Here is a 142,226-nt window from a genome sequence, read left to right on the forward strand (position 1 = left end):
GTCTGAACACTTACTACCTCGTGCCTTGTATTAGAGCTATTTACCAACTCCACAAAAGCTGAGGACCAGTTACTTTGTCTTGGGCACAGGTTCTCCAAAACAGGGAATGAATTGTTAGGCAAGTAGATGCCAAGTGTTGAAACCAGATAGATTACTCTCCCTCCTTCAATCTTAGTTATATATTAATTTAATTAGTAATTTTTCCTAGAGGAAAGAAATTTAGTCAATTTCTCATATCTTGATTATTTAAAAAACTGAATTGGTAGCATTTGAAGTAATGTTACTGTACTTTCCATGTCTTGTGATCGATTCCAGTTTGAGTTATCTTCAAAACAAGTATAAATTTTTGAACACTTTTGCATGACCGATACTATGCTAAGTACTTTATACTTTATGTATCCTCTCATTTAGTCTTCATAGCCGCTGTGTGAAATAGGTGCTCTTCATATTTTAGAGATAGGAGAAACTTCTCATATTTTATAGATAGGAAATGAGGTCATGGTTACATATCTAGGAAGTAAGATCTTCGTAAACTTGATTTTTTTTCTTTTTCAAAGTATGGTGCAGTCTTTAAAACCTTTGGTTTCACATGACTAAAAAGTAGTTCCATTTCTACTTAGTCTTAGGATAAGATATCGATGTGTTTTCATCTTTAGAGAAGTCCCCACACTGAAAAACTGAAACCAGTTGCATGTAGGTACACGTGTTTCTCAGTGTGTCAATGTGTGAACTAGACCATCTGCATAATATTCTTGCTTGTAGTCTTATGAATGGAAGTCTCTTTTAGTTAGTAATGTGTCACCTTGAGTGTCTTCTAGTATTTTCAAAAATTGCTGGGGTTTGGAATAGACTCATACTGAATTCTGTGCTATCATGGAGTCCATGGTGGTCTGAACATGTTGGCTAGAGTTTTTCAGATGATAAGAAATAGGAAATGAGCCAGACTTGTGTCTAGTTTTATATTCTCTTGAAACTTCATAATGCTTCATTTAATTGGACTTTTTTTTTTTTTTTACTTCTTGAAATGTTGAGTGTTGAAAATGTTTTTATAAGTCCATCGAAATTTTTTTGTCATTTTCTTGATAGGGTGAACTCTTGCATGATTTTTATCTTCTAGGAAAAAGTTCAAGCTTGAATAATATTGGTTGGAAAGTAAATAAGAGTAATATATTTCATTATACAGAGAATGATTGCCAAGTTGATTTTTATGACTTTTCCCCCAGTTTTGAAAGCAATATAATTAACACTTATTGTAGCTGTAGTTATGTTATTACTTTTAAAATATGTTGGTGTAGTACACCTGTAGTATGAGCTACTATAGATGGTGGGAGGCTGAGGCAGGAAGATCTTTTGAGCTTGGAGAGGTCAAGGCTGCACATGAGCTGTGATTGCACCATTATATTCCACCCTGGGTGAGAGAGCGAGACACCCTGTCTCTTAAACAAAAAACAAAAAAGGGGGAGTGGGGGGTGGGAGTCATATTAGAAATCTATATATAGGACAATTGTGGAAAAATACCGATTTTTTAGTGATTTAACTTTTCATAGTTCCGTCCATGGCAAGTTGTTCTCCTTGAACCACTTGACTAATAATACAAGTTTAGGAAAGCATATTAAACTTCTTTTGAATTCTTGAGAAAATTATATATACATGTGACTGTTTTCCTTTAGAATGACTGCAAACTCTGAACCCCCTTATTAGATTAGACTTAGGCTATTATGATCTCTTTTGGACATTCATTCTAAAGGAGCTGGAAGCTATAGTGACCTCTATTTTTCCTGAGGATATAGAGCAGCTTCAGATATTCTCTTTCTTGAACTTACCGTAGGTGCTCTATTTTAGCTTTCAGATTGGTTCATTTTTGAGTTAGTTGAAAAAAAAATTATCTTTTTGTTTGAACTGTTTTTTGTTTTGTGATTCTTAGAGTTGACCCTGATAGTCCTTTGCACAGTGATCTTCAGATCTTAAAAGAAAAAGAAGACATGGAGATATTTTGCTTAACTTATCTTTTAAGGTAAGAAAATTGTTACAGGACTCTCTGTTTTTGTAATGGGGGTGTATATTTGTACAAGTGTTTTGGAAAACAATTTGATAAAGTGAAAGATACTCATACACTATGGTTCAGGAATCTTGTGGATATATACTCCACAAGAAATGAGTACATAGGCACCAGGATACCGGAATGTTCAGAGCAGCATCGTTTATCATAGCCCCAAACAGAAAATAACCGAAGTGTTCATTCCAAGAAAATGAAGAATTGTGGTATTCATAAAATGGCTTACAGCTATGTGGGAAAGACGGGCGAACCTTGAACACTGTGTTAAGCAAAAGAGACCAGACCCCCAAAACCTATTTTGTACAATTTTCTCTATATAGAGTTCAGCAACAGGGAAAACTAATGTTGGTTAGGGCATACATTCTTAGTGGAGGCAATATCGCCTGCAGTGGAGTGAAAATTGGTCCTTAGAGTGAAAGAAAATCTTACCTATTATAATGGTCTGCTGCCCTCCAAAGGGCCATATAACATAAACCGACATAAAATATATCTGTGGTATTAAAATTCCATGGGGCATGGGGGTAGAATTAGGAATAAAATTTCTAAAAAGGCTTCTTAGGGGGACAAAAATGAAAAGAAAACGGAGAAACACTTATTTCTGGATTCATACTTGGGCAGTAAAACTATTAAGAACAAAGAGGTGATCACATAGAGGTTAGGGTAAGGAGTCCATCCAGGTGGGAGGTAGGGATGTGTGACCTGAAAGGGACATCTGTGGGGCTTCTTGGATACTGGCTGGAATATATTTCAGGAACAGGTTGGTGGTTACATGGGCAAATAATTTACAATAACTTGTTAAGGTATACCTTAAGGTATATTTTATGTAACTTTCTGAATGTATGTGTTATATTTAATAAAGTATTTTTAAGATACTAACAATAAAGGTTACAAAAGAATAACGATGGAATCTAGAAGAAATGTTAATGATCTAGAAGAAATGTTAACGGAATCTAGATAAGATGTAATGGTTTAAAATCTATGGCTATATGCGGTATTTTGATGAAAAAAACAGACATAAAAGAATACTTTCTTGTGCTTACTCTAAGGATGGTAGTAGTTTTCTAAAAGCTTCATACTTAGCTTTTTGTGTGTATGTTTTTGCTTGTGGATATATCTTATGATTGAACTTTCTTGATATGACCTGAATGTCAGTATTTTCTCTCACTTTTGTTATCATAGAAACTGTTGTGGTTGTAAACTGGGTTGTCTTCCTGAAGTATGAATCTGGTATGTATTGCCTGAATTTGCTAATGGCTACTTCTTTATGGATTCATATGGGTTAACGAATAAAGCACGCAGGCCTAAAACAAAAAAAACACAAAAAAACTAGGAAGGTATCTTTCTTTTTTAAAACATTAAATCATACATCCATATGCCCCACACCAAACTTAAGAAATAGAACCTTTGGCTGGGTGTGGTGGCTCACGCCTGTAATCCCAGAACTTTGGGAGGCCAAGGCAGGCAGATCACCTGAGGTCAGGAGCTTGAGAGCAGCCTGGCCAACATGGTGAAACCCCGTCTCTACTAAAAATACAAAAATATTAGCCGGGCATGGTGGCAGGCGCCTGTAATGTAACCCCCGCTTCATGGGAGGCTGAGGTGGGAGAATCACTTGAACCCAGGAGGCAGGGGTTGCGGTGGGCCGAGATTGTGCCATTGCACTCCAGCCTTGGTGACGAGAGAAACTCCGTCTCAAAAAATATATATACATAAAAGAAATAAAACCTTATCAGTACCTGTAGCACCCTGTGTGCCCCTCCCTTGTCACATCCTCTTTGAGAGGTATCTTGAAGGGAATATGAAATCTTGGCCAGGCAACTGGAGGATTCGTGACTGCAGGTAGTGTTTTCATGATTTTTTCCTGCTTTAGCTAGAACGTTAGGGAAGGGACGATGTGGGAGGTAAATGGCTGAAGTTCTGTCGGATTTGTGTTTGTGGCCCACGGCTCCTGATACCAGAAAGAAGGGCCTTTTTCTGGGGTTGGAGTATTTCTTAAGAGTCCTGAGAAAAATGTGATTGCCTTGAGCTAACTGACCTTCTGAAGAGGACCTTAAACTGAATTTGCAAGTTATTAATATTGGGATTCACAGACTTTGGAGAATAGCAGGTATGACTTGGAAAGATGTACAGGAAGGAGCCGGAACAATATATATTTATAGGCTCTGATGTCCACAGTGACAACTTGAGCACCATGAATACTAAGCAAAATGGAACTGGAGATAAAGTATAACACAAAGATGGGATTGAGGGCAGGAGGGAATGCGACCTGGTCAGCAACTTGGGAAATCCAACTTGCTATGCTTTTAAGGAAGTTGTTTTCTGATGTTACAGGCAACATCGGAATTACTGAATTGAATTCTGAGGTAGTACTTTAAGGAAATGCGTTCTTCTGCCCCTATTCTTTGGAATACTTACTAAGTATACTTACTATTCCTATTCTTTGGAATACTTGGCTAAGTTCTTAGTTTTGGATATCATAAAAATTCAAAGTATTCTGTTCTAAGAGCCATTTCAAACAATTGACTAGAATTTCAGAGGAATTACATGAGAGTAATACCAATAGAGTTTTTAAGTTACACATAGTCCTATATCCCTAAAAAGTGTGTTCATGCTTGCACTTGCATGTTCTCTTCTCATGTTTACTGTGTGCTTACTTTCTTAGTAATGGCATGTAGAAATTGTTTAAGCAGGAATAATTCTCAAGATAATTTTGTGTGTTTCCTTTTTTCTTTAAGGTATGTATTGGGTGGAGGAGCATTATGTATTGAACTTCTGATAAAACAGGTGATTATTTTCTTATAATACTCAATTTTCACCTTCAATAGAGTGTTTTGATTACGTAAGTTAGGTTGTAAGTAGAAGGTTCTCTTAAAGAAATTGTAGTATTTTTTTTTCATAGCTCCTACTTTCAAGAATGAAAAAGGTAAACCAGTAAAATGAGATTGTACTTGGTGCTGAATCTATGTTAGAATAGGCATTAAGAGTGACCTTTATTTAAGGTTCTAATTTGCTCATGTAGGCCACTTGGAACATCAGTTTGTTGTTTTTGGTGAGATTCTGAAAATTGTCCAATTTTACTTTTTCCCCTTGACTCCAGACTTTTTAACACTGATGTGCTGCTGTTGAGGCATATGCCATTTTGTTAGGCCTTCCCAAGTGGGAATCAGGAATGCTGCTGTTTTCTAGAGATGTTTTCTTCTTTCTGTAGGGCTGAAGCAGTGCCTACTCGACAGAACCAGTCATCGTACAAAGAAATGCCACCTGACTCAAAGGCAAAGCCAGAGTGCAGCTTGGAGCAAAGAAGGTATTTTATTAAGAATTTTACATAAACCATAAGATATATTTTATATTACTTTGTGAGCCTTCTGCCTGTCTTGACTTAATTCTTTTTGAGAGAATTTGTTTCATTTTCCTTTGGTTTGTTTTCTTCTTGTTATACAGATGATCTATAGAAAATATAGAAGTATCATTTCTTTATTATTGCTTTTTTCTCCCCTCTGTGCCTATGCTTACGAAGTCTTTTTATTTTTTGCTTTTTATTAACTCTTTCAATCCTCTTAATAACTTAAAAAGAGGGTATTACTAATATCTGCATCTTGTGGATGAGGTAACTGAAGGTAGGTAACTTGTCCAGGGTCACAGGTGGCAGAGCAAGGATTAAAACCAGACCGTCTGGCTGCCCAAGGCCTGACCAAGAGGAGCTGAGAGCCAGCCATGGGGGAGAAGGATGTTGGTCGGGCTGGTTTCCTGTTCAGTTACCATGAAACGCAGGCTTAACCTTAATTCTAGGACATTACCAAGAAAGCCTTCCAAAGCCGTAGGTTTTTTACCATGACCGTGACTTTTAGCAAGAATTTGTGGTTTAAAGGCAACATGGTGCTCTAAGAAGCTTCCGTTCACTCTTACGGAGGGACTGGTAGTTGAGCTAAATAGTGAAATCCTGGAGCACACAGCCTTTAGGGCAGCTTCTGACCTATTTCTATGGTCAGGAAAGACACCTGTCTTTCCCTGCTGCCTACAGCCTCCAGTTATTCACCTTCAGAATTCCCTAGTCTGTGATCACATTCAGATGAGAGATCTGTTTTGTTTTTTCCAGGGTAGGAGGAAGTGAGTCACCACCTATACTAAGCAGTCTAGTCTTGTGTGTATAAATGAGCAAGGTTGAGGAGCCAAATTTGAGAACCTTGTGTAATCCTGACATTCTCCAAGAGAATCCAAGAGAATGTCAGGATTACGTACGGTGGTAAAGTGGCCTCATGTTAGTTGTCTCCACAGCTCTCATCAGAAGCAGACACAGTTACTTTTTGCAGGAAAGCATCTCTAACTTAAGCCTGTAGGATTCCCAAAGACTAAAGGCAGGCAACTATGAATTCAGTGAAATCATAGCATTCAAGTATCAGAAACAATGAATAATATGTTTCCCAAAGACTGTAGGTTTTGGAATTATCAGATACAGAATACAGACTTCAAATATTAGAATTGTGAAAAAATAGTTACATGTGAAATAAATCTATTATATAAAAAAAGATGGACTCATAAAATTGAGCGAGCAGTAAGACCACCAGGAATGATGAGGAAGACCTGAAAGGAAAATGGATGAAATAGAACTTACAGAAATAAAATATATAGCTGGGTATGGTGGCTCACACCTGTAATCCCAGCACTTTTTGCAAGGCTGAGGCGGGAGGATGGCATGAGCCCAAGAGTAGCAGACAAGCCTGGGCAGCATGGTGAGAACTCATTTCTCCAAAAAATACCCCACCACCACCAAAACAAAAATAAATAAATAAAAAGAAAAAAGTTAGCTGTGTGTGGGGCACCTACCTGCCTATAGTCCCAGCTACTCAGGAGGCTGAGGTGGGAGGATCACTTGAGCCCAGGAGGCCAAGGCTGCAGGTGCGTGCCACTGCAGTCCAGCCTGGGTGACAGAGTGAGACTCTGTCTCAGAATAAAATGGAATAAGGAAATATACAATGGAATTGTTGAAATAAGAAACTGACTGGGTGGATTAGACACCAGAAGAAAGGATTAATTGGTTAGACCATTATCTCCAAAAAGTAAGTCCGTATGTTACACAGACAGACATGAGGATAAATGATAGGGCAGAAGTTGGTGGGGTTGGTGGGGAGAGGGAGATCAGAATGAGGTCTAAAATATGTCTTAGTGGAATCCCGGGAGGAGATATTGGAAAGTGAGAGAAATGGAAGTTCTAAAGGTGACAGAAGGAAGTCCACATTAATCAGTCACAACAAATGTAAATGGACTAATGTTACCAGTTAGACAGATGGAACTAATAAAACAATATCCAGCTGTTTTAATCCATCTTATTGAAAATATGAGGATGTGAAAAGATTGAAAGTTTGTATAAAGGAGAGAGAGTGATAAAGATATGCCAGTATACATTAACCAAAAACAAGTGATGGAGCTTCAGTTTCAAACAAGATAGGATTTTGGAACACAAAGCGTTAGTAACAACTTGATGCTAAATGACTGTTAATTAGGATGTAGCAATTTTCATATTTTATTTACCTATCAAAATAGACTCAAAATACGGAGGAAAAACTGATATAACCACAGGGAGAAACTGACAGGTCTGCCATTTTATTTGGAGATTTCAACATACCCTGCTTACCATAAGTAAGTTACACAGAATGCCCATATATAGATTTGAATAACCCCTGAATGGACGTGATATAATGGACAAATATAGACCTCTGTACCCAATAATCAGATATTCTATATTCTTCTCAAGCATATGTGGACTGTGGGAGAAACATTAATTATATATTAATCCATTAAGCAAGTCAGAAGATTGAAAAATAATTCATACCATCCACACCATAAAACTTATAATTTAAATATGAAGCAATTAAGGTTAGAAGTTAATAATGAAGAGATTAACCAAAAGCTACATGAATTTGGAAGTTAAACACCCTTGTAATTCCTAGTTTAAAAAATCCAATGAAATTGTAGAATGCTTAGAATTGAACCATAGTTAAAATAGGAAACTTCTATCTACCCCTCTCTCGCCCTCTCCCTCCCTCCAAGGCCCAATTCTTATATTTCTGCTTGTTAATTTGCTATAGTTAATTCGGATATATACAAAGACTAAGAACAATTCCTTGAATATGGTGACAACCTGTACCTGGAATAGTCCAAATCCTAATTACCCTGATTCCTCCACCAACAGTTCCCAAACTGGTGTACTAGAAAGTCTTCCGAATGGTCTTTGGAAAAAAAAACAAAAAACATCGTGGCCATATAAATTCATTGTTCTGAGAGGTCCCGTTGAATTTACCAAGCATTTCCCAAATTGATTTATTCATCAATAACCCCAAGATGCTGGGATTACAGGTGTGAGCCACCATGCCCGGCCTTCCATAAGGCATGTAAAGGCACTTCCAAAGGTAGAATCAACAGACTTTCCAAAAGTCAGTGGCAAGATCTCTAGACTCAGACGTGCCTTCAAGTTCCAACCCCCAGCAACCCAAAGCCAATGAATTGTCCTCCCAGAATAGCATCAGATAGCAATTAGAACGTGGTTCTCGAATTCTCCAGATCAGCTCCAAAAACATATATACTATTAACGGGGAAATATTGTGAACTGAAGTCTTTAACAACATTAATCAAAAACTTTTCTATGGGTAAACGATTATATATAAAATAGGTTTCTCACCAACAAAAGCCTCTATAAATTTCAGGCTGATGACAATTTAACTTATGTTTTAAATGCATAATTATGTCAAATAAATGCATCATCTACAAAGGCCTGAATACAATCTCTGAGTCTAAGGTGCCCCCATCTTCTCAATTTCACATTTGATTATATGTGTGTTTGAGAGAACATCACTCATTATTTGTTTTGGGAGTATTGTCAAATATTATCCAGTATTTCGGATATTATTGAAACTAGTTGATTGGAAGTCAATGGCACTGTTTCTACTAAAAGTAGGATCCTAATCAGTAGACAGAGACGTATAAGAATCGTCATTCTACATCGACAAAGTGTCAGTATCAGGCAGTGGCTTCAAAGCCAAAGTGGTGGTTGGATGTAAAGTGGAATTTTAATTGGTGAAGGAGGCAGATAGTGAGACATGCTGATTCAATAATAACGTGAAGTCCAGGAAAGCCTGTGGCTGTAAAGAATGTTGAGCCATAGAGTCCATGGGAGATAGGAAAGGGGGTCTCGAAATATTCAGGCTTGTAGAAGGGTAGAGTAAATATCTAAGGCAATTGTGATGGATACTGCTTGAAGTATTTGCTTTCGACTACCTTCTATCAGGCTGTCTACAAACTTGGAAGTTTCTTGAGGGAAAGAATGAAGTCTTTTACAGCTTCTGGCATGCCTCTGTGTACCCAACGCATCCTCAATAAATAATTGGTTACCCTACTTTGTCATACAATATAGGACATACTTAGCTGGACAGCACTATGTGATTTGATCGCACCTAACCTGTGAGTGGAGAATCACAGCGTTGAATCTGTTTAAAAACAACACTCCCTATTCCCTTTCACCTGCATAATATATTCGATTTGGTTTCTAGTAATGTTGGTTCTACCCATATGTTTTTAGGTAATAGTACCATCTGTGATGTGCCTAAGTAAAATTATACCAAGAATTCTATGGCGGCAAAGCTAATGCACTGCTCTTTGTTTTGATTAAGATTTTGGACGTTTGAAAATATAAATTCAGATATTGGACTGTGAGGGTTTTATTTTGGAGGTTGGAGGAGATTGAAATGTTGGGGCAAAACGGCTAGGCTCCTTTGGGACTTGTCTGTCGGGGTGGGGAGAATATACAAGTTAACCAAATCTTGTAAATTCTCACAGTGCTTAGCTTTGTGACTGTACAAAAACTGGCATTGTTTTTCATAGGTCTCATTGGAGAAATGTAAGCTGTGAGTTTAACATCCTGTTTACTGTGTTTTGGCCAGGATTTTGCAAGCTTTTGTGGAGAAAATTATATTGCTTTTTTTATCCTCTTTGTAACATATATGTATATCAGTATGTTTCCTTGTGTTTTACTACGGTAAAATTGTATCTTGCATATAGAGAAATAAGTCTATTAGGGTGAATTTAAAAAAATCTTTACTCTGAGGTGGCAGCCTTGTATAATGAACCATATGTTTAAGCCTTATAAATACATCACGCTAGAGCCCAGCATGGTGGCATGTGCCTGTAGTCTCAGCCACTTGGGAGGCTGAGACAGGAGGATCGCTTGAATCTAGGAGTTTTAGACCAGCCTGGGCTACATAATGAGATCCCATCTCAGTCAGTCAACCAATCAATCAGTTACACAAAAAAGATCAAGATCTTTCTTGCTCTTTTAGAATGTCTTTCCCAAACATTCTAACAAATGTCTCGGTGTCTAAAACAATGAAAAGGGTTCATGACAGAGTTACAGCAGTCATCAGAGAAAAATCCTGGGCAGATTGCAAATGTATACCAGTTGTGAATTTCTATGACTGCAATTGAAATCCAACATTATTTTTGTACGGTCTTCTTGGGTGTATCTGTGTTTAATAACTTGTTTTCAAATTTAGAGGACTGTAGCTATGGCTTCTTCTTAGAGACCTCGACCTTGAGGGGCTCACAGTTTAATGCAAGAGAGAACTGGAAACCAAGAATTAAATGCGGAGAGTGAGGTTCTGCAGTACAGGGTGTATACAGGGTGCAGAGAAGCACTGTGGCACCATGTTCTGGCCTCATCTTCTACTGCTCTAGACTTCCTGAAATGCCATTTCCTGACCCTACCTGGACCTCCCTCTGTAGGTGCCGTTCTATCTCCTTGTAAACCTTTTCTACACCTTAAGTGCCTGCGGAAGTTCTGTTTCTTCAGAAGCTTCTTGAAGCCTGCCTCTAGCTCATCCAAATAATTGTTTTGTCTACATCTCTGTTATTTCTTTATAAATAATTACAGCCAATTCTTATTATTTGCAGTAGTAATATTCTATAAAGTTGCCTGGAACACTGAGTTAACCAAATAGCAAACCCTCGTTTCCAGGGTAAATATGTACATAAATACATATGTCATGTAGGTTATCATCTTAATTCCTAAAAACAACTCATACTGGTAGATTGAATTTTCTTTATTTCTAAAAGAATAAAGGAAGTACAGAATTGCAAGCGATTTGTATGAGGCTGCTCCACTAACAGGTGCCAGTGTTATGATTCAGACCCCGTCCAACTGGCCCCAGAGCCACAGCTTCTTGCACTATCCTGCAGTGTCCTCTACTGTCGCTGTGCTCAGGTCATCTTTGTATGAGAGTTGAAACAAGCAGACCAAGGTCACTTTATTTGACCTTAGCTTGGGACATGTGCAAAGAGTGACAGAGTTTTCACTACTGTGTGTCTATCCAGGAGCCACCTTGAAAGTGCCACAAGTATTAATTTGGGGAGTACAAAGACATTTTAGCAAGTAAGCTAATTTGCAAATATGGGATACACAAATAATGAGGGTCAACTGTATTTGTAAGTGACTGCTAGGGTCTGTTTCATGATAATCCCTTCCCCCAAGAGTGTGGAATGTTTCTTTAGCTTCTTTGATCATTTACTTATTCATTCATGTATTTATTAAGTACTTACTATAAGCGAGACTCTGCTTTAATCTGTGTGAACAAGCTAGAGATTAAGGTCCTGCCCTGTGGATTTTATATTAGAGTAAGAAAGACAGATAGCTAAGTCTGGAGCTCAGGGGGCGAGGCCTAGGTTGGAATTATAGATTCACTTGGCCAGGGTGAAACCTGGTGTGCCCCCTCCTGCTTCACATGCACAGATATACTTCCAGAATATTTCTGTTCTATTCTTGTGTATAAAATCCTCCTTTTGAGCCTCTCTCCACTGATGCATGTCCACCTTTACTTTTGTTGATTTTGAGGCCACTTGCCCATGTAGCTGGCAGGATATTGAAGAAGAATCATACTGACCTGGCTCTGCTACCTACCAGCTGAGTTACTTTGGTCAAGCTCTTGGACTTCTGAGCCTGTTTCCTAATTTCAAAAGTGGTGATATGATGTGTTAGGCACTGGTGGGTTGCAAGGAAGAGGCACACATGTATTCCCTTTGTGATGAGGGCCGAATGTTAACTTGGATGGAAAGTCATCCAAGCAGCCATATTGTCTCTGGCCCTAGTACTTTCAAAACCTCACAGAACATTAATTTCACAGTATTTAGCATAGGACTTGAGCTCTGAAGACCTATAGTGTGGTTATTTGTTCATATGGCTGTTTTCCATACTAGACCATGAGCTCCATAAGGGCAGGATCTACGGTTTCATCTTTCTATCCTAGGCACTCAGTTGACTGCCTGATACATAGTAATAGAGGCATAAATGTTTCAAAAGTTGAGGAATTTTCAACACTTCCTGAAAGAATAGGAAAATATAAAGGCTTCTCAGAGAAGGTATTATTTAAGCTTTTATTTTTGAGATGATGTCTCAGTCTGTCACACAAGATGGAGTGCAATGGCACGATCTCAGCTCACTGCAACCTCTGCCTCCCAGGTTCAAGCAATTATCCTACCTCAGCCTCCCGAGTAGCTGAGATGACAGGCCTCTGCCACCATGCCCAGCTATTTTTTGTATTTTTAGTAGAGACGGGGTTTCACCATGTTGAGCAGGCTAGTCTTGGAACTACTGACCTCAGGTGATCTGCCCACTTTCACCTCCCAAAGTGCTGGGATTATAGGCATGAGCCACCATGCCCAGCCTATTTATGCTGATTCTTTAAGGGTGAGTAGAAATTTTTTCCAAGTGACTAAAACCTTGAGACACTATTCCAAGCAGAGACCAGCAGGGTCAAAGACACAGGGATATAGAGATGTTGAAGTTTATCAAACACTGCTAGCTTTAAAAAACAGAAAAGAAATGATCAAAATCAAAAATTAAAATTAAAAATCACCTAAAAAAAATCTATTAATGGGTTTGGCCAAAGGTGACGTCACAATCAAGTTAACTATGACCATAGACACACAGTAATGGATGGAAGTTTTGGGGAAGAAACATAACATTCTCAGGTTGTTGGCAGAGTATCTGGAACAATTTAGAAATACAGACATTGAATTCTGGGAATAATTACGCTGTAGTGAAATCATTTCCTTCTCTGCATATGAAGCATGTATGTGTCGCACACTGTTCAAGGTGCTGAAAATCAGACTCTTCTCAAGGAGCCCATGAGCAATCAAGGGAGATGGATGGGTGAGCCACTGATTATCATGTGACAAGTGGGGTAATAGAGATATGACTAAAATGCTATCCAAACAAGAAGAAAGGAATTATTCATAACATATGGAGTGCTGGGGAAAGAGTTCTAAAATGAAGCTGGCCGGGTGTGATGGCTCACACTTCTACTGCCTGACCTCAGGTGATCCACCCACCTCGGGCTCCCAAAGTGCTGGGATTACAGGTGTGAGTCACCGCACCCAGCCCAAAAGCTTTGTGTTTTTACAGATATTAACCATCTTTCCTGTTTTAAAAAAAAAAGCTTAATAATAATGTAGGAGAATAAGAGAAACATTTTTCCAAAAAAGGAATCATTTTGATTATTTTATCTTATTGGAATGTTGGATAATATAGTCTGCTTCATTAATCATCAAGCATGCTATGGATTTCCCACTTTTGTAGGATCTGTATCTCAGTTCAGGTAATACTGGTAATTTTTGTACAGTATTTGAAGATGAAAGGTATAGGCCAAAATCATAGACCTTGCATAGAAGCTGGTTGATGAAGACAGCTCTGGAGGAACACATAGATACACACAGAGAGACACACACATATATATAAAGTGTACACACATATGTTTTTTAAAGTCTTAAAGGTTTTAAAGCAAAAGCCAGGCCCTCCCCTCTCTCAGAGTGGGTGGGGACAGTGGTTGCATGGGCAGCTTTCCTAATGAGCCACAGGTCCCTCTGGACACACTGCTGCCTGGCCACGCCCCCTTTCCACTTCGTCTTTCTCATTGACCAATGGGCTTGGAGCATTAAGGCCACACCCCTATTCCGCATTCTACTGTGGCCCTGGTTACGCCTCCTCTGGCTCAGTTACGCAGCTGCCTGCTAGGTGACTGGAGGTGTTGATCGGTGCTCGCTGGGATTTCGCTGACGTGGCCCCAACCCCGCCTCCCTCCCCACCCCACAATGGCAGAAGAAACTCGACAGAGCAAATTAGCTGCAGCCAAGAAAAAGGTAAAGACGTACCAGGTCATGACTCCCCAACTCAGCCACAGATCCCCTCTGACGACAAGACCGCTGCCAGAGTCCATACTACTCCTGAGGCACACTGGACTTTGCCCCCCAACCCCAGCCCTTCTGGGCTCCCCTACAAAAGTCTTGTCAGTCAGCCCTGCCCCTTCAGCAAACAGCTCAGTCCCTGCCCTCGCCAATCACCCCAGGTTGACTTTGGACGGGTGACTCCTGGGGCTCCCCACTCCATTACTGGGCCCTCACCTCTTGCCACCCCAAGTTGGACCTCCCTGGGCTCTTTGGGCTCACGTCTCCAAGGACCTGGGCCCCCCAGGCCCCGCCCTCACCGCTTGTCCCTGGGTGACTTTGGGCTGGTGACTCCTGGGGCTCCCTGCTGCAGACTCTGCCCTCCCCTCCTGCTGCCTCAAGGTCGACCTCCCTGGGCTCTTTGTGCTGGCATCTCCAAGGACCTGGGTCACAACCCTGTGTTTCCCTCCCGCATCGTGGAGCGGCGACTCAGACATCGCGCTGATGTGGTCCCTCCCCCGCACTAGGAGGAGTGGAATGTAGTGATGTCACAGTCTGCCTACTAACTGTCATTACTGCAAGACTGGCCTTGGTCTTATGACCCAGTCCCCTAAACGTTGTCACACCATTTCTGGTTCTTCTGGTCACAGCAGAAATTTCCAGCTGGAAGGGGAATGGAGACTATGGGACCCAGGAGCAAGAGGTTTCAGGCTGCCTGACTCCCTTAAAAGACATTGACAGTGGGAAAAGCCTACCTTCCCCCGTGAGCTCAAAACGTTGACAGTATCTCTGGGTGGCGATGGGAGAATGGCTTTGGTTTGGTTTTCTCCCAGGCTTCTACTTTCCAGAGAGATTTTAACATTTTTTTCTGAGTTCTCCACCTCATATTCTAATTCTCCATGGTTCTGGGACAAGACTGCCCTTCAGTCAGTGGTCTCTGAAGTGAGATTTGCTCATCTTCTGTGGAATAGATCTTGGGAAACTGAACTTGACAGCTTGAATCTTCCTCATATTATCTCAACCTTGGGTACTTTGAGTACCACAGGATAAATGTGGGACACCTTTCTGAAGCATCAGTTTCCTCTGATTCTCTTGAGATCAAGAGAAAAAACATGAATGTACTTAGGGATGGCAGTCCCATAGGTTTCTAAGAGTATACCAGACCTCTCTCTGAAATGAGGCTTGGTTTGTCCTCTTTCTGATAAATTCCCAGATTTCACTAAAAGGCTGCCTTCTGCCATGAGGACACATTGATATAAAAGTTTGGGAGGTACTGGGGCACTTCTTCCCACTAACAGACGTGTGAGGATGTACAACTCTAAACCACATGACATACAGCTCCTGCCTACTTAATGTATACTTTTCTACCTCTGCCTCTGGGTTTAGTCCCTGGCAGCTGCTGATTCTTGGCAAAACCCCAGAGCTTAGAGTCAGAAGACTGAGCTTCCAAGTTCCAGTATCACCTTTTTCTTTTTCTTTTTTCTTTTTTCTAGCCATGATATCAATCCCTCTCAGTCCCTAAATGATTGTGACACCTTATAGAGTTGTTGGTGTCATTAAATCAGATGGTATATAAGAGTCTTTTATAAAAACTATAAAGGAGGATGTGGCTGTAGGGGCTGATGTTTCTCATGAGTATTACTGCTCTTCTTTCCCACAGTTAAAAGAATATTGGCAGAGAAACAGCCCTGGTGTTCCAGCAGCAGCGAAGAGGAACAGGAAAGCAAATGGCAGTAGCCCTGAGACAGCCACTTCTGGTGGTTGCCACTCATCTGAGGCTGTGAGTCTCGCCTGGACAGGCTCCTGGGGACAGGGGGCCCAAGGGGCAGTAGAGGGCAGTTGTTAAGACTGTGGATGGACTGTTGGTTAGTGCTTAAGGATTCTGGATTTGGCCGGGCACGGTGGCTCACGCCTGTAATCCCAACACTTTGGGAGACCAAGGCAGGTGGATCCCAAGGTCAGGAGATCGAGACCATCCAGACTAACACGGTGAAAGCCCGTCTCTACTAAAAAATACCAAAAAATAAGCCGGGCGTGGTGGCGGGCGCCTGTAGTCCCAGCTTCTGCGGAGTCTGAGGGAGGAGAATGGCGTGAACCTAGGAGGCAGAGCTTGCAGTGAGCCGAGATCACGCCACTGCACTCCAGCCTGGAAGACAGAGACTCCGTTTCAAAAAAGAAAAGAATTCTGGGTTTGAATCCTGCCTCTCCGTCTGCTAGGGATATGATTTATGGCAAGTTGCTTGAGCTCTTTGGGCCTCTCTTTTCACATCTGTATAATAGAGGTGGTATTGTTGGACTTGTATTTGTGCAGTTTAAATGAGATTTATAATTGTTGATTTTATGTTAATCCCTAGTACATGGCCTGCTGTCAACACCCAGGACACCCAGGATATGGTCTTTGCTGTTTGAGTTTCCTCATCCCCAGTCTCAAGGGGAAGCCAGGACAATGAGAACAGTCACTTGCCATCAGGAGTCACTGAAAGGGCCCCAGGATGGGATGGTGGGGAGATAAGAACCATGAGAGAAGTTAGCATAAAGGAGTTATGGGACAAAGGGTCCAAGACAGGCAGAAAAGAAAATGTTGCCAGTTGATGGGGAAGAAAGAAAGTCGGAGGGCTCAGACAATGATTGGGACAGAACATCTCCGTGTGCACTCTCATGTCTTGTAGTCAGCAACAGGTATCCACGGGGAGGGCCCTACATCATCTGCTACCCTGAAGGATCTGGAGGTAGGAGGCTCTGGGTGGAGGTGCAGTGACCCCGCAGGCCAGCCCTCCAACCTCCTCCCACCGCGGGGACTGGGTGCCCCTCTGCCAGCTGAGACAGCGCACACACACCCCAGCCCTAATGATTGTTCTCTCTACCTCTCCCCCAACTCCTCCTCCACCTCCTCCTCTCTGCATGCGCCTCAGAGCCCACGCCAAGAACAAGCAGCAGTCCTGGACTCGAGGTCCGTAAAAATCAGTCGACTGAATAACACCATCAAATCTTTGGTAAGAGTCCAGTGGGGTCCCCTGTTTCCACGCTGCCAATCCTAGGCTCCAGTTTCCCCTTGGGGCCCTGAAGAAGGGGGCTGGGGGCCCCTGGCACCAAGGGCAGATAGGGAGCTGGGGCACCCAGGACTCACCTGGAGGGACCCCAGGGCATGCAGCATGGCTCTTCTTTTGCTGCCCTCTTTGCCGACTCTCTCCTCTCCAGACGTCCCTACTCGAGTCCTTACTATACATGCCCTGGCATTGTTGCCTCTTGGGGAAGTGCTGGCCTGACTGGTTGTCAGGGGCCCTGTATTTCTGCCATGACTCAGTCCCTAATTTGATCTTTGATTCTGGACAAGCCACCTCTCCTTTTTGGGCTCATGTTTCCAGAGGAGGTAGTGAGTATCAAAGGTCTCTGTTAGCTCTGAGAGTCTGAGATTTAAAGGCCCCCTAGAATGGAAACCTCAGGGCCAAGGGCTCCTGTCTGTCCTTTTCATCCTATATCTGCTGTGAAGAACCGTACCTGGCCCGTATGTGCTCAGTAAATGTTTACTGAATGAACGCACTTTTCTAAATCACAAGCTGGCAGCAGGGGGAGCTTTTCTCAAACTCCATCTCTAGAGGTTTATGTTACTGTCTTCTCTAGAGATTCCTGATTCATACTTTGAGTTCTGTGGCTGTGGCTGAAAACCAACAAAGACCCAAATCCTCTGTCCTTGGGAGCTTAGGAACAGTTCCTGTTCCCATTGGGTCTGAGAACTTTGCCTTTATAATCCATTCCTGGCCCCTGCCTACCGCTTCCTGTCTGGGGAATAGAGTTGAGGGGGCCACCCTCCATCACCTTAATTTGACTCTCCCCACAGAAACAACAGAAGAAACAAGTGGAACATCAGCTGGAAGAAGTAACGTGATTTCTTTGTGTGCTCATGACGTGACTGCTGGGTTTGGGGGACACTCAGATGTAGAGGCCCCAGTCTCGTCTCGCCTACTCCCAGCCTGGGGAAGAAGGCTCACTCCTCAGATTCCACCCCATCCCCACAGGGCCCCTGATAACCTGGTCCCATGGGTGGGTCTGTCCTGGGGCATTGGTGGCATTCTGGGGGCATGTCTCTTGCTGTGCCATCTCTGCCTCTCTCTGGTAAGAGCTCTGTCTTCCTCGTCTTATAGGAAAAGGAAGCAAACAGTGAGAAACAGAAAGCCCAAAGGGAGCTAGAGGTGAGTGGAGGGTGTGAAGTTTCCTCCTGTCCTCCGGAGAGTGTTTCTTTCCATTTCAGCACTTGCTTGGCTTTTCTCCCAAAGGTTCAAATCCAGAGATTGAACATAGAGAACAAGAAACTAAATACGGACCTGTATCGCACGAAACGTTCTCTCAGATACTTTGAAGGTGAGAATCTGGGCACCCTGTCATCCTTCAACCTGGCACTTTGACAGGTCTGTAGGGGGAGTCCTTTGAGCACCATCTCAACTCTGTCATTACAGAAGAGTCCAGGGATCTGGCCGGCCGCCTGCAACGTTCATCACAGCGTACAGGAGAGTTAGAGCGGGCTCTCTGTGCTGTCGTCGCCACGCAGAAGAAGCCAGATGGGGTGAGTCCAACCACCTGCGCTGTCCCCTGGGAGCCCGGCTTCGCAGATGGAGGAGTGAGCCTAAAGGTCCCTTCTGCAGGATGGAGTGTCCTGCCCAGAAGGCAGCATGGCCATTTCTCACTGCTTTTGTGCATGGTTGTTAGAGGCAGCCTGAGGCTGAGTCAGCTGCTGTGGGTGAGTTGGGGGGCACGGTGGGGAGCGAGCACTGGATGCAGAGCTTGGAGGCCAAGTGGCTGTCCTGCCCTTACCTGGCCGTGGTCTTGGCCAAGTCCTAGGTGGGGTGTGGGGTATTGGGTACTTATACTGTGAAGGTACAGAAGGGTACCCTTAGTATGTTACCTTTTCTGTAGAGAGAGGAAACGTGTGTGTGTGTGTGTGTGTGTGTGTACACACTATGATAATATACATAAAACATGTCTGCAAGTGTCCATAAACAACTCAGAAGAGAGCAACGGGGTGGCTAGGAGATACTTCCCTTTTATACCTTCTGAGTTTTGGACTATGTGAATGTATCATCCTTTCAAAAAGTGAATAAAAGATTAATTTTTCCCTTCCTGACTCTGCCCCCACCCCAAGCAAGAAAAATGGGCTTAGAGAATCTGATAGACCTGGGTGTTCAAATCCTAGCTCTGCCTAAGTGATCTTAGGCAAGCACTTAACCTCAAATACTCCATGTTTTTTCATCTACCCAAGAGAGGTAATCATAGTAACTGTCTCCCATGGTGGTTGCGAGGATTCAATGGGATTGCTAGCGAGGTACCTGCTGAAGCTCTCCATAAAGGTTCCAACAGTGATAGTCATAACAATAGCAATATTATCTGACCTCTCTCCTCGTCCCTTCCAACTTCACTGAGTTTTTTTCAAAACCAGACCACGGGCTTGGAAATGCCTTGGTCTTTACTGGCCAAGCTGTATATTGGGTTTAGCCCTAGCCCTTTTAAGGGGCACTGTGTGGAATGGCCCAGGCTCCCCAGATCGAAACTTCTCACTCTTCACCATCCAGTTCTCGAGCCGCAGTAAAGCACTTATGAAGATGCAGTTAGAGCAGTCCATAAGGGAGCAGATACTGCTGAAACGACACGTGACACAGGTGAGGTTTTGCAGAGGGAGGGATGTGGAAGGAAGATGACCCCAAGTGGCCAGGAGCAGGTGAGGACCAGTGACAGCCTTTCCTAACTTCTGTGCCCATTCTTGCAGTTGAAGGAGTCACTTAAAGAAGTCCAGCTGGAGAGAGATCAATATGCACTACAAATAAAAGGAGAGAGGGCCCAGTGGCAGCAGAGGATGAGGAAAATGTCGCAGGAGGTGAGATCTGACCCTTCAGCCTCCCGCCCCCCCAACAACTTAGATAGGTCACTGGATCTTTCTGGGCATCTTTAAAATGGGAATAGTGCAGCCAGAGGTGGTCCTGGGTCTGGGCTTTGTGGAGGTGGGGGCAGAGAGGGAGATGGGAGCCTGTCCAGCCACCAGCCCCTCTCTCCAGGGCCCTTTCCCCCTGTGCTTTGGGCAGGTTTGCACATTGAAGGAGGCGAAGAAGCATGATACGCATCGGGTAGAAGAGCTGGAGAGGAGTTTGTCCAAACTCAAAAACCAGACGGGTAAGATGTGACTGGCATGACCTGGCAGCAGGACTGGCATCAGAGGGCTGTGGGGGTGGCTTAGAATGCCCCAGGAAGGTGGGTGGATGGCAGGGCTTTGAGGCAGAGGGAAAGAGGTCTGTGCCAGGAGACAAGTCTTGTCATCTCCATGAGCCTCAGTGTCCTAATGAGCAAAGAGGGCCCATTGTCAGCCACCCACAGTGCTCTCTATCTGAAAGTGGTTTGGAAGATTGGCTACCATCCGGGTGCGAGGAATCATTAGCAGTGAGGCCAAGTTTGGGGGGCCTGAGAGGAGCTGTGCGCCAAGAGGAGGGTGTTTTGTTGTTTTTTGTTTTTTTGTTTTGAGAATCCAGAGGCCCTTATGGTCTGCTTCCTTTCTCAGCTGAACCACTGCTCCCGGATCCCCCAGCAGTGCCCTCTGAGGTGGAGCTGCAAGACCTGAGGAAGGAGCTGGAGAGAGTGGCAGGAGAGCTCCAGGCTCAGGTGGAAAACAATCGGCGCATCAATCTCCTGAACCGTGGGCAAAAGGAGAGGCTTCGCGAGCAGGAGGAGAGGCTTCAGGAGCAGCAGGAGAGGCTTCGGGAACAGGAGAAGAGGCTTCAGCAGCTGGCCGAGCCACAGAGTGACTACAAGGAGCTGGTGGGTTGCCTCACCTGGGGAGCCTGCCCTCCTCCCTAGCCCTCCAGGCCTTTGTTTCCCCACCTGCAAAATGGGGCAGTGCAGCCCTCACATGAAATATTACCTTCAAAGGCACCCGTGAGCCAGAGCTTTGCTCTGGTGGCTGTGGGAGAGAGGAGAGTATTTTTCTAACCTGCCTCCACCCTTCCCGGTGCCATGGGAGGCAGACACCAAGTTCTGGGGTCTCCAGCTGCAGAACTTGCTTCTCTCTGTCCAGAAGAACGAGGACAAGAGCGCCCTGCAGTGGGAGCAGCAAGTAAAGGAGCTGCAGGAGAAGCTGGGCCAGGTGACGGAGACGGTCACCTCAGCCCAGAAGGAGCCAGAGGCAGCAGCCCCAGCCTCGGGGGCTGGGGGCGAGTCTGTGAGTGGGGAGACCCTCCGGGCCCTGCGGGAAGTCATGGAGAAGCTGGAGGTGAGTGAGTCCTAGCATGGGCCAAGAAGGGCAGGGGTGAGGCAGGTCGCTGCTGAGATGTGACCCCATAATTTTGGCTCCAGAGCGGCCTTATGGACCTCCTGGAGGAGAAGGCGGACCTGAGGGAACATGTGGAGAAACTGGAAGTTCGATTCATCCAGTACTGGAGAGAGAGATGCCATCAGTGAGTGGGAGACCAGGGCACGGCAGGGGGAGCTGCAGGGCTGTGGGAGGGGCCCCAGCGTCTGAGCCCTTTCCTCCCGCAGGAAAGTGCATCGCCTTCTAACAGAGCCAGGGGGCAGTGCCAAAGACGCAGCACCTGGAGGAGGACATCATCAGGCTGGCCCAGGACAAGGAGGAGGGGAAGGTAGGGTGTGCAACATCCCTGTGGGGGTAGGGGTGGGGGTGCGGGTGGGGGTGGGCATGAGGGTGAGTGCCAGCAGCGGCCTGACAGCTGAGCACCCCTCCCTTCAGGTGAAGCTGCTGGAGCTGCAGGAGATGGTGTTGCGGCTTGTGCCAACTATAACGAGGGGCACGGCAAATTCCTGGCCGCTGCCCGGAACCCTGCTGCTGAACCCGGTCCAGGAGCCCCAGCCCCCCAGGAGCTTGGGGCTGCCGACATGCATGGTGGTGAGTAGAGCCCCCAGGTGGGGTGAGCAGGCAGGAGCATGGGGGGCTATCACTCCACTCAGATCCCCGCCTCCCTCTCTCCAAAGATCTTTGTGAGGTGAGCCTCACCAACAGCGTGGAGCCTGCACAAGGAGAAGCCAGGGAGGGTTCTTCCCAGGACAACCCTACTGCACAGCCAATCGTGCAGCTCCTTGGTGAGATGCAGGACCACCAAGAGCACCCAGGCTTGGGCAGAAACCCCTGTGTGCCATGCTTTTGCTGGGCTTGGCTGCCCAGAGGAAGGAGATAAATACCACCATCATCAAAGAGCTGCTCAAGACATTGTTAAAAATGAAACAAAGTTACGGGGTTAATCTCCTACACAATTCATGTACTTCATTTGAATGTTACAGCCACTCATGATTATTTGTGTTTCTAATTTATAGTTTAAGTTTATTTGTAGAAAATTAAAGGAGAGTGGGTCTCTGTGGCTCTCACTGATGTTCACTCTGGCATCCTTTAGCATTTTTCTTTTTTAATTTCATAATTGTAGGGCATTAGCATGCATATTGAGTTTGCCCTTACATGGTGGGAGTTCAAACACACAAAGACCCAGTCGTCGCACAAAACTCTTCTCGCTGGTTTGAAATAGGCTCCCATGCTTTTTTAATGTTATTGCAGTGTGCATATTCATTATAGAATTCAGATAAAATTTGCTTATGTTCTGCTATTATGTTTGATCTCATCTTAATCACAGTGAGCTCTTCAAGAGCTCAATATGTGCTTTGCCCTCAAGTGTGCACTGTTTATTACTTTGTAATATGCCACTATGAGTACTGACATTTAGAGCTGTTTAAAGGCTGAGAACTGCAAACAGCCTTTCCTTCATTTTCTGTGTATTGGTGATGGGAGTAATAACCTTTTGGGGGAGCTTTTTAAATCTCACAGAAGAGGAAAGTGGCCTGCTCTGGCAGGTATGTGCAGGATAAAGTGTGTTTCATTTGTTCTGGTGCCAAGAATGAGCACTGTACTGTGGCAGTTCCCTTAGGATTTGTATATGCTCTGGGCTCGTGAAGATATTGCATCGTGAGCTGCAGCAGTTGTACTCTTTTCCAATGACCTAACAAGGGCTTATTTCTGAGGAATGAAAGGCTCCCATCATTGGCTGTGGATGTGGAAAACCTTTCCTAGCTTAGAGCATTTGTATCTATAATACATTTTAAAGTCAGAGTTCATGTTACCTGTTTTAATCACATGACTTCCTGTCCCAGTTCACAAAAGGGCGCTGGTTGGCATTCTTCTTAATGTATTTAGTAAAGATCATAAGAAATCCTTTAAGAGTTTAAATGTCCCTGGAACAGGCATACAGGCTCTGGTCAAGAATGAATTAGAGTGAAGGAAAGCTGTGTGACACCTGGCATTCCTCTCTGTTCATGGAGCTTCTTTGAGGCTTGAAGATTGATGTTACCATCTAGACGTCTCTGGCTAATACCTATTCTTCAACCACCTTGGTTACTCTGACATAGGAATTTACTTCTTTTCCTTGAGTGGAAAACACTTTAATAACAAACATTATTATAAACTAATAAATGTGAGAGTACTTAGTTGAAACAAAAAGGAATTTTAGTAGACAGTGTTATGTTATCTTTGAAAATCAAGGAGAAGTTTATGCAACTTAAAATGTTTACACACTGTGGTGCAATCTACCATTTGTGAATGTCAGTGTATTATCAGGAAACGTGTTTATACAATCGCAGAGTTGTAGTTCCTCACAAACTTCTTTATGAAGAGTGAAATATGTTTTTGTACCTCTCACTTTCAGTCAGGGACATATTTTGTGCAATATTTATGTGATTGTGCCTATGAGTGATGAATGAACGCATTTCAGTCATACATTGCCTAAATCATAACTTGATGATGCTTGGGAAAGAATCAACAGTTAAAACTTCATGAAGTTCTAATGTCTGTGTTCCAAAACACATCACATTATTAGGTTGTAGGGAGAGATGTATGTGTGCTCCCTGGGGTGGGGATTTTCTACTCACTAGACCATCTCCATTTTTAGCACTTGGCATCCTCATGATCCTTTTATAAATATGAGATGAACAGGAGAGCAGCAATATGATTTTGCCAATGGAATAACAGATTTGCTGGCATTCAATGAAAGAGGGCACATATTGGGTCCTTGTGACTTCAACTGACTCTTCCAAATTGTATGAATTTATCAATATATTAGATAAACCCAGTTTCAGAATGATAAAGAAAAAATATTAGACCAAATAATGTGGCTAATTAACAGTGGTATGATTTCTAGCCCGTGGGTTTAAAACTGTATCTTAAAGAGTCATTTTAAAATAATATAAATATTTAAAAATGTAACTGCTATCTTTATGTTATGAAATAAGTTAAAATATTTTAAAATATGAATACTGTAGTTTAAAAGAAAGAAATGGTGGGAAGGAAAAGTAGAGAAAGAAATGCCAATTCCAGTCCAAAGCTTTATTTGCCAAGTTTTCTTAGAAGGAATTTTACCAATGTATGAGTTCTTGTTAACAGAATGTGTAACGGAAATACTGAAAACTTTTGCCTAAAGTGGCATTATTGACTGCTGGCATGATGCTACTGTAATGTAATAAATTATTAAATTGTTGCAAAGTGCTGTTTTTGCCTTAAAATTTTATTTTGTGTGTCTTGAAAACTATAGTATTAAAGGTATTGATACTGTGCAAATACTGGGCATGCTTGGCATGAGATAATCTGTTTCATTTTCACGAAATTGTAGTATAACTATGCAAGTGTTTATTAAAAGAACACAAAATAAAAAAGGTATGGGATTTAAAAGTTATGGGGTGAAAAAGTTATCAGATAAAAATTGTAAAAATGTGGCAAAAAAGTAGAAAAAAGCTTTCTGAAAAGTTACCAAAAAAAAGTTATGAAAAAGAAGTTATGGAATTAAAAAAAAAAAAGTCATGGGAAAAAGCAGACCACTGTCAGCAAAGCCTGGAGAAGTGGGGCTGGAGTCTCACTGCCACCATGTCCCTACCACCCCTTCCGAGTCACCCCTTTACAATTAGGGTAGCAAGACAAGACCTCTGTCTAATGGGGAAAGACAAACAGACCCTTTGCCACCTTGATCAGGGCTGAGTCCTTAAATTTCTGGATGGTGATGATTGTTATTTAAGAGCCAGAGGCTGGTGGAGGTGGTTTGTTTGGAGGAGGCCTGATGGCCCCCTTACTCTCACCATAGCAACTTTTCCCTCGGGAGGCTCCCTTCTTATTCAGAGAGGCAGGACAGTGGGGCTGTGGACCAGGCAAGGGCACCGGCTGCTGGGGTGGCCCCCCTTCCCCGGTGTACATATTGTGTCTGTGTAAGGTTTTGTATATTCCAGAGGGTAGGGCCACCCCTGTATCATACCTAGTGGAGGTTGGAGCTGGCACATGGGGAGGAGGTTCTAATAATTATTTGTGGCTGGGAAACTTATTTATTGCTAGCAAAGGACAGAGGAAGGAGGCGGGGATGGGGTCGTGGCTCCCTGGTCAGGCGACTCCTGTTTATTTTGCTTTTTATTTTGGAATAAACAGATTTAGCCATACTGCCCGGCCTGGTGTGTTCCCATTTCCCTCACTGGGTCCTGGAGTTTGTGCCACCAAATGAGGAGCCCTAGAGTGTCTTGAGTATGTCCAGCTAGGCTGTTAGGGACCTTCCAGGTGTGTTACCTGTATGCTGCCTAGTGGCACCTGGGGGATTCCATGGGGACTGCCATGTCACCTATGGGGCACAGTCCAGCCCTGACAGCCAACAGGCTCAGAAGCCTGATGTAGCGGTGGCTGGGAAGACAGGTACCAGCACCTAAGGGCACTGACTTCCACCCATCCAAGGCGTCTTCCCTTCCGTCCCCTTGCCTCCCTCCCCTGTCTGCACCTGATGGCCTGTTCTGTCTGTCCCTCCAGAGTGCTGGGCTGCCCCGCAGGCTCCCTTCAGGCTGAGTTCGTGGCCCTGCCCCCTGGTGGCCAGAGCCGGCTTCACAGGACAAGAGCCAGCTAAGTTCCAGGGGCTTTCCAGGAAGTGTCCCTTGGAAAGGCTATGGCCTTTTCACCCCTCCAAACAGCACCCTAAAAATGGCTTGGCCTTTCCCCTCCCCTGAGCTCCACAGAGAACACAGCCAGCAGAGGACACACTTCCCCATCATCCAGAAATGGGTTTGATTCTCAGCCAAGGGACAGTAGGACGGGTAGAGACTGTCAGGACACACAGCTGCCTTCACAGCACTCCCATGCTTGGTGGGGGGATGGGAGGGATGGCGGGGGCTGACTCTCCATAGGCCGGGCATGACAGGGAGGCTCACTGGAGGTGGTGCACTTCGGAGGGGCAATGTCAGGGGACAGCTTTCTCTTGTTGGGCCACAAAACTCCAAGAGGACAACACGGTGATGGATTCCCAGCACTAGAGGTGAGGCGGTTGGCCACGTGTAGGTGTAGAGGGGTGTGTGTGTGTGTGCGTGTGTGTGTATGGGTATTTACAGATATTTATAGAACAATGCAGGGGCATACCACAGAGGGGGGCACAAGTTTTCACAACGGTCACACCTGGATGTGTCAGCTCACCACTACAACAGACTAAGTCACAGATGAAGGGGGCTGGCTTTGGGGCTGGGGGAGCCACTGCCAAGTCACAGAACAGCCACCCAGGCAGGCTTGGAAAGGGAGGCCTCTGAGAAGAGGAGGGATCTGTTTAGAGGTCAAAGGGGGGCCTGGGGCTCTCAGGACGGGATGGACTTGCCTGACCTGATCGGCTGGCAGTTGGAGAGAAAGCAGAGAGAAAACAGGAGAGAGAAAAGCGAGCAGAGAGCTGGTGAGGCAAGTGCAGAGCACAGGTGTGCCACAGCAGCTGTGGGAGGGCCAGGGAGGGGAGGGCGCAGGTGCAGGTGTGGCAAGGTTCCTGGAAAAGAGGGGCTGGAAGGGAAAGGGGAGGAAGATGGAGGGAGGAGCCAGAGCTTCACAGGTAGTGCCTGGGGACTGTGGCGGCCCTCCCCACCCCACACATGCTGTCCTCTTCCATTGCACCCAGGCAGTGTACCCACAGGTCAGACCAATGCTCAGCCCCCTTGGGCTTCCCTCTTCTCTGGCCACCAACCAACTTGTCTTCCAAGTTGTCTTCCAACCAACTGGTCCAGGGCCACCTCTCACCTTGGGGAGCCCAACGCAACAGCCACCAGGCCTGACAGAAGGAACATTGCTCGAACAAGGATGATGAAGCTAAATGGGATGGATGGTTGGAGTGATCACCAGAGCCCCCTCTGGGTGGTCAGAAAGCTCAGGACCCTCTGAAGGGACCCTGGGGGAGGCAGGGTGGTCAGGCAGCCGGGTGCCACTGGCTATAGACTTATAAGTCTAAGAGGGGAGCCTCAGCTTCTTGGGGCTTGCAGGTCCCAAAGGTGAGGCAGGGTCCTTCCTCCTAGGAAAAGAAGAGGGAGACCATGGCAAGGGAGGTGGGTGGGCTTGCTGGGCAGAGCTCAGCTGGGCCAGCAGGCACTGTGGTCCCCTTGGCTGAAGAGCAGGGCCGACCTCTAGGAGCAACAAGCCAAGGTGCGTGAGCCTGCTGGCTGGTGGTCGTGCTTCAGTGGGGCCCAGGGACCCTGCCTTCAGTGCCATGCTAGCAGCTATGATGGTACGTGGGAGGGAGGGAAGGGGGCTGTGTGCCCCTATGTGACCTGTGAGGTGTGTTTTGGGTTGACCATGTGTATGGGGCTCTCGAGGTTTTCTCCTAGATCACCACTGTTTTGCTGACAGATAGAGGAGGTGGGACCCTATCACCCCTGCTCTGCAGTGGATTTGGCTCTCAGCACTCCAAGGCATCCAGGCTGGGAGCTGGATGCCCCACCCTGGCAGCATGGCTCAGACAGCACAACAGGTACGGCATGCCCAGGATGACATTCCTGGGCCTCTGGCCACCTCAGAGTACAGCCCCACACACAACCCCCTCCAAGCTCTCAGCCCTTACACCATAAACCACGAGCTCCCTGACGGCTCCTGAGAGCACCCACAACTGCCAGCTTGGGCACGGAGCCTGTTCCAAGAGGCCCCAGGCTCAGCCATGGGGGCTGGGGAGCTTTGAGGCCATGGGGGCCAGCCCTGCTACCTGCGTCTGGCAAGGACGCTCTGCACCTGCAGCCAGGAGTTGTCCACGGGTCCCCGTGTGCATGCTGATGGTGGTTGTGCTGATGTCACCGATGATGCTGAGCACCTCCTTCAGCACGTGGTGCATGTGCAGCATCTCATCACGCCACTGTGCCTGCTCTGCCAACTCCTCCATCAGAGTGTTCTGGTTCCCATGCAGGTACAGGTTGGACAGCAACTCTGATCACATGAACTCCTTGGTCTGAGAGAGGGCAAAGAGGGAAGGAGGTTGGGACCTGATGCCTGTGCTGCCCTGATGCCTGTGCTGGACACTGTGCTGGACTTGGAGCCCTGTGTATGGCTTTTCACATGCTGCTTCTACACCGCTTAGACTCCAAGATATGCCTCCCCACCGCCCTTTTCTCACTCAGATGTGGACACTGAGGTCCAGAGGAAAAGTCACCTGTCCAAGGTCACAGATCTGGGAGGGGACCCAGGACCTATCATGCCACCAGGACACCTGCCTACTCAGTGTTTTTAAAAAAAAGTTTTTGGAGATAGGATCTCGCTGTGTCGCTAGGCTGGAGTACAGTGGGTGAGATCACCACTCACTGCAGTCTCAAACTCTTGGGCTCAAAGTGACCCTCCAATGTCAGCCTGTCAAGTAGCTAGGACTATAGGCACGTGCCACCACCAAGCCCAGCTATTTTTAAAATATTTGTGTAGAGACCAGGTCTCACTATTTTGCCAAGGCTGGTCTCAAACTTCTGGGCTCAAGCTATCCTCCTGCCTTGGCCTCCCAAAGTGCTGGGATTACAGGCATGGGCCACTGTCCCCAGTCCCACGTTATATTTCTATGAGACAGCTCTGCTGTGGACCGTGCCTCCCTCCCTGGACCTGGTCCCATAGGGCTGGTCAGCATCTCCCCCAGGCCAACATGGCCACCTGCATCTCCAGTGCCACAGGAGCCGCCTGCCCCTATGAGGCGGTGCATGCACGTTGTTGATCATGACGTGCATGATGGTCTTGGGCGTGACACCAACCATGAGGTCCCACATGGTCTTGTAGACAATGGCCATGTAGGAGTCCACCAGGTTCTGGGTGGTTTCCATTTGCCGCTCCAGCTGTGGGTCCATGGAGCGCATGAAGCTGTCGGAGCCATTCTCCTCGGCCTTGTTGTCCTGTCATGGAGAACACAAGGGCATCAAAGTGGCCAGGCCATGCAGCCAGGCTCCAGGAATCCCTAGGATCTCAGCCCCTCCAAGGGTACCTGGAACATTGAGGCACAGAGAGAAGCAACTGGCCTGAACATGCACCCAGCTCCCCACACGCTCTAGACAGTTTCAGGTCTCTGCCTCTCAGGACCCCAGACTCCCCTGATTCAGTCTCATCTTAGTTCTGACTCTAGTGCCCAGAATTTGCCTCAAGTTACAAATCCAGAAATTGGAAAAGAACATCTCCAGGTCCCCTGCCTGGAGACCTGGCCAGAGCTTGTGCCAGGCTGCAGACGCCTGGCAAGGGGCAAGAAAAGGGCATACTCACTTTCCCCTTGTCCTGGGAGGCCCATGCACCAACACTGCCACCACCGCTGCCACCTGGGAACACGGCAAAGTAGACACACACAGAGACGAAAACGGGAAGGGTTGAGTGAACCTGGGACACTGCAGCCCAACTTTAATGTGTTGTGGAATTCTGTTAGCTAATATTTTATTGAGGAGTTTTGCATCAGTATTCATCAGTGATATTGGCCTGTAGTTTTCTTTTTTTGTTTGTATCTTTGATTTTGGTATCAGGATAATGTTAGCCTTGTAGAATGAGTTTGCAAGTATTCCCTCCTTCTCTATTTTTGGAATCATTTGGGTAAGGTTGGTATTAGTTCTTGTTTAAATGTTTGCTAGAATTCAGCAGTGAATCATCAGGTCCCAGGCTTTTCTTTGCTGGGAGACTTTTTATTACCACTTTGATCCCATTATTTGTTATCAGTTTGTTCAGGTTTTGGGTTTCATCATGGTTCAATCTTGGTAGGTTAGATGTGTCTGGAAATTTATCCATTTTTAGTACGTTTTCCTATTTATTTGCATATAATTGCTGACCACTAGTGATCCTTTGAGGTTTAGTTTTCTTTTTTTTTTTTTTTTTTTTTTTTTTGCTATGTCTTGCTCTGTCGCCCAGGCCGGAGTGCAGTGGCGCGATCTCAGCTCACTGCAAGCTCCACCTCCCGGGTTCATGCCATTCTCCTGCCTCAGCCTCCCAAGTAGCTGGGACTACAGGCGTCTGTCAGCACACCCGGCTAATTTTTTTGTATTTTTTTTGGTAGAGACGGGGTTTTACCGTGTTAGCCAGGATGGTCTTCTCTCCTGACCTCCTGATCCGCCGGCCTTAGCCTCCCAAAGTGGTGGGATTACAGGCGTGAGCCACGCCCCCTTGGGACAGGGACACACACACACACACACACACACAGATTTAGTGGTTGTGGCGCCCAGTCGCGAGTGTGAAGAAGGGACCAGATGGGTCGGGCAGAAAGGTGCTGGGTCAAGAGAGGAGGGGGCAGCCGGGAGCGCGCACACGCAGGGTGCGCCGGGTTGAGGGGTGAGGGGTGAGGGGTAAGAGGTGAGGGGCCACGAGGACCAGGGCGGGGTAGGGGCAGCCCTTTCCCAGGCGGTAGCGGGGGCCCTGGTGCTGTTGCCCCTTTAAGCTGCGGCTTGACGGAGCCGCGCCTCCTGTCGGTGGAGTCGGTTATAAAGGGAGCAGCCCCCCAGGCCGCCACACAGCTCCCGCCAAGTCCTCGGTGTCCCTTGCCATTTTCCAGCAGCGCTCCCACGAGGGTCACCGCCGCGGGGAGAGGTGGAGCCGCGAGAGCTCGGCCGGGGGCCCCGCCGGGTGGTCGCGGCCATGACAGCGGCTCGGGACAGGCTCCTTTTCCGCGCCCCTCCCGCCTGAGATGAGGGAAAGATGTCCCTGTCAGCGTTCAAGGCCAAACTGAAGTTGCCGGCCTCTATCTTCCACGAGAACCAGGAGCCACAGCCGCCGCTCACGCTCCACCGCAACATCAAGGTGAGTCGCCGGGTGGCGGCCTCGCGGGGCAGGGCGAGGGCGGAAAGGGGGTGCCCAGAGTCCCAGGACAAAGGGGAACCTGCCCCAGGGAGGCCCCAGTTCCCCGCCCCTTTCTCCCGCAACTAGCCCGCCGGGCACTGCTCCAGGCTTGGGTGGGAGAAGGCGGAGGGCGCGTCTCTCCAACTCCTAGCGCGGGGCTGGCTTGGGGGCTGCTGGCCCCTCTCGGCCCCTGTCGCTGCGCTTCGAGGTGGGAGCCCGCGGCTGCCGGAGCCCTCTTGGGACCCATGGTCGCCGTCAGTGAGCCCACCTGCTCTGGGGACCGCGACAGGGCGGGGCAGGGCGACTCCCGAGTTGTTGGAGCCCAGGCGGGGAAGGGGAAAGACCTTTAAGATTTTCGGTTTTTTGGCGGGGCGTAGTGGCTCACGCCTGTAATCCCAGCACTTTGGGAGGCCAACCGGGTTGATCACTTGAGGTCAGGAGCTGGAGACCAGCCTGGCCAACATGCTGAAACCCGTCTCTACTAAAAAATAGAAAAATTAGCCGGTCGTGTTGGCAGGCGACTTAATCCCAGCTATTTGGGAGGCAGAGGCAGGAGAATGGTTTGAACCCAGGAGGCGGAGGTTGCAGTGAGCTGAGATCGAGCCGTTGCACTCAAACCCGGGGGAGAAGAGCGAGACTTCTCTCTCTCTCTCAAGAAAAAGTTTTCTTTCTTTTTTTCTTTTTGTTGAGACAGAGTCTCACTCACTCTGTCGCCCAGGCTGGAGTGCAGTGGCGCGATCTCGGCTTGCTGCAGCCTACCTCTCTTGACAGTCCACTGGTTAAAGCGATTCTCCTGCCTCAGCCTCCAGAGTAGCTGAGATTACAGGCGTCCGCCACCACGCCTAGCTAACTTTTGTGTTTTTAGTAGAGACGGATTTTTTTAGTAGAGACGCGGTTTCACCATGTTAGTCAGAATGGTCTTGATCTTCTGACCTCATGATCCGCCCGCCTTAGCCTCCCAAAGTGCTGGGATTACAGGCGTGAGCCACCGCGCCCGGCCTCTGTTTTGTTTTATACATGTAATGTATTCACAAGTATCTTTACAAAGTGATTTTGATACTCTTTTGTCTTTTCCCTAGAATCTCTTTGTTCTGTAATAATTTTTTTAGTTTATTTTGATCTTATTTTCCTCTTCAAAGCCTTTCCTTAAATATCTATTCTATGTTGCTTATCATTTGTAGTCTTTTTTTTTTTTTTTTTTTGAGAGGGAGTCTTGCTCTGTCACCCAGGCTGGAGTGCAGTGGCGCAATCTGGGCTCACTGCAAGCTCCGCCTCCCAGGTTCACGGCATTCTCCTGCCTCAGCCTCGTGAGTAGCTGGGACTACAGGGGCCAGCCACCACGCCCCGACAATTTTTTGTATTTTTTTGTAGAGACGGGGTTTCACCGTGTTAGCCAGGATGGTCTCGATCTCCTGACCTCATGATCTGCCCACCTTGGCCTCCCAAAATGCTGGGATTACAGGCGTCAGCCACTGTGCCCAGCCCTGATTCTATATTATAGTGAGTTGTACAATTATTTCCTTATATGTTACAATGTAATAATAATAGAAATAAAATGCACAATAAATGCAATGTCCTTGAATCATCCCAAAATCATCTCCCACAACCTTGTCTGTGGAAAAATTGTCTTCTGCAAAACTGGTTCCTGATGCCAAAAAGTTTGGGGACTGCTGGCATAAGTGGTCTCATATAGTATTTGTCCTTTTGTGCCTGGCTTATTTCACTTAGCATAATGTCTTTAACGTTCATCCATGTTGTAGCATGTGCCAGAATTTCATTTGTTTTTAAGGCTGAATAATATTCCCTTGTGTGTATTTAATACGCCTTGTTATCTTTTCATCTGTTGATGAATGCTTGGGTTGCATCCACCTGTTGGCTATTGTGAATAGTTTTGCATTGCCTGTCTTTCTCATGATCGCCATCCTATTTCACATCTAGCAGGTGTGAGATTCCATTGATTGATTGATTGATTGAGACAGGGTCTGACTGTTGCCCAGTCTGGAGTGCAGTGGCATGATCTTGGCTCACTGCAACCTCCATCTCCCAGGCTCAAGCAATTCTTCTGCCTCAGCCTCAGCCTTCCGAGTAGCTGGGATTATAGGCATGCACCACTACCAGCTGGCTAATTTTTGTATTTTTAGTAGAGACGGGGTTTCACCATGTTGGCCATGCTGGTCTCGAACTCCTGACCTCAAATGATCCACTTGTCTCCGCCTCCCAAAGTATTTGGATTACAGGTGTGAGTCACTGCGCCCAGCTAGTAGGTGTGAATTTCTATGTCTTAGTGGTTTTGATTTGCATTTACGTGATGGCTAATGTTGTTGAGTATCTTTTTATGTGTTTATTGGCCATTTGTCTATTTTCTTTGGGGAAATATTTATTCCAAAATTTAACCTATTTTTAAGTGGGTTATGTATCTCTTTATTATTTCATTGTAAGAATTTTTTTACATATTCTAGATAGGAGTTATAACAATTTTCTCCCTTTTTCTGGATTGTCTTTTTTTCTTTCTTGATGGTGTCCTTTGAAGCACAAAGATTTTAAATTTTGATATAGTCCAATTTATCTTTCTTCATTTGTGTTTTTTTGCTCCTTGTGCTTTTGGTGTAATATCTAAAAAAACATTGCTACACCAAGGTCACAAAGGTTTCTGTCTATGTTTTTTTCTATGAGTTTTATAGTTTTGTCAATATCTCTTATATTGAGCTCTTTTATCCATTTGAGTTAATTTTTGCATGTGGCATGAAGTAGGGGGTATAGCTTCATTGTTTGCACCTAGACATCCAGTTATCTCAGAACTATCTGTTGAAAAGCTTATTCTTTCCCCATTGAATTGTCTTGGAACCCTTACTGAAGATCAATTGACTGTATATGTGAAAGTTTATTTCTGGATTCTATTCTTTCATCTCTTCATCTGTCCTTATACCAGTAGCACACTCTTGATTACTGTAGCTGTTTAGTAAGCTTTGAAATCAGAAAGTATGAATCCTCCAGAAAGTTTTTTAAGGTGGGTTTGGCTGTTCTGGGTCACTTGCATTTCCATATGAATTTTAAGATCAGCTTGTCAGTTTCTGCAAAGGAGCCAGCTGGGATTTTAATCAGAGTTGCATTGACTATGTAGATGAACTTAGGAAGTACTGCCATTTTAACAATATTAAGTTTTCCTCCATGAACACAGGATGTATTTGTACTTATTTAGGTCTTACTTTAATTTCTTTCAATCATAGTTGTGTTGAATGCAGACCTACTTTGAATTAATTCTAAGTTATTTTTATGCTACTTATTGCTTGACAAATATAATTGCTTTTAGTTTTTAACTAGTTTTGATGTAATGTGAAGTGTATTTGGACCATGTGAAGCTTATTTCTGCTTTGAACTTTAGTATAAATAGGTTATAATAAAATCTCACTGTGCTAATTTTTTGGTTATGTGAAATAGAAAATCAATGTAAATTTAAAAATTTATTCTGGGCCGGGCACGGTGGCTCACACCTGTAATCCAAGCACTGAGGGAGACTGAGGAGGGCAAATCACAAGGTCAGGAGATGGAGACCATCCTGGCTAACACAGTGAAACCCCATCTCTACTAAAGATACAAAAAATTAGCTGGGTGTGGTGGTGGGCGCCTGTAGTCCCAGCTACACAAGAGGCTGAGGCAGGAGAATGGTGTGAACCTGGGAGGTGGAGGTTGCGGTGAGGCGAGATCGCGCCACTGCACTCCAGCCTGGGCGACAGAGTTAGACTCCATCTCAAAAAAAAAAAAAAAAAAAAAAAAAAATTCATTCTGAAATGCCATAGATGTTGAAGCTCTTCTGGCAGATGGTTATAAAGAGGAATATATAATCATTCTATTGAGAAAATATAATCAATAATGTGAATACCTAAGGTAGTTTATTTTACATATATATCTCAGTATTTATTTATTTTTGAGACAGAGCGTCACTCCTGTCACCCAGGGTGGAGTGGAGTGGCAGGATCATGGCTCATTGCAGCCTGAACTTCTTGGGCTTAGGTGAGTCTCTCATCTCAGCCTCCTGAGTAGCTGCGACTACAGGTGTGCGCCACCATGCATGGCTAATTTTTTGTATTTTTCGTAGAGGTTTCCCCATGTTGCCCAGGCTAGTCTCAGACTCCTGGACTCATGTGATCTGCCCGCCTTGGCCTCCCAAAGAGCTGGGATTACAGGTGTGAGCCACTGTGTTGGCCTTATGTTTTATAATTTTTAAATGATACTTTTTATTCTATTACAAAACATATATAATTGTAAAAAACTTGTAAAATATAAAAGAGGAAAAAGACAATAGAAAAATTGTTTACGATGAAATTCCCAGTTAAACAGCGATTACATTTTTTTTTTTAAAAGCCTGTTGCTCAGGCTGGAGTGCAGTGGCATGATCATAGTTCACTGTAACCTCATACATCTCATACATTTTGATATCATTACTTCTGTTTTTATACATAATGTGTTCACTTTGAAAGAAGAGATTATAATTTTATAATGATTATTTTCGTTTAATGATCATGATCTCATTGCAATTATTGATAATTTAGTTTATTCCTGAACATTTTGTTATATATATTTTTGCTGTTGTGAGTGGGCTATTTCTTATAACTTGGCATTTGTGCCTACATTCAATTTACCTATAGGAAATTAATTTTTGCATATAATTTTTTTAATTGGTGCAGTGGCACAATCTCAACTCACTGCAACCTCCGCTTCCTGGGTTCAAGTGATTCTCCTGTCTCAGCCTCCTGAATAGCTGGGATTACAGGTGCATGCCACCACCCCCAGCTAATTTTTGTATTTTTAGTAGAGATAGTGTTTCACCATGTTGGTCAGGCTGGTCTTGAACTCCTGACATTGTGATCTGCCCACCTCAGCCTCCCAAAGTGCTGGGATTACAAGCTTGAGCCACCATGCCCAGCCTGTTTGTATGTTTTCTTATATCTTTCATCTGAGTTGCAAGGGGCACATTGGGTTTCCAGGAATTTTCTTAGCTAACTCTGTTCCTTTATCTTTTAAGGTTCTTAAGCATAAATCCTCTTTTTTTTTTTTTTTCTGATGGGAAATACTGGGGCATAGCCCTAGGAATACAAATTATGTTTAAATAGAGCACAAAGTACCATCTCAAAGGAATAATTGATGGTGAATGGTGATTCATTTTATTATGTATCAACTCTTATGAGGCTTAATAAATAATTGAGGTTTAACACTTAGGTAACCGTTCTGTATTTAAGTCTGAAAATTTTTTTATGTTACAGTTTCAACTTCACATTGAATATTCTGTAAAGCAGAAATAAATTGATTAGCATTCTATGAATGAAAAATAAAGCCATGGGTCGGGTGCAGTGGCTCACACCTATAATCCCAGCACTTTGGGAGGCCGAGGCAGTCGGATCACCTAAGGCCAGGAGTTTGAGACCAGCCTGGCCAATGTGGTGAAACCTCGTCCCAGCTACTCAAGAGGCAGAGCCAGGAGAATGACTTGAACCCAGGAGACGGTGGTTCTGGTGAGCCAAGATCGTGCCACTGCACTCTAGCCTGGTGACAGAGCAAGACTCTGTCTCAAAAAAAAAAAAAATTAGCTGGGCATGGTGGCGTGCACCCATAATTCCACTACTTAGGAGGCTGAGGCAGGAGAATCACTTGAACCCGGGAGACAGAGGTTGCAGTGAGCCAGGGTTGCACCCCTGCCTTCCAGCCTATGTGACAGAGTGAGACTCCATCCCTAAAAAAACAAAACAAAACAAAACAAAAAAAAACCCATGCTGATAATCGAAAAACCAGTTTGCCTCATCACAGTTTAGAACATTGAATTGTAAAGATCTTTTTTCTAGTCCTGGCCAGGCTTAATGGTAACATGAGCAATTCAGTTACTTTCTCAGAGTTTTATATTTCTATCTGTAAAATGGAAATGATGGTATGTACAGTTTAGGATTTTTGTGAAAATTAAGTGAGACTGCAACTGTCTTGAATAGCAGTTGAAGTACATTGATATAGGTGACATTTTACAGTGGTGTCTTCCTCAGCATCTTGTTAGTTCAGTGTTTTAAAGCTCTATATTAGTCACAGAAACAAAGTCTAATTTTTGTTCTTTTGTTCTCATTTCAGATTACAAGTGGACACCTGAGTCAGCAGGACCTGGAATCCCAGATGAGAGTGAGCTTATCTACATGGACTCAGATCTTGTTGTCACCCCCATTAATGACAATCCAAGGGTACAGAAAGCACTCTAACAACTGAGTTGTAGACTTTACTGAGATCTGAAATCTGCATGAGATTTTCATTCAGAATATTATTTACTGTCTAATCTTTCCTTTTCTCTTGTCTGCTTCTGTTTCATTTGTGCTGCATGTCTGCATTTCCAGGTCCCGCTCTGTCTGCAACGCTTTCCTCTGCCTTCACTTCCACTTCACTGGAGTTCTAAGTTTTCTCCCCTCTGTTTTGAATGAGTCAGCTCTGCCTCTCACTACTGCTTTCTTCCACATGCCACGGAGGGGTTGCCAGCCTCTTGACCTCAGACCTTAGCTCTCAGTCCCATCGTTTCTCCATCTGCACTAATGTGAATCACTCTAAGTATTCTAGTCTCTGACGTATTTTGAAGGCAGAAGCAGTCAGAGGGCACTGCTCACCAGGCTGGGCTGGGCAGGCAGATCACACGGAAGCCCTGCCCTCTCACAGGTTGTTAAGACTGCATGGGAGATGGTGAGGAGACACTATGGGAGCTGGAGGAGTCACGGTTCACAATGTACTTCTAAACCACTGTGAGTTTTTTTGCTTCTTGCCTTTTGGAATATAATACTTTATTGCTAGGGGAAAATGAGTATTTACTTTAAAAAACAGATGCATTTCTAAGTCCCTGTGTTTTGTCTTGACTTCCAACTCCACAACATACATTCCACTACTTACTCTCTATTTTAATTTTCCTGCTTCTGTTACTTTTTTTTTTTGAGATAGAGTCTCCCTCTGTCACCCAGGCTGGAATGCAGTGGTGTGATTTTGGCTCACTGCAAGCTCCGCCTCCTGGGTTCACACCATTCTCCTGCCTCAGCCTCCAGAGTAGCTGGGACTACAGGCACCCACCACCACACCCAGCTAATTTTTTGTATTTTTAGTAGAGACAGGGTTTCACCATGTTAGCCAGGATGGTCTTGATCTCCTGACCTCGTGATCTGCCCGCCTCCACCTCCCAAAGTGCTGGGATCACAGGTGTAAGCCACCACGCCCAGCCTTCTTTTTCTTTTTTAAATCTCTTTTTCTGTATTAATTCATGACTGTCTTTTCGTATCTCATTGGGAACAATACTGTGGTTTATACCAAAGGGTTCTTGGATTCATGTTTATTTTCTAGACAGACAGCATTTTATATAGATTATTTAGCTATTTTTCATAATGGAGCTAATCCTTTTTGTGAGTTCATATGTGTGGCAGAGTAACTTTATTATGCTAAGTTTGATGTGCATTGGTGCATTTTCAAAGTGGGTTTTCTAGAACAATTTGTGATATCTTTCCCAGGGGTGTCCAGTCTTTTGGCTTTCCTGGGCGGCACTGGAAGAAGAATTGTCTTGGGTCACACATAAAATACACTAACGATAGCTGATAAACTAAAACACAAACAAACAAAATTGCAAAAAACATCTTACAATGTTTTAAGAAAGTTTAGGAATTTGTGTTGGGCCACATTCAAAGCCGCCTTGGGCCGCATGAAGCCCATGGGCTGTGGGTTGCACAAGCTTGCCTTAGACGATATTCTTTGTTTCTTTTTTTCCTCTTATAACCATATTTGATAGTTTATGGGAAGCCTTAGTCAGTGGACATTTTTGTGTTTAACTTTTAATTTTAAACTACTTTTAGTCTTAGAGAGAAGGTTAAAAAATAGTTGAGAGTTCCTGTATACGTTTTGCCCAGCTGCTCTTAATGTTCACATCTTATAGGTCTATAGTATAGTTAACAACACCTGGGAATTAGCATTGGTATAGTGCTAGTCAGGCAGGATAATCCTTACCTGTTCCTCCTTTTGGAGGGCAGTAGAATGTGGTAGTTGGAGTTGCATCATACTTGATTCATATCTCTGTATAATGATGTCATGCAATACCCTGATTGCTCCTTTTGAATTCTTTCTGAAAAAGGAAAAATAAAACATGAGTATAGTGCTGTTAACTAAACTACCAAATTTATTTGAATTCTACCAGTTGCCTCTAATGTCCTTTTTTTGTTGTTGTTCAGGATCCCACATTACAGTTAGTTGTTATGCCTCCCTAGTCTCGTATAGTCTGTCGTAGTCTTTCATGGTTTTGTCAGAATTTCTCAGACTTTTCTTGCCTTTCATGACCTTGACAGTTTGTCTTTTTTTTTTTTTTTTTTTTTTGAGATGAAGTCTCACTCTGTCACCCAGGCTGGAGTGTCGTGGTGTGATCTCAGCTCCCTGCAACCTCTGCCGACCGGGTTCAAGCTATTCTCCTGCCTCAGCCTCCTGAGTAGCTAGGATTACAGGTGCCTGCCACTGCGCATGGCTAAGTTTTGTAGTTTTAGTAGAGATGGGATTTTACCATGTTGGCCATGCTGGTCTTGAACTTCTGACCTCATGATTCACCTGCCTAGGCCTCCCAAAGTTCTGGGATTACAGATGTGAGCCACCGCACCTGGCCTTTGTATGTTTTTGTAATACAGGTTATAAAACGTATGACTCAAGTCCTTGACACTTTGAAGAGTAACTGGTTCAGTGTTTTGAAGAATGTCCCTTAATTTAGGCTTATCTAAGGGTTTCTCATGATTAGAATGAGATTATTAATTTGGATTATGAGATTAGAATGAGAATATGCATTTTAGTAAGAATACTACCGTAAATACGGTAATGCTGGTTACTTAATTGGTAAAGGTTTTAAAAATACTACATATAGAAATTTTGCAGGAGTTAGGTATAGAAATGATGGTTGAATTTTTAACTAAAAGTCTCAAGATGCAGTATCTGGCCATCCTAAGCTCATGGATCCAACTACATGGTTTCTTCACATTTCTCAAATAAATTGTGCACTTTCCAGTTCATGCTATTATGGCTTCCTTGAATGGTGTCTTCTCTGATATAACCATAAAGTTCTAACCATTCTTCAAGACCTCAACCCACCCCCTACCTCTTCTGTAAACCCGGTCTCAACTATATCAAGTAAAGTGCTTGCTGTATTCTCTAAACTACTATTTACAAAAAAATTCTTTCTGTCCAGGGTTTTGTCTGTAGTTATGTCCTACCTCTTTTCAATTGTGAAATATTTTGTTGTTTATCAAATGTTTGTCTCATCTTCCCAACCAGAATGTCAGCTCTCTGAAAATAGGATTGTGTGTTTTATATTTTTGTATCCCCCTTAACCCTTGACATAGAGCCTTACCTTGGCAGGTACCCAATAGATATTTGTTGAATGACTGAATTTCTAATTAGAGGTAAATTATCTAAAGAGTAAGCCAAGATAGGGGTGAATTTTTTCTTTGAGGCTGTATTTTATTACAGATATCAATTGAAATTATTTTAGAAAATAAATTATTATCTATATATGTATGTTTTAATCTGAAAAGGCATCGTTCTTATTCTTTTTGGTAACAAATTTTACACATTCTTTTTTTGTCCTCATTGATTTATTATTTGATATAAGGGACATATAAGGAGACAGATATCCATCTTAAAAATTGTCTCAAAAGTTTTTTTTTTTTAACCACAGGTAATGAAAAAACCACCATCAGTTAAATTTGATCCAAAAATATTGCATCTACCAGCATTTTCAGGTAAGATCATAAAGGAGTTATCGAACATGTAGACTCTTTGTATACAGATACAAATGTGAAATTTATTCAGAAATGGAATATTTGTATGTGAATAACTAAATTTTTTTTGTCTTGACAGTTGGTTATATTCTTGGAGCAGTGTTAATGTGAATTGTAAATAATCTGTAATTCATTTGTGCCAGCTGTGGACATTTCTCAGCTGAGTCTGGGCTGTCCTGTCCTCTTGTGTGTGGGGAGGTTCCTATAGATCTGGGCAAGTTTTCCTGTAGAGTGGGTTGGGGGAGGGTCTCCTCCCTTCCCTTCATAGAGCTGGTTGAATTTCCACCATTTATGGCAGGTGTAGGTGCACAGGGTTGGGGACAACAAGGAAGGATTGGGATTCTATTGGTGGGACCAGAACATTTGAGAATGGGACTAGGTGTTTCATGACTGTGGAGATGGTGTGGTAGTGGAGATACTTAAGGGATAATTATTACATTTCTGTTGAGCTAATGAAAATCTTATTTAGGGTGAAAGTCAGAAATTTTTACATACCTTAAACTTTTTTTTTGTTTGTTTGTTTAACAAATTATATTTTAAGCTGTTGAACTCAATTTGGGGAAAATTATTCATTGTGGCTAGAGTAGAATCTATGATTTGAAGTAAATTTAAAATATATTTAGGTTTCAATAAACCAGCTAAGGGTTTATATCAGTCAACTTAATTACCGATAAAAACAACCAGAAAAACCTGTGGAGAAGGACGTTTAAAGACCAAAGTGAAGCCAAATATTAATAATAGTGCTTTCATTGCCAAGTAGGTCTATTTATGCAAACCTAGAGAATTATTACCGGGAAATACTATTTCCTTTTTCTTCTTTGAGTTATTTGGGAAATTATATTTATAATATGTTTTGTCTAAAGATTGAGATCAGCCAAAAATATGTTAATTTTAGGGGGTATCACATTTCCTAGATTTTGCCCTTTTTTTGTATATGGATTTGGAGGTAGGCATTTCAGGTGATTTTAGCTATCATGTTTTCCTCATCATTTTTTACAGTAATTTTATTGGAACTTTTTAATAACTGTGGGATTTGTGCTTTTTGCAATATTTGCGGGTTGATTTATTTATACAAAGGCTCTTTTGTCTTTTACTCCAGTTGTATTCAACTTTACATTTTGTTATAGTCTAGGTTGTGGGACAATTCTGCTTTAGACATCTGCTTGGTTTGAAAGCATAGTTTTCCATTGAAGTGGTTAAAAAGTTTCCATGGATAGATAAAGAGATGGGAAATATAGAAGGACAAATAGAAGTAGTGTCATCTTTGGAGTATTTTTGGTTTTGACAGTGTCGTGTTTTCTTTGTCCTCATCTTAGCTGTCATAATTCTGTGTTTATTTCTCATGTAGTGTTTCCAGTAGTTGTCTTTCTCATCATTCATACTTCTGTTATTTTCTTTCCTTGGCAGTGGATAAGTTATAATTTCTGAAAGACCAAGATTGGAATGACTTTTTTGCAACAAGTGTGCTCACAGATCGACTCCATTGCGAAGAGCTCGAGGACCTCCTGAGCCAAGCTTAATCTCCTTTGCTGTTTGTGCGTGGTGGCTGGTCACCAGGAGGTGGCCACCAGGCTTCTCCATTCCCCACTGGTAGGCCTCTGTGATGTGACTTATGCATTTAAATTTATGTTTTTTAGAGGCTCAAACAAGTGCTAAAATAGCAATTTGATTTAACTACCATGAAAAAACTGATTTATCATGATTTTAGGTTTATGGAAATTATCCTCTGCTTAATCCTTAGGTCTTACAGTAGATGAGAGTAGATGGTGATTTTGAACTTTCTGTTGTTGTTGTTGTTGTTGCTTGTAATACTCAGATTTCCATTTTATGTTAACTTGTAAGATTTTAAAAAAATATATAGGCTGAGGCAGGAAAATGGCGTGAACCCCGGTGGGGGGCTGAGCCTGCAGTGAGCCAAGATTGTGCCACTGCACTCCAGCCTGGGCGACAGCGAGACTCCGTCTTAAAAAAAAAAAAAATATATATATATATATATATGAAATTGGGCCAGGTGCAGTGGCTCATGCCTGTAATCCCAGCACTTTGGGAGGCTGAGGTGGGTGGATCACCTGAGGTCAGCAGTTTGAAACCAGCCTGGCCAACATGGTGAAACCCCGTCTCTACGAAAAATACAAAATTAGCCTGGCATGGTGGTGCACTCCTCTAATCCCAGCTACTGGGGAGGCTGAGGCAGGAGAAACACTTGAACCTGGGAGCCAGAGGTTGCAGTGAGCTGAGATCGCGCCATTGCACTCCAGCCTGGGCAAAAAGAGCAAAGCTCCATCTCAAAAAAAAAAAAAAAAACACGTGATATCATAAGACCTTTTCCCTTCTCATCAGTGACTGGAATGAACTGCCCATGTGGAATGGGTTGTGGGTGTTGGTTCCTTTACTGGGTCATCTGGTAACCTGCAAGGTTTCTGCTGTGACCTTGAAGGAAGACATCAATCCTCTAAGAAATTTTTTTCCTATCCTCTGGGAATATTACTTTTTGGACTATCTTGGTCCATTGGTAAGCTCATGGGAATTTGTCAGAGTTTTTTTTTGTTTTTTGTTTCTTTTGGCTCATGTTTAGCATCGGTTGGCAGAGTGTTTGGAGTCATCCTCAGAAAGGAATTATGGTGGTTCAGAGGTGTTTTCTGTAGTGGGCCCTCATTTGGGAATTGGCTTGAAAGAATTTAAGTTCATTTGCTTCCAGGATATTATTAAGTTTACTTTTTTCTATAGTTGGTGTGTGTCTATCAGGTAAGGGCAGTCATTTAGAGAATATAAAGTGTTAGGAGAAACTAAAAGTACTGTTCTTCGTTTTTATTTTAATCTTATTCATATACAAGTGCCTTTGTAATTTCGTAAATATCACTTTTGGTGTACAGTATAAATTTCCTTTTTATGAAGATCTGAGCTGTTAACTTTGCTGTCACTTTCTGTGTTTCGTGACTTAAATATTTTAATTTTTTCTTTTTTTACACTTACATTTTTTATTCTAGTTCCAATTGCTAATCCAGCATTCGCAGATAGCTCTAAACTGCGATATGTAAGTAACATTTATATTTTAAAATTTTTTTTCATGACTTTATTAAGTAGTTACAGCATACATACTTATCAAAAGCAGAGTCCCAAATAATTATCATAAATTTTTCTGACATAATGATGACTCTACTCATAGGCAATTTTTATGGGCATTCCAATTATAAATTCTAGAATATTTAAAAATAGCCCTTCTCCTAATATACAATGCTGGGATTATCTAAGCTACTCCTGGAAACTTTATTAAGTGTTCTTGTTTTTTTATTTTCATAGAGACAAGGTCTCTCACTATGTTGCCCAAGTTGGTTTTGAACTCCTGGGCTCAAGTGATTCTCCCATCTCTGACTCCCAAAGTGTTAGGATTACAGGTGTGAGCCACTGCGCCAGGCTGTTAACTGTTTTGAGTATTGGTTATAAAATACTTCAACCCTGATCCCTGTGTATTAATTTAGTTATACTTCCTCAAAATTTCCCTTGGCCATGCTTATCTGTCCCTCATGTAGCATGTAGCTTCCCTATGATGTTATTTATAATCTAATGAGATTATGATTTATAAACTCCCAATGGAAGGAAGTGTCCTTGCTTTTTATAGAAGTGACATACCAGGTAGAAAGCACCATAGATCAAGTGTTAGAAGGCTCTGGGTTCCGGTTGCCTATAAGACTCAGACAAATGATTATCTTTTTCTCATTCTCTGTTTCCTGGGGAGGGTGGGTGGAACAAGGAAATGGCATAGGTTTAGGATTCAGACAGACCTGGGTGTGGATCAAAGATCTGCTTTCTGGGCCAATTACTTTAATTGCTGAGCCGCAGTTTCCTCATCTATAAAATTGGGATGGGGATGAGATAACCACTTCATAGATTTTTGGTAATTATTCCACTTTGAATGAGGTAAATATATGAGATACTTTATATAGTGCCTGATTCTTAGTGGGTATTTCATTTACAGTGGGGTTGGGGTTGTAGAAGTTGCAGTTATTATCATGAAGCTTGCTTATCTCATGATTGTTAGGACAAGCACATGAAAAATCGGAGGTGAAAGGATTTTGTGAATTGTGGCAGTAGTATAATAATTATTCTTCTATGCTGGTAAAATATGGGTGAAACAATAGGAGTTTAGAAAATGCTTAATAATAAGGGTAATTCTTATTATACATCTTGTAATGTTACTGTCCCAAAGTAAAATCTGGTAATAGAAAGTAGGATTTAATACTTTGAGCATTTAATACTTTGAGAAGGCTGATGGTATGCTCATTAAAAATGAATCAATGAAATATTTATTTAAACACTTTTATTTAAAACGTGTTATATCTTTGAATGGGGTGCCCCCTGCTAACATTTTCAAACAGATATCCCAAATCATTTCCAAGTACAGTTATCCCTCTGTATCAGCCCGGAGACTGGTTCTAGTATCCCCTTGGATACCAAAATTCACACATACTATTTTTCCTCTGCTTTTAATGAAGTTTGATTGTAAAACTGTTTTAATTTGAATAAAATGATACTGAGGTAGACAATTTCTCTGGTAGGAATCTTCTTTTATTCTCCTTCATTCAAAGCCACTTCTAGTGAGGTTTTCTCTGATCTCAGGTTATATTACCTTCATAGCATATGATAAAGGGTCCTTAACTTAGTCTGGGAGATAATTATTATTGAAGTAGGTATATTTATTTCTTAGTTTTGTTTTTCCTATAAAAATTAGAATCACATGATATAATTTTATGTTTGTTTTCCCCCATAACACATATATTATGTATTTTTAATGTTATTAACATTTAAAAATAAAATACATAATAATTAAGGTAAACTTTTTATATGTTGTGAATATCTGATCATTTTGCTTACTAATTTTGGATAGTATTATAATGTTGGAAACAACATTGCGATGAACATTTTTGAGATTAAATCTTTCTGCCCGCTTTTTCTTTTTCCCTTTAGGGAAGATTCATAGAATTAGAACAAATTAGAACAAATGGGTAGAAGGCAGTAAATATCATTGTGACTTCTGAAAAATTGCTGAAGTGCTCAAATAAATTGTGTCAATATATAATCCCAGTCAATGTGTTTAAAATGCCTTTTGTTAGAACTTCCAACATTGAGTATTTATCAAATTGTATATCCTTCTATCCTTGCCAATCAACTTTGTGAGGTATAATTCATATATAGTAATAGTGTAATACTGTAATTTTTAAAATGTGTTAATTGTAAATTATGCATAATTTAAAATGTTCCATTTTAGCCATTTTTATGTGTACAGTGGCATTTAGTTCATTCCCATTGTTGTATAACCATCACCACTATTCATTTCCAGAACTTTTTCACCATCTTAAACAGAAGCTCTTTACCCATTAAACGGTAACTTTCCCTTTCCCTTCCCCAGTCCTGGTGACCTGTACTCTACTTATTCTATCTTGGTGAATTTGCTTATGGTGAGTACCTCATATTGCTACCAAAACATCAAGGAGTTTGGTCTAGGTCCTGTTGCTCACAGCACAGAAAGCCAATCACGGAGACGATGAGTGTTGCTAGGGAAGAAGGCTTCAACTGGGTGCTGCAGCTAAGGAGATGGGAGATCAATCTCAAATTTGTCACCTCAACTGACTAAAACCAGAGGTTTATTTAGCAGGGAAGAAATGTAACCATGTATGGGAAAACAGGAGTTAGGGAAGGGTGGGGAAGAGAAGTTGGTCGACAGGAAGCAGGTAGTTGGTTAGGCAATTGTGATGAGTGAGGTGGTCTGGTGTCTTATGGTCCAGATGTGGTGATCTGGTAAGTTTCAGTTCCTTGATAACTATCTGGGAGGCCTGATGGTTGGTTTCCCAACAAAGGAATTCAGATAAGACAAATGTAACTTTCTCAAGTTTTAAGACTGGGAGGCTCAATTTCTATCTTTATTTTAAAAGACTGTAAGCATCAGTTCTATAGGACAATTGGGCTGCATTCATTTACAAGTTTCATCCATGTTGCAACTAACGTGTCAGCATTTCATTCCTTTTTAAGGCTGAATCATATCCCTTTGTATGTATATACCACAGTTTGTTTATTTTTTCATCTGTTGTTGGGCACTGGCTTGTTTATATCTTTTGGCTATTGTGAACAATGCTGCTATGAACATTAGTGTTTTCTGTTTTTGTTTTTTGCTGACAGCTATCCCTATGGGTGTGAAGTAGTATCTCATGGTTTTGATTTGTATTTTGTGACTAGTGATGTTGAACATCTTTTTGTTTGATTGTTGGCTATTTGGAGAAAGGTCTAATCAAGTCATTTGCCAATTTTTATATTGAGTTTTATGTTGTTGAGTTGTAGGTATTTTTTATATATTCTAGATATTAACCCCGTGTCAGATAAGTGATTGCAAATATATTCTCTCATTACACTGGTTGCTTTTTACTGTGGCAAGTGCCTTTTTGAGATATGAATTTAGGAAGAATTTTTCTATTTTTTAAATAAGAGTTTTATACTTGAATAAGGTAAAGTAAATGCTCATCCATCATTAATTTTTTAATAAAAACACAGTTTTCCTGTTTCTTTGCTGTAGTTCTCCTCTTCGTTGATTATATTTTATCATTGGATAGGGTTTTTTTGTTGTTTGAGACGGAGTCTCGCTCTGTCGCCAAGGCTGGAGTGCAGTGGTGCAATCTCAGCTCACGGCAATCTCTGCTTCCTAGGTTCAAGCGATTCTTCTGTGTCTGCCTGCCGAGTAGCTGGGATTACAGGCACCTGCCATCATGCCTGGCAATTTTTGTATTTTTGTAGAGACGGGGTTTCACCGTGTTGACCAGATGGTCTTGAACTCCTGACCTCAGGTGATCCACCCACTTCGGCCTCCCAAAGTGCTGGGATTATAGGCCTGAGCCACCATGCCCGGCTGGTAGATTTTTTGTTTTGCTTTCTTTTGAAGAAGACCTCTCAGTGGCTTACCTCTTTGCCATGCTTTGGTGTTTGAGCTCTCTTCCCTGTACTAACTGTAGCTCTGTAGGACTTGGGGGTCAACCTTACCTTTTTTTCCCCCGCTTTTGTGTGTCTTGTTTGAGTTAGCATTTCTTTTTATTCCAGACCTGTAGATTTTACTAGATTGTCTCTAGGAATCTCTTTTACTAATTTGCTTCAGCCTGCCTTCCTGCCATCTCTTTTTACTAATTTGCTTCTGCCTGCCTGCCTTCCTGCCTCCCTCCCTCCCTCCCTCCCTCCCTCTCTCCCTTCCTCTCTCCCCTTCTTCCCCTTCCTTCCCTTCTCCCATGCCTTCCTTCCCCTCTCCCATCCCTTCCTTCCCTTCTTTTCTTTCCATTTATATTGAGATAGAGTATTGCTCTGTCACCCAGGCTGGAGTGCAGTGAGGTAATCTTGGCTCACTGCAACCTCCACCTCCCAGGTTCAAGTGATTCTCCTGCCTCAGCCTCCTGAGTAGCTGGGATTACAGGTGTGTGCCACCATGCCCAGTTAATTTTTGTGTTTTCAGTAGAGATTGGTTTTCACCATGTTGGCCAGGCTGGTCTCGAACCCCTGACCTCAAGTGATCCACTTGCCTTGGCCTCCCAAAGTGCTGAGATTATAGGTGTAAGCCACAATGCCTATCCTCTTCACTCCTCCTTTAGCTTTTATATTACTTCTTAGATTTCTTCCTCTCTTATTTCATCCTTTTTCTGTTCCTGAAACCCCTACAGGATGGGTGTGCGGGTTTGTGTCTCTTGACTCTTTTTTCAAATTTTCTTTTGCTTTCTCACTTTCTCTTGTTTATTGAGATATAATTCACATACCATAAAATTCACCATTTTAATGTGTGCAGTTCAGTAGGTGTCAGTATACTGAAAGTTGTTCAACCATTGCCACTATCTAAATTCAGAACAGTTTTCTCACCCAGTGAAACCCAGTACCCATTCTTCTCCAACCCCTGGCAACAACTAATCTGCTTCCTGTTGGCTGATTTGCCTATTCTTCATATTTCATATAAATGGAATCATACAGTATGTGGCCTTTTGTGTCTAGCTTCTGTCACTTAGCATAATGTTTTCAAGGTTCCTCCATATTGTGGAATGTGTGAGTACTTCATTCTTTTTCTACCTGAATAATCTTTGTATGGCTGTTCCACATTTTGCTTATGTGGTCTTGATGGACATTTGGGGTTGTTTCCACATTTGGCTATTATGAATAATGGCGCTCTGAACATTTGTCCACAAGGTTTTGTGTGAACATATACAATTTTATTTCTCCTGCAGTAGTGAGATTGCTGGATAAAATGGTAACTCTGTGTTCAGCTGTTTGAAGAACTGCCAAACTCTCTTTGTTAAACTTTTATTTTAGGTTCAGGGGTACATATGCAGGTTTGCTATATAGGTAAACTCATGTTATGGGGGTTTGTTGTACGGATTATTTGGTCACCCAGGCACTAAGCTTAGTAAGGAGCAATCGTTATTTTTTCTGATGCTCTCCTTCCTCCCACCGTCCACCCTAAATAGGCCCCAGTGTCGATTGTTCCCTGTTTGTATCCATGCAAACTTTCTTCTTTTATTGCTCTCCCTTGACTTTATCTTTGAGCTCTCAAGCTTGGTATTTATCCCCACTCATTTTATTATTTAGGATTTCCAGTTAATTTTTTAATTTGAACAATCATATTTGAAAGTTTTTGTTCATGTTCTTTTTCTCTGATTGGTCCTTTTTCCTAGCTGCCTATATTTGGCGTGTACTTTTGAATTTGAGGATAAATATTAGGATTATAAAAATTCTCTTCTTGGAGCAGAATTTAGAATTAAATATTGTTATTAACGTTTAAGGCTAAACGTTAGGATTATATAATATAAGCCTGGAACCTGGACTTTGATAAAAAGGGAACAAAATTTGGATTATAAACATTGTATTCTTCTCTCTTGAACTTATAAGTCACTTCTTTTTCATCATGGTCCTGCTTTTTAACGCTGTTTATTTCTCAAATGCCTGGTGATCTCTGGTTCTTCGTTTATATTATGAATAAATGATGAAATTGATTGGTATAGAAGTTGGCAATACGAGTTTGCTTTATTCTTGCCTAAGTCTCTTTCTCCAATAGCCTCTCCTGTAAAGAAAGGGCCGGTATGTGGGTAGGTGAGGCCTGTTGACTGGTAGAGTTTAATTTGGGGTTCCAGCTGGCTGAAGATCAGATAGGCAGGCTGGAGGCCTCTGCAATTGCCAGGGTGGGTTTTTCTTTGCAGTGGAGCTGGCTTTCCTCATTTAACCCCTTCCCCGCTTCAGTATGTGGAGGACCACAGTCGCTGCTTCCTGCATCCATCCATCCAGTGAGCAAGGTGGATTGCTCACTGTAGGAACAATTTTCCGCATTTACCCAGGAGGCCAGGGCTGCAGGGTTTATTCCATGTACCAGGGAAGGGAGATGGAAAAGAGACACGGTCTGATTGGCTCAACTGTTCCTTGTACAAGGACACAATTTTTCCTTGTGCAGTTGTTTAATCTGATGATTGTCTTGTGGCTCATTCTTTCTTTTTGTCTTAGTTTATTCCAAGTCCCTGAGGCTTCCTTGGGAACGTCTGTCTACCTGTGGTTCTTAGACAGGGGATTCCTTTGTTGATTCTCTGTCAGTCTTAATTTTATTTTTGCATGTCTGCATCTGAGATTTTCTCAAACTTTCTAGTCCACTTTTAGCCCTCCTTTTTGTTTCCAATTTTCCTTTAATAAAAAGAGCTTGTATTTTAGAGACTCTAGAGGGTTCGGAAAAGTGAGTGTCGAGTGTTTAGTCTGCAACCATTAAAGAGAGAGAATGTCTCATAAGTTTGGATCTGTGTTACTTACATGATTGTGATTTACAGACGCTTGCTTTCTTTCCCTTTCCCTTTTATTTTTTCTTTTCTTTCATTTATTTATTTTATTGTTATTATTTTTAGAGACTTACTCTAAAAAAAATAGGGTCTCACTGTGTGCCCCAGGCTGGAATGGGACTACAGGTACATGCCATCATGCCTGGCTAAATTACAATTTTTTTTTTTTTTTTTTTTTTTTTTTTTTGGAGAGACAGAGTCTCACTTTGTTGGCCAGGCTGGTCTTGAACTCCGGCCTTAGTGATCATTCCATCTTGTCCTCCTAAAGTGCTGGGGATTACAGGTGTGAGCCACTGTACCTGGCCAAAGTTTTCACTTTTTAATATGAGGTATAAGGTATATAGAAGTGCTTTATTTACTTATTTATTTATTTATTTATTTATTTATGAGAGGGAGTCTTGCTCTGTTGCCCAGGCTGGAGTGCAGTGGCATGATCTCAGCTCACTGCAACCTCCGCCTCCTGGGTTCAACAATTCTCCTGCCTCAGCCTCCCGAGTAGCTGGGATTACAGGCACCCACCATTACACCCAGCTAATTTTTGTAGTTTTTAGTAGAGATGGCGTTTCACCATGTTGGCCAGGCTGGTTTTGGACTTCTGACCTCAAGTGATCCACCCGCCTCAGTCTCCCAAAGTGCTGGGATTACAGGCATGAGCCACCATGCCCGGCAGAAGTGCTTTTAATTCCACAAGTGTTTAGGCTTTTTGGGTTATATTTGCTATTTTTACTTTTCTCCTTTTACTACATCAAAATGAGTCCTTTATAATTTCTGCCCTAGGGAATTCTAAAAATTTATCTTTGTGGTCTAATATAAAATCATTTTTAATGTATGCCATGAATGTAGTCAACTATCTATAATAATGTAGTAATAGTAGCTTGCTCAGTCAGCACCAGTTGTCATGACCCAATGGTAATTTCTGCATGTGGATTATCTCCTGATTCTTAGAACAACATGAGGTACATATTATTATTGGTCCTACTTGTTGTGCCTACCAGGCCCATGAAAGATGAGTAATTATCCCAGGGTACTGTCTCCCTCACCTCCAATGGTGGGCCAGAGCTAGGTCCAAGACTTTGAATTCTAGAGTGTTAGACACCATCCTATGCAGCCTCCCACTGAATAAGGGTGGTCACTGTTTGTAGGGTGTAGAGTTTGATACGTCTGTTACTTTGACTTCATTAGTTTTTATTTAGGATACCTGAATGTGTGAATGTATTGATTAATATATTCATTATTGCCTTCTCTCTGTGCTTGGAGGAGAAGAAAATTGAAGTTTACCACTGCTATGGGTTTACATTGCATGCTTTGTTATTTGGTGTATAAAGATTCGCACCTTAGATCTTCTGTAGGTCATACAGTTTTTAGTTTAAAGGGAATCTTTTTCTGAAGAGTTTAGCCTTGAATTCTACTGAGATTTACATTGGCAATCCTGTTTGCATTTTGTTTGCCTTGTACAGCCATACTTTTATGCACTCCTTTCCTACTAATATGTTTATTTTGCTTTTGATGTTGATACGTTTGTTCAACATACATTTTCAGATGCCCGAGTGTGCTCCAAGCACTGTCTAGGTGTCACAGTGGTGATCGGGATACAGCCCTGCCTTCATGGATCTTCTGGGCTGCTGGGGAGAGAGATAATAAACAAGTCAACGAATGAAAAAGTAACAACAAAATTTTAGTTCTGCTCTAATGTGGTAGCCATTCACTTCATGGGGGCTATTTAAATGAAAAATTAATAGCTTACTCATTCAGCACGTATTGTCAGACACAATGGTACTTTCTGCACATGTATTGTATCCTTTGTTTCTTTTAACAACATGAGGTATGTATTGTTATTCGTCCTATTTGTTGTGCCTACCAGGCCCCAGGGTACTGTCTCCCTCACCCTCAACTGTGGGGGTAATTTTTAAAATAAAAGTTAAGGCCAGATGCAGTGGCTAATGCCTGTAATCCCAGCACTTTGGGAGGCCAAGGTGGGCAGATCAGTTGAGCTCAGGAGCTCAAAACCAGCCTGGACAACATGGCAAAACCCCGTTTTTACTAAAAATACAAAAATTAGCCAGGTGTGTGACACACACCTATAGTCCCGGCTACTTGGGAGGCTGAGTTTGGAGGATTACTTGAGCCCAGGAGGCATTGCAGTTAGTGGAGACTGAGCCACTGCTCTCTAGCTTGGATGATCCTGTCTCCAAAAAAAAAAAAAAAATTAATTTAAATAAATATTTTGTTCCTCACTTGCATCTGTCATATTTTATGGGCTTGATAGTCATGTGTCTAGTGGATACTGGATTGAACAGTGCAGATGTGGGACATTTGTCAGTGCATGAAGGTTTGGTAAACAGTGGTGCCTTAGACGCTGTCATGGAGATGGGTTGTTTCTGAGGTACAGTGTCAAGTCACTGGGGGCACCTGGAGTGGTGACCTGAGAAAACCTGAATTTTGAGAAGGTATCTGTACTGTGAGGGTGTTGCCTACAGGGCATGTGGTACTTGTATTTAGGATTTTGGTAAAAAGTGACTATTCATAAGCTATTTAAAGTTTCTATTTTAAAAATATAGGATTTTTAGGTAGTGCATTTTCTTTTGTTGTAATAGGAATTGTTTTGGTCATATTAGGAAAAATAACTGGCATGTTGATACATTTTTATTTTAGTTGATTAAATCTGGTAGCCGTTTTACTTTCATAGATTAAAAAATGGTTCAGTGTTTCAAAATATTTTGAGCTTGTCTTTGAAAAGAGATAGGCAGGTGCAATGGCTCAGTCCTGTAATCCCAGCAGTTTGGGAGGCTGAGATGGGAGGATTGTTTGTCAGGAGTTCAAGGCCAGCCTGGGCATCATAATAAGACCCCAATCTCTACAAAAGCTGAAAAAATTAGCTGAGCATGGTGGTGCACGCCTGTAGTCCCAGCTACTTGGGAGGTTGAGGTGGGAGGATGGCTTTTCCAATTATCCTACAGATATTTTTCAAAATGATTACTTTTAAACTATAATCTTTTTATTCGGAGGTGGGATGCTAACTCTACAATTGCCTAGAACTTCTTTAATTTGTGTACGTTAAGAAATTTTAATGGGCAATTTAATAAGTGTTGAAATTTCTAAGAATTATCTCTGTATGTTAGAGTTGTGATAACCCAGACCTTTTCCCTGTAGTGCTTCTCTGAGTCTGATTTGTTTTCCTCCATGGGTGCCACATAGGTTTATTTATTTATTTATTTATTTATTTATTTATTTTGAGACAGAATCTCGCTTTGTTGCCCAGGCTGGAGTGCAGTGCCGCGATCTCGGCTCATTGCAAGCTCCGCCTCCCAGGTTCATGCCATTCTCCTGCCTCAGCCTCCCAAGTAGCTGGGACTACAGGTGCTTGCCACCACACCCAGCTAAGTTTTTTGTATTTTTAGTAGAGACGGGATTTCACTGTGTTAGCCAGGATGGTCTCGATCTCCTGACATTGTGATCGCCCACCTCGGCTTCCCAAAGTGCTGGGATTACAGGCATGAGCCGCCACGCCTGGCCACACATAGGTTTACTTTAAGAAGGTAAAAAATAAAAGCTGACTAAAGTACATACTGATTATCCCAGACAACATGCAGACATCACTAAATGAGTGCAGTTCTCATCAACTCACCATTCATTTCAATTAGAAAAAAAGTCATCAAAACTAATTTTTCTGTATGAAATACCTTTTCAAATCACACTGAATGTGATTTATTAATAGTGATTTATCAAATTCAGTTTTCTGCTGGATACTAAAGGAACACCTCATTAAGACTAGTGTTTATGCAAATAGTACAATACTGTAAAAAGTTTGGATTGTAAAAATTTCTTTTAAACTTAATGCATACAGATATGTTATTGTTCAGATATTTAGCACTTACATAGAAACTCACTGATCTACTAACAATTAGAAAAGAGACCTTTAGCCAAATGTCTCTGTATTCAGCAATAAAATGATTAATTACTGTTTTGCTCTTTTCTCTTGTTAAGGCTTTTAAAAATTTTTATTTTTCCTTTTACTATTACACCACAACTTGTTTAAATTTTGTTGCTATTGCAGAATTGCAGCAGACATTACAGTTCATGTCTCCCTGTGTATACGAGGGAGAGATTCTCTGGGCTGTGTAGATGCCCAGTGAATGGGGAATGTGGGCCTGACCTGTCACATTCAACTTTTGTTTCACCGTCTTATATCTAATGCTCATCGTTGCATAATGTAACTAGCTGGGGTTAGTTTCCTCAGTACCTACTCTTCAGAGCCTGTTTTCTCTCCATTTACAGACGGGCCAACGTTGCTTGGGTGATTGGTTTACTGGCTTCTCACACAACTGAGCTCCAGGAAAATACACCTGTTGTTGAGGTAATGTCTTTTATGACTGAAATGTGATGAATGACAAGAAATATTGTTGTTGATTCTGTAATTTAGAACATGCAGCTTTCCTTGACCTTCACTTGATTTTTCTTTGTGGGATTGTGGAAATTGTTCTAGAACTATCACCTCAACGGACCTTTAGGCTTAAACACAGCAGCTCATTTACAATGTAGTCCATCATGAAAATGGCACAGCAGAGTTAACAACGCTTGTGAACTCTACTCATCATTATTTCATTTGTTTTTCAATAAGACTTTTCATTTCCAGTTTTCTTATAGTCTGTCCAACATTTTGTTACAGCTAATGTATTTGCTAGTTAAATCATAGCTTATAATTCAAAATTCAAATTCTTCTGGCTTTTCACCTTGAATTTAGTGTTTTAGTATAAAAGATTACTTTCTACCTATTCTGTTAATGTATATTACACTTAATTGGTAATAGAGTTTTATCCCTTGAACTGGGAGAGGCTCAAGAGTCAGTGTAGGTGAAAAGAACCAAGACTTTTTATGGGACATAGCAAGAGGTCCTGAAGGAGGTTAAAAAGGGGCAAGGAGAGGGTATTTTGTAGAGCTGAAGCTGGTTGTGTGGTATTTGGGGCTTTAAGAGGAATTGGAAAACTTTCTGTGTCTGTGTTGTTATTGGGGGACCTGCCCCGATAATCACGTAGGTTCTTTTCTATTTTCCTAAGCGTCAGCTGGCTTGAGAAATAAAAGGACAGAGTACAAAAGAGAGAAATTTTAAAGATGGGTGTCTGGGGGAGACATCACACATTGGTGGGATCCGTGATGCCCCACAAGCCACAAAAACCAGCAATTTTTATTAGGGAGTTTCAAAAGGGGAGGGAGTAACGAATAGGTGTGGGTCACAGACATCAAGCACTTAACAGGGTAATAGAATATCACAAGGCAAGTGGAGGCAGGGCGAGATCACAGACCACAGGACCGAGGCGAAATTAAAATTGCTAATGAAGTTTTGGGCACCATTGTCATTGATAACATCTTATCGGGAGACAGGGTTTTGAGATCAACCGGTCTGACCAAAATTTATTAGGTGGGAATTTCCTCTTCCTAATAAGCCTGGGAGTGCTATGGGAGACTGGAGTTTATTTCACCCCTGCAGTCTCAACCGTAAGATACAGGTACGCCCCAGGGGGGCCCATTCAGAGACCTACCCCTAGCTGTGCATTCTGTTTCTCAGGGATATCCCATGCTGAGAAAAAGAATTCAGCGATATTTCTCCCATTTGCTTTTGAAAGAAGAGAAATTGGCTCTGTTCTGCCCGGCTCACTGGCAGTCAGAGTTTAAGGTTATCTCTCTTATTCCCTGAACAATTGCTGTTATCCTGTTCTTTTTTCAGGGTGCCCACATTTCATATTGCTCAAACACACATGCTGGACAATTTTTGTAGTTAACGCAATTATTACAGGGTCCTGGAACAATATACATCCTCCTCAACTGACAGGATTAAGAGATTAAAGTAAAGACAGGCATAGGAAATCACAAGGGTATTGATTGGGGAAGTGGTAAGTGTCCATGAAATCTTTACAATTTATGTTGAGAGATTGCAGTAAAAACAGGCATAAGAAATTACAAAAGTATTAATTTGGGGAACTAATAAATGTCCATAAAATCTTCATAATCCATGTTCTTCTGTCATGGCTTCAGCCGGTCCCTCTGTTTGGGGTCCCTGACTTCCCGCAACATGTTGTCCACTATAGTAGCCAGCTGGTATTTGGAGCCTTAAGGGAAATTGGAAACTTTTCTCTCTGTGCCGTTCACTGCAGTAGCCAATTGCTGGGATAGTATCCCAGCTGTCCTTACAGTGTCTGGGTGGAGATTAATTTAATTTCATTGTATTTCCCTTGCTTACAATTCCATCTCTATTTCCTGCAAATTGTTGGATATCTGAGCTACTAGTAAAATGCCACTAAGTCTAATTTTTTCCTTTTTGGTGGGGGCTTAAAATAAATGAATTGTGACCTATATGATTACCAATGGTACCCAACTTTGTTCCCAGAGATGTGTCGAGTAGATTTTTATCTAAAAGATAAGAGCATGTACGGCAGTATTACCAGGAAGGTAAGAAGGCTTAGCATCTCAAAAATGGTTCCTTCTGATGGCTCAGAGCAAAAGGTCTCCAGTGAGATGGAGTAGCTGTAGGAGATGGGAGAGAACATAAAATCCAAGAGAAAGTCTCAAGATTTTAGAGGATATTCCTGCATTGTCAGAGCAGGCATGTGTTGCTCAGGAGCTGTGAAGAAAGAGTCTCCGAATGTGTAAAATATGACTGTTGAATTAAATGATTCAGTAGTTGCAGTAGAGTATGGATACTTCAGGAAGCTGAGTTAGTGAATTTGAAGATCAGTTGGATGAATTCTCTGAGCATTCAGAAAGAAAGAGGATAAAGATTATGAACTAAAAAGGCATGAATGGTAGTTTCAGATTTGTTGTGCTATCTACTATAGTAGCCACCAGCCACTGTAGGTATTGAGCACTTCAAGAACAGCTAGTTTGAATTGAGATGACCAACTTATAGAAAAGAATACTATGGGCACCCTGTAATTTCCAAACCCCATTGTTCTACTTGATCTTTTTCACAGCATATATCACCACCTGGCATTTTATGTATTTATTTCTCTTTCCACACTAGACTACAAGCTCCATTGGAACAGGGATTGTGAACTGTCTCATTCCACACTCCACCCCAGTGCCTAGACAGTGTCTTGTGTATATCTAGATACTGACAAATATTTCAGAATAAGTGAATGAAAGTGTATCAGTATTCTTGGGACTCCCTGTAGCAGGGCCTGGAAGATGGTATGTTTTGCTGCTGCATGAATTCTCAAGGGACTGGGCAGAGGGCACGTGAAGTAACCTGGGACCTGCTGGTCACCCTGGGTGATGTGCTGCCCTCATTCTACTGGTACTTGCTGTTGCGGCTGCTGCACTCCCACTTGGAGAGTTTGGCCCAGCAGTTCCTGAACCATATTTGTTACCTGTGCTCACTCAGGTTGAGTTCTGTGGCCAGTGTGTATTCTCAAAGTGTTTCTCCTACTCCAGTTGTTGTACTTTGTCGACGTTGTATTATTTCTGGTCCTGCCTCAACTGAAAGGAAAGTGTGGGTGTTAATTCCCGAGGTTCTTGTTATATCTTTTATTCCGGTACTGTTCTCTTCATGCGTGTTTGCTGATGCTTTATTAATTTGAAATGCAAGAACTTAGGGAAAATCATACTTATTTCATTTAAAAAAATGGTGTGTACTGAACTATCTGGTGGACTGTTTTGTATCACACACATTGTATTGTGAACTACATTTGGTTGGATAGTAGGGAGCTTATATAATAACTTGAAATTGAGCCAGGTGCTCCCTTGTGATGCCGTCTTAATTTTGTTATTTCTCAACACCTTTTAGTTCTTTAGTTCACTACTTTTAATGGCAAAAACCGTAATAACTTTTGCACCAACCTAATTCTTGCTGTGAGCAACTGGCTGTGATAATTTAAATAGCCACTAGAGGTCATTCAAGCACTAGAAAAAAGGTTGTGCAAGTTTTAAGAATTTATGTTTCAACTTCCAGAAGCAGGATCTGTGGAGGCTGAGCAGTTACATGGTACCATGTTTTATCTTTTTCCTGTTTTTTTAGAAGTTTCTGCTACAGGATGTGTGGCTCCATTCCATTGGTGATTTTTACTATTTGAGAGGAATCAGATGAATGAAAACCATTATAGCCTCTCCAGAAAAATTCAGTCAGCACCTAGCACATGATTTCAGGGGATCTGAAAACCCTGTGGAGTCCACTGGTGAATCTTTGGTTCAGAACTCCTGAGGCCAGGTTTCTGTAAAACTCAGAGTTGGGTGCTTGTAGATAATTCTTCAGTAATCAGTAACAAAATTTCAAGTGTAAGATAAATCCAGAATTCTCTATTAGGTTTACTATCAGTGAACAAGAAAAATTGTGGTTGAAGATCTCATAAGCACTTTATTTTAGTTTTTATTTTACTTATTTACTCATTTATTTTTTGAGACAGAGTCTCTCTGTGTTGCCCAGGCTGTAGTGCAGTGGTGTAATGTCAGTTCGCTGCAACCTCTGCTTCCCGGGTTCAAGAGATTCTCAGCCTCAGCCTCATGAGTAGCTGGGACTGCAGGCTTATGCCACCATGTCCCACTAATTTTTGTATTTTTACTAGAGATAGGTTTTCTCCATGTTGGCCAGGCTGGTCTTGAACCCCTGGCCTCAAGTGATCCACTTGCCTCGGCCTCCCAAAGTGCTGGGATTACAGGTGTGAGCCACTGCACCTGGCCCCTATAAGCATTTTAAAGGCGTAGAACCTCATTTTGTTACTCACCTTTGTACCCCACAGTGCCGAGCCAGCAAAGTAATGTGTATTTCAGGCACTCAGTCAAAGCTGAAGGGTTTAATGAATGATTAAAAGAATGTTAGAAGAGTATGATGGTGTAATTTGTTACAAAGAGAAAGAAAAAATGAAGCAAAAATCTATTTTACTGTCCTTGTAATATAATTTAAGTCTCTTTCATCTTATTCTCTCATCAGCAGCTACAGAAAATAACTAGCCATGATCTCCTTTATGCATTTAGAAGCCTTTATTGGCATCTGTATCTTTTTCACAGGAAAATATAACTATCTGAAGCTTATTTTCCTAGATAACACATTTACCAGTGTGTAATCATTGTGGTTTCTATATGTAATAATTTAAATAAATATTTCTCTTATTAAGCCAATATATTTAGTGTGAAGCATGCAGTGGATATATTATAGGAAATTTAATACAGACTCATCAAATGCAATAACTGAAAGGAATTTTTTTTTTTCCTTTTTTGGTGACCAAGTCTCATTCTGTCAGCCAGGCTGGAGTGCAGTGGCGCGATCTTGGCTCACTGCAATCTTCATCACCCAGGTTCATGACATTCTCCTGCCTCAGCCTCCCGAGTAGCCGGGATTACAGGCATGCACTGCCATACCCAGCTAATTTTTTTAGTATTTTTAGTAGAGACAGGGTTTCACCATGTTGGCCAGGCTGGTCTGGAACTCTTGACCTCAAATAATCCACCCATCTCAGCCTCCCAAAGTGCTGGGATTACAGGCGTGAGCCACCATGCCCGGCCAAAAGAAATATTAACAGACATTTTAGGTTAACCCATTCACTAAATTTCTTTATTATTGGTTGGGCATGGTGACTCATGGGTGTAATCCCAGTACTTTGGGAGGCTGAGGTGGCAGGATAACTTGAACCTAGGAGTTTGACACCAGCCTGGGCAACATGGTAGAGACTGTGTCTAGAGACCCTGTCTCTAGAAAAAATAGAAACAGTCTAGCGTGGTGGTGCAGATCTGTGGTCCCAGCTACTCAGGAGGCTGAGACATGACCCTGGGAGGTTGAGGCTGCAGTGGGCTATTATCATGCTACTGCACTCCAGCTGGGTAACAGAGCAAGAGCCTGTCTCAAAATCTTTTTTTATTATTATGGAAAATTTCAACATATATAGAAGTAGAGAGACTAGAATAATGAGGTAGCATCATTCACTTCCAGCAATCATCAATACTGGCTAATCTTGTTTCATCTATGTCTCCTGCTTTCATTCTCCCTCTCCCTTTTTCTCCCCCTCTCTCTCTGACTGGAGTATTTTAAATAAAATGATATCATTTCATTAGCAAATATATTTTTGTAACAGAAAAAGATTAGAAAAATATATAACCACAATTTCATTATCACTCCCAATACGTTCAACGGTAGTCCCTGAATATCATCTAATACCCAGTTAGTGTTCAGATTTTCTTGATGGTTTCATACATGTCATTTTGTAATTTTTCTTTGAGCCAGGATTGTGTTTAGGTAATGTGATCCCTAAGTCTCTTAATTCCTGGTCTCTTTTTTTAGTGTCATTTATTTGTTACAAATTATCCCTTGTCTTGGCCCAAATGGGAACATCAGAAGCTTTATTGCACCCTTTTGGTGTTATTTAACAGAGTCCTTTATCACCTGCCTCTCCTTTCTTGCACATGGCTGCTTATACGTGGACCCTTGGTTCAGTGCTCTTTTGGGGGAATGGCTTAGGGAAATAGGAATTTTTCATAGTTGGTGCTGTATTTTTCCTATTACTTCATAGAAAGTGAGACAACTAAACATTATATGCCCCTATTAGAGGGGTTAAAGTTGATCACTGGAGTCAGATGTTGTCGGCCTTATTATAAATATTCCCATCACTCTTTTCTTTCTTCATATCTTCATCTGTGAGCCAGGAACTCATCACTCTTTTATAGTTTTAACATCAATCGATTATTGTCTACATGTAATAATCCTTTAGAGATGCAAAATGATAATTTTCTTATTCTGTAATTTCCTTTCTATTTGTAGTTGGAAGTTTTCTTACAGAAGAGCTTTCCCTGATCAACTATTTGGTTATCCTAAAGTAGAATTTGTTTCTCAAGGCAGGATAAATGCTTGATTGTTTCTCTTGGTAGGTCAGTTTTCAGAATAAAGAGTTGGTACCATAGAAATCTCCGTAAATGTCCAGTGAGTTGGTACCTTAGAAATCTCCATAAATGTCCAGTGAAATTGATTTTATATTCTTAAGAACTTATAGATGTATATATGTATATGTATGTCATCTAGTCCTTTGCAGTCATTAGTCTTTTTGATGCTTAAATTGTTTCCTCTCCATCCAGTGGGAGCCATTCAAGTTTGCTCCTTTTTCCCTTTGACATGAGCCTACTCCTGTCTCTGATAGCTTGCGGGCTTCTTGGCAGTGAGCTATCACAGGCTTGTTTTGGGAATAGTCAGCTCCTAGTTTTGAAACCACTTCCATAAGGAATCTCATTTACTTTTTTTTAGAAGATGTAGTTAGAGAATGCAGTCTGGGTTCTCTAGGATTTTTTTTTTCTTCTTGTAGAGATTTTCAGAAGTCAGGTCTGGGTACTGTTGTTTCTTAAAAAGAGAGAAATTCTGAGTTTATTGATACCTTTCCAATTCAGATTTTTTTATTGAGATGGAGTTTCACTCTTGTTGCCCAGGATGGAGTGCAATGGCACGATCTCGGCTCACCGCAATCTCTGCCTCCCTGATTCAAGTGACTCTCCTGCCTCAGCCTCCCGAGTGTCTGGGATTACAGGCATGCACCATCATGCCTGACTAATTTTGTATTTTTAGTAGGGACAGGGTTTCACCATGTTGGCCAGGCTGGTCTCAAACTCCTGAGCTCAGGTGATCTGCCCGCCTTGGCCTCCCAAGGTGCTAGGATTACAGGTGTGAGCCACTGCACCTGGCTCCAATTCAGATTTAAAATTTGTTTGTACCTCTTGATTTACAATTTTTATTTTTCTTTTCATAAGCTAAAAATCCTGGCTGGGCACAGAGGCTCATACCTGTAATTCCAGCACTTTGGGAGCCGAGGCAGGTGGATTACTTGAGTTCAGAAGTTCGAGATCAGCTGGTCAACATGGCAAAATACCATCTTTACTAAAAATATAAAAATTAGCTGAGCATGGTGGTGCACACCTGTAATCCTGGCAACTCGGGAGGCTGGGGCATGGGAATTGCTTGAACCCAGGAGGCAGTGGCTACTGGGATCACACCACTGTATTTGAGCCTTGGTAACAGAGTGAGACTCTGTCTCAAAAAAAAAAAAAAGAAAAATCTTGACCATTAATAACATTAACATAATGATCTATTTTTTTTAGCTTAAAGTTTAGAATAGTTTAAAAACAGTAGTACATGTATTGTTACTAACAACAAAACTACAAAGTACATTGTAAGTACTTTTTTTCCCTGGTGATATATCCCACTGGATGATACATACAGTCAAAACACTGAGTTTTGAAATCAATTTAAATAATTCTTCACTTCCTACTTCTGTCACCAATATGATATATAGTTATATATGTTTCTTTTCTTTTTTTTTAGATATTTAGAGATGACTTTGTACTTTCTTTCTGATTTAAAATTTATAATTCTTTTTTATTGAAGTGTTAGAAATATACAGAAATATGTACAAGAGGTAAATGTACTGCTTAATGAATTATTGGCAAGTGTGAAAACCTAAGAAACTGCCACTGGGTCAAGAAACAGAACATTGAGTACGACGTTGCCAGCATACCCGGGGACCCTCTTGTGCCCTCTCCCAATCGCTGTTCTCTCCGTTTGTGCCAAAGGAAGTTACCATAACTTCCAACTCTATGATGATTTTGCCTGCTTTTGAATTTTATTTAAATTGAGTCATATGATATGTATACTTTGGTATCTGGCTTCTCTTATTTCATATTATGTTTATGGAATCATCCTTGTTGCAGGTATCTGTAGTTCATTTTTAGTGCATGAGTATACTACATCACTGGCAATGGGCATTTGGATTGTTTTCTGTATTTGGCTATTATAAACCTTGCATACACATTTTCATGCATTCGCGCAAGCTCTCTGTTGGGTATGTGTAGGAATAAAATTGGTAGATTATAGGACATGTGTGTGTTCAACTTTAGGGGGTAATCTAAACTCTTTTCCAAAAAGGTTGTAGAAGTTAAAATGCTTTGACTAATGAAAGAATGCTCAGTGCTCTATATTCTCATTAATGCTTGGTGTTGGCATAAAATCATGTTAAATAAGTATTTACCAGTTTCCTCTTTGTTTTCAACATTAATGGTTATTGAGTTTGGTATGACATCTGAAGATACGAGTATAGAATTTTTCTTCCTATCTCTATTAATAGGTGGATTATATTAATGGAATTCTTAAAAATAAATCTCCTTTGCATCTTCAGAAGAAACAACTTGGTGCTCTCTATAATTCACTTTTGGAGTCTCTTTCCTAATGTTTTTTTCTAGAATGATTCCTCTATTTTTTCTTGCCACATTACATTGACTCTTGGAGAGTCCAGGCTGTTTGTCCTGTAGAATGTTCCACATTCCAGATTTGTCTGCTTGCTTTTTCTTGGTATTGCCAACTTATTCCTCTAGTCCACACATTCCATATAAAGTGTAAGTTAGGTCTGGAAGCTTCATTAGATTCATGTTAAACCTTTTTTTTTTTTGATAAGAACATACCATAGGTAATATTGTGTACTTCATATTTCAACTCATCAGGAAGCATGCAGTGTCAGGTTTTATTAGTTGTGCCTACTTTGACCATTTGATTAAAGTGGTGCTGCCAGAGAGCTCCATTGTAAAGGTACATCTTTTCCTTTGCAGTGCCACTTTACCATTCATGTGATGTATGCAATAAGAACATAATATTAAAAATCATGTAGATTATAACTGCTGTTTTAACATTTTTCTAATATAAAACATACAATTTTAGTTCAGGAAATGTTAATCATTATATTATCATTAATCACCATTGCATTTTCTCTTTATTTTCAACAGATTATTACTATTTTTATTTTTGAGCTGGAGTTTCATTGCGTTGTTCAGGCTGGACTACAATGGCACAATCACAGCTCACTACTTGGGCTTAAGCCATCTTCCCACCTCAGCCTCCTAAGTAGCTAGTACTACAGGTGTTTGCCACCATGCCCAGCTGTTTTTGTTTGTTCTTTTTTTTTGTAGAGATGTAGTCTTCCTATGTTGCCCAGGCTGGTCTTCTTAGTTTTAAAAATATCATTTTAGCCAAGCTTTATTGAATGCTTACTGTGTACCAGGTGCCAGGCTGGTCTTAAACTCCCAGGTTCAAGTGATCCATCCATCTGAGCCTCCCAAAGTATTGGGATTACAGGCATGAGCCATCACACCTGGCCTCAACAGATTATTAATTCACTATCACTATGATTGTTTTTGAAATTAATCTAACTTAATTTTTGTTTTTTGAGGCAGAGTGTTGCTCTGTTGCCCAGAGTGCAGTAGCATGATCATGGCTCACTGCAACTTCACACTCCTGGGCTCAACTGACCCTCCCACCTCAGCCTCCCTAGCAGCTGGGACTACAGGTCCCTGCCACCATGCGTGGCTAATCTTTTAATTTTTACTTTTAGTAGAGATGGTGTCTTGTATTATATCCCAGGCTGGGAAATAACTTCTGGTGACAAGCAATCCACCTGCCTCAGCCTTCCAAAGTGCTGGGATTACAGGCATGATCCATTGCACCTGACCTCTAATTAATTAATTAATTAATATATTTTAATGTATATTTTTTATTTCATTTTCTTTTGGAGTACAAGTGGTTTCTGATTACATGGATAAGCTGTATAACAGTGAAGTCTGAGTTTTTAGTGCACTGGTCACCCGACTAGTGTAGATTGTGCTCAATATGTAATTTTTTAATTCCCTCTCCCCTCCCTCACTTGTGAGTCTCCAGTGTCCATTATAACACTCCGTATGCCTTTGCGTACCCATAGCTTAGCCCCCACTTATAATTGGGAACATAAGATATTTGGATTTCTATTCCTGAGTTACTTCCTTAGAATAATGCTGGCCTCTAATTTAATTTGAAAAATTTATTTTACATTCTATGTCGTCATTTTTTTTGTGGGATGGTCACACTTTATGATTCAGTTCTTTAAAAGAGTGAAATATCATAAGAATTAGTGACTTAAGTATATTGGTACTGTGTTCTTTATCTTTCTACTGAGTTAGTTATAGAATTGAATTTTATGTTAAAAGTGGATATATGGTGATTGGAAGCATTATTTAACTTAGTTCTTTCTGAAAAGTGTGTGCTTTTGGAAACTCTACACATAGCATATGACGAATCCGTTTCAAAGGCTGTGAGACTGTGGGCTCCACTTTGGGCTCTTGCTCCATGTTAAGATGCACAATGGCACTACTTCCTGTTCTCTGTCTCCTAGCTTGACTAGTGTTGCTTTTCATTTCTAGAACAACTACACAGTGTCAGTTCTGTCATTCTCCTTATTTTCTATAGTCCTCATTTTCAATTTATAATCTTTTTTAAGAACAAACAGCACTTGTTGCACTTTCTGAGATGTATGAATTATATATACATATATACAGACTTATTTTTCCCTATAGTTTTTCCATGTAGCATTTATTATGATTTTGTAAATATTCTAATTATAAAAATAACATGTGGTCTTCTAATTATGGCAATTTAGCTATTGAAATAATCTTGCAAATTATGTGTGATCCTCCCACGTCAAAAGAAAAAAAAACACAAAAACAAACATAGAGGGTGGGCTCAGTGGCTCACACCTGTAATCCCAGCACTTTGGGAGGCCAAGGCAAGTAGATCAACTGAGGTCGGGAGTTTGAGACCAGCCTGACCAATATGGTGAAACCCTGTCTCTACTGAAAATACAAAAATTAACTGGGCCTGGTGGCATGTGCCTGTAGTCCCAGCTACTCAGGAGGCTGAGACAGGAGAATTGCTTGAACCTGGGAGGCAGAGGTTGCAGTGAGCCGAGATCACAACACTTCACTCCAGCCTGGGTGACAGAGTGAAACTGCATCTCAAACACAAAAAAACACAAATCAAACAAACCTAAAAATGCAAGGTAAAATGTAACAAAAAGACTTTGGAATACACATGGGAATGAACAAGAAAGTGAGGGAAATTTTCAAAAGTCAGAAATGGGGGCAACTAAAATCCTGAAATGGTAACACTTTAAGGCTGCCTGGGACAAGATGAGATGGTAGTTATTGCTGTTGTATAATAGTTTTGAGGTTTGATGCAATTTAAGAATAGAAGATGAGGTCTGAGGTTTGCCTGAAACAGTTAGGTGGAGCTGAGAGCCTTGAAGGCTATTCTTTTAATAAAATGGGGAATTTGAAAAAAAAAAAAAAAGCAACTCACTTATTACCTACACAGAGAGATAACAAAGAAGTTTGTTTGTTTATTTATTTATTTAAGACTGAGTCTCACCCTGTCACCCAGGCTGGAGTGCAGTGGTGCAGTCTTGGCTCACTGCTACCTCTGCCTCCTGGATTCAAGCAATTCTCTGCTTCGGCCTCCCGAGTAGCTGGGATTACAGGCACCTACCACCACACCCGTCTAGTTTTTGTATTTTTAGTAGATACTGGGTTTCACCATCTTGGCCAGGCTGGTCTTAAACTCCTGACCTTGTGATCCACTCGCCTTGGCCTCCCAAAGTGCTGGGATTACAGACATGAGCCATGGCACCCAGCCAGTTTGTTGATTTTTATCTTCAACTCTAGAAAGAGGGAAAAAAAGTCTTCCATATAAATTTTCAACTGCAGTTTTTTGTTTTCAATTTTCGTCATGTTTTGGGGTATGAAATTATACTTCTCCCAAACTGGGAAATTAACATAACAACCACACCTGGGCTTCTGGTTCTGGTAATGGTCGAGGAGCTGTATTGGGCTTACCCTCTTGCTAATAATAATAATAATAATAATAATAAAAGATCTGCATGGAATATAAAAACAAAAGTAGATGGAAACTGGAGGCAACACACTACTTGAAGGAAGGGAAGTGACCTGGCTGAGCTGTACATTTAACTGGTTTATCCTGCAGATGCGCTAAGTTCACACCAAGGGAATAGAGTTTAGGCAGGAAGTGACTTCTTCCTGGGGCAAGGAGCTGAGGTTGGAATTTGTCCCTGCTGGGAAAGAGTGGTGGAGAATGAGTAGGGAAAAATCATAGTGAGAGCAGAGTCACAAAATATGTGTACAAGTTCCTCTACAGTCATTGGCTAACTTTGACATTGTGCATGTGCTGAATGACACCCTGTGGAAGCCAGCAGAAAGCAGCAGCTGGGAGGTTAAAGATTTGAGCAGAAATTCCAGCAGTTGCTCGAGCTAGGGAGATAGAGTTTGGAGGTGAAGTCTCACCAAGTTAAGAGGGGCTTGGTAAACACCTTGAATTTTCCATTGAAATGTGAGAAGGGCCATGCCACACTTTAGGACTAAGAATCATGTAATGGGACTAAGGGTTACATCCTAGGGCTAAAGGAAAAACAAGAAAAGACTAGTACTAACAAAAGCGAAAAGAAGCCTTCACAGGATTGAGGTGACTGGCCAGACGCTACTTGCCAGAACACAACTCAGTGCTCTGTGGAGGAAAATAAGGTTATCGAGAGTCTTTAGTATATATTATCCTGAAGGTTCAGAGGAGAAACTCTTGGTGACTGTGACTTAGATAAAGAGATTTTAGACTTAACACCAAGAGCATCATCTATATAAGAAAAAAGTTAATAAATTTGTCTTCATCAAAATTAAAAACATTTGCTCCACCATAGACCCTGTTAAAATGATGAAAAGACAAGATAGACACATGGATAAAATCTTTAAAAGCTACATATCTGACAAAGGACTCATATCTGGAGTATGTCTCAAACCTCAACGCAAAAAACATTCAATTAGAAAATGGGCAGAAGACATGAGAAATATTTTACCAAAGAGGCTATATGAATAGCAGATGAGTACATGAGAATATATTTGTCATTGTTACCTGTTAAAGAAAAGCAAACTAATTCTGCAACTATATGCCTATTAAAACAGTATAATAGTGGCAGTACCAAGTGCTGTCAAGGATGCTGAAAAACTAGCTCTGTACATTGCTGATGGGAGTGTAAAATCGTACAACTACTCTGGAAACATTTTGGCCATTTGGTAAACTAAACATTTACTTACCATATTTTAACTCCATATTACATATCCATATGAATATACATATTACATATTCACTTTGAGCTTTTTTTCAGAGGTATGAAATCTTATGTTCATGCCAATATCTATATATGACTATTCATCCTAGCTTTATTTGTAATAAACTGAAACTGGAAACACTAGAATGTCACTCAGTTTGTGAATGATTAAACAAACTGTGTTACATCCTTGGAATGGAATACTGCTTAGTAAAGTGAAATGAACTATTGATACCCAACAACTTGGATGGCTTTCAAGGGCATTAGATGAGTGAAATGTCATATTAATATACCATTCTTGAAATGACAGTGTGAGAAAACAGATCAGTGTGTATTAGTCCATTCTTATGCTGCTATGAAGAAATACCCAAGACTGGGTAATTTATAGGGAAAAGAGATTTAATTGACTCACAGTTCCACGTGGCTGGGGAGGCCTCAGGAAACTTACAATCATGGCAGATGGCACTTCTTCACATGGCGGGAGGAGAGAATGAGTGCCGAGTGGAGGGGGAAGCCCCTTATAAAACCATCAGCTCTTGTAAGAACTTAACTATTGTGAAAACAGCATGAGGGAAACCACCCCCATGATTCAGTTATCTCCACCTGGTCCCAACCTTGACATGTGGGGATTATTATGATTCAGGGTGAGCTTTGGGTGGGGACATAGAGCCAAACTATATCACAGTTGTTGCCAGGGGTTAGGTATATTGGGGGAAGAGGGAGAGTTTGAGTGCATAAGGATTACATGAGGGAGATCTTCATCATGATTGATTGGTTCTGTACTTTGATTGCAGAGGTGGTTGTGTGAATCTACACATGTGGTAAAGTGATGTAGAATTATATATGCACATTGTACCAATGGCAGACTTTTGGCTTTGATATTGTTCTATAATTATGTAAGATGTTACCATTATGGGAAACTGGAGGAAGGGCATATGGGACTTCTTTGTACTGCTTTTTCTATTCCCTGTGAGTTTATAATTATTTCACAATAAAAGTTCAAAAACACTTATTGGATGGACATCACAGAACATAATAAAAGAAAGAATCAGTGAATTATAGGTCTGTTTAATAGAAATGACTCAAACTGACACACAAAGCAAAAAGAATGAAGAAAACAGAACACAGTGTCTGAGACTTTGTGGAATAATATGATATAAAATTATCTAACAGTCACATGATTTGATTCTCAGAAGGAGATGAAAGAATGAGATAGAAGGAATATTTGAAGGAATAATTGTTGAAAATGTTTCCAAATTGATGATAATGTCAGCTCACATTCCCAAGAATCACATTGAACCCTGACCAAGTTAAACCAAAGAGGACTACATCTAGGCTTATCATAGTCAAACTGCTTAAAATCAAAACTACAGAGAAAAATCCTAAAAGCAATTAGAGAAATCCTATATAGTCCATGTTGGGAAACAGTTGTATGAATGTGTGCTGACTTCTCATTTGAAACCATAGATGCCATTAGACAGTGGAACAATATTTTTAAAGTATTCAAAGAAAAAAATTGCTATCCCAGAATTCTATATTTTGCCAAAGTATTCTCAAAAATAAAAAGGAAATAAAGAATAAAATGGGTAAATTAGTCTCCAAACTGAGAGAATTTGACTGGAGATGTTAAAATGAATTTTTCATGTTAAAGTTAAATGAGCAAATATAAACCTGGGTTTACAAGAATAATTGAAGAGTGCTATAGTGATAAATATGTTGGACAATAAACAATTTTTCATAACTTGTTAAATCTATTGTTTAAGGCCAGAAAAATGGATTGTGTGTTTTATAACATAAGTAGAAGTAAAATATATGACAGCAATTGTATAAAGGGTTGGAGGAACATATGTGACGTGTTTAATGTGAATTTTATCGTATCTCTATATTTTATGTGTATATTGTTTTATGTATATATTGTATGTGTGAGGTTTTTTTTTTTTTTTTTTCTGTTATTTTTTGAGAGAGTCTCACTCAGTTACCCAGGCTGGAGTGCAGTGGCATGATCTTGGCTCACTGCACCTCTGTCTCCTGGATTCAAGTGATTCTTGTGCCTCAACCTCCTGAATAACTGGGATTACAGGTGTGTGCTACCATGCCTGGCTAATTTTTAATTTTATTTTTTAGTAGAGTTGGGGTTTCATCATGTTGGCCAGGCTGGTCCTGAACTCCTGTTCTCAGGTGATTCATCTGCCTTAGCCTCCCAAAGTGCTGGGATTATAGGCACCAGCCACCATGCCCTGTATAGCCCATAATACAGCTAATATTGTATATGTACTTACACGTATGTGAAATAGTATAATGTTGATTAAAGGTTACTTCTGATAATTTATGCATACTATTATAATTGGAAGACTATCCAGAAAAAAAAAACAAACTGAAAAACGAGAGTAATTACTGAATAGTGAGTAGAAGAGATAAAAAGGAATACTTGGCTAATCATAGTGTGGTGGTGTTTACAACTGATTGTAACTAGTTACAGATTTGTTTCTTCTCCACTCCCACTGCTTCACTTGACTAGCCTTAAAAAAAAACAAAACTGATCTGTGGTCTGTATCCCTGGCTTTATGGGATGTATACCTCTCCAGTGTCCCCAGGACAGGAGCTTGGAAATGCCATAAAACCTGGAGGACACTACAAAACTGTCAACGTCAGGCTAGCAAATGTGATAGGATTAAATAGGTTTTTATAAAAGTTTGATAAGTTTTTTTAATAAAAGAAAAAGAAGAGCTATCTAATTATCTATGGAGAATAATATAATCTTGGTACAAAACTGGAACAAGGATGTCCAAGGAAAGTTCACGATGGAACAGTCTGAATGGCGAGTCTTTGTCACAGGAGAGGGCACAGGGCAGTGCTTAGTGCTCGGCCTCTGGAGCCAGGCAATCCGGATTTGTATTCCTGCTGCCACTACTTATCTTCCCTGTGACCTTCGGGAAAATGACTCGCCTTCACTGCACCTTCACTTCCTCATCGATAAAGGGGGAAATAACCTTTACAATAAGCCTTCTAGGATGAAATGAAATAATTCAAGGAAAGTCACTTAACAATACCCAGAACATAGAAAACCAAATAGATGTTAGCTATTATTAACTTTTAGGAACATGAATTCCAAAATTTTAAGTAAAATAATACCAAGTTGAATACAACAATGTACACACACAAATAATGCATCATGGTGAATTAGGTTTTATTACAATAATGCAAGGGCAGAGTCAACATCAGATACTGCACTATTAGCAAGCTAGCTTCCTTTTGTTTTAAGACAAGTTCTGACTGCCACTCAGGCTGGGGTGCAGTGTCAACATCTTGGCTCACTGCAACCTCCATCTCCCCAGCTCAAGCAATCCTCCCCACAGCCTTCCAAAGTGCTGAGGTTACAGGTGCGTGCCACCACACCCAGCCCTATCTTCCTTAGTGTAAAGCAATTATCATACTTAATAGTAAAATTTTAGAAGTGCTTTTCATCAAAGTTAGGCAATAGACAATGGTACCTTCTATCGATGTCTCTACTGAACATGGCACTGGAGACCCTAGATAATGTGTTAGGCTAATGCATATGAAATTGCCATTTTTTTTAGGTTATGGAGTGCAATGGAGTGCAGTGGCATAGCATCAGAAATGTATGTAATTCAACCTATAATAGAAATAAATCAGCTGGGTGAGATGGCTTATGCCTATAATCCGAGCACTTTGGGAGGCTGAGGCAGGCAGATCACCTGAGGTTAGGAGTTGGAGACCAGCCTGGCCAAAATAATGAATCCCCGTGTGTACTAAAAAAAATACAAAATTACCCAGGTGTGGTGGCGGGTGCCTGTAATCCCAGTTACTTAGGAGGCTGAGGCAGGAGAATCTCTAGAACTCAGGAGGTGGAGGTTGCAGTGAGCCAAAATCGTTCCACTGCACTCCAGCATGGGCAACAGAGCAAGGCTCTTCTCAGAAACAAACAAACAAACAAACAAAAATAAAGAAAATTTCAAGTTTTCTCTTTACACAATACAGATGTACTTCATAATGGACTTCCTCAACATGATTCATGAGTTAAGTGACATTCAAACTTGGTAGCTTTTCAGTAGAACTTCCTTTCCCAACAGTTTTTTCTGTTCCTTTAATTATGGCAATATCTCAGAGCTCTGAACATATGTCAAGGGTTTGAATATTTTTCATGTGGCTGGAAATTTTTGCCCTCTGCCAAACTTGGAACTTTTTTCCTCTGCCTGGAACTTTTTGCCCCGCATCTTCCAATCGCCCCCTGTGTCCTCTTGCCATGCCACTACCCTTTCTTGAGTGTGTCTATTTTCTGGCATACAAGACATTACACGCTCATCTTGTGTTTTCCCTACCCTGACCCACAATCAGCCATTACTTCAAGGAGCCCTGCTTCCGTTACTGGAGAATGCTGTTAGAAACCAGGATCTGGTGCTAGGCATGCTCATTTCTATTGGAGTGTCATATAAACAATTTGTCAATTTTTTGTAGGTCCTCCCAGTGAATAGGATTAGGAAATAAAACATGCATACTAACCACACATACACACACATCTACATCTGTTTCTGTATCTGTCTGTATACATATTAAAATAAACATGAGTTGATAACGAATGTTTCTGCTTTAATCCAAGCACAGATTTCATCCTAGCCTCCCCCTCTTCCTTCTTTTTAGCCTTTTCAACAGTGGGAAGTGTGGCTCTTGTTATGTACACTTTATTCACTTATTTGGTTGACCCTAGTATCATAAAGTAGTTCCGTATGCCTGTGACAGATTGACTAACTGGAGTCCATTGTTTGTGGACAGATATTTTCACCCTAAGCCTCACAGCAGGGGTGGCCAAACTTTTGGCTTCCCTGGGTCACACTGGAAAAAGAAGAATTGTCTTGGGCCACACATAAAATACACTAACACTAACAATATCTGAGGAGCTAAAAAAAAATCACAAAAAAGTTTCATAATGTTGTAAGAAAGTTTACTAATTTGTTTTGGGCCACATTCAAAGCCATCCTGGGCTGCAGGTTGGACAAGCTTGCCTTATAGTATCCAGTCAAAATGCTGTTTTCCAAAATCAGTTATTTTCTTCTTCATCCCTTTCAGTGTGGCCATTATTTATAATGCAGTTTGGTTCATTAGTGTTTCTATTCCAAAAACACCCTCAGCCTTCCTATCCTAGTTTTAATGAATTATTAGGGTGAAACATAAAAAGAGTTGGAGCTATACAGAAATGTCTACTCAGAGGTGCTTTGTTCCCTCCTATTCTGTTCCCACCACTCCTACTTTCCACTCCTTTTTCCACTGACCCTGTGAGCATCATATTTATTGTTAATGGCAGTTACATTTTTACCAAGTGCATACTATCTATAGGCACTTGGTGTGTATTGCTTCTTCTGGTGTTCACAGCAACCTCTTGAGGTAGGCACTATTATTATCCACCCCTCCCTTTTTTTTTTTTTTTTTTTTTTTGAGACAGAGTCTCACTCTGTTGCCCAGGGTGGAGTGCAGTGGTGCGATCTCAGCTCACTGCAACCTCTGCCTCCCAGGTTCAAGCAATTCTCCTGCCTCTGCTTCCCAAGTAGCTGCAAGTACAGGTGTGAGCCATCACATCCATCTAATTTTTGTATTTTTAGCAGGGACGGGTTTTGCCATGTTGGCCAGGCTGGTCTCAAACTCCTGACCTCAGGTGATCAACCCCTCTCCACCTTCCAAAGTGCTGGGATTACAGGCATGAGCCACCGTGCCCGACTATTATCCCCATTTTTTAGATGAGAAAGCTGAGTCCCAGAGAGCGTAAGGATCTTGTCCAGAGTGACATCTCTGATGCATAACCAGTACTCAAACCAGTATTTTTCTGACACCAAGGCCTGTGTGTAAACTGTAAAAGGGCTGTTTGGCACCTACTTTCCTAAAGTTGTCTGATCCCTTCTCAGTCCAGGTCTTCCTGAAGTGTGGCACTTCTGAAGTCACCTTTCTGAAAATATTCTGGTAACTGTTAGATCCCTTGTTCTAGCTATTTGTGTGTTCTGTGTGGTTAAACAAGGTTCACAGTGGGCCACCTGGCCTTTGGAACTTGGGTGAAGAGGCTGCCTTCAGTTCATCCTCCCCACCCCCATTTTCAAAACATGGGTTTCCACGTGTTAGTTGTAAATTAGGAAACATAACCATGTTTTGAGGCTTCATAGAAAACAAACGTCTGGGGTCACACAGGTTAAAGGAGGAACCAAATTCAACACTATCACTGTTCTATTCAGTAGGCAATTCTGGGGCCTTCCTGTGTCTCAGGTTCTGTACTAGTTGTTTCAGGTCTTTGGGATAAACACAAACTATCCCTGCCCTCGGGGGATTAAGGTCAGGTGTACAAGTGACTCTAATTTGAGGCAAGGCTGGATTCAGTGCTGGAAGAGGAGGGCACACCAAACGCTATGGGAATTCAAAGAGGAAATGATCAGAATGAAGAGGGAGAGATGGGTCATTCCGGGAGAAGCTTCAGGGAAAAGCGACATTTGAAATGAGACTTTGGAGAGTGAGGGAAGTTTGGACAGATGGATATAGAGGATGCAAGGTCAGGGGAAAGGTTTTAGCTGGAAAGTCTGCTTTGGCAAATGTATGGGTAAAAAAAGAAAATCCACTTTGGGAGACCAAGGCAGGTGGATCGCCTGAGGTCAGGAGTTTGAGACTACCCTAGCCAACATGGTGAAATGCTGTCTCTCCTAAAAATACAAAAATTAGCTGGGCGTGGTGGTAGGCACCTGTAATTCCAGCTACTGGGGAGGCTGAGGCAAGAGAATCACTTGAACCCAGGAGGCAGAGATTGCAGTGAGCCGAGATCACACCACTGCACTCTAGCCTGGGCAACAAGAGTAAAACTCCATCTCAAAGAAAGAAAGAAAGAAAGAAAGAAAGAAAGAAAGAAAGAAAGAAAATCGCAAGGCAGTGTGGGGAATGGTGAGTAATCTAATTTGGTTGTTGAAGAGAGGATGTAGAAGGAAGTGACAATAGAGAAAGCCAGACAGGTGGATTGGGGTCATCTTAAGGGCCTTTGTGCGAGTTAGGATGTTCTAGACTTCCAGTCAGGCTGCCCAGCTCAGACTGGCTTCAACAATGAGGGGGTTTATTGGCTGTGTAATTGGGAAGTCCAGAGGTTCTAGGACTACAGAAAATTATTATTTAGTATTAGTTTGACAACAACACCTTCTGTTTTCTGGGAGTAGGAGATGCTTGTCAAGCTGTAGGTCACTGAGTTGAATATTATCATGCTTTATTAAATTGCCAAGGGCACAGTAATTGTTGAGGGGAGAAGTACACATGAAATAAAACATGAACAGCTCAGAAATGTCAAATGATTATGACGTTGTTGTAAATTATTATAATTCTTTGAGCGTCTACTAAAAGCAGAGAAACTTGAGTTCCAGGTTGTGGGCTCAGTTCCACCAACAATAAGGAATGCGGTTTTGCACGAAGCCCGTCTTACTTCTATACTCCTCAGTGTCCTCACCTGCAAAATGAGGCCTTTATATATATAATATATATATAATATAATGTATAATATATATTATATAATGTATAATATATATTATATAATATATATAATATATATAATATATAATATTTTATTATATTATATATATTATGTATATTATATAATATGTATTATATAATATATATATATTATGTATATTATATAATATATATATATATATTTTTTTTGAGACGGAGTCTCGCTTTGTCGCCCAGGCTGGAGTGCCGTGGCACAATCTCTGCTCATTGCAAACCCTGCCTCCTGGGTTCACACCATTCTTCTGCCTCAGCCTCCCAAGTAGCTGGGACCACAGGCACCCACCACCACGCCCGGCTAACTTTTTGTGTTTTTAGTAGAGACAGGGTTTCACCGTGTTAGCCAGGATGGTCTCGATCCCCTGACCTCGTGATCCACCCGCCTCCACCTCCCAAAGTGCTAGGATTACAGGTGTGAGCCACCACGCCTGGCCAAGGCCTTTATTATATTAGGGTTCCCACTGTTTTTTAAAATACTTTTATTAAGTCCAACATTTTTATTAGGGTCATTGCTTTTATACATGCCTATTTATGAAAAGGTTTTTCGAGTATTTACCACTTTTTATTAGAAATAGAGACAGTAAGAATGTTTGGTTTAATTGACACAGGCGTAATTGAATGGGTATAAATGGCCATAGGAAGAGAAAATTAAGTTGATTTACTCTGTTTGTTTCACTGATGAGGGAATATATCATTCAAACACCCAGGAATGAAATCTGTCCAACTCACAAATGGGGAAACCAGCTGTGTCTGTACCCATGGCCAGCCAGATTGAACACAAATCAGGAAAGTCAGTAACTTTTCCTCAGTTCTGAGGGACTTCAATGGCTGTGGTTCATTTTCCTTTTGCTTCTGAAACAGTGCAAGTTGATGCTCACCTGGACAGAGCAGCAGTGAGTGGTGGAGTCTGAAGGCCAGGTCTGTGTTGAGATGACTACACATCATCTCCCAGTGCCCAATGCATAGAAAAGACACACTGATAAGTGTGAGATGCTCAGTGAAAAATAAAATCGGGGGTTGAATCATGATGGGGGATACTGCATACTCTGTTTCCCCCCTGCAGATTTCCAATGCTCATTAGTTTATAGAGACTCTGAGAATTCTGGCAGCAAAGGCACCTGCTGAGTTATTTATGAACTAGTTTAGCTAAACCAGACTTTCAACAATTCATTACTAAAGACCACTCAAAATCTGTCAACACTCTGTCATCTCTATGTAATGATAGAAACATAGAAATTCAGGGTAAAGGTTTAGAAATTTCTATAGAAACTTGTCATTCTCCCAGCATCTGTATGTGACATCAGGGGACTTGTCTCAATGAGCAGGTACAGACCAACTCAGGTTTTGTCAGACTCGATGGAAACATGCAGAGTCTGTGAGCTGCAAACGAGTCACATGCACAGGTACCACATTGCAAGCTGCGTTCTTTAAGGATAGTTTGTCAACTATAGTATAATCTCACACATCTGAAAAATGGGAACATCTACTCTATAAAGTCTTATTTTTGCAATAATTTTAATTTTAAATCAAGCCAGTGTTAGCATTATTAGTGAAAACAAAAGAAAGTTGTATTATTTATTATTAAACCTAATTTGAGAGTGAAACAAATTGTATTAATTTTTTTAACCAATAAAAGATGCACCTTGTAAACCAAGAGATGATTATGAAAGTGATTCTGAGGAAATGAAGACCAAAAGAGTTTGTCCTGGTTTTACTCAGAAGTACTATTTCTAATGAACAGATGATCCCTGACATACAATGGTTTGACTTACAATTTTTTGACTTTATGATGGTGTGAAAGTGATATGCATTCAGCAGAAACCATACTTCTGTATTCAATAAACTACACAAGATATTCAGCACTTTAAAATGGGTTTGTGGGAGATAATTTTTGCCCAACGGAAGGTGAATGTAAATTTTCTGAGAATGTTTAAGGTAAGCTAGGCTAAGCTATGATGTTAGCTTAGGTGTATTAAATGCATTTTAATTTAATTTAATTTAATTTAATTTTTTGAGACAGTGTTTTGCTCTTGTCACCCAGGCTGGAGTGCAATGGTGTGATCTCAGCTCACTGCAACCTCTGCCTCTTGGGTCCAAGCGATTTTCTTGCCTCAGCCTCCCCAGTAGCTGGGATTACAGGTGCGTGCCAACATGCCTGGCTAATTTTTGTGTTTTTAGTAGAGACAGGATTTCACCATGTTGGCCAGGCTGGTATCAAACTCCTGACCTGAGGTAATCCACCTGCCTCAGCCTCCCAAAGAGTTGGGATTACAGGCTGAGCCACTGCACCCGGCCTTAAGTGCATTTTTGGCTTAGATTTTCAACTGATGATGAGCTATAACTCCTTTGTGAGTTGAGGATCATCTGTCTTGAATTTGGTTTTACAGGCATAACTAAAGGTGGAAGGATAGAATCACAGTGTGTTACTGGCACAGGTGCATCGGCTAGTGAAGAAAGAAGACATTCAAAATGTAAGTTGCATTCATGTGGGAAGCACAAAGAATTAAATTCAAAACAATGAAACATTAGAGAAAAGCCTGGAGTTAAAAGACAACAGAATCAGATGTTTACTATTTCTCATTTTAACACTAGTGCTTTACTGGCTTCTAATAAAGTTGTACTCCAGGAGGCTAAGACTGAAAAGTGACACTAGTGAAAAATAGCGTTGAAATACTTCCTTAGAAAAGTTGGGTGAATGTGGGGCAAAGATGCCAGTAAATTTTAATTTTCCATCGACACACAAATTCAAAGTTTTCCAGAGCTGGTAAGTGAAATGGAAGATCCACTCACAGGACACATGCAGCATGCGAGGGGAATGCTTTTCAGCACTTCTTGATGGATGCACAAATAATGCCAATGTGGTAAATGTCTTTGGTAAATGTGCAATGGAATGTAGTTGTTGTGTGAAGGAAGAATTTTGTTTTCAGCTTCATTTTTGATAAACACAAGCAGCTCTGGACTGTGTGAAACCATGGAGCATTGCATAGTTAACAGAGGTGGTTTGGAGTCTTTTAGCTTTGCATAAGAGGATGTTCTGATGCAGAATCTACAGTGACAGGGAACCATTCTGGACAAGTTACAGAATTAAGGAGCTTGTGCCATGATGGAAATAAATCAATGACTTCTTTCCTTCAGAAGGTTTTTCTCTGCCCCTCTGTGATGGTTAATTTTTTTTTTTTTTTTTTTTTTTTTTTTTTTTTTTTACATGGAGTCTTGCTCTGTGGCCCAGGCTGGAGTGCAGCGGTGCCATCTCAGCTCACTGCAAGCTCTGCCTCCCGGGTTCATGCCATTCTCCTGCCTCAGCCTCCCAAGTAGCTGGGACTACAGGCACCTGTGGCTAATTTTTTGTATTTTTAGTAGAGCTGGGGTTTCACCATGTTAGCCAGGATGGTCTCGATCTCCTGACCTCATGATCCATCCGCCTCGGCCTCCCAAAGTGCTGGGATTACAGGCATGAGCCACCGTGCCCCAGCTTTTTTTTTTTCTTTTCTTTTCTTTTTCTTTTTCTTTTTTTTTTTTTGTTAGTCCTTCCCTCCAGTGTCATGGAGATAATCAGAAAATGTTTTAGAGCAAAAAAATTTATTTCTCCTTCTTGTTGTTAGCAAAGAAATTTATTTTTCCTTCTTGTTATTATTTATTGGCCTTGGAGACATACACCAAATAGCTCATTCTACTTCTGAAATTTTGTTTTGATTTCCCTGGCCCCTCCCCACAAAGTATTTCAGATTAGCAGGGAGTCAAGCATCGACTATCTGTGAATAAAATATTTCAGGCTGCTTTTGCATAATATACATGCTCTTGCCTTTACGAGTCACACCTACATCTTCTGGTGTTGTAAAACACCAGGTAAGGAAGAAAACAATGTTTCTGAGTTCTGCTTTATCAGCCCAGTAGAGAACTCCTTCCTTCCCTGAACTGAAGGCCACGTCTAAGGGGTTGAAACAGGGCCAGTTACATTCTATGTTCCCAACATAATTGTCCATGCACAGATCCAATCAAGTTAAATGAGAAATAGGATATTTATTCTAAAAACAAGTTATTGCTACAATAAAAACAATACTATAGTAATATTCTAATAATAAGATATTAGAATAAAAACTGGTTATTAAAGTACTAAACAGTTGAAAATCTAAATGTCTCACAAGGTCAACCGTATAGCAAGTACATAAGATTTAGTATTAGTCACACGTTAAAAATTATATCCATAAAAGTAATGACATAGGAAAACAGTTTATTGACACAGATATAACAAATATAACTAAACTATGCTAAAATGCATTTTAAAATAATATATGCCAAAATATTATTGATGACTTTGGATGATGGTATTAATACTAAGGTTTCAAATTTAATTTGCTTCTTACATTTTAGTACTTTTATAAATTTTTAAATAATAAAATTAGTGTCTTACAAATATCAAGTAATATCTAGAAATCAGAAAAAGGCATATTGCCAAAGGAGGACCGAGTTAGGAGATTTGGGGCTCCATTAAGTTTTGTTTATCATCAAAAAACAAACAAAAACCAGGCAAAAGTGGCAAAAAATATCTCACTCCCTTCCTGGAAAAGTAAATGAAACTATAAAGAATTTCCAAATTTAAAAACTATATGTCTCAAGTCTGTTCATAACTAGTGAAGTCACAGTTTCTAAAAACAATGATAAAGTTTTAATCGATATTTAATTCATATTTTTTGTTTAAAAAGCTATCAGTATTGAAAGATAAATTTCATGGGAAAAGCATTGAATCGTTAAGTTTTGCAGTCACAAAGGTAAATATAATTTGCTTAATGCTGTCCTCAGTTTACAATGAGTCTTTAGTATTTTCTAAGCTATGAGTTCACCAAAATATAGGATTGTTTTGCTACATATAATTTGCTCAGTGATAAAACACAAAGGAGTTACCTATATTAAGATGTGAATAATAAATTTATGCAAAATTTATGAAAGTGTACATTGTAAAGACAATAAAACTTTCCCTTAAATTGGTGGGAAAGGAGCTCAAAAGCTAGCCGGGTAATTCATTATTTTAATGACTTCCTGCTTTACTGCAAAACCTCTCTGTTCATTCGGTGTTGGCAGTTTGAGCCTGTGTTAAGGATTTAGGCTCACACTGAAGCTTCTATAAATTTCTGGATATCTGTCATGCTGGCATGTAGGTCATTCTCCTTTAGGAATGATGAGGAGGCTGGCAAGCGGTTGCTCCAAGGGAAGGGGTAATTTTTCAAACCTGAGCTGTCCAAGCTCAGCATGAATTGGAGTGGGCTGCTGGCTCAGGCTAGCAGAGGCAGCCATGAAACATGCAAATCTGCAATTCGTTCTGCCAGGTCGGTCCCAGCAGGTGTCACTAAAAGGCAGCCCTGTGTGCTTCTGTCACTGTGGGGCAGCCTTGACAAGGAAGGTGGAAAGGAAAAAGAGACCCAGTGCTGAACTCCAAGCAGAGATGGGGATTTTCTCTCTGCATATTTTCCCTCCCCTCCCAGCCTGCATTTCCAATAACATATTGATTTATATTTGTATTATGAAACAAAAATGGTTGTAAGCAGATGTTCTTTCCTTTTACACACGTTAGCTCCTATTTACATTCCTAACTGAACAATGTCTAAAGAGGTACTTAAACTGATGTAAAACACAGATAATCTTATGACCAAATGCTTAGCACAAGAAAAAACTTCAATTTGCAAGAGAAGTCCCTCCAAATACAGAAAGGGCCAGTATTGTACGAGGTACCTTAACTAAAATGTGGCAATGTAAGGAGCAGAGCAGGAAGAACCTTTAAGTCCAAAACTTGCAACAAGTCAATTCCATAGTCAGTTTCCCTGGCCCTTCCACAGCAACCTGGGCATCTGTTTTCTCAACAATGGAGGTAACAATAGTAGGTATTTCAGAGGAGGAAATGGCTTAGAGCAGTGCTAGAATATGGTCGTGGCTATATAAAGTTTAGCTATTTGTATATTGTAAGAAACCTACAATGTATTCTTTTATCGGTAGTCAGTAATGGATTTCTTGTGGGAAAGTAGCAGCCTCCTATGGGGGGAACACCTGCAGTTCCCACTAAGTGAACACTGGTGTCTGCTAACCTTTGCCTCTATTTATCTCAATAATACACTGTCAAGCTGTCCCTTGAGTTAGCAATTTTATTTACATTCTTTTTCTTTTTTTTTTTCCTTTCCCTTTTCCTTCCACAGAGTCCCTCTCTGTCACCCAGTCTGGAGGGCAGCAGCGCCATCATAGCTCACTGCCACCTAGACGCCTGGGTTGAAGCAATCCTCCCATATCAGCCTTCAGAGTAGCTGGGACTACCTGCACGGCCCACCACCCCCGGCTAATCTTTGTGGGCTTTGTTTTGTTTTTCCCTTCTGGGTTTCCGCCGGGCGCAGTGGCTCACCCCTGCAATCCCAGCACTTTGGAAGGCAGAGGCGGGCGGATCACCCGAGGTGGGAGACCAGCCTGACCAACCAGAAGAAACACCATCTCTACTGAAAAAAAAAAAAAAAAATTAGCTGGACATGGTGGCTCATGCCTGTAATCCCAGCTACTAGGGAGGCCTAGGCAGGAGAATCACCTAAACCCAGGAGGCGGAGGTTGCGGTGAGCGAGATCACACCATTGCACTCCAGCCTGGACAACAAGAGTGAAACTCCATCTCAAAACACAGACCAGTTTCACCATGTTGCCCAGGCGATCTGGAACTCCTAGGCTGGAGCGATCTGCCACTCTCAGCCGTCCAAAGTCCTGGGATCACAAGGGGCAGGCACTACACCAGGCCAATCTATTCCTTTGTGATTAATAAATTGGACCGGGTGTGGTGGCTCACGCCTGCAATCCCAGCACCCCAGGAGGCGAGGCGGGCGGATCACCTGAGGTCCGGAGTTCGAGACCAGCCTGACTAACAGAGAGAAACTCAGTCTCTACCAAAGAAAAAAAAAAAAAAAGCCGGGCATGGTGGCTCACGCCTGCAATCCCAGCACCCAGGGAGGTCGAGGCAGGTGGATCACCCAAGATCAGGAGCTCGAGATCAGCCCGACCAACACGGAGAAACCCCGTCTGTACCAAAAAAAAAAAACCAAAATTAGCTGGCATGGTGGCTCATGCCTGCAATCCCAGCCACTCAGGAGGCTGAGGCAGGAGAACCACCTAAACCTGGGAGGCGAAGGCCACGGTGAGCTGAGACCGAGCCACTGCCCTCCAGCCTGGAAAACAAGAGTGAAACTCCACTCAAAAAAAAAAAAAAAGAAAAGACCATGTTTCACCACGTTGCCCAGGCCGGTCTGGAAGTCCTAGGCTCAATCGATCTGCCGCGCTCGGCCATCCAAATTACTGGGATCACAAGCGTGAGCTACCACGCCAGGTTGATCTATTCCTTTCTGATTAGTAAATTGGACCAGGCGTGGTGGCTCATGCCTGCAACCCCAGCACCCCGGTAGGCGAGGCGGGTGGATCACCTGAGGTCCGGAGTTTGAGACCAGCCTGACCAACAGTGAGAAACCCTGTCTCTACCAAAAAAAAAAAAAGCCGGGCATGGTGGCTCACGCATGCAATCCCAGCACCCAGGGAGGTGGAGGCAGGTGGATCACCCGAGGTCAGGAGCTCGAGATCAGCCCGACCAACACGGAGAAACCCCATCTGTACCAAAAAAAAAACCAAAATTAGCTGGCATGGTGGCTCATGCCTGCAATCCCAGCCACTCAGGAGGCTGAGGCAGGAGAACCACCTAAACCTGGGAGGTGGAGGCCGCAGTGAGTCGAGACCGTGCCACTGCACTGCAGCCTGGAAAACAAGAGTGAAACTCCACTCAAAAAAAAAAAAAAGACCGTGTTCACCATGTTGCCCAGGCCGGTCTGGAACTCCTAGGTTCAAGTGATCTGCTGCGCTCGGCCGTCCAAAGTCCTAGGATCACAAGGGTGAGCCACCACGCCAGGCTGATCTATGCCTTTCTGATTAATAAATTGGGCCAGGCATGGTGGCTCATGCCTGCAATCCCAGCACCCCCGGGAGGCTGAGGTGGGTGGATAACCTGAGGTTGGGAGTTTGAGACCAGCCTGACCAATATGGAGAAACCTGTCTCCACCAAAAAAAAAAAAAAAAATCAGCCAGGCATGGTGGCTCACTCCTGCAATCCCAGCCACTTGGGAGGCTGAGGTGGGAAGATCACTTAAAACTGGGAGGTGGAGGTTGTAGTGAGCCGTCATTTACTCCAGCCTGGGCAACAAGAGCGAAACTCCATCTGAAAAACAAACAAACAATAACAAAAAAACAGGTTTCACCATGTTGCCCAGGTGGGTCTGGAACTCCCAGGCTCAAGCGATCTGCCTCGCTCCTGGGATTACACTGTGAGGGTTAATTTTATGTGCCAACTTGACTGGGCCACAGGGTGCTCAGATTAAACATTGTTTCTGGGTGTGTTTGTGAGTGTTTCCAGATGACATTAGCTTTTGAGTCAGTGAATTCAGTAACATAGATGGCCCCATGGAGATGGACATCGTCCAACCTGGTGAGGGCTTGAGTAGAACAAAGGGAGGAAGGGGAAATTTGCCCCCTTTCTTTCTGCCTCTTTGCTTGTGCTGGGACATCTCATCTTCTGCCCTGGGACTGGGATGTACACCATCAGCTCTCCTGGTTCTCAGGCCTTCTGACTTGGACAGAATTAAATCACCAATTTTCCTGAGTGTTTCAGCTTCCATAATAAATCTCTTTTTAATAAAATGTGGGACATATACAACATGGAATACTATGAAGCTATAAAAACGAACAAAACCATGTCCTTTTCAGCAACATGGATGCAGTTGGAGGCCATAATCCTCAGGAAACTAACACAGAGACAGAAAACCAAATACTGCATGTTCTCACTTATAAGTGGGAGCTAATAATTAAGTCCTAATTCCTAGAACCTGTAAATGTTACCTCATTTGGAAAAAGCATATTTTCAGGTATGATTAAGTTAAGGATCTTGAGGACAGATTATCCTGGATTGTCTCTGTGGGCATTAAATCCTGGCACATATATCCTTATAAGAGGGAGATAAAGGAGATTTAACTTCAGACAGAAGAGAAGGAGGCCCTGTGACCAAGGAGGCAGAGCCAGGAGTGGTGCAGCTGCAAGCCAATGAATGCCAGCAGCCACCAGAAGCTGGGAAAGTCAGAGAATGGATTTTCCCCTCAGCCTCTGAGAGCACTGGCTCTGCTGATACCTAGACTTCAGCCCAGTGATACTGACTTTGGACTTCTGATATCCAAAACTGTGAGAAGATAAATTTCTGTTGTTTTGATTCACCAACTTTTTGGTAATTTGCTCTAATAGCCACAGGAAACTAATGTACATGCCTACTGGGGTCCAGTTGTGTCCGGTGACTCCTGCTTTCCTGGGACAGGCAGGCTGCTCCATGCCTCCTGGCCATCCTACTGGGTGCTGGACACTGCAAGCTGCTCCATGTGTGCTGGCCATCCTCCTGGGTGCTGGATGCTGCAGGCTGCTTCTCCATGCCTGTTGGCCATTCCCTTTGGTGCTGGACAGCACTCACATTGTGAAATCCACTGGCCCTGTGAAAAACACCTGCAAATGTTACCAGGAGAGTGGTTAGTTCTCTTTTTGGCAACTCTTGTTATTGCTTATGGCTTAACATCTGTGCCTCCAAGATCCCTTCTCTCTGCCTTCATCGATGCCAGGAAAGCAATCACCTTTTGCCTTTCTTTGCCTCTCAGCAAGTGGCATGTCCCCATGTCACTTTAAGCGTCAAGCACACGGAGCCCAATAAGATGCTGAAAAGTGTCTGCCTACAAGGTTACAAGGTGGTGGAGACATTCTGAGCTGGTAATTCCAGGGCTCAGTAAAACAGCTACAGGAAATCTGAAGTTCAAAATGCTGAAGTGAAAAATGAGTGATCACAACGAAGGGAAACACAAGCCCCTTCTTTTAAAAACATTATGATAATAACACACAACATAAAATTTACCATATTAACCATGTGTATGTATACGGTGCAGTAGTGTTAAGTATATACATGTTGTTGAGTAACAAGTTTCTAGAACTTGCTTCTCTTGGAGAACTGAAACTATAGCCACTATACAACAACTCCCCATTTCTCTATCCCCTGGCTTCTGGAAACAACCGTTCTATTTTCTGTTTCTATGAGTTTGACTAATATCGAACCTAAGGTAAGAGAAATCATACACTATTTGTCTTTGTGTGACTGGCTGATTTCTATTAGTATGATGTTTTCAAGGTTCATCTATATTGTAGCATGTGACAGGGCTTCTTTCTTTTTTAAGGCTGATAATTTTATAATATTCTGTTGCATGGATAGACCACATTTATTTATTTATTTATTTATTTATTTATTTATTTATTTATTGAGACAATCTCACTGTGTTGCCCAGGCTGGAGTGCGGTGGCATGATCATGTCTCACTGCAGTCTGAATCTCACATTCTCAAGTGCTCCTGCCACCTCAGCCTCCTGAGTAGCTGGGACCACAGGCACATGACACCATGTCTGGATAGTCATCTTTCTGTGTAACTGGTGGAGAAATGGGAGGAACAGTAAAGAAACTGTCTTAGAATAAATCTGGTGACAGCAGAAGAGAATATGAGTCACATTGTCCTCACAGAGCCTTGAAGAGTGTGACAGTGTTTGAGGGCCACACTGTCGTCTTAGAGTGAAGTGAGGAGAACCTACATTGGTTTGGTAGTCATGGGGATGGAAGGAGGAAAGAAATGTGAAAGCTCATTGGCGGCAGAATCAAAATGGCTTGGTCTTTGTAGTCAACTATTAAGTGAGAAGGAGGAATTACTGGCTGACTTAGAAGAAGTAAAAAATGTGAAATATCGATAAAACACAAAGCTCGTGATTTTAGTCAGGGTAAAGACTAAGCATTGTGTAATTCTAGATAGATTATTAAGCAGTTTTGTTCCCATATTTTATATCCCATATGTTCTAGCTATGACCCTATTTCTTTGTTTCTTGACATAGACAAACATTTTTTAAACTAAGAGCTTTATTGTGATACAGTTTTTATATAATAAGCCTCACCCTTCAAGTGTACAGTTCAGTGGTTTTTAGTATATTCAGAGTTCTGCAGACATTATCACTCCCTAATTTCAGAACATTTTCATCTCCCCAAAAAGAAACCCTGTACCCACTAGCCGTCACTCCCTGTACCCATCTTCCCCACTGTTGATCCTGGCAACCTCTAATCTAATTTCTATCTCTGTAGGTTTGCCTATCCTGGGCATTTCATATAAATAGAATCATACCAAATGTGGCATTCTGTGACTGGTTTTTCTTTACAGAGATTATAAATCAAATGCCTGAAGATGCTAAGCTTAGGAGAGTGTTTGATGTACAACTTGGACAACTGAACTTTTTTAAAGTTGAAAATATGGCTGTGTCTGTATATGTGGCATATTATCCTTAGATGACCCTAACTTCAATTATTAAGAATTTTTTCCCCTAGTAATCTTCAACTGTCTCAATATTCAGCAGGAACCCCTTGGAGACAAAGATCAGTATGAATTTGGAACACATGTTGACAAAATGAATGTAATTTAATTTAGTACAGTAGTAAAGTCAACCACTTTTAGGTGTTGATGCTGCTGAAAGTGTACATTAAGGAAAAGTTTACCTACCTTACTTTTTGTGGAGGTGCTAGAACTACTTCTGTCTTGGGTTTAGATTTCAACAAACCTTTGCATGGGCATTATGTGGTTGCACAAATGTACTTTGTTTTGACCCAAAAATGCAAAAACTTCCTTTCTTCCCACTTTCTGAGACTCTGCAACCTTAAAGGAAGAGTGGGGTACTTTAAAGGAAAGGTGGTGGTGGTTGGATCATGGGTAACAATGTCTACTGTGTACTTCCTTTCCCAAAACAAGTCCCTGTCTACCGTCAGCATTTCCAAAATTTGAAGATCAGGTGTGGTGTTAACTCATTAACTAATGACTAGATTTTGAGCGGTTGTGGAAGCAAAATCTCACCGAGTGCCTGGATGTTCTAATTCTGTTAAGTCAGTGAGTGCATATTCCATACAACACTCTCTTAGCCCGGTGGCAGATTTAAGGAGTGGGTGATAGATTTCTATGTTTCAGAAATCAAATACACAAAGAATAAACATTTTTAATCCCATGATTCTTTGCCCAAGTTTAATTTTTTGGAGAGTTTTTCTTTTAGATTTTCTTTCCCTTCCATTAAACTTCTACTTTGAAAGGTCCCAGGGTTTGGGCAAAGCAAGTGAGAAAGACACTTGCTTCGATTCTCCAGGATAAGGGATTGAAGAGGACTTCTTTCCCTCATTTTATTATTGAATAATGTCACAATAACAGTTATTAAGGTGAATAGTCTACAGTAGAAGTTTTTAGATGCCTTCTCTGCAAAATAATTTGGTTTAGTCAACCCGAGGATGCCTTTGGTTAGCTGGAATGGAAGATGTGCAGGCTAGAGTGGTCTTGGTAAGTCTTCCAGGGGGAAATACAGCATTTGGAAGGGTAGGAAGCAGAAGGAATCTCAGGCAAGGGAAAGGTGTGGGCAGAGCCCCGGAGGACAGAACAGGTTGTGGTGGACTTGGTGTCCACATAGACCTAATTAGTGGTCTTAGCTTTTGTGTTTTCAAAATTACCACAGTTTGTGTTCTACAACTGTCATTCCCTTGATTTTATTTTAGACATACTATCTGTGTATTTTGAAATTTAAAATAACAGTAAAGGAGAAATGAAATTATTTTGTTTGAGAAAGAGTTAAAAAGTTAAAACATATGGATCTAAATAATTTTCTAATGGGAGATTTGGTACACCCCCAGAAGTTGTTTTTGGTTCAGAGAATAGTCTTTCAGATCTAGAAAGGACTTGAGGAGTCCCAGAGAGGTGCTGCCTGGTCTGAACCATTTGATGCTCACGACAGAATGGATAAAAACAATTTGAACCAGGAAACCATGCAGATGTTCATATTTTGGATAGGGTAAGGTCAATGCCATTGTCAGAGGAAAAACTCTTGGCCATCACAGGATGGGAGAGAAAGTTTGAGTTGTAAAGAATACTCAAACGCCATTTAAGGAAAGGGGTTCTTCTGCCCCTATTCTTTGGAATATTTAGAGCTAAGTTCTTAGTTTTTGACATCATAAAAATGTCAAAGTATTCTGTTCTAAGAGCCATTTCAAACAACTGACTAGAATTTCAGAGCAATTACATGAGAGTAATACCATGAAAATTTTTAAATTACCCATAGTCCTATATCCCTAACAAGTATGTTCATGTTTGCATGTTCTCTTCTCATCTTTACTGTGTGTCTACTTTCTTAGTAATGGCACATAGAAATTGTTTAAGCAGGAATAATTCTCGAGATAATTTTGTATGTTTCCTTTTTTCTTTTTAAGGTATGTATTGGGTGGAGGAGCATTATGTATTGAACTTCTCACAGAACAGGTGATTATTTTCTTATAATACTCAATTTTCAACCTCCATAGAGTGTTTTGATTATGTAAGTTAGATAGAAAGTAGAAGGTTCTCTTGGAGAAATTTTAGTGTTTTTTTTTTCATAGCTCCTACTTTCAAGAATGAAAAAGGTAAACCAGTAAAATGACGCTGTTCTTGGTACTGAATCTATGCTGGGATAGGCATTAAGAGTGACCTTTATTTAAGGTTCTAATTTGCTCACGTTGGGCACTTAGAACGTCAGTTTGTTGCTTTTTGTGCGATTCTGGAAATGGTCCAATTTTACTTTTTCCCCTTGACTCCAGACTTTTTAACACTGATGTGCTGCTGTTGAGGCATATGCCATTTTGTTAGGCCTTCTCAAGTGGGAATCAGGAATGCTGCTGTGTTCCAGAGATGTTTTGTTCTTCCTGTAGGGCTGAAGCAGTGCCTACTCGACAGAACCAGTCATCATGCAAAGAAAAGCCACCTGACTCAAAGGCAAAGCCAGAGTGCAGCTTGGAGGAAAGAAGGTATTTTATTAAGAATTTTACATAAACCATAAGATATATTTTATATTACTTTGTCAGCCTTCTTCGTGTCTTGACTTAATTCTTTCTGAGAGAATTCATTTCATTTTCATTTGGTTTGTTTTCTTCTTGTTACAAAGATGATCTATAGAAAATATAGAAGTATAAGAAAATTAAAGATACTAACTCATAACTGCTTAATGATTTAGTATCTGCTTGTTTAGTCTTTGTTGTATTTCCAGTAGGCAAACATGTCTACCGTTGTAAATTTATTATTGGTATGTATACCCTAGTAAGTTAAAAGTTATATGTACTTTGAAGTTTTGCAAAATTGAGTTCATATTATAGAATTAATTCCTGATGAACTTTTATGTGCTAGGCACTGGTCTTTTTATTTAATTATTTATTTTTACTTTTTTTTTCCTCTGTGCCTATGCTTACCAAGTCTTTTTATTTTTTACTTTTTATTAACTCTTTTAATCCTCTGAGTAAATTAAAAAGAGGGTATTATTAATATCTGCATCTTGTAGATGAGGTAACTGAAGGTAGGTAACTTGTCCAAGGTCACAGGTGGCAGAGCAAGGATTAAAACCAGACAGTCTGGCTGCCCAAGGCCCAACCAAGAGGAGCTGAGAGCAAGCCACTTGGCAGAAGGATGTTGGTCAGGCTGGTTTCCTGTTCAGTTACCATGAAACGTAGGCTTAACCTTAATTCTAGGACATTACCGAGAAAGCCTTCCAAAGCCATAGGTTTTTTACCATGACCATGACTTTTTTTTTTTTTTTTTTGAGACAGAGTCTCACTGTGTAACCCAGGCTGGAGTGCAGTGGTGCGATCTCAGTTCACTGCAGCCTACCTCTCTTGACAGTCCACTGGTTAAAGCAATTCTCCTGCCTCAGCCTCCCAAGTAGCTGAAATTACAGGTGCCCACCACCACACCTGGCTAACTTTTGTGTTTTTAGTAGAGACGGGGTTTCACCGTGTTGGCCAGACTAGTCTTGAACTCCTGACCTCAAATGACCCACCTCTGCCTCCCAAAGTGCTGGGATTCCAGGCATGAGCCACCGCACCAGGACCCAAGGCCCTTAAGTTTTAATGTCTCATTCTTCAGTCAGATTTTCCTTGTTCCCGTGTGTTCAGCCAATTGTTTTTATGTTTGTGTTGAAGGAGAAACTAACAATGAAAATGGACTTGTTGACAGAAGAAAAGTAGGAATGCAGCCTCTGGTGCTGTTTGAGTGATCCCTCTGCCCCAGGCCTGGCTGTGTGCTGCTGTGTTCTGGTAAGGTGCATTGTAACCTTTCTGCGGCAGGTAAGAGTCCTGTACAGGTGCTCTGCCCACTTTACCTTTCAGGCTTCTGTATCAGCTGTTTTTCCCTTGTAGAATGTGCCTCTGACCTGTGCCCCTGACTTCCACCCCTTAACCCTACCCAAAACATCTTTACATGTCTGACCATCAAGCCTCTTCTGGGTCATATTCAGTTCATGCTGATATTTTCCCTTCCTCCCTTCTTTAGTCCTTACTGTTTTTGCTTTGGTCATGTTATGCTATATTCTGTAAGCCTTTAAAAATTTTGTTGTATCATGGCAGGGGAGAATATTTTATAATTATGCTTTGTGCATTTTATCTTCCACTCAATGAATGCTTGGTAAATATTTGTTTTATTGAGTATATGACCCTGTTCTAGCTATACTGTGTTTGAACAAAAATGTTAACTGCCTTGTAAGTTAACTGCTAAGAATTTGTCAAAAGTGCAGAGATAACATCCAGAACTTGTCATGAACATTACAAAAAGCTATCTAAGTGCTTGATGGAAGTCTGCAAATTGACTTCATGTGAAAGAGTGTAAGAAGTGAAAATATGAAGCATGACTGGAGCACCGGAGTGATAAAGCAAGGGTCCCTTTCTCCAGATCCTTTGTAACAGTGTCATGTGACCTCTTCTAGATCATTCTGAAAGACAATGCCAGCTCGGAACCTAGGAAAGCATCCAGTTGGTTTCCGCAGGTTAGGTGGTTCAAACCCTCATTAGCACCTTTGTTTTCTCTGCCTCAGTTTGCTTACAATGATGTTCTCAGTAGCTGTAATTGCTGTCTGTCTTTGAATACTTAAGCATTTTTTTTTTAGGTCACAGGGTATATGTGCATTTTTATTTTACCAAGTGTTAGAATTTTTACTCTGCCTTTGTGGGCTCTGGGTTAGCTACTTGGTTGTTTCATTGTAAAGTGATTAGCAGGAAGAACTGTGTGTGTGTGTGTGTGTGTGCGTGTGTGTGTGGTGTGTGTACTTTAAGTTTCTTAATTGGGTTGGTACATGTAAACCATTTAGAACAGTGTGTGTGTGTGTGTGTGTGTGTGTGTGTGTGTGTGTGTGGTGTGTGTACTTTAAGTTTCTTAATTGGGTTGGTACATGTAAACCATTTAGAACAGTGCCTGCTGCATACCACATCCCCATCAGTATTCACGTCTCTCATATTCTATCCTCACACTTGATTGATAGTTTGCTTGATTATGTATTTCTAGGTTGAGGATAATTTTACCTTAGAATTTCAAAGTCTGTGCTTTTGTCTTCTAACCAGTCGTGGTGGTGAAACCTCATGCCATCCTGAGTTTCACTTGTTTATGCATGACTTTCTCCCTGGAAGCTTTTAGGAATTTGTCCTTTCCTTGGTGAGCTGAAATAGCACAACAATGTACTTAGTGTGGGTCTTTTTTCATTCATTGTGCTGGGTACACCAAATGAACAGGCCTATGGATAGGCTCTTTCAAAGTTGGAGTCTTGAATCTTGTCATATTTTTGGTGTTAACTTTCTCTTTTCCATTTTATTTGTTCATTTTGAAGTGTCTGTTAATTGGATTTTGGACCTCATGTCTTGAGTCTTGTATTTCAAGTTATTTCTAATTTTTTTTTAAATTTAAAGTTCTGGAATATTTTCTTATCTTTTGACTTTCAGGAAATTTTATTTGGACTGTAATAACTTTAAGTTTTGTTTTGGTTATTTATTGTTGCTTAACCAATTTTCTCAAAACTTAATGGCATAAAACTACACATCTGTCTATCTGTCACTACTGTATGGATTAACTGGGGCTAGCTGGACAGTTTTTCTTCTGGTCTCATTTGGCAGCTCTCACTGTGCAGTTAGACAGTGTCAGGGACTGGTCATCTGGATGCTCAGCTGTAGTCGAATGTCTGAGATGGCTTCTTCACCCACAGGTCTGCTGCCTTGGTGTTTCTTGATGTGGCCTTTCTCTCTGCATAACATCTCATCGTCTCGGGTCTCTTCATGTGGCTTTTCTTTCTCCAAGAGGGTAGTCAATTCTTATGTTTGGCTTCCAGAAGCACAGAAATGAAGCTGCCAGAGGTTCTTAAGGCTTAGACCTGGAACAGCTCCAGTGTCATTTCTACGACATGCTATAGGTTAAAGTGAGTGTTGGGGCCAACCCAGATTGACTATGGATGGGCCTGTCTAAGGACATGATGACAGGAGGTATGGCTCATTGGCGACCAACTCCCAAGATGAAGCATGAGTTCTAAGAACTTTTTCTTCTCTGATTATTTCTTATTCATATTCTGTTTTGTTTTATACATGTAATATATTCACAAGTGTCCTTATGAAGTGATTTTGATACTCTGTCTTCTCCCTGGCATCTCTTTGTTCTTTAATAATTTTTTTCTTAGTTTATTCTGGTCTTATTTTTCTTTTTAAAGCCTTTCCTTAAATATCTATTCTATGTTGCTTATCATTTGTAGTCTTTTTTTTTTTTTTTTGAGACCCAGTTTTGTTCTTGTTGCCTAGGCTGGAGTACAATGATGTGATCTCGGCTCACCACAACCTCTGCCTCCCAGGTTCAAGCAGTTCTCCTGCCTCAGCCTCCCAAGTAGCTGAGATTACAGGCATGTGCTACCATGCCCAGCTAATTTGTGTATTTTTAGTAGAGATGGGATTTCTCCATGTTGGTCAGTCTGGTCTGGAACTCCCAACCTCAGGTGATCCACCCACCTCAGCCTCCCAAAGTGCTGGGATTACAGACATGAGCCACCGTGCCTGACCTGTAGTCTTTTTTTCATTCTTTATTTGTTCATTCATATTTGAGAGAGGTACTAAAAGACTGGGAGGTGGGGTGTGGTGACTCACACCTATAATCTCAGTGCTTTGGGAGACCGAAGTGGGAGGATCTCTTGAGCCCAGGAGCTCAATACTAGTTTGGGCAACATAGTGAGACCCCATCTTTACCAAAAAAAAAAATAGCTAAGTGTGGTGACACCCATCTGCAGTCTCAGCTACTTGGGAGGCTGAGGCAGGAGGATTGCTTGAGCCCAGGAGATTGAGGCTGCAGTGAGCTGTGATCATGCCACTGCATTCCTGCATTCCAGCCTGGGTGAAAGAGCAAGACCCTGTCTCAAAAAAATAAATAAATAAAAATAAAAGTAAAAATAAATAAAAATTGATTGGGAGTTCTTTGTGGCAAAGACTTGTCAACTGATAGCTTTTAGGAGGAATGTATGCTGATTCCTAATTGTTATCCTCCATCCCTCTATCTTATCTCCTGGTGCAATCATAAATGATGGCTGGAACTACTCCATTCCTCTGGATGTAAAATCTACATTCTCTTGCCTGAGGTAGATATGTTTGCTTGGGTTCTGTTTAAGGAGATGGGGCCAGCAGTGTGTTTCAGGGCCTGGAAAACGTGTTCTCTGTCTGGGCTTTTGGTTAATCTCTGTTTTCAGTCTTGCCTATCAGTCCCACTCTCGGGGGTACCTCGTGTCTGAGTCTAGATCATTTCCAGGTTGCTGTGGGACAAATTAGCCTCGTTGTTCTCAGTATCCTCCTGACCTCCACCTTTGTTTGCTTTGCTCCATTAATTAACCATTTTCCATTTACTGTCATTGTCTAATGAAGATGAATTCTCTTCTGTTGGTAACCCCATTCCTTTTTTGTAATTGTGTGCTCATACAATGTTTATTCTTCACTGTATTTCTATTGGAGCCTCAGGACAAAGAGTAAATGGTGAAAATATGTGTTCAGTGTTAAGTTTTCCTTCTGTAAGACATCTGCAACTTGTGTTTTTCACCGAATAGATCATGGACCTAATGCATATAGAGCTACTTTGTTTGTCATGATTGTGCCTTCAATTATATGTAGAAATATAATTTGTGAATTGCCTGATGAAGTTTTCCTAATTTTGAATTATCTTTGCATTCCTATAGTAAACACTGTTAGAATGGCTATGGTAATATTTTATTTTTGCATTTTTACTTCTGTATTAAATAAGATTATAGTTTTGTTTGCTTCCTTTAAGGCTGTTATTTCATTTCAGTATCAAGGGTATGCAGGGCTGAGTTGGGAAGCTTTACATCTTTTTTCTAAGATCTAGGATGTAGATCTGGTTTACACAGTAATTTTCAATGGCAGGAGTATTTTGCCTCCTATGGGACGTTTGGAAATATCTGGAGACATTTTTGTGGTCACAACTGGTCATGGTCGGGAGGTCTTATTGGCATTCTGTGGGTAGAGGGAATGTTACTAAATGTCCGACAACACACCAGGAGAACCCTCCACAAAGAATTATCTGGCCCAATATATCAATATTGCTGAGGCTGACAAATTCTGGTTTAAATAAGTATCCAATATGGAGGATGAGTCTTTGTCTTTTTCCTTCTTCTGCGTATTGGTCCCCAGATTTTCCACTACTTCAGTTAGTTTTCATAACTGTAGATTCTTAAAAAAAAAAAAATGAACACTTTGGCCGGGTGCGATGGCTCATGCCTGTAATCCCAGCACTTTGGGAGGCCGAGGCTGGTGGATCACGAGGGCAGGAGATCGAGACCATCCTGGCTAACATGGTGATGCCCCATCTCTACTAAGCCAAAATACAAAAAATTAGCCAGGCGTGGTGGCGGGCACCTGTAGCCCCAGCTACTCGGGAGGTTGAGGCAGGAGAATGGCGTGAACCCGGGAGGTGGAGTTTGTCATGCCACTGCACTCCAGCGTGGGTGACAGAGCGAGACTCTGTCTGAGAAAAAAAAAAAAATGAACATGTCATCCATACTTCTAAGGTGTTGTAAAGATGTGCAAAGTTTTCACTTTTTGCATCATATTCACATGTGGCTATATGCCTTTTTCTCTTCAAAGTTTTCTTTATCTTGATTACTTATCAGAGGCTTGACTGTTTTAATCTCAGTCTTTTGAAAGAATTCTCCTTTAGTTTTATTTTTTAAATCTAGTGGTTTTTCTTTTTTACTTTTTCCTTATGTCTTAATTATTTCCCCCTTTTTGTTTGTTTTGCTTTTCCTAGTTTAGTGGATCAATGTAATTTAAATTGCTTTTTAAACAAACATGTAAGGGTATACGTTTTCGTTGGGTGCTGTTTGACTTCATTGCACAAGTTTTAAAATCTACTTTTTAATAGCTTGTACTTTCTAAATTATTTCATTGCATCTTTTGTTCACATTGCTCTTACTATTAATTTTTTATTTTAATTAATTAATGAATTTATTTATTTATTTATTGAGATAGAGTCTTGCTCTGTAGCCCAGGCTGGAGTGCAGTGGCATGATCTTGGCTCACTGCAAGCTCCACCTCGGGGGTTCATGTCATTCTCCTGCCTTAGCCTCCCAAGTAGCTGAGACTACAGGTGTCTGCCACCATGTCCGGACATTTTTGTATTTTTAGTACAGATGGGGTTTCACTGCGTTAGCCAGGATGGTCTCGATCTCCTGACCTCATGATCCACCCACCTTGGGCTCTCAAAGTCCCAGAATTACAGGCATGAGCCACTGCGCCCAGCCCAAAAGCTTTGTGTTTTTACAGATATTAGACATGTTTAAGAAAAAAAATCTTAACAAAAACGTAGGAGAATAAGAGAAACATTTTTCCAAAAAAGAGAAATCATTGTGATTATTTTATCTTATTAGAATGTTGGATAATATAGTCTGCCTCATTAATCATCAAGCATGCTATGGGTTTTCCATTTTTATAGGATCTGTATCTCAGTTAAGGTAATACTGGTAATTTTTGTACTGTAATCAAAGATGAAAACTGTAGGCCAAAATCATAGACCTTGCATAGAAGCTGGATAATGAAGACAGCTATGGAGAAAAACATAGATACACACACACGGACACACATATATATAAAGTATACACACATATATTTTTTAAAGTTTGAAAGCTTTTAAAGCAAAAGCTGGCCCCTCTTCTCTTCCAGAGTGGGAGGCCTCTCCCCTCTCTTAGAGTGGGTGGGGACAGCGGTTGCACGGGCAGCTTTCCTTGTGAGCCACAGTTCCCTCTGGACACACTGCTGTCTGGCCACACCCCCTTTCCCTTTCATCTTTCTCATTGACCAATGGGCTTGGAGCATTAAGGCCACACCCCTATTCCACATTCTACTGGGGCCCTGGTTACGCCTCCTCTGGCTCAGTCACACAGCTGCCTGGTAGGTGACTGGAGGTGTTGATTGGTGCTCACTGGGATTTCGCTGACGTGGCCCCAACCTTGCCTCCCTACCCACCCTGCGATGGCAGAAGAAACTCAACAGAACAAATTGGCGGCAGCCAAGAAAAAGGTAAAAACGCACTAGGTCATAGCCCCTCAAACCAGCCACAGATCCCCTCTGATGACAAGACCCCTGCCAGAGTCCATACAACTCCTGAAGCACACTGGACTGGGCCCCCCAACCCCGGTGCCTCTGGGCTACCCCCACCAAAGTTTTGTCAGTCAGCCCCACCCCTTCAGCAAACAGCCCAGTCCTTGCCCTCACCAATCACCCCAGGGTGAATTGGGTGGGTGACTCTTGGGGCTTCCCACTCCATTACTGGGCCTTCATCTCCTGCTGCCCCAAGCTTGATCTCCCTGGGCTCTTTGGACTCTCATCTCCAAGGATCCAGGCCCCACCCCCTTTGGTCTGGTGACTGCTGGGACTCCCTGCTGCAGACTCTGCCCTCCCCTCCTGTTGCCTCAAGGTTGACCTCCCTGGGTTCTTTGTGCTGGCATCTCCAAGGAGCTGAGTCCCAACCCTGTACTTCCCTCCCCCATCATGGAGCGGCGACTTGGACATGGTGCTGACATGGTCCCTCCCCCCACCAGGAGGAGTGGAATGTAGTGATGTCACAGTCCACCTGTAACTGTCATTACTGCAAGACTGGCCTTTGATCTTATGACCCAGTCCCCTAAGCATTCTCACCCCATTTCTGGTTCCTCTGGTCACAGCACAAATTTCCAGCTGGAAGGGGAATGGAGACTGGGACCTAGGAGCAAGCGGTTTCAGGCTGCCTCACTCCCTTACAGATGTTGATGGTGGGAAAATCCTACACTTCCCCCGTGAACTCAAAACGTTGACAGTATCTCTGGGTGGCAATGAGAGAATGGGTTTGGTTTGGTTTTCTCCCAGGCTTCTACTTTCCAGAGAGATTTTAACATTTTTTTCTGAGTTCTCCACCTCATATTCTCATTCTCCATGGTTCTGGGACCAGACTGCCCTTCAGTCAGTGGTCTCTGAAGTGAGATTCGCTCATCTTCTGTGGAATAGATCTTGGGAAACTGAACTTGACACCTTGAATCTTCCTCAAATTATCTCAACCTTGGGCACTTTGAGTGCCACAGGATAAATGTGGGACATCTTTCTGAAGCATCAGTTTCCCTTGATTCTCTTGAGATCAAGAGAAATAACATGAATGTACTTAGGGATGACAGTCACTTAGGTTTCTAAGAGCATACCAGACTTCTCTCTGAAATGAGGCTTGGGTTGTCCTCTTTCTGATAAATTCTGATTTAAGAGAAAGGCTGCCTTCTGCCATGAGGACACATTGATATAAAAGTTTGAGGGGTACTGGTGCACTTCTTCACACTAACAGATGTGTGAGGATGTATGACTCTAAACCACATGGCATACAGTTCCTGCCTACTTAATGTTTACTTCTCTACCTCTGCCTCTGGGTTTGGTCCCTGCCAGCTGCTGATTCTTGGCAAAACCTCAGAGCTTGGAGTCAGAAGACTGAGTTTCAAAGTTCCAGTATTGCCTTTTTCTTTTTTTTTTCTAGCCATGATATCAATCCCTCTCAGTCACTAAGTGAGTGTGACAACACCTTGTACTGTTGTTGGCATCATTAAATCAGATGGTGTGTAAGTGTATTTTGTAAAAACTGTAAAGGAGGATGTGGCTGTAGGGGCTGACAGTTCTCATGAGTATTACTGCTCTTCTTTCCAACAGTTAAAAGAATATTGGCAGAAAAACAGCCCTAGAGTTCCAGCAGGAGTGAACAGGAACAGGAAAACAAATGGCAGTATCCCTGAGACAGCCACTTCTGGTGGTTGCCAGTCACCTGGGGATGTGAGTCTTGGCTGGCCAGGCTTCTGGGGACAGGGGGGCCAAGGGGCAATAGAGGGTAATTTTTAAGATTGTAGATGGACTGCTGGGTACTGGTTAAGAATTCTGGCTTTAGTTGGGTGTGGTGGCCCATGCCTGTAATCCTAGAAATTTGGGAGGCCAAGGCAGGCAGATCATGAGGTCAGGAGATCCAGACCATCCTGGTTAACACGGTGAAACCCTGTCTCTACTAAAAATACAAAAAAATTAGCCAAGCATGGTGGCATGTGCCTGTAGTCCCAGCTACTCAGAAGGCTGAGGCAAGAGAATGGTGTGAACCTGGGAGGTGGAGCTTCCAGTAGCCAAGATTGTGCCACTGCACTCCAGCCTGGTGACAGAGCAAGACTCTGTCTCAAAAAAAAGAAAAAAAGGAATTCTGGGTTTGAATCCTGCCTCTCCATCTGCTCTGCTAGGGCTATGATTTAGGGCAAGATGCTTGACCTAATTGGGCCTCTCTTTTCACATCTGTATAACAGAGGTGATACTGTTTGACTTCCACTTGTGAAGCTTAAATGAGATTTGTTATTGTTGTTTTTATGTTAATCCCTAGTACATGGCCTGCTGTAAACACTCAGGACACCCAGGATATGGTCATTGCTGTTTGAGTTTCCTCATCCCCAGTCTCAAGGGGAAGCCAGGACAATGAGAACAGTCACTTGCCATCAGGAATCACTGAAAGGGCCCCAGGATGGGATGGTGGGGAGATAAGAACCATGAGAGAAGTTAGCATAAAGGAGTTATGGGACAAAGGATCCAAGACAGGCAGAAAAGAAAATGTTGCCAGTTGATGGGGAAGAAAGGAAGTCAGAGGACTCAGACACTGTGGGGGACAGAACATCTCCATATGCGCTCTCATCTCTTGTAGTCAGCAAGAGATTTCCACAGGGAAGGCCCTACATCATCTGCTACCCTGAAGGATCTGGAGGTAAGAGGCTCTGGGCACAGGTGCTGTGACCCTTCAGGTCAACCCTCCAACCTCCTCCTCCAGGTGGGACTGGGTGCCCCTCTGCCAGCTGAGACAGCCCACACACACCCCAGCCCTAATGATTATTCTCTCTACCTCTCCCCCAACTCCTCCTCCACCTCTTCCTCTCTGCATGTGCCTCAGAGCCCATGCCAAGAACTAGCAGTAGTCCTGGATTCAAGGTCCGTAAAAATCAGTCAACTGAAGAACACCATCAAAGCTTTGGTAAGAGTCCACTGGGGTCCCCTGATTCCACACTGCCAATCCTGGGCTCCAGTTTCCCCTTGGGGCCCTGAAGAAAGGGGCTGGGGGCCCCTGGTGCCCAGGACAAATAGGGAGCTGGGGTGCCCAGGCCTCACCTGGAGGGACCCCAGAGCATGCAGCATGGCTCTTCTTTTGCTGCCCTCTTTGCCAACTCTCTCCTCTCCAGACACCCGTGCTCGAGTCCTTGCTACACAAGCCCTGGGGTTGTTGCCTCTCGGGGAATTGGTAGCCTGACTGGTTATCAGGGGCCCTGTATTTCTGCCATGACTCAGTCCCTAATTTGCTCTTTGATTCTCAACAAGCCACCTCTCCTTTTTAGGCTCGTGTTTCCAGAGGAGGTAGTGAGTATCAAAGGTCTCTGTTAGCTCTTGAGTCTGAGATTTAAAGGCCCACTAGAAAGGAAACCTCAGGGCCAAGGGCTCCTGTCTGTCCTTTTCCATCCTATATCTGCTGTGAAGAACCATACCTGGCCTGTACGTGCTCAGTACATGTTTATTGAATGAACCCACTTTTCTAAATCACAAGCTGCCAGAAGGAGGGGCCTTTCTGAAACTCCGTCTCTAGAGGTTTATGTTGCTGTCCTCTCAAGAGATTCCAGATTCAGACTTTGAGTTCTGTGGCTGTGGGCAAAAGCCAACAAAGACCCAAATCCTCTGTCCTTGGGAGCTTGAGGAGAGTTTACCAGTTCGTGTTCCCATTATGTCTGAGAACTTTGCCTTGAAAATCCATTCCTGGCCCCTGCCTACCGCTTCCTGGTCTGGGGAATAGAGTTGAGGGGGCCACCCTCCATCACCTTAATTTGACTTTCCCCACAGAAACAACAGAAGAAACAAGTGGAACATCAGCTGGAAGAAGTAACGTGATTTCTTTGTTTGCTCACGAGATGACTGCAGGGTTTGGGGGGCACTCAGACATAGAGGCCCCAGTCTCGTCTCACCTACTCCCAGCCTGGGGAAGAAGGCTCACTCCTCAGATTCCACCCCATCCCCACAGGGCCCCTGATAACCTGGTCCCATGGGTGGGCCTGTCCTGGGGCATTGGTGGCATTCTGGGTGCATGTCTCTTGCTGTGCCATCTCTGCCTCTCCCTGGTGAGAGCTCTGTCTTCCTCTTCCTACAGGAAAAGAAAGCAAACAACAAGAAACAGAAAGCCGAAAGGGAGCTAGAGGTGAGTGGAGGGTGTGAAGTTTCCTCCTGTCCTCCGGAGAATGTTTCTTTCCTTCTCTTTCAGCACTTGCTTGGCTTTTCTCCCAAAGGTTCAAATCCAGACATTGAACATACAGAAAGGGAAGCTAAATACACACCTGTACCACATGAAACGTTCTCTCAGATACTTTGAAGGTGAGAATCTGGGCACCCTGTCATCCTTCAACCTGGCACTTTGACAGGTCTTCAGGGGGAGTCCTTTGGGACCCATCTCAACTCTCTCATTACAGAAGAGTCAAAGGATCTGGCTATCCACCTGCAACATTCATTGCAGCGTAAAAGAGAGTTAGAGCAGGCTCTCTCTGCTGTCACCACCACACAGAAGAAGAAGGCAAACCAGGTGAGTCCAACCACCTGCCCCATCCCCTGGGAGCCTGGCTTCACAGATGGAGGAGTGAGCCTAAAGGTCCCTTCTGCAGGATGGAGTGTCCTGCCCAGAAGGCAGCATGGCCATTTCTTGCTGCTTTTTTAAAAGGTTTTTAGTGGCAGCTTGGGGCTGAGTCAGCTGCTGTGTGTGAGTTGAGGGGCACTGTGTGGAGTGAGCACTGGACGCAGAGCTTGGAGGCCAAGTGCCTGCCCCGCCCTTACCTGGCTGTGGTCTTGGGCAAGTCCTAGGTGGGGTATTGGGTACTTGTACTGTGAAGGTACAGAAGAGTACTTCTAGTATTTTACCATTTCTATAGAAAGAGGAAATGTGTGCATGTGTGTGTTTGTGTACATACTATGATAATATACATAAAACATGTCTGCAAGCATTCATAAAAAATTCAGGAGAGAGCAACAAGTTGGCTGGGAGATACTTCCCTTCTGTACCTTCTGAGTTTTGGACTATGCGAATGTATCATCCTTTCAAAAAGTGAACAAAAGATTAATTTTCCCCTTCCTATCTGTGCCCCCATCCCCAGCAAGAAAAATGGGCTTAGAGAATTGGATAGACCTGGGTGTTTATATCCCAGCTCTGCCTAAGTGAACTCAGGCAAGCACTTAACCTCAAATACTCCATGTTTTTTCATCTATACAAAAGAGGTAATCATAGTAACTGTCTCCTATGGTGGTTGTGAGGATTAAACGGGATTGTTAGCATTGTACCTGGTGAAGCATTCCACAAAGGTTCAAACAGTGGTAATAATAACAGTAATAACAATAGCAATATTATCTGATCTCTCTGGGCCTCTGTTAGCCAGCTATAAATTCAATCTCATTCCCTGTCCCTTCCAACTTTACTGAGTTCTTTTAAAAACCAGACCACGGGCTTGGAAATGCCTTGATCTTTACTGAGCAAGTTGTATATTGGGCCTAGCCCTAGCCCTTTTAAGGGGCACTGTGTGGAATGGCCCGGGCTCACCAGATTGAAACTGGTCACTCTTCACCATCCAGTTTTCCAGCCACAGTAAAGCACGTATGGAGTGGAAGTTAGAGCACTCCATCCAGGAGCAGGCACTGCTGAAAGCGCAGGTGACACAGGTGAGGTTTTCTGAGGGATGGATGTGGAAGGAAGATGACCCCAGGTGGCCAGGAGCAGGAGAGGACCAGTGACAGCCCTTCCTAACTTCTGTGCCCATTCTTGCAGTTGAAGGAGTCATTTAAACAAGCCCAATTAGAAAGAGACGAGTGTGTGCAACATCTAAAAGGAGAGAGGGCCCGGTGGCAGCAGAGGATGAGAAAAATGTCGCAGGAGGTGAGATCTGACCCTTCAGCACCCCCACCTTAGATAGGTCACTGGATCTTTCTGGGCATCTTTAAAATGGCAATAGTACAGCCAGAGGTGGTCATGGGTCTGGGCTTTGTGGAGGTGGGGGCAGAGAGCGAGATGGCAGCCTGTCCAGCCACCAGCCCCTCTCTCCAGGGCCCTTTCCCCTTGTGCTTTCGGCAGGTTTGCACATTAAAGAATGAAAAGAAGAATGATATGCGTCGGATAGAGAAGCTGGAGAGGAGCTTGTCCAAACTGAAAAACCAGATGGGTAAGATGGGGCTGGCATGACCTGGGAGCAGGATTGGCATCAGAGGGCTGTGAGGGTGGCTTAGAATGCCCCAGGGAGGTAGGTGGATGCAAGGGCTTTGAGGCAGAGGGAAAGAAGTCTGTGCCAGGAGATGGCAAGTCTTGTCATCTCAATAAGTCTCAGTGTCTCAGTGTCCCCATCAGCAAGGAGGGCCCACTGTCAGTCACCCGCAGTGCTCTTTTTTTGAAACTGGTTTGGAAGACTGGCTACCATCCCGGTGCGTGGAATCATAAGCAGTGAGGCCAAGTTTGGGGAGTCTGAGAGGAGCTGTGCACCAAGAGGAGGGTTTTTGTTTTGTTTTGTTTTTTTGAGAATCCAGAGGCCCTTATTATCTGCTTCCTTTCTCAGCTGAACCCCTGCCCCCAGAGCCCCCAGAGCCCCCAGCAATGTCCTCCAAGGTGGAGCTGCAGCACCTGAGGAAGGAACTAGAGAGAGTGGCAGGAGAGCTCCAGGCCCAAGTCAAAAACAATCAGCGCATAAGCCTCCTGAACCGGGGACAAGAAGAGAGGATTCAGGTGCAGGAAGAGAGGCTTCGGAAGCAGGAGGAGAGGCTTGAGGAGCAGCAGGAGAGGCTTCAGCAGCTGGCCAAGCCACAGAGCATCTTTGAGGAGCTGGTGCGTTGCCCCACCGGGGGAGCCTGCCCTCCTCCCTAGCCCTCCGGGCCTTTGTTTCCCCACCTCTAAAATGGGGCAGTGTAGCCCTCATGTGAAATGTTACTTCTAAGGGCACCTGTGAGCCAGGTGGCTGTGGGAAAGAGGGGATGATTTTTCTAACCTGCCTCCACCCTTCCTGGTGCCATGGGAGGCAGACACCAAGTTCTGGGGTTTCCAGCTGCAGTGGGTGGCTGCTGATTGCTTCTCTATGTCCAGAACAATGAGCACAAGAGCGCACTGCAGTTGAAGCAGCAAGTAAAGGAGCTACAGGAGAAGCTTGGTGAGGTGAAGGAGAAAGAAACCTCCACCCCATCCAAGAAGGGCTGTGAGGCGGGCAGCAGCCTCTGGGGAGGGGAGGTGCCAAGCCAGGGGCAGCTCCAGCCTGGGGGCAGGTGACCCCAGCACTCTCCAGAGCAGTACTGTGACTGTTTCTTGCTTCCTGCCCTCTGACTTTTAGAGGTGGGTAGCCCTGGGCTCCTCTCAGGTCTGGACATCATCATCCCAGCTAGAGGCATGGAGCCCCCAATCACAGGGGAAGAGACGGTGGTATAACAGGCTCCTTATGCCAGGTGCAGTGGCTCATGCCTATAATCCCAGCACTTTGGGAGACTGAGGCAGGAGAATCACTTGAGGTCGGGAGTTTGAGATCAGCCTGGCCAACATGGTAAAACCTCATGTCTACTAAAATTACAAAAAAATAAAATAAATATTAGCAGGGCATTGTGGCACATGCCTGTAATTCCACCTACTCAGGAGGCTGAGGCATGAGAATCGCTTGAGCTCAGGGGGTGGAGGTTGCAGTGAGCTGAGATTGCACCACTGCACTCCAGCCTGGGCCACAGAGTGACACTCTTGTCTCAAAACAAAACAAAAAGACTCCTTAGATTAAAACTGGATTCCAGCCTGGTTCCACTGGAATGGTTCACCATTCAAGTACTTTTCATCTCAAAGTCTGTTTCTTTAACTTCAAAGGGAAGTTAGCATTTTCCTTACAGAGGTGCTGAGGATTAAATGAGAAGAGGGTATGAGATTTGAGGCTGGGGAAGGAGGCATGGGGTTCTAGGAAAGGGAGGCAGTCACTTAGGCCTGGAGCAAGGGGCCAGGGGCCTGGGCAGGTGACAGAGCCCCACAGTGCCCTCGCTACCCCACTAATGGGCCCAGAATCTGGAAACCAGCCACCACGTGCTCTCACGCCCAGGATCTTCCTGCAGGTGGAGCTGAAGAGCCAAGAGGCTCAGAGTCTGCAGCAGCAGCCAGACCATTACCTGGGTCACCTGCAGCAGTACGTGGCCACCTATCAGCAGCAGGTGGCCGCCTATCAGCAGCTGACCTCTGAGAAGGAGGCGCTGCCCAGGCAGTGACTGCAGCAGACCCAGCTCATGAACCAGCTGCAGCAGCAGGAAGCTTGGGGCAAAGCGGTGGCCGAGATGGCCTGCCAAATGTTGCAGGAGACCCAGGGGAGGGAGCTGTGGAGGACAGGGCCGTGAAGGGGATGACCTGGCAAACTCCATCCCTTCTCACTCTTTCCTGTCCCCTTAGGAGCACCTGGAAGCTACCAGCCAGCAGAACCAGCAGCTAACAACCCAGCTGAGCCTCATGGCTCTCCCTGGGGAAGGTACGGGAGACCGCTCAGAGGAAGAGGAGAGAGCCCCAGGAGGAAGGGGGGACTGTTAGCAGCATAGGATTGAGGAGTTGGAAGAGACCTTTAGAACAGCTGGTCATTATGCCGACCGGGTGCCTGCACTAAGTTCGGCATCAGTGTGTTGACCTCCTGTGAGCAGGGGGCCACCAAGTTGCCTAAGGATGGCTGAACTGGCCCAGGTCAGAAAGAGAGCAGGTCAGAACTCCCACATCGACCAGTAGTGGGAGTGTGCCTGGGTGGAATAGCAAGATTTTGATTCTTAAAAGTACAAATAAAGAAGAGCAGCTCATTCCTCTCTGGGAAGGGGCTGGCTCAGGGTTACACAGTGAGGGTGGAGGCAGAGGTGGGCCCACAGTACCTCCCTTGTTGGGTTGTCTGAAGACCCCTCTGGCCACCCCCCACAGGAGATGGAGGAGGACATCTGGACAGTGAGGAGGAGGAGGCACCTCGGCCCATGCCAAGCATCTCAGAGGACCTGGAGGGCAGGGAGGCCATGGTGAGCCTGACTCCCCCTGCACCCATTTTGCCACCTTCCTCTGTGGTCCCTCCAAGACCCCTTTATGCTCTTAGTTTCCCTGCATTCTGGTTTCTCTGGACCCTCACCCCTTCTGGGAGCCAGTGGTCAGACACCATTTCACCCGTAACAAATGTGTACTCTCTGAGGCCCCAAGGGAAGGGGCTGCACTCCACCTCTCTGCCCCATTTGCTGTGTGTATGCCCCTACAAGAATGCTCATGTCTTGCCCTCAGGTGGCGATTTTCAAGTCCGCTGGAGCCAGTGTCCAGGAGGAGCAAGCAGGGTTACAAGAGCAGGTGAAAAAGCAGAGGGTGTGCTGCCAGTGCCTGGCTCACCCGGTGGCCCCTGCCCTGAAGGAGCCAGAGGCAGTGGTCCCAGCCCCAGGGACTGGGGGCAAGTCTGTGAGTGGGGAGACCCACTGGGCCCTGCAGGAAGTCATGGAGAAGCTGGCCCATGCCAGGACTCACCTCCACCTTCTCCATGACTTGAAAATGCCACCTGAGGGCAGGTCGCTGCCGAGATGTGACCGCAATATTTTGGCTCCAGAGCGGCTTTATGGACCACCTGGAGGAGAAGGCAGACCTGAGTGAGCTGGTGAACAAACAAGAACTTCGCTTCATCCACTACTGGCGAGAGAGATGCCATCAGTGAGTGGGAGGCCAGGGCACCACAGGGGGAGCTGCAGGGCCGTCAGAGGGACCCCAGCATCTGAGCCCTGTCTTCTTGCAGGAAAATCCATCACGTTTTAACAGAGCCAGGGGGCAGTGCCAAAGATGCGGCACTGGGAGGAGGACATCATCAGGCTGGCCCAGGACAGGGAGGAGATGAAGGTAGGGTGTGCAACATCTCTGTGGGGGTGGGGGTGGGGGTGGGGTGGGTGTGAGGGTGGGTGCAGGCAGCGGCATGACAGCTGAGCACCCCTCCCTCCAGGTGAAGCTGCTGGAGCTGCAGCAGATGGTATTGCGGCTTATAGCAACTACAACAATGGTCACAGAAAATTCCTGGCTGCTGCCCAGAACCCTGCTGATGAGCCCGGTCCAGGAGCCCCAGCCCCCCAGGAACTTGGGGCTGCAGACAAGCAGGGTGGTGAGTAGAGCCCTCAGGCGGGGTGGGCAGGCAGGAAGAGGGGTTCTCCCACTGTGCTCAGATCCCCGCCTCCCTCTCTCCAAAGATCTTTGTGAAGTGAGCCTCACCTCCTCTGCTCAAGGAGAGGCCAGGGAGGGTCCTCTCTATGACAACCCTACCACACAGCCAATCGTGCAGGACCACCAGGAGCACCCAGGCTTGGGCAGCAACTGCTGTGTGCCATTCTTTTGCTGGGCTTGGCTGCTGAGAAGAAGGAGATAAACATCACTGTCATCAAAGAGCTGCTCAAGAAATTTTTAAATAAGAAACCAAGTTATGGGGTTAATCTCCTACACAATTCATTTACTTCATTTGAATGTTAGAGTCACTCATGATTATTTGTGTTTCTAATTTATAGTTTAAGTTTATTTGTAAAAAGTTAAAAGAGAGTGGGTCTCTGTGGCTCTCACTGATGTTCACTCTGGCATCCTTTAGCATTTTTCTTTTTTAATTTCATAATTGTAGGTCATTAGCATGCATATCGAGTTTGCCCTTATGTGGTGGGAGTTCAAACACACAAAGACCCACTCTTTGCAGAAAATTGTTCTCGTTGGTTTGGAATAGGCTGCCATGCTTCTTTAATGTTATTGCAGCATGTATATTCACTACAGAATTGAGACAAAATTTGCCTATGTTCTACTGTTGTTTGATCTAATCTTAATCACAGTGAGCTCTTCATTAGCTCAATATGTAGTTTGCCCCCAAGTGTGCACTGTTTATTACTTTGTAATATGCCACTATGAGTACTGACATTTAGAGTTGTTTAAAGGCCGAGAACTGGAAACAGCCTTTCCTCCATTTTCTGTGTGTTGGTGATGGGAGTAATAACCTTTTGGGGGAGCTTTTTAAATCTCACAGAAGAGGAAAGTGGCCTCCTCTGGCAGGTATGTGCAGGACAGAGTGTGTTTCATCTGTTCCAGTGCCAAGAATTAGCGCTGTATTATGGTGGTTCCCTTAGGATTTGTATGTGCTCTGGGCTCATGAAGATATTGCATCAGGAGCTGCAGCAGTTGTACTCTTTTTTGATGACCTAAAAAGGGCTTATTTCTGAGGAATGAAAGGTTCCCATCGTTGACTGTGGATGTGGAAAACCTTTCCTAGCTTAGAGCATTTGTGTCTACAATACATTTTAAAGTCAGAGTTCATGTTACCTGTTTTATCACATGACTACATGCCTCAGTTCACAAAAGGGCGCTGGTTGGCATTCTTCTTAATGTATTTAGTGACGATCATAAGAAATCCTTTACGAGTTCAAATGTCCCTGGAACAGGTATACAGGCTCTAGTCAAGAATGAATTAGAGTGAAGGAAAGCTGTGTGGTGCCTGGCATTCCTATTTGTTTATGGAGCTTCTTTGAGGCTTGAAGATTGATTTTACCATCTAGACGTCTCTGGCTAATACCTATTCTTCAACCACCTTGGTTACTCTGACATAGGAATTTACTTCTTTTCCTTAAGTGGAAAACACTTTAAAAAATAATAGAAACATTATTATAAACTAATATATGTGAGAGTGCTTAGTTGAAACAAAAAGGAATTTTAGTACACAGTATTATAGTATGTTTGAAAATCAAGGAGAAGTTTATGAAACTTAAAATGTTTCCAAACTGCAGTGCAATCTACTGTTTGTGAATGTCAATGTATTATCAGGAAACGTGTCTATACCGTCACACAGTTATATTTTCTCACAGACTTCTTTACAAAGAGTGAAATATGTTTTTGTACCTCTCTGTTTCAGTCAGGGACATATTTAGTGCAATATTCATGTGATCGTGCCTACGCATGATGAATGAATGCATTTCAGTCATATATTGCCTAAATCATAACTTGATGCTTGGGAAAACTTCATGAAGTTTTAATGTCTGTATTCCAGAACACATCACATTATTAGGATGTAGGGAGATATGTATGTGTGCTTCCTGGTGTGGGGATTTCTAGTTACTAGACCATCTCCATATTTAGCATTTGGCATCCTCATGATACTTCTATGACATTAACAGGAGAGCAGCAATACGATTTTACCGATGGAATAACAGATTTGCCGGCATTCACTGAAAGAGGGCAAATATTCGGTCCTTGTGACTTCAACTGACTCTTCCAAATTTTATGAATGTATCAATGTATTAGATAAACCCAGTTTCAGAATGATAAAGAAAAAATGTTAGACCAAATAATGTGGCTAATTAACAGTGGTACGATTTCTAGCCCGTGGGTTTAAAATGCACTTAAAGTCCTGTTCTTGCCTTTTATTTTCTGAACTTGCTGCTTTTGCATTCTTTGTGTTCAGTTTAAAGACAGTTACTTTAAGAGCATTTTAAACCCATGTGCTAGAAATCGGACCACTGTTAATTAGCCACATTATTTGGTCTAACATTTTTTCTTTTATCATTCTGAAACTGGGTTTATCTAATACATTGATAAATTATTTCAAAGATACTTTTATCATTGAAATCACTTCACTTTACCCTGATAAACATCAGTGACTACGAATGACCTTCAGATAGCGTTTAGCATCTGTAACCAATCTGACAATAATGTGTTCATCAGGTGCCTATGGATTAAATCACACACTGGCATATTTAAGCTGAAGGTCAGTCTGGAAAATAAATTTACTATATTGACTGAAATACCACTCTTTGTGTAGGTATTTGTCATATATTTAAGAAAAAGCTAAAAAGAATGGAAACTGTATGACAATAACTTAAGTCTTTCTTCAAAGTGCATGCCGTCTTTTGCGATACCCCATTCAGCCAAGTATTTGTGCTCTTCCTCATTCAGTATAAGGCAGCTTTCAGTTTGCTTAGAAGGCAACATTGGAATGTTAGAGTTCATCAGAAACATAGAATTTTAAAATGTGAGTCCCGCTGAATACATTTGAGTTTCTGTAGGAAGAACCAGAACACCTGAAGATTGCAGTATATAATAATCATTTTAAAAGTATTTGATTAAACCTGATAGATTTTCCAGAAATGAAAAAATATCAGCTCTAAAACCAAAGCTGATTTTTAGAAAATTTGAAAATGTAAATCAGCCCTATCCATAATATATTTTCTGTAAAACTTTATCTTGAAGAGTCATTTTAAAATAACATAACTATTAAAAAATGTAACTGCTATCTTAATGTTCTGAAATAATTTAAAACATTTTAAAATATGAATACTGTAGTGTAAAAGAAAGAAACGGTGGGAAGGAAAAGCAGAGAATGAAATGGCAATTCCAGTCCAAAGCTTTATTTGCCAAGTTTTCTTAGAATGAATTTTACCAATTTATGAATTCTTGTGAACAGAATGTGTCATGGAAATACTGAAAGATTTTTCCCTAGAGAGGCATTATTGACTGCTGGTGTGATGCTACTGTAATGTAATAAATCATTAAATTGTTTCAAAGTATTGTTTTTGCCTTAAAATTTTATTTTGCGTTTCTTGAAAACTATAGCATTAAAGGTATTGATACGTGCAACTGCTGGGCATGCTTCACATGAGATAATATGTTTCATTTTTTCACAAAATTGTAACATAACTATGCAAGTGTTTATTGAAAGAACACAAAATAAAAAAGTTATGGGATTAGAAAAAATTATGAGGTTAAAAAGTTATGGGATAAAAAATGTACAAAAGTTGTGGGAAAAAAAGTAGAAAAAATTTTTATGAAAAGTTACAAAAAAAGTTATGAAAAAGAAGTTATGGGATTTTTTTTTAAAAGTCATGGAAAAAAAATAAAAATTATAAGCAGGCCCCTGTTAGCAAAGCCTGGAGAAGTGGGGCTGGAGTCTCCACCGCCACCATGTCCCTACCACCCCTTCCCAGGCACCCCTTTACAATTACGGTAGCAGGACAAGACCTCTGTCTAATGGGGAAAGACAAACAGACCCTTTGCCACCTTGACCAAGGCTGAGTCCCTAAATTTCTGGGTGATGATGATTGTTATTTAAGAGCCAGAGGCTGGTGGAGTTGGTTTGTTTGGAGGAGGCCTGATGGCCCCCTTACTCTCACCATAGCAACTTTTCCCTCAGGGGGGCTCCCTTCTTATTCAGAGAGGCAGGACAGTGGGGCTAACTGTGGACCAGGCGAGGGCACGGGCTGCTGGGGTGGCCCCCCTTCCCCAGTGTACATATTGTGTCTGTGTAAGGTTTTGTATATTCCAGAGGGTAGGGCCGCCCCGTATCATACCTAGCTGAGGTTGGAGCTGGCACATGGGGAGGAGGTTCTAATAATTATTTGTGGCTGGGAAACTTATTTATTGCTAGTATAGGACAGAGGAAGGGGGCGGGGATGGGGTCATGGCTCCCTGGTCATGCGACTCCTGTTTATTTTGCTTTTTATTTTGGACAAAACGGATTTAGCCATACTGCTCGGCCTGGTGTGTTCCCGTTTCCCTCACTGGGTCCTGGAGTTTGTGCCACCAAACAAGGAGCCCCAGTGTCTTGAACATGTCCAGCTAGGCTGTTGGGGACCTTCCAGGCATGTTACCTGTATGCTGCCTGGTGGCACCTGGGGGATTCCATGGGGACTGCCATGGAGCCTATGGGGTGCAGTCCAGCCCTGACAGCCAACAGGCCTAGAAGCCTGATGCAGCGGTGGCCGGGAAGACAGGTACCAGCACCTAAGGGCACTGACTTCCACCCACCCCAGGCATCTTCCGTTCTGTCCCCTTGCCTCCCTCTCCAGTCTGCACCTGGTGGCCTCTTCTGCAATGAGCCGAGATCGTGCCACTGCACTCTAGCCTGGGCGGACCCTGTCGAAAAAAAAAAAAAAGGAACTGCTGCCTCCTGCTGCTGAGAGCATACACTGGTATGACCAGCTTAGAAAACAGTTTGGCTCCATCTCATAAGGTTGAATATTCACACTCCTCCCAGCCCGGCAACTCTACTCTACATCCAAGACAAATTCTTGCCTATATAAAACAGGGGATGTGGACAAGGCATGCAGCTCTGTTCAAAATAGCAAACATTTATTGCCCATCAACTGGAGGGTAGCTGACTAAATTGTGCTTTTTCTTCCCTTTGATTTCCTGTAGTCTTATGATGCAAGTGGCTTTCCCATGGCTAGCTTGGGGAGGGGGATACTCTTGGCAATCGAGTCTGGGTTGGCAGTCCTGCTTAGCCCTAGGGCAATCGGTGCCGCCCAAAACAAGAATAAACAGAACAAGTTACCAGGTGGAGCCAATGCCTTGGGTCCCTGGAGGTACAGACTTGTACCTGTAGGGAATAGCCATCATATACATCAGCCTTTTCAAATGCTTTTGTCACTGGGCTGAGTCCAAAGGACATCCTCTCCCAAAACATTACAAAGTTTATTTGGGCTACCATTTATCCAGCATTTATCATGTGCCTGAGCATGTACTAGTGTACTAATTGCATGCATTATTTTATTTATTTATTTATTTACTTACTTACTTACTTATTCATTTATTTGAGATAGGGTCCCTTTCTGTTGCCTGGGCTGGAGTGCAGTGGTGTGATCACGGCTCACTGCAGCCTCAAACTCCTGGGCTCAATTGGTCTCACCTCAGCCCCCCGAGTAGCTGGGACTACAGGCATAAGTCACCAAGTGCAGCTAATTTTTAAATAAACATCTTTAAATAAACATTTTAAATAAATGAGGTTTGACTTTGTTGCCCAGGCTAGTCTTGAACTCCCGGCTTCAAGCCAGCCTCCTCCTTCTTCCTTTTTGTTGCATTTAATCTTCACCATCACCCGATAAGAGTGCCTGGGTGTAGGTGCTCCACACGGTAACAATGGAGCAACCTCCTCTCATAGGTGACAACGAGATTCAGTTTAGTCAAACAACTTCTCAAAGGTCACACAGTTGGAGGGTGGCTGAGCCAAGATGAAGACCTAGGACTCTAAAGCTGTTGTGCCAGTAAATGACAAAAATCTCTGCGGGTTCAGGATAGCTTCCTCCCAAGAAATCTTTCTCCAAAGATTCTAAAAACAATCATAGATCCATCTTTCATAAAGCAAACAAAACTAGCAGCCCCTTCATTTTAGGGTGGGGAGTGGGGGGAGGATAAAGGCTAGCTAAGCTCCAGGGCATCCCATTTTAATCCTACGTATTTATAAGGCAACTGCCAGCACAGCACCCCGAACCTAAAGAACCCTGCACAGCTGTCTCTGTGGGGCATGGCGTGTCCATGGATGTAAAGATTTTCCAATGTGTGCTTACAGGCCAGTGGCATCATCCTCAGTCACAGGTTAAAGGGCAGCTAGGCCTGGCCTGCTAGGCACCACCATGAGAATCTGCCGAGCTTTCCAACTAGTTTACCTGTTGGTTGCAGTGACAGACGCCCTGAAAAGAAGGGGTGTGGGTGGGAAGAGTTCTGATTTGAGGTCCCCTGATCCGGGCACGATCTCTTTTCCCAGTCGCAGGAATCAGGGGACTCCATCTGTAAACACGGGCTGAAGCTATGTCCCCCAGCCCCCTCTTTCAACCAGGCGTCACCCTCTGCTTCTCTTCCATAGACAGCCTAGAGCTGCCAGCATTCCCTTAGGATCTGTGCCCTCAGGCCTGGCTTAATTTTTTCCTCTCCAAAGAGCCATCTGTAGGGCCAGAGCCCGGCAAAGCCTAACTCATTACTGGATGCCAGTTCCTTTGCCTGACTTTCAGTGATTCCTACCTTACTCTGGGGTTTTATGTTTCTCGTCTCAACGCGAACATTTCTCATTCCTCCACAAGTTGAATTGCTCACTCCAGCCAACTGAAGCATGCTTTTCTTGACAGTTAGCTTGAGGCACACGGTTGGTGCTTAAAAAAAAAAAAAGCATTATGTCAATTTCATTCATCAACAAAAGTGATGGCTCCACTGCAAAGTTGATAGTGCTTGCACCTCTGAGTTCAAGAGCCTTCTAGACAAAGGGCTCTCAGCTGAAACATGAGCATGCACACATATGCCTCTCTCTCGGTCTGATGAGATAATTTGGATACGTGGTTGTTATCCTTGAGCATTTTCCTGCCTCATTAATGCACGTGTAGCCAACACAATAATAATCATAGCTAATAACGGCTAAGGCTGAGGACTTTCCTTAGCCAGGTAGTGGCTTTACAACTTTAAAGTTTTCACTAGACTCTCATTGAATCATTTCTCTTTTTCAGATCAAGAAACTGAGACTTACTATCACATTTGGGATTAAGTTAAAACAAAAAAAGAAACTGGGGCTTAAAGTTGTCAAGTATTTCACAGCCAGCAAGTGCCTAAGTTGGAACTTGAACCCAGGCAGTCTAGCCCTGGGATCCTGTGTCCTTACCCACTCTCCAGTGTTGGCTACGCAAAACTAAAGTGTACACATTTTCAACTATAGTTTAAATGCGTGACATATTTTTCACTATATTTTATGTAGGTGACTTTCAGTTTGGGGGTATTCTACTTACACAATCTATTAAGCTGGATATTAACTGAGAACAAAAAGAAACTAATGCACTCTGAAAAACATAAAACATGCGCAACATGATGTCACTGCAAAAGACAAATCAACACATAGCCTTCTTGTGACTGTATTTTGCTGACCGTCCACGAGTTAATCATCTGCCTGAACTCAGCAGTGCTCTGTTCCCTTGGGACACACACACACACACACACACACACACACACACACACACACACACACACACACACAGAGTGGCTGTGCCGCCCTGAGCCTCCAGTTGGCGAGTGTGAGGAAGGGACCAGATGGGTCGGGCAGAAAGGTGCTGGGTCAAGGGAGGAGGCGGCAGCCGGGAGCGCGCGCACGCTCTGGACTCGTGCACCCGCCGAAACTGGTGCGCGCAGGGCCCGCCTGGTTGAGGCCTGAGGGGTGAGGGTGACGGGGGCGGGGTAGGGGCAGCCCTTTCCCAGGCGGTAGTGGGGGCAGTGGTTATGTTGCCCTTTGAAGCTGCGGCTTGACAGGAGCCGCGCCTCCTGTGGGTGGAGTCCGTTACAAACGGAGCAGCCCCGCAGGCCACCACACAGCTCCCGCCAAGGCTTCCGGGCACCTTGCCATTTTCCAGCCACGCTCCCACAAGGGTCCAGGCGGCAGGCAGAGGCAGAGTCGCGAAAGCTCGGCTGGGCGGCCCCGCGGGGTACTCGCCGCCGTGACAGCGGCTCCGGACAGGCTCCCCTTCGCGCCCCTCCCGCCGTACATGAGTGGAAGATGTCCGTGTCAGGGTTCAAGGCCAAAGTGAAGTTTCTGGGTCTATCTTCCACAAGAACCAGGAGCCGCAGCCCCCGCTCACGCTCCACTGCAACATGACTGTGAGGCGCCCGGCGGCGGCCTCGCGGGGCAGGGCGAGGGCAGAGAGGGGGCGCCGGGAGTCCCAGGGCAAAGGGGAGCCGTCCCCAGAGAGGCCCCACTTCCCCGCCCCTTTCTTCCGCGACTGGCCCGGCCCCGGCCGGGACTGCGGGAGGCTTGGGTGGGAGGAGACGGAGGGCGCGTCTCTCCGACTCCTCGCGTGGGGTAGGCTTGGGGGCTGTTGGCCCCTCTAGGCCCCCGTCGCCGCGCCCCGAGGTGGGAGCCCGCGACTGCCGGAGCCTTCTTGGGACCCATGGTCGCCCTCAGTCGGCCTGCCTGCTCCGGAGACCGCGACAGGGCGGTGCAGGGCGGCTCCGGCGTTTTTTGAGCCCAGGCGGGGAAGGGGAAAGACCTTTAAGATTTTCGGTATTTTGGCTGGGCACAGTGGCTCACGCCTGTAATCCCCTCACTTTGGGAGGCAGAGGCGCGCGGATCACCTGAGGTCAGGAGTTAAGAGACCAGCCTGGCCAACATGGTGAAACCCCGTCTCTACTAAAATGTACAAAAATTATCCAGGCGTGTTGGCAGGCGACTTAATCCCCGCTACTTGAGAGGCAGAGGCAGGAGAATCGTTTGAACCCGAGAGGCGGAGGTTGCAGTGAGCCGAGATCCAGCCGTTGCACTCAAACTTGGGGGATAAGAGGGAGACTTCTCTCAAAAAAAAATTATTTTTTCTTTTGAGGGAGTCTCACTCTGTCACCCAGGCTGGAGTGCAGTGGCGCGATCTGGGCTCATTGCAGCCTATGTCTCTTGACAGTCCACTGGTTGAAGCGATTCTGCTGCCTCAGCCTCCCGAGTAGCTGGGATTACAGGCGCCCGCCACCACGCCTGGCTAACGTGTTTTTAGTAGAGACGGGGTTTCCCCGTGTTGGCCAGGCTGCTGTCAAACTCCTGACCTCAAATGACCTACCTCTGCCTCCCAAAGTGCTGGGATTCCAGGCGTGAGCCACCGTGCCAGGACCCAAAGCCCTTAGGTTTTAACGCCTCATTCTTCAGTCAGGTTTTCCTTGCTCCCGCGTGTTCAGCCAATTGGTTTTAAGTTTCTGTTGAAGGAGAAACTAACAATGAGAACGGACTCGTTGATGGAAGAAAAGTTGGAATGCAGCCTCTGGTGCTGTTTGAGTGATCACTCTCCCCCGGGTCTGGCTGCGCACTGCTGTGTTCTGGAAAGGCGCATTGTATGGTAGATGCCGCAGGTAAGAGTCCTGTACAGGTGCTCTGCCCGCTTTTCCTTTCAGGCTTCTGTATCAGCTGTTTTCCCTTGTAGAATGTGCCTGTGACCTGTGCCCCTGACCTCCACCCCTTAACCCTACCCAACTTGTCTTTACATGTCTGACCATCAAGGCTCTTCTGGGTCGTATTGAGTTCATGCTGATATTTTCCCTTCCTCCCCCCAGTTTTTGCTTTGGTCACGTTATGCTATATTCTGTAAGCCTTTAAAAAAATTCTTTTATGGTGGCAGGGGAGAATATTTTGTAATTATGCTTTGTGCTTTTTATCTTCCACTCAATAAATGCTTGGTAAATATTTGTTTTATTGAGTATATGACCCTATTCTAGCTATATTGTGCTTGAACCAAAATCTTAACTGCTAAGAATTTGTCAAAAGTGCAGAGATAACATCCAGAACTTGTCAGGGATAGTACAAAAAGGTCTCTAAGGGCTTGATGGAAGTCTGTAAATTGACTTCATGTGAAAGAGTGGAAGAAGCGAAAATGTGAAGCATGACTGGAGAGCTGGAGTGATAAAGCAATGGTCTCTTTCTCCAGATCCTTTGTAACAGTGTTATGTGTCCTCTTCTAGAAGATCATTCTGAAAGATAATGCCAACTTGGAACCTAGGAAATCACCCAGTGGGTTTCTGCATGTTAGGTGGTTCAAATCCTCATCAGCACCTTTGTTTTCTCTGCCTCAGTTTGCTTACAGCGATGTTCTCAGTACCTGTAATTGCTGTCTTTGAATACTTAAGCATTTTTTTTTAGATCACAGGGGTGTATGTGCGTTCTTATTTTACCAAGTGTTAGAATTTTTACTCTGATTTTGTGGGCTCTGCTTTAGTTACTTGGTTGTTTAGTTGTAAAATGATCAGCAGGAAAAACTCTGTGTGTGTCTGTGTGTGTGTGTTTGTGTGTGTGTGTGTATTTTAAGGTTGTTTTGTTGTCAGAGCACTTAGAATTTTATTTTATATGGTAATTCTGTCAGTTTATTCTCCAGCCAACATTTATTGAACAACAAAGTATGAAAGTAATGTGTCCCATAACCAGCCTTCAGAAGAATTACAACTGCTGTATGTCTGAACTTTATTTTCTTTTCCTTTTTTTGTTTGTTTGTTTGTTTTGTTTTTGCTTTTGTTTTTGTTTTTTGAGATGGAGTCTCACTCTGTCACCCAGGCTGGAGTGCAGTGATGCACTCTCATCACGCTGCAAACTCCGCCACTCAGGTTCAAGAGATTCTCCTGCCTCAGCCTCCTGAGTAGCTGGGATTACAGGCACCTGCCACCCCACCCGGCTAATTTTTGCAGTTTTAGTAGAAACAGCCATCTTGGCCAGGCTAGTCTTGAACTCCCAACCTCGTGATCCACCTGCCTCGGCCTCCTAAAGTGCTGGGATTACAGGTGTGAGCCACCATGCCTGGCTGAACTTTCAAGAAGAAGTTTGTGCATCAATTTTTTAAAAATTGTGATGTCAAAAGATAGCTGTGTCCTACATTTGGAAAGATACAAAAACTGAACATTCTGGCAGGCAGTTTTGCTTACTGGTGCTTGAGATAGAGCCATACATTGGTCTCAGTGGATTTATGGAGAAAAATAGATAGAGAAAGTTATTTCTAAATAAGACCAAAAAATCCTTTTCTTAAGCAGTGACAAGTAAAGAGGTTGTCTTGGTTAACCTTGAAATGTGTTGCCCTTGATTAAGATAGTTTTATGGTGGGGATGGTAGTGGTGATAAACTTGTTTGAAATTTGTCCACTTATAATAACCTTTGTGGTAGCTGTCCCAGACAACTTCATCCTCACAGGCCTTAAAATTACTATAAAATTAATAGAATAGAGGAGAAATAAAGGACCTGAATAATTAGATGCTTAGATAATTGTAATGTGTTTTCATAACCGGTGAAAAAGAGCAGGGTTAGAAGCACTTAAACATTCTATGTAAGGAACACTGCCTGAATTTATATTGCAATTTTTGAGCACCATTCGTTGTTTAAAAACTGGTATATTGTAGGTCATATTTTAAAGACAAATAAACTTTTTTCAAGATGGATATAAAGCTTAAACTTATCAAAATTACAAAATTTAAAGCATATGATTGAAAAACATTAATGCATAGGTTTACATATTGGTCATCATTTTAGATGTCTTTCAAAATTGATTGTCTCTTAAACTGAACAAACTTTGAACATGTTGTAGCATTTGTGCTGAAGGTTAGGTTTCCTGGGGTGGTGGATATTTTATAATATGGATAACAAAACCTTCTTATTTTAAGACATTTAGAAAATTTTAGGCAAAACTAGAAAATGTTGCTGAGAATTCTCCCACTCAGAAGGTACTACTATCAGAATTTTGTATTTTTCCAGTCATCTGCTCATCTTTTTTCTCCTGTGCTTGTATATGTTCCCTCTCCCTTGAAAAATCAGATTTTTTTTTGGAATCTGCTTTTTCACTCAACGATATTGTAGATCCATGTCATAACTTATTCCTCTACAGTAGCTTCAGTTATTGTGTGCTTTCTGTTGGATGACTATACCATCTAGTCAGTCATGTTTCCTGGTACTAAATACATAGGGGTGTGTGTGTGTGTGTGTGTGTGTGTGTGTGTGTGTGTGTGCGCGCGTGTGTATTTTTTTCTACCTTAACTAATGCTTTAGACATCATTAGGTGGAGCTAAATCCTTGAAACCTTCCAAGTGGTGGCTTTCAGTTCTCATTGCTAAATTGGTTTCTAGAGATGGAACAAATTATATTTTATGGAAACTTTTTTTTTTTTTTGAGATGAAGTCTCGCTCTTGTCGGTCAGGCTGGAGTGCAATGGCATGATCTTGGCTCACTGCAACCTCCACCTCCTGGGTTCAAGCAATTCTCCTGCCTCAGCCTCCCAAGTAGCTGGGATCACAGGTGCCTGCCACCACACCTGGCTAATTTTTGTATTTTTAGTAGAGACGGGATTTCACCATGTTGGCCAGGCTGATCTCAAACTCCGGACCTCAGGTGATCCACCCACCTCGGCCTCCCAAAGTGCTGGGATTACAGGCATGAGCCACCACACCTGGCCTTTTTTTCTTCTAGGTACCAGCTTTTATTTATCAGTTTGGTAAAAATGTTAGAAAGTGTGCAATAAAATGGGCATTCTCACAGTTGTGGCACAAAGTATAATTATCTTTGACTTTCTAGGAAGCAGTTTGGCTTTGTAGAAACTTGCCTAACCTCTCCCCATTGAGGCAAGATGAATTCTGACTACGCCAAGGTGGCCAACCTTGTCCCTGTGATTCCAGATCTCCCAGAAAAAGAGGTCTAGTCTCAGAGAAAACCCAGATTTTCTTGGCTTAGCCCACCTTGACAGCTAATCTCTGGAAATGGGGTGGGCTGGTAGAGTCCTTTGGTCAGATTTTGTGTCAAGAGAGGGAGGTGGAAAGATGGGAGGGAGGTAGTAGCAAAACTGGCCTGAATGGAACTCTGTAAGTTAAAATGGCAAACGGATGTTTCTTCCAAGGAAGAAATTCTAGGGAAGGAAGGAAAGTGGAGGGGAAGGCAGCAGTTCTCAAAGTTTTGGAATCAGAACTCCTTTACATTCTTAAAAATATATTGAGGGCCCAAGGAGCTTTGGTTTATGTAGGTTGTATCTATTGGTATTTATCATTAGAAATTAAATCAGAAATATTTAAATTATTCTTTAAAAGCTCACCACATATTGTTATAAATGTTCTTATGAAAAAATTTCTAAACCCAAAGTAGCACAATCTTATATTTTTTGCAAATTTCCTTGATGTCTGCCATGTCATTTTCATCTGCATTCAATTTATTGTGTGATATTTGCTTGAAAAAATGTGAACAATGTCCAATCTCATACAGATAGCCATTTTAGATCACTGTGGATATATATATTTATATATTTATGTATATATACATTTTTTTTTGAGATGGGGTCTTGCTCTGTCACCCAGACTGGAATGCAGTGGTGTGATCACAGCTTACTGCAGCCTCAGTCTCTGGGGACTTAGGTGATCCTCCCACCTCAGCCTCCAGTGTAGTTGGGACTACAGGTGTGTATCACCACAGCTGGATAATTTTTTGTATTTTTTTTTTGTAGGGACAGGGTTTTGCCATGTTGCCTAGGCTTCTTTTTTGATACTCCATCAAAACTTGGTTTTTCTTGAACTTTGGATCTTTTACCCTTGCGTGATATTATAACATCATGCATTGGTCACTTAGAAAATAATGGTTCACCGAGATCTTCTACATGTTGATACATTTGATGATACAGTATCAAAATACATTCATCAATATCACCAACAATCTCATCAGAATACATTTGGAAAGCAATGGTGGATATAAGTTTTCTAAAATTCTAATTTTCTGTTCAGAAGCTTGAATCTTATTATTAGCAGTTTTATTATTGAATTTTATTATGGCCTGTCTGTTGTTTTTCTTGAAATGACAGAATCTCATTTTTTGAGAAAGTGTCTCCCAAAAACCCCAGTTGAAATAACATTGTTTGTCAGTACTCTTTTCAAGTAAAAATGATATTCCATTAAAGTGGTTAATTCACTTCATGACTTAGTCACACGAGGGTTTTTTCTCAGGCAGTCTGTAGGAATGCTTATGTGTGCTTCCAATTTCATCACTTGAAATATTAAAAAGAGATATTCAAGGATTAAGATATAGTAAACTTTTCACTGCTTCATCACAGACATTCTTTTTATTTTTGAGGCAGGGACTTGTTCTGTCACCCAGGCCGGAGTGCAGTAGCATGATCACAGCTCACTGTAGCCTCAACCTTCTGGGCTCAATCCTCCTGCCTCAGCCTTCCAAGTAGCTGGGACTACAGGCATGCAACCACCATGTCCAGCTAAATTTTGTATTTTTTGTAGAGATGGGGTTTCACCATGTTGGCCAGACTGGTCTCAAACCCCTGACCTCTGGTGATCCTCCCGCCTTGGCCTCTGAAATTGCTGGGCTTACAGGCACGAGACATCATGCCCGGCCTGCCCTTCCATTTCAAACCTTTCCTGTGCATAGTGAAGAATACCATGACTACTAGTAGTTTGGTGTTACTGCCTTTATTTGTGCTAAAGTGCCAGCATTTTTACCCAGTATTGTATTTGCACCTTTACAGCAAATGTCACTATGTTAGTATTCCTGTTAAAATAGTTTGGACCTGGATGTCTGAGGGCCCCACTTTGGGAACCATTGAAATAGGTACTTAAACCTACTATATATCATATATTTTCATCTACAAGATTTTTAAAAACATAATTTCATTTAATTTTTTCTGTAATTTTAAAAGTATGGTTTTGAGGAGTTTCAGTTCAGAGCAACACATATTTTATTTTGCTTAAGCTGAAGTTTATTAGACAAATACTGACCTAATAGAATGAGGTCCTAAATCTAGTTGCAGTTTCTTTAGCAAAAAAAAAAAAACAAAAAAACAAAAAACCCAAAACTAAAAACATAAAAATGGTCCCGTATGGTGTAGTCCCAATGTATGCTGAAGAATTTGAAGAAGAAAATGCAATACTCAGTAAGTGCTGTTCTTTATGAATAGGATTAATTCTGAACAGTTTCTTTTAGCCTGTAAAGAGATTTGGGACACAGTAAGAGAGGAATGAGAATATAGTAAAATAAACCATTATTGAAGAGATATACTGTTAATGATGTCCTCTTTCAATACAACTTGCTTTTTTCTTTTCTTTTTTTTTTTTTTGAGACAGAGTCTTGCTCTGTCCCAGGCTGGAGTGCAGTGGCACAATCTCAGCTCACTGCAACCTCCGCCTCCCTGGTTCAAGCGATTCCCCTGTGTCACCCTCCTGAGTAGCTGGGACTACAGGCATGTGCCACCATGCCCAGCTAATTTTTTCTTATTTTAGTAGAAACAGGGTTTCACCATGTTTGCCAGGATGGTCTCAATCTCCTGACCTCGTGATCCACCCACCTCAGCCTCCCAAAGTGCTGGGATTACAGGCATGAGCCACCATTCCTGGCTAACTTGTTTTTCTTAAAAGAACCTTCAGTAAATATTTGGTTTCTGTGGCCTCGGCTATAATTCAGATTACAGTTTTCAAAGCAGTGTTTCCTAAAGTTGTTTGTGCAAAATTGTTTTCCATGACTTGAACCTAGTTGTTCTGAAGCTAATATATAATAATAATGGCTTCTCCCCAATTTATAATAGAAAACAGTACAAAGTAACAGACTATTATATGGGGGATGGAAGAAGAAGGACAAGGGTTGAAAAAGTAACTATTGCATACTATGCTCACCATCTGATTAATGGATACATGTGTACTCCAAACCTGCGTATCAAGTAGTATCCCATGTAAAAAATCTGCATATGTACCCACTAAATCTAAAATAGATGTTGAAAAAAAAGTTTTTCTATGTCAGCAATAATTGAATTGAAGGTGTAAAACTGTAATAAAAATTGAGACACTACAAAGTATGTTGTAGTTAAGCTACAAAAAAAAAAATTCTAAAACCATCTATATAGAAAATTTTAGGAATTGATCTTAAAGGAAATCCAAATAAGTGGAGAATTATCATGTCAATCGATGTGATAAATTAATATTAAATTACATTATTTTTTCAATAAATCTAATATGGTCATTGATTTTAAAATGTGCATAGAATATTAATTTTTAATAAATAATGATTAATTTTTAAAAATGCAGAGGGTTGGACTTGCCTTATCAGACATCAGAACGTATTACAAATATATGGGGAAAAAGGCAGTAACTGGTGAATTTTTCATTTCCATTAAGAAATAATGGATCTGGCCAGGCGCAGTGGCTCATGCCTGTAATCCCAGCACTTTGGGAGGCGGAGGAGGGCAGATCACCTGAGGTCAGGAGTTCAAGACCAGCCCTACCAACATGGTGAAAACCCCCTCTACTAAAAAAAAAAAAAAAAAAAAAAAATTAGCCAGGCGTGGTGGTGGGTGCCTGTAATCCTAGCTGCTTGGGAGGCTGAGGCAGGGAGAATCCCTTGAACCTGGGAGGTGGAGGTTGCAGTAAGATTGCACTACTGCACTCCAGCATGGGTGACAGAGTGAGACTATGTCTCAAAAAAAAAAAAAGAATGCTGGATCTCACTGGCAATGGAAAGGGAAAGGAAAGTTACTGATGGCAACATATTACTAATGGTAAATAAGCAATGAAAAGATACTCAATATCATATGTCATTAGAAAATTGCAAACCAAAACAATGAGATGCTACTACATAGCTCTTATAATGGCCAAAATCCAAAATAGTAACACTACTGAGTGCTGGTAAGAACAATGAGCAGAAATAACTCTTATTCATTGCTAGTTGGGATGCAAAATGGTACATCCACTTTGGAAGACGGTTTAGCAGTTTTTTATGGCACTAAGCACACTCTTAGCCTATGATTCCATAACTGTGCTTCTTGGTATTTGCCAAATGAGTTGAAAACTTATGCCCACACAAAACATACACACAAATGTTTATACCAGTGTTATTCATAATTACCAAGACAGAAACAACCAAAGTACCTTTCAATAGGCAAATGGACTAACACTCTATGGTGTAGCCATACAATGGAATATTAATCAGTTCTATATAAAAAAAAAGAGCTATCAAGCCACAAAAAGGAATGGAAGAACTTTAAATGCATATTACTGAGTGAAAGAAGCCAATATGAAAGCCTACACACTATGTGGTTTCAAGTATATGACATTTTGAAAAAGGCAAAACTGTGGAGACAGTAAAAAGATCAGTCATTTCCAGGGGTTCCTGGGGAGGAAAGAAAGGAGGAATAACTAGGTAGCACACAGGGGATTTTTAGGGCAGTGAAACTATTATTTTGTGTAACATTGTCATGGTGGGTACATCTCTGTTAAAATCCATAAAATGGACACCACAAAGAGTGAACCCTAGTATAATTATGAACTTTAGATAAAAATAATTTATCAACATTTTCTCATCACCTGTAACAAATGTAACATACTAATGTTAAAAATACCACAAGATGTTAAAAATAGGAGAAATGGGGGTGGAGTGAGAGAGTCTACAGACAGGCATTTTAACTTTCACTAATTTTTGCCTGTAAACATAAAATAGCTCAAAAAGTAATATCTATTAATTTTTATATATATATAAAAATATATATGCGGTTACTACAATGTCTTATTGAGATTAATACACAGTGAGAGATTGTGTCTAAGAACTGACATGGTCTTTAATTTGAATAACAACATTGAAATACAATATTAGTGTATTTAACTGTAAATTAAGAAAATAAATTTTTCATATATGAATTGTTTATAACACTTTATTGAAATAACACCCACATCAATCCTCATCAGTTCTGAGGCCCACATAATAATTAAAGGCCTCCAGCCAGTCCAATTTCATTCATTCCTAGAACCAGTGAGTTTCACTCTTGCAGGCCATGAGTAGCAGTTCTTCAACGGACAATGAGATCTCGAAAGAGAAAGGTGTGTTCTATTTCTTTGTGACTAGTGTCCTAAGTCATGGAGACAGAATCATGGGCTTGGAAGTAGCATCATCTTCCAGGTTGCTGTGTAACTCACATTCCCAAGGAACGGACTGTTGGCAAACCCTTTGGTCTCCATCCTTGGGATTTCTTCTTCTCCTCTATATTTTGTTTCTCTTTCTCATTTTTTCTAAATCATTTTTTCTTTTTCCGACCAATGATGTTTGTCCTTTTGTCCTAGGACTGGATCTCATTTATCTTTCTGGGAATAGCGCCATCTCTAAAGACTCCAGGTTAACCCACTTCATATTTAATCATTCCAGTCTAGATACTAAATATTGCAGTGTCAGTCAACATTCCCAGGGCCAGATCTTACCTCACACCTCAGGGTCATAACTCTCTTGACTACATTGGGTTTTGTCCTAATTTCCTCATTCTTGGCCGTGTGTATTTTGTCCTATCCTGGGAACAAGGAGAGGAGTGAAGAGCTTTCTCTTGCATTTCAATATTAACCCTACTCCCGCATTCTTCCAAGAAAGCCAGGAAATACAATGCCAATGTTTTCCATTCAGTTTATATTTCATGTATAATTAACTTTTGTATTGAACATGAATAAACTGAAAATTTCTTGAAATAGAAACAATTTGATAGAATTTTGTGGGTACAGTGTATACAATCCGTGTCCAATAAGTTACTGGCATCTAAACTTGTTATAGATTTTTTGTTCCATCATGTACTAATTCAGTAATTCTATTGGAATACAACTAACATTTGTTTGTTAGTTATAATTCATTCTTGGTAAGCCTTTTTCTGTGTTTTGCTTATGCTTCCATTATCTTCTAGATGAGCACTTTTGTATATCTAATTTAGAAGCATTACATTAAGAACAGTAAGAGAAAATCATAAGCAAGTGTGAATATTTTTTCATAACCACTTATGAAGAAACAGAAGGACTCCTATTACATTCACTGTAACAAATTATAAAGTCATAAACACATACTCTTCAAAGTAGCAATAGGCAAATCAGGGAGAGAGAGAGAGAGAGAGAGAGCACAATGTTGCTCCCAGAAGACAATGAATTTATTGCTACCACTGAAAAAATTTTTGGAAGGGATGAAGCTTTTTGCTAACATATACAATAGCAACTGCAAAAGGAATAGGACCTGGAATCTTCAGCTGAATCAGTCTATTTATAATCTCATGTAAGACTGGTAGAGACAAAACATAGGTCATTGCTTTCTCATCATTCATTAATTCACTCACTCATTCAAAACACAAATAGATGCACGCTATGCTACACACTGGGGATACAAATGGTTACAACAATCCCTCAAGTTTCTCAAAGCCAGTGGGAGAAATAGGCATATAAACAACTAATATCATGCACTGTCATATTGGACACTTGAAGACTGCCTAATGGACTGTGGGACTACAATATAAGATACTGTCAGTTTGTCCTAAGAAGGTCACTCACGGGGAAGTGAAGACTGAATTGCATCACAAAGGAATAGTCAAATTTTCCAGGCCCACAGGGAAAATGCTATTCCAGATGGGAAGACCATTGTGAGCAAAGTTAAGGATCAAGGAAAAAATATAAGTTTGAAGAGATGAAAGTAGAGCCACGTTGTTCAGTACAAAGGGTGGAGTATTTGGTGAGAGAAATGAGAATCAGGAGGGAGAGTGGACAGGGTCAGATCACAAATGGTCATGGTCAACCTAAAACTAAGAGGCTGAGAATTTATCATGAGACAAGTAGGTGTCAAAGATGTTATAAGGTGCAACATGATGAGGTTTGCATTTCAGAACCGCAGCGCTGATAGTGGTGCAGAGGCTGGATTACAAGCGGGAATGGAGCAGCTGTGGTGGAGGCCAGAGTAGGAGAGAAAGGAGTGTGAGGAGTGGTGGGGTGAGTGGGGTGGGGATGGATTTCCTAAAAAGATGATCAAGGAAGAGAGATTGGGTTGGGGCATTCAGAGGCAAAAACAGAAGGAAAAAGAAATCTGAAAGGAAGGAGAAGTGACAGGCCTGTGTACCAATTTGAATAATACTGCAGTTGTTTATTGAGAGCTCATGATGTACCAAACATGATATTTTAATCCTCACTACAATGAATTTTGGACTTTTTAAAAATTTTATCAATTGATATTCAGAGGAGTTATCGCTTACTGAAGGCCATGCCAATTTTAAGTTAAGGGATGAGGTTAAAACTAAATGCTACTAGATACAGGGCTGGTGTCCTCTCAACTATATTCTTTGGCCCTCTTAACTGGATCAGCAACAGGGGAGAAGGCAGAGACTAGAATAGCTCCTCACAGTTCTCTGGATCTGCTTGGATGCTGACCAGTTTGGAGGAAGAAGAGGAATTAAATCGAGGTAGCTGAGGGATATCCAGGTGCAAAAGATAAATAAGCAGTTGGATACACGGGTCTGAAGAAGGTTCCTGGTGACACTGGTTGGTAGATAGACCGAGAGCTGAAATTCACCTGCAGTAATTGTTACTCTGTGTCTTCCCGTTGCATTTATGGGCCAGCTCAATATATCTTTTCCTCTATCTTTTAAAGTTAGAATTTAAAATACCTACCTAATAATTACTTCCTGAAGAGTAAAAATCTTTTGTTATAGTTTTTCATTGGTCATGTTATTTATTAATGCTATCCTCAACAAATATGTATTCATTAGCCATTGGGTACATTGTGCAAATTACACCGCACTATTTGATAGAAAGAATGAGGTCTCTTCTTGCTAAATAGTTCTAGTCATCTCCCTTTTATAGTTTCCTTTACTTTGTCTTAAAAGCAATTTATTTTTCTATTCATTATTCATCTTATTACATGTTCTTTTTGCTTCACTTTAATCCTTTTTTGCAGAAGAAAGATTATAAATAAAAATATCTATATATAACTATAAAGCTTACACTCTCATAGCCGGCATAGAGTTTGTGCAAAAGCAAAAAGATGAAAACTTTAGCTCTTTTGTAGGTATGATTTTTGAGTTGTGATGGCAAGAAAATTAAGTGGGATTTTGATATAAGAGTAACAAAAAGGAGCCTGTAGGGAGAAAACGGATAATACATTGAGAATGAATAGAAATTATTTATCAGGCTGGCTCTGCCACAGCAATTCTTGTCCCTTCCCTAAAATTAATTATTTTCTGGTTTAACTGAGAAAATATGAGACAACCTCAAATTTCCTCAGAGCTAGAATACAATATTCCATTTTATTAGCCCTAGAACAACATGAACGGAAGCTTTAGTGGGAGCGTTATAGTCTATGCTGAGGTTTGTTAGCAGTGCATTATTACCTAAGAGATCGCTGCTTAGTTCAGCCAGTTAACTGGAGGTCACTAAAATGTTCTGCTCTTGAAAGAGAAAGAGGGGGAGAAAGGGCAGGGGTGGGTAGAGAGAGAGAGAGAGTGAGTGCTCCTTCTTCACAGAGCAATTTGTGTAAATGCATGGTCCAGTGGCCCTGAGATCCATTAATTAAATTTCTAGACTTCATAGCATTCGCTGATGAATCATGATGAAAAAAGTTGGAAAGGAATAGGAAGCACATACACTGCAGCATCTTGTTTCGCCAGAGTTGGGCCCTTGAGAATTATTAAGTGATACTTTGACATAATTCAGAATTAACAAAATCTGTCTGCTCTCTAAAAGTGTGTATTTTTATAATTTAAGTAAGTCATGCAAATTAGCTTAGATCAAAATGTGAGCTCCATTGTTGCCTGCAAGTCAGCATGATTTCATGATTGGTGATATAATAGTATCATCACCCCAGGGAAGGATATTTCTGTGAAATTAAGTGATATAGTTCTATCTGAGTAGGAATATTGTACCTAAAAAATCCTGCTAATAAATATAGGTCTCATTTTGATATTTTGGAATTTTATAGGGAATTAAATATAGTAAAATCATGCATCCTACTGAAGTCAGACATCTGAGAAAAACAGGTCAGTCAAATCCTCATTCCTGTGAAATTTACCAAGGGGCTTTTAAAATGGCCAAATGTTAAAGTATCTAGCATGATGCTTGAAATATAATCTGTGGAAATATACTAAACTAAAATGACGTTGTCCAGTCTCATGGCTTCAAATTCCAGCCCCATGCTAATGATCAAATTTTCTATGCATTCAAAGCTCCTGAACTCAGATTTAGATATGTAACATCTCTACCGGTTTCTTCACCTTACTGTTTCCCACACCAAACTTCTATTCTTTCTTTTCCTGATCCATTTCCCTCCACCTTTTGTATTATATTCAATGTAATTAAATAGGGATGTTTGGCTCCGGCTATGAAATTTGACTCACATCCCAAATCAAATTCATCACCAAATCCTGTCAACTCTACTTCAAAAATATTTTCAAAACATGACCACCTCTTACCAGTACCACTCTAGTTCAAATCATCCTGTCTCTTTCCTAGGTGATTGCAATAACATCTCACTACCTAGATCTACCCTTTGTCCTATAGTCAATTCTTATCTCAGCAGACAGCAGACTATTAAAGCTGTGAACCATATCAGCCTCCATTTCAAGTGCCTTCAGTGGCTTCCATTTCACCTCCAGTAAAATAGAAATCTCCACAATGACATCTAAGACTCTCCATGGTTGGTCCCCTTCTTGCCTTACAACTAAAAACTCTTCTACCATTACCACTGTATTTACTCTGCTGTAGCAGGGAGACCTGTTTGCTGTCCCTTAAACAAAGCAGATGTCTTTCTCCTCTGGTCTTTGCATTTGCTGGTCCTATTACTGGGAGTGTTCTTTTTCCCATCCTCTTGATGACTTCCCTCATCTCCTTCAAGTCCTTGATGGAATGTTCTTACACAGTGAGGATTTCCCTGGCAACCATATTTAAAACAGAATCTTCAGTCCCATGTCCAGCACTCTTTATGCACCTTCCCTGTTTTAGAATAGTTTGAGAAAATGAGTAAGTGTTTTGGGGACACAGCACTTACTATCATCTGACATAATTAGGCATAAAACTGTATTTCTTAATTATTTTCTTATGTATTTGTTTGCCTCCCATCATAACTAAGCATTTAGTAGAGACTGTCTATTTTATTCACAATGGTATTCCTAATTCCTTAAAAGTGTTTGGTATAAAACAAACATACATTGAGCATTTGTTGAATAAAAGAATTATATGTAAAATTATAGTCAGACATTATTCCAGGGGAAAACTCTTAGTCTCTAAACAAATTTATTTGGATACCTGGTAAATTATACCATAACTAATTTGGGAAATAAATTTGCTCCTCTTATGTCAATTGAGGGAAGCTTTGGCAAGAGCATTCTGCTTCATCTCCAAGTCTTTTTCTTCAAAGTCTATTGTTATTTTTTTCAAATCTGACAACCCTATGAGACCTACCCAGCTGAAGATTAGCTGGGATGCCCAGTTCCTGTTCTCACTGTGGGGCACCAGATTTTCTGGGCAAGCAGTGTGAGTAGATAAAGCAATGGGATGGGGTGAGGTTACAGGCATCAGCCCATTCTAGGCTTTGCTCTTCAACATATACTGTCCTCCTGAGCCAGGATGCAGACCATGGCTACTTTTGCCCCTGCATGTCTGTTCTGATTTCTTTCTTTATATGGGATGTCTCACTATTCTCCTGCTTTTAATATGGAGTTGCCGTCTCTAAGCTAAAAGGCCAAGTACAGATTCACCTGCCAATGAAGCTCTTTAAATTCTCTCTTCTTTCTCAGGACTCATTGGCTGTAAGTCCATGGAACAAAAACAGAATTTGCTACATTTCAATGACATTGTTTTAGTTGAGTTGTGTTTAACTAACTTGTTGAATGAACTGACACTGTACATTCTCCCTGTAAAATAACAGTGTGTTTTCTATTATGCCTATGTAAGTCTGTTGCCTCAACTTGGCGTTATGTTAACTTATCTACCAGACAGTTTATTTAGGTTGTATTCAAGTTGGTCTTTTGTGACATAAATAAAATCAGTGATGTGATTATAATATAGTGGTACTATTTATGTAAAAATATTTGGGTCTTGAAAAGATTAGAAAAAGCTAAATTGATTCATAGGAGGGCTAAGCAATGTAAAAATTTTAAAAAAAAGTTATAAAATTAGAATAATCAGAATAGTAAAATTTTAACAAGCTAAAAGGTTTTTGCACCTCAATTACTTTTTTTTGTTCTACTTTAAACAGGTAAAAATTTAGAATTATGATTGACTTGTTATGATCATAATTTATACAAAGAAGACAATGTATAGAAACTCCAGTTAATAGAGTAATAATCAAAGGGTCCTGGACTTATATCAAAATATTGGCCAAATAATTTACATTTCTGGTTTTTTTTTAACTGCATGATCCTCCTCCTTAACTCACTTTTTAGATTAACTATCAAAAAACTGGTCTCAATTATATTTGAATAGAAGTTTTCTACTCTATTGTTCTCTAACTTGACCATGTTCGGTACCCTTAATTAAAATATATAATTCTTTAGTAAATAGTTTTCATAGATGTTTTCTTTCTAACTGGTTATATGAAAGCTACCCAATAATGGGCAGGTTGAATAGTCGTGGGGTAGGCTCAGTGTTGGTCTGTAGAACGCTACTGTAGGTCTCCACAAACCTAAGACACAGAAACGCACCTTTAGAATTATCTACTTCACAGTAGAACTGTGACAGAACCTGAGGCTTGCCTGACTCCATACTTCTTGGTGTTATTCACAACACCACAGCCTAATTTTGCTTATTTCTTTATTTGAAGAAATCTTGAAAAAGAATTGCGTTCTTTGATTTTTCTACTTAATTAAAAATTTCATTGGAATCAGCAATATCTTTCTGTGATGGCAATTGTATCTCCTAAAAAATCACAGTGGAGATATATTTGGAATAAATATATCCAAATATTGAAGTAGTACATTCTCAAATATCTGAGTAGTATATTCCATAAATTATGTCTGCAGGCTTAGAAATAACCTTCATATAATATTAATAAAAATCAAACTAGCTATTCAAAATATACTCATGGCACTGGACATTTGGAGGTAATTTTCACCAACCATCAATGTCTGTATTCATATATTTATGTGATGGTATTGTTATTTCTGTAGTCTTGGTCAACAGAATTTACTCATGTTTGATATAATTTCCACATACCCATAGCATGCCTTTGGAAGTAATGCAGTGCTTGAAATTTAAGGAAAAAAATATCTGGTTAGGATTCCAAAATGTAAATCATTGAATAAAACAGTGCCATTTACTTTTAAGATGAAGACAGTATTTTGATGGGAGGACATAGGTGATTTTGTGAACAACAAAATAATCTTGAAGCCACATACATATGGTAAATATTCACTCTTAGGACTATGTGGGAATGGCAGCAGTCATTTCCAATAAATAACATGTGAAAATCAATAGGACAGTTCCAAAAACACCTCCTGCTTGTTCATGGCATAAAGCCAAAGCTCTGCTATATGAATATTACATATGTTTTTGACAAAACATCTAGTCTTGCACCAGACACAATATTCTAGTTTCCTGAAGAGGAAACTTTATTAAAGCATGTGCTAAGTAAACTATAAGATTCATATTAGAAACTTCAGTCCTATAGCTGTTTGTATTTATTTGGGGTTGGAAAAAAAATGGCATTATTGTACATGTACTTGCTTTATAGTTAAAAAAAAAATGGAGGGGGGCAAAATAAATCACACTCTCAAAGCATCAAGGAAATTTATAGTGGAATTATGAATCATATCATTGTGGGGTCATTTTCCTTTATATCATGATATCATATGAGACCAACGTCAAATGGGATAGGTAAAAAATGGACAAAAAGTTTTTTTTTGGGGGGGAAGGCTGCAGACTGAGTTATTTTATTTCACTATTTCCAGTTTGAAGCTACTATCGTGGGCGTTTAGAGTTATACAAATAACACTTACAAAAAATAAAAGACCAAGACACCCAGAGTGAGATGCATGTCGGGGACGAGGGAGGCTGGCAGCAGGGGGGCCCCGGCGGCTCACCCCAGGGCTCCCCAAGGGGGTGACGCCTGGCTTCATCCACCCAGGAGGCCCAGGGAGCACCAATCACAGTAGGGGCTCTGGCCTAGGCGTCCTGCAGCCCAGGCCCAGGGCTGGGGCTGGACGGGAAGGACGGAAAGAGAGGGCTGAGATGCACCGGCTGGGGAGGGTGCTGAGACGCCACACCCAGATCACTCACTACTACAGCCAGGCTTGCCTGGGACGCCTCCAGCAACAATATTTCATTTAAAAAAATACTGATTTGGTCATTTTCTGTTTCCAGTCAGGCTAGGGCGAAAGGAAAGAGACAGGAGGAAGATGGCCCCCACACCCCTACCCCCCGCCACCACCACCCTGGCAGAACATGCAGCGGGCAGACCCTGTGGCTGTCACGCCCTGCCGCTCCACCGAAGGGAGCCAGGCTGAGCCTCTGCCACGTGGGAGAGGGGCTGTTTCCAGCCACCACCCAAAAAAACACCGAGGGTCAGTCCTAGCCCACCCGACGGCTTCCCTTCCCAAGCAGGGGTTTCCGGACAGTGCACCAGGGAGGGCCACTGACAGGCTTGGGACACGTGCCCAGCTCCTGGGGGGCTGGGAGGAGGTGGCCAGGAGGAGCAAGAGATTCCAGTTACACTACACGCCCAGGGCTCCCAGCCCCCAACCGTCCCTTAGCCGCTTCCAGAGAAGTAAGGCTCAGAGCCGTCTGAGGTCAGAAGAAAGAGGTGTCAGACTCGCCCCATGGCAGACAAGAGGGCAGGGGCATCTGAAATCCCTCCCAGGGCCAGGCCGCAGCCGCTGACCCGAGAGGAGTAGGGAACCCGGGCGGAGGGGAGAGTGGGGAGTCCATAGGGGCGACAGGCGGGGGCACCGTTTTCTCTGGGGTTTCCAGTTTGAAAGGCAAGGGGCTTGCCTCCCGCCCCGGGGAGCCCACCTGGAGGAGAAGGGGTTAGCAGGGAGGGTTGGAAGGAGCCGCCACGTGGGCAGGGGCGGGGAAGGGCGGGGCGGGCGGGCCCTAGTACTGCCAGAGCGAGGTGCGGTCCACGGTCTCCGCGGAGGCCTTCAGGACCCCTGCGTGGTCGCCCTTCAGGTAGCGCCCGCCCACCTTGACGGCCACCTTGTTGTCGCAGAACTCGAAGAAGAAGTCCACAGGAGGGTCGCCGCTGCTGGTGACCGCGGAGTCACTGCCCACCGTCCGGTATTTGCCTGTGGAGTCTTTGATGTTGTAGGCGCCATCGTTGAACTCCAGCTGGAAGGCGTCATAGCTGGAGCGGTTGGCGTCCAGGGTGCCCCTGACCTTGCGGCAGCCGATGAAGCCGTGCTCCCCGCGGAACACGATGATGGGGCGGTTGATGAGCTTCATGAAGAAGAGCTCTGAGTCCCCTGCTGTCTCCACCGAGGCGGCCAGCTGCCCATTCTTCTTAGATGTCACAAACTTGCCATTGGACGCCCGCAGTGTGATGCGCCGGTCACGCCGCTCAATGTCGAAGTAGCAGCTGGCATTCTGGGTGGAGGCGGTGGACTGCACGCCCCCAGTGGCCGTCAGCGTCCAGTACTTGCCCGTGTGGGTACGGAAGGCACACTTTTTGGTGTCGCGGTAGATCTCCAGCTGGAAGGTCTCCTGGTCGGTCTCCTCCTCCTGATTGGCAGACAGGTCCTTACCCTGGCGCGTGGACACATTCCTCTCGTTGGCCGCCTGCAGCACGACCTGGGCGCAGCTCTGCTCCAGGGCAAAGAGCTCGTCCTTGCCCACCTTGGTGGCCTTGCCAGCCTTGAGCGTGTTGCTGGGCCCCGACGGCGCCAGGTAAGGACCCTCGCAGTCGCGGAAGGCCACCTTGCCGAAGCGGAACTCCAGCGTGTAGCCAGTGGCCGGCTCGGGGCTCGCCACCAGGCGCCCGTCATGGCGCAGGAAGCGGTGGTCGGCGGTCTGCACTCTGTAGCGCTGGTCCTGGAAGGCGAGGATGATGAGCGAGTCGTTGCCCCAGGGCACGTCGTGGTCCACGGCGATCTCGTCGGCCGGCCGGCCGCGCGCTCAGGTGCGCCTAGCGCCTACGGGTGACGCTGTAGATGTTGACCTGAGGGTGCATGGCGATGTGCACGCTCCGCTTCTCGGCGGGGGACACCGTCTGCGCGAAGCAGACAGGCGGTCCTCGGTGCCTCCGAAGTAGCGCCGGTGCTCCTCGGACTGCAGCGACCAGCGGCCGTCGTCGTGCACCACGATGAGGAAGCGGCAGTCGGGACCGGGCACCTCGCGCTCGCAGGTCACGTTGCCGTCCTTGTCCGCCGCCAGGTAGCGGCCCAGGTGGCTGCGCAGGCACACGGCCGCGCTGCCCGCCTCGTCAGGGTGCTGCTCCGGCATCCAGATCTGCTTCTTCTTCAGGCTGCTGGCCGACGCGTTAACCTTGAACCCGAATGCCTCGGCCGTCAGGTACTTGTTGCCGCAGTTGATGAGGCCGAACTGGATCTGCACTGCCTCGGCTGTGCAGTTGGCGGTCATGGTGGCGGTGGACGGGAGGCCGAGGTGCGGCCCCGGGAGGTGGGTGGCGGGTCCCCGCGGCGGCGCCCCTGCTCCTTTGTTCGGCGGCGGCAGCCCGCAGGCGCCCTCGGCAGCGCTCCACCAAAATGTTTTTAAAATCATTTCAGTTAACAGATTTAAACAGAGTTTAGCTATGAAGCAATGAGTAATGCAATACAAACTAGTGAAAAAGATGAATAACTAGGGATTAAATGTTGAGGAAAATTGTTTTCTAATGAATTAATTTTGAATTGATAAGAGACAAAGAATAGGGACTTTTAAATATACAACTTTGGTGAGAAAGTATTTGTCTACACAAGTTTCTTATGTCTAGTGCCTTCCTTACCTCCCAAATATTATTTTATAACTCTGATAATTTCTAAAAGATACATATGAGATATTCATATCTCAAAAAGTCACCAATATTTTGAACTAGTATCAAAATAAAGAAGTATTTGACATAGGTTTATATACTGGGTTTATACATAAATAAAATACAAATACAAATCACAACAGCAAAGATAATAATTAAAAACTGCGTATTCACCTTAGGGTTTTTAAATAAGCTAATTGTTTTTCTTCTACACAAATAGCTAAAAATGTACAGTGAATGCAAATGTACTCAATTTCTCTTTCTTTTTCTATATTTGGATTGGTTAGTGAAGTGTCACAAAAGTGATGATGCTGAATTTTTGCTATTTTCTCTCTAAAGTGATGTTCTGAAAGAAATATATATATAATTTGCGGTTGTGAAGAAGCCCTTTTTTTGTGCTAATTTATTTCCTTTGTGTACTTTGCAGTAGACATACATGTTAAAAATTCAACAGAAAGAAGAGGATAAAATAATCATGACATTAAGCCCCTTTAGAAATTAGCAATGTTCTCTATTAATAATGGCATGATGATATGCCACTCCATGAGCTCTTGAACCAAGTTATTCATTATTTCTCTGCCACATGGAAGCAGGATATTTGGTCTTTGTCCTATATCAATGCAGTGCCTATGGTTTTGTTACAGAAACCTTAATTTTGCCTGCTTTTAAGTAAAGCAGGTTTTATGCAAACTTCTCAGAGGGCAGCCAGATAACTTTCAAGCACATTTGAAACACCAGAGGTGACTCTGCCAAGTGCCTCAGAGAAAAATACAAACTATGACAAAGACACTTCTTCAACCCATCTTTCTAAAGTTGCTGACTCTACAGGTTTATTATAAGCATTAGACGAAACCAGCGAGAGGCATGTGTCAAAGCTTGAATGTGCAGCTCCAGGTTAGAATGTCAGCTTTTCCTTTGGGTTACTGAAGAAGGAGAAAAGCCATTATCCATGCATGAAACAAAAAGGTATATGGCCAATCAAATGGAAGGCATACTTTTTGTAATCCAATCCCAATATATGCTATTTGCTTTAGTGGGGCTTAAGTAGGTCACTTAAGTGGTTTAGTGGGGCTTAAATAGGTCACCTTCTAGAAGTGAGCAGAAAAATATTTTAAATTAATGGTTATTTTACTATCAACATTTTTTTAAAATTGAAAATGGAACACCGGTTTTATAAGCAGTTTCTTCATTTTATTATTTAATGAGGTGGCTAGCCTTGATTTGAAAGGTTTTTTTTAACATGACTAGCTTTCTGACACTCTAATGCCCATTTTCTAAGACTTCTGTGCTGTAAGCTATTTTAACAAAGGGTAAGTGGTATGTCTTTAAATTCTGATTTTAGAGGAATTCCTAAATTCTCATTACTTTCACATATTATTTTATCTACTGTGAAATGATAACTTTGTCAACATGAAGCTTTTGAAGCTGTCACTGTATTGCATCGGGTATTTCTGTTGGTTCATCAAAGTGAAATGAAATGAAAATGCAGGAAAAACAAATGAATAGAACACAAGAGTAATTCATTTTGGCTGGGTACGGTGGCTCATGCATGTACTACCAGCAGTTTGGGAGCTCAGGAGTTAGAGACCAGCCTGGCCAACCTGGTGAAACCCCGTCTCTACTAAAAATACAAAATGTAGCTAGGCGTCATGGTGCACGCCTTCTGGTACTGGAAGGCTGAGGCAGGAGAATCACTTGAACCTGGGAGGTGGAGGTTGCAGTGAGCCAAGATCATGCCACTGCACTCCAGCCTGGGCAACAGAGCGAGATCCCCTCTCAGAAAAAAAAAGAGTAATTCATTGAAACACCAGTTTGTAAAACATCAGGATGCTTTTCTCTTGTTAACTATAACATTGTTGTTGAAAACTCTGCTAAAATTTCACATTCTTTTTTTAAAAAAGGTAAATGAATTTTCATAACATATTGTGCATAAAAATTATTTAAAGTTGACATTAATATAAAACTTATTGAGCTACTTTAAAGTTTTTTTTTGTTTTGCTTCCTTTTTGAACTTTTATTTTAGGTTCAGGGGTACAAGTGCAGGTTTGTTACATAGGTAAACTTTTGTCATGGGGGTTTGTGGTACAGATTCTTTCATCATCCAGGTATTAAGCCTAGCACCCATTAGTTATTTTCCCTGATGATCTCCCATCTCTCTGCCTCCTCTCTCTGAAAGTCCCCAGTGTGTGTTGTTCCCCTCTGTGTGTCCATGTGAGTTCTCATCATTTAGCTCCCACTTACAAGTGAGAACATGCGGTGCTTTTCTGTTCCTATGTTAGTTTGCTAAGGATAATAGCCTCCAGCTCCATCCATTTCCCTGCAAAAGACATGATCTCTGTTCTTTTTCATGGCTGCGTAGTATTCCATGGTGTATATGTACCACATTTTCTTGATCCAGTGTGTCACTGATTGCCATTTTGGTTGATTCCATGTCTTTGCTATTGTGAACAGTGCTGCAGTGTACATATGCATGCATGTGTCTTTATAATAGAATGATTTATATTCCTTTAAGTATATACCCAGTAATGGGATTGCAGGGTCAAATGCTATTTCTGTCTTTAGGCTTTTGAGGAATTGCCACACTGTTTTCCACAATGGATGAACTAATTTACACTCCCACCAACAGTGTATAAGCATCCCTTTTTCTTCACAACTTTGCCAGCATCTGTTATTTTTTGACTTTTTAGTAATAGCCATTCTGGTTGATGTAAGATGGTATCTCATTGTGGTCTTGATTTGTATTTCTCTAATTATCATGAACAGACAGTTTTGAAATTTTTACAATCTTATGAAGACAAATGAATACAGAATTTTCTGAGCTGGGGCTTTTCTGGGGCAAGATTATAGAGATTAACAAAATGAGATTGGGAGAAATTGAGCTACATTATTGTCAAATTTAGCTTGCTGGGAGTAAAAAACAAAAAACCAACAAAACTGAAGTCTTGCACTTAATAATAACTATTTCTGGCTTCCTTCCCTCTGCTAAACATGGATTGTCAGATTTCTCTCTGTGAGTTGTCCTCATCCACCACTAGAGTCAGTCAATGGCCCTACATTGTATTCCCTGGCAATGATTTTGCAATGAGTTTCGTTCAGGTTCTTAACACTTTAAGATAATGTCAACATTCCTCCTTAACTTCTCTCTGCTTCCAATGTCTTCCATTTCTAATCCTCCCTGCACACAGAACAGTTTATTTATCCTTCTTAAATACAGAAAACTACTCTCAATTGTCTACAGGATAAAGTACAACCCTTTTAAACTTTACCAAACTAACTTAGAAAAATAATTTCCCGGGAGAAGCGGCGTCGGCGGCTGGAGCAGAGGCAGCAACCCGACGAGCAGCAGAGGCGGTCCGGAGCGACGGTGAAGATGGCGGCGGCGGGCGGCGTAGGCGGCAGTGGCCGCTACCAGAGCGGCGGCAGTGAGGGCGGCCCGACCACTAAGCGGCTCAAGACTGGCAACGCCGGCGACCAGCACGGAGGCGGTGGCGGTGGCGGTGGCGGAGGCGGTGGCGGTGGCGGTGGCGGTGGAGGAGGCGGGGTGGCAGGAGGCAGCGGGAAGAACTACGATGACCCGCACAAAACCCCTGCCTCCCCAGTTTTCCACATCAGGGGCCTGATTGAGGGTGTGGTGGAAGCTGACCTTGTGGAGGCCTTGCAGGAGTTTGGACCCATCAGCTCTGTGGTGGTAATGCCTAAAAAGAGACAAGCACTGGTGGAGTTTGAAGATGTGTTGGGGGCTTGCAACGCAGTGAGCTACGCAGCCGACAACCAAATATGCATTGCCGATCACCCAGCTTTTGTCAACTACTCTACCATCCAGAAGATCTCCCGCCCCGGGGACTCGGATGACTCCCGGAGTGTGAACAGTGTGCTTCTCTTTACCATCCTGAACCCCATTTATTCGATCACCACGGATGTTCTTTACACTATCTGTAATCCTTGTGGCCCTGTCCAGAGAATTGTCATTTTCAGGAAGAATGGAGTTCAGGCGATGGTGGAATTCGACTCTGTTCAAAGTGCCCAGTGGGCCAAGGCCTCTCTCAATGGGGCTGATATCTATTCTGGCTGTTGTGCTCTGAAGATGGAATACGCAAAGCCTACACGCTTGAATGTGTTCAAGAGTGATCAGGATACTTGGGACTACACAAACCCCAATCTCAGTGGACAAGGTGACCCTGGCAGCAACCCCAAGAAACGCCAGAGGCAGCCCCCTCTCCTGGGAGATCACCCAGCAGAATATGGAGGGCCCCACGGTGGATACCACAGCCATTACCATGATGAGGGCTACGGCCCCCCACCCCTCACTACGAAGGGAGAAGGATGGGTCCACCAGTGGGGGGTCACCGTCGGGGCCCAAGTCGCTACGGCCCCCAGTATGGGCACCCCCCACCCCCTCCCCCACCACCCGAGGATGGCCCTCACGCCCACAGCCCTGTGCTTGTGGTCTATGGCTTGGATCAATCTAAGATGAACTGTAACCGAGTCTTCAATGTCTTCTGCTTGTATGGCAATGTGGAGAAGGTGAAATTCATGAAAAGCAAGCCGGGGGCCGCCATGATGGAGATGGCTGATGGCTACGCTGTGGACCGGGCCATTACCCACCTCAACAATAACTTCATGTTTGGGCAGAAGCTGAATGTCCGTGTCTCCAAGCAGCCAGCCATCATGCCCGGTCAGTCATACGGGTTGGAAGAAGGGTCTTGCAGTTACAAAGACTTCAGTGAATCCCAGAACAATCGGTTCTCCACCCCAGAGCAGGCAGCCAAGAACCGCATCCAGCACCCCAGCAACGTGCTGCATTTCTTCAACACCCCGCTGGAGGTGACTGAGGAGAACTTCTTTGAGATCTGCGATGAGCTTGGAGTGAAACGGCCACCTTCTGTGAAAGTATTCTCAGCAAAAGTGAGCGCAACTCCTCTGGACTGCTGGAGTGGGAATCCAAGAGCGATGCCCCGGAGACTCTGGGCTTCCTGAACCATTACCAGATGAAAAACCCAATGGTCCATACCCCTACACTCTGAAGTTGTGTTTCTCCACCGCTCAGAACGCCTCCTAATTAGGTGCCTAGGAAGAGTGCCATCTAAGCAGGAAGACATTTCTCTGTCCTTTATGCCATTTTTTGTTTTTTGTTTTTGTTATTTGCAAAAGATCTTGTATTCCCTTTTTTTTTTTTTTTTTTTTTTTGGTAATGCTAGGTTCGTAGAGGCTTAACTTTAATGGAAACGCTGGAAGTCTGCAGGGGGAGGGAGAGGGGAACTGATATCTCCCAAAATTAACCTTCACTTTTAAAAAATTGTTGTACATGTGATTTTTTTTTCCTGTTCATACATTTGTGCTGC

General features: G+C 42.5%; 5 protein-coding genes, 1 non-coding gene and 2 pseudogenes across 21 annotated transcripts; 6 read left to right on the forward strand and 2 right to left on the reverse strand.

Moving 5' to 3' along the window:
• The first annotated feature begins 14,072 nt into the window (after positions 1-14,072).
• LOC129050273 (golgin subfamily A member 8B-like) lies at positions 14,073-22,625 on the forward strand. Of its 8 annotated transcripts, none has more exons than XM_054532092.1 (16): positions 14,073-14,236; positions 15,921-16,040; positions 17,173-17,253; positions 18,099-18,137; positions 18,403-18,450; positions 18,535-18,619; positions 18,715-18,821; positions 19,825-19,911; positions 20,019-20,126; positions 20,332-20,419; positions 20,802-21,058; positions 21,288-21,509; positions 21,593-21,693; positions 21,776-21,876; positions 21,984-22,139; positions 22,202-22,625. In XM_054532092.1, the coding sequence occupies exons 1-16, from the start codon at positions 14,189-14,191 to the stop codon at positions 22,426-22,428; spliced, it is 1,875 nt and encodes a 624-aa protein (XP_054388067.1). In that variant the 5' UTR covers positions 14,073-14,188; the 3' UTR covers positions 22,429-22,625. The 8 variants fall into 8 exon arrangements, with proteins under 8 accessions (XP_054388067.1, XP_054388070.1, XP_054388071.1 ...); XM_054532095.1 differs by having other exon boundaries at positions 21,984-22,136; positions 22,226-22,625; XM_054532096.1 differs by having other exon boundaries at positions 21,318-21,509.
• On the forward strand, positions 14,255-14,826 carry LOC134760197 (transcription factor E2F7-like; annotated as a pseudogene).
• A 5,603-nt stretch (positions 22,626-28,228) lies between the features above and the next one.
• On the reverse strand, positions 28,229-116,195 carry LOC129050286 (putative GED domain-containing protein DNM1P46). The gene is made up of 4 exons (XM_054532155.1): positions 116,063-116,195; positions 114,711-114,838; positions 29,212-29,416; positions 28,229-28,497 (listed from the first exon to the last, which is right to left on the reverse strand). The coding sequence occupies exons 2-4, from the start codon at positions 114,798-114,800 to the stop codon at positions 28,397-28,399; spliced, it is 396 nt and encodes a 131-aa protein (XP_054388130.1). The 5' UTR covers positions 114,801-114,838; positions 116,063-116,195; the 3' UTR covers positions 28,229-28,396.
• LOC112129125 (serine/threonine-protein kinase ULK4-like) lies at positions 30,956-90,367 on the forward strand. 2 transcript variants are annotated; one of them, XR_010137312.1, is made up of 8 exons: positions 37,497-38,092; positions 41,038-41,101; positions 42,548-42,730; positions 44,128-44,174; positions 55,249-55,327; positions 78,481-78,578; positions 78,827-78,910; positions 82,625-82,890. XR_010137312.1 is itself a non-coding variant. In XM_063716380.1 (6 exons), exons 1-4 carry the CDS (start codon positions 31,188-31,190, stop codon positions 55,269-55,271), a joined length of 237 nt encoding a protein of 78 aa, XP_063572450.1. In that variant the 5' UTR covers positions 30,956-31,187; the 3' UTR covers positions 55,272-55,327; positions 89,798-89,846; positions 90,272-90,367. The 2 variants fall into 2 exon arrangements, 1 of the variants encoding a protein (XP_063572450.1); XM_063716380.1 differs by lacking the exons at positions 37,497-38,092; positions 42,548-42,730; positions 44,128-44,174; ... (1 more) ...; positions 78,827-78,910; positions 82,625-82,890 and adding exons at positions 30,956-31,289; positions 37,440-37,487; positions 89,798-89,846; positions 90,272-90,367.
• On the forward strand, positions 39,310-39,441 carry LOC129053873 (U8 small nucleolar RNA). Its single transcript, XR_008518613.2, has one exon. It is a non-coding gene; the product is annotated as a U8 small nucleolar RNA (small nucleolar RNA).
• LOC129050272 (golgin subfamily A member 8M-like) lies at positions 97,633-111,481 on the forward strand. 8 transcript variants are annotated; one of them, XM_054532083.2, is made up of 19 exons: positions 97,633-97,927; positions 99,572-99,691; positions 100,593-100,652; positions 100,836-100,916; positions 101,771-101,809; positions 102,075-102,122; positions 102,211-102,295; positions 102,391-102,500; positions 103,538-103,624; positions 103,731-103,838; positions 104,034-104,121; positions 104,509-104,774; positions 106,353-106,428; positions 106,860-106,951; positions 107,205-107,267; positions 107,518-107,618; positions 107,701-107,801; positions 107,902-108,057; positions 108,143-111,481. In XM_054532083.2, exons 1-19 carry the CDS (start codon positions 97,880-97,882, stop codon positions 108,316-108,318), a joined length of 1,905 nt encoding a protein of 634 aa, XP_054388058.1. In that variant the 5' UTR covers positions 97,633-97,879; the 3' UTR covers positions 108,319-111,481. The 8 variants fall into 8 exon arrangements, with proteins under 8 accessions (XP_054388058.1, XP_054388062.1, XP_054388063.1 ...); XM_054532084.2 differs by having other exon boundaries at positions 97,822-97,927; positions 107,518-107,600; XM_054532090.2 differs by lacking the exon at positions 107,205-107,267 and adding an exon at positions 105,030-105,098 and having other exon boundaries at positions 97,846-97,927.
• Positions 116,196-135,011: 18,816 nt separating the features above from the next.
• Positions 135,012-136,575, reverse strand: LOC129050277 (fascin-like; annotated as a pseudogene).
• Positions 136,492-142,048, forward strand: LOC129050545 (heterogeneous nuclear ribonucleoprotein L-like). Its single transcript, XM_054532965.2, is given in 6 exon segments — positions 136,492-136,657; positions 138,164-138,194; positions 140,164-141,182; positions 141,185-141,781; positions 141,784-141,876; positions 141,879-142,048. Coding segments are annotated over 6 exon segments (1,971 nt in total). The 3' UTR covers positions 141,944-142,048.
• The last annotated feature ends 178 nt before the right edge of the window (positions 142,049-142,226 follow it).

The sequence above is a fragment of the Pongo abelii genome, chromosome 16, assembly GCF_028885655.2.
Source record: "Pongo abelii isolate AG06213 chromosome 16, NHGRI_mPonAbe1-v2.0_pri, whole genome shotgun sequence".
Lineage (NCBI taxonomy): Eukaryota > Metazoa > Chordata > Mammalia > Primates > Hominidae > Pongo > Pongo abelii.

What these genes read in the sequence shown, in the direction of transcription:
- LOC129050286 (XM_054532155.1), bottom strand. Translation starts at nt 114,800, where the DNA reads ATGCTTCAGTTGGCTGGAGTGAGCAATTCAACTTGTGGAGGAATGAGA. An exon ending in ACATAAAACCCCAGAGTAAG is followed by an intron (nt 29,417 to 114,710) that starts GTAGGAATCACT and finishes TCTCCATGACAG; the next exon opens with GACAACAAGGCCGAGGAGAA. An exon ending in GCATGCACCGCCTCATAGGG is followed by an intron (nt 28,498 to 29,211) that starts GCAGGCGGCTCC and finishes GCCCTCTCTCAG; the next exon opens with ACCAAGGAGTTCATGTGATC.
- LOC129050272 (XM_054532090.2), top strand. Translation starts at nt 97,880, where the DNA reads ATGGCAGAAGAAACTCAACAGAACAAATTGGCGGCAGCCAAGAAAAAG. An exon ending in TACAGGAGAAGCTTGGTGAG is followed by an intron (nt 105,099 to 106,352) that starts GTGAAGGAGAAA and finishes CTGTCCCCTTAG; the next exon opens with GAGCACCTGGAAGCTACCAG. An exon ending in GGCTGCAGACAAGCAGGGTG is followed by an intron (nt 108,058 to 108,142) that starts GTGAGTAGAGCC and finishes CTCTCTCCAAAG; the next exon opens with ATCTTTGTGAAGTGAGCCTC.
- LOC129050273 (XM_054532092.1), top strand. Translation starts at nt 14,189, where the DNA reads ATGGCAGAAGAAACTCGACAGAGCAAATTAGCTGCAGCCAAGAAAAAG. An exon ending in TGAGGAAAATGTCGCAGGAG is followed by an intron (nt 20,127 to 20,331) that starts GTGAGATCTGAC and finishes TGCTTTGGGCAG; the next exon opens with GTTTGCACATTGAAGGAGGC. An exon ending in CAAACTCAAAAACCAGACGG is followed by an intron (nt 20,420 to 20,801) that starts GTAAGATGTGAC and finishes TTCCTTTCTCAG; the next exon opens with CTGAACCACTGCTCCCGGAT.
- LOC112129125 (XM_063716380.1), top strand. Translation starts at nt 31,188, where the DNA reads ATGTCCCTGTCAGCGTTCAAGGCCAAACTGAAGTTGCCGGCCTCTATC. An exon ending in CGCTCCACCGCAACATCAAG is followed by an intron (nt 31,290 to 37,439) that starts GTGAGTCGCCGG and finishes TTCTCATTTCAG; the next exon opens with ATTACAAGTGGACACCTGAG. An exon ending in ACCTGGAATCCCAGATGAGA is followed by an intron (nt 37,488 to 41,037) that starts GTGAGCTTATCT and finishes TTTTAACCACAG; the next exon opens with GTAATGAAAAAACCACCATC.